Below are 144,179 nucleotides of genomic sequence, written 5' to 3' on the forward strand. Positions count from 1 at the left end.
CTGCCCTGCACTCCACACCCTCTGTGGGACCCCAGGGAGTGAAGCTGGATTGTGACCAGCAGATCATCCCTAAGACATGACATCATTTGGCAAAACCCGAGTCAGCATGTATAGGGGATGTGGTACTGTCATTTGACTGAGATGCTAAGGACTTTGGGTAAAAAACATAATGGTCTCTTATCACCAGGAAGGCAATGCTCATCTCTGTGGGCAGCCAAAAACAATGGCCACAACAAAAACATCAAGATCAATGAGAAAAGGAACAGCCTATAATTGCTGAGTGCTAACTAGATGTCAGGCATTTTTCTAAGCATTGTATATGCTTTGTTTTATTCTATTATCCCAGCAACCCTCTGAGCGATGTACAGTAAGCGTCCCCATTTTTTAGAACAGGAAACTAAGATTTAGAGATGTGGAATAACTGGCTTCAGATCATATAGGTGGCAAGAGGTTGAGGGAATTTGGAGCCCGGGACAATTTGACTCCAGAATTCCTGTCCCCAATGATGACATCATGTTGCCAAGGAGTCCCATTGAGGGAATGGAGCTAAAGTGTTGTCTTGGGGCTTCCAGGTTCGGAGACCATGGTCAGACAAGAATCTCCATCAAAGAACTCTCCTTGAACTGTGCTTCCCAAGATCTTCTCTGACCACTAGCCCCCCCTCACCTATTGCCTTGGCTTTGGGTTACTTAGCACGTCTATCCTTGAACACACTCAACATTTTTGTGTGTCTGGCTTCAGTATCAACTTCCCCTTCCTCTAAACCTGATGATGCAGTTATATTTCAGCTTTTGTCTGTGCCTTGAATACTGCCAACTTGCATATCTGATGTACGATCTACCCTATATAGCTGACCAAAGGCATCAACTCTCCTTCTTAAGAGTTATCCACTCCAGTTCTCAACAGACATATTAACAATGCCTTATGATTGAAGAACTAGGGCACTGTGTGTATAAAGAAAGAGGTTTAAAATATTTTATTAGAGAATATACATAGATATTGAACAACACAATTTAAACATTATGGCATCCATATTTAGAAGGATAGTATAAATGCTTATAATTTGAACACTTTATTAAACAAATAAAATAAATTCCTTTTGAAGAGTGGGTTACATGATTCATAAAGTCAATTTTTTCAATAATTTATTCATCTGCTTTATATACACTTTTGTTTTCTTAAAAAAAAAGTAGCAACATGATTGTTCACCACATCACATCAGAAACAAATGGATCTGTAAAAATTTCATGTAGAAAATGCAGAAACACTTAAACAGCACATTCTATGGATACTGAATCCATTTAAAAGGAATTAAATGCTTTAGAAGCCGTTGTCGTCAGCCTGGGAGTCATACACATGCATCCACACACAATGGCGCAACGAATTCAAGTATAACAATTCACACACGTGAGCATGTTTATCTGACATCAGAGAGAATCGTCCCTCCTGTAGCACAGAGCACAGACCGAACTCCCAGCATGATTCAGACAAACTTTGTTACATGGCGGGAAAGGTCGGTGAGATCAACTCAACCGACCACATAGCAAACCTGGAGAAGATGGACGTGTACGCGAGCAGCGCGTAGTGGAACTCACACCCCGTGGGGATCTTATTTGTCACGGCAATAGTAGGGGTTATAGGAAAACCATAGCAGCTCCACTCAGCCCGTCCGCTCACACTTGCTTCCCTGGCGATGTGGAAATGCCGAGTTTGTGTTTTGAACAGATCTAATGAGGCGACAAGCCATAAAGCTGCAGTAAGCCGGGAATGTCCTGGGGTTCATGCTTAAATGGCATCAGCTTTATTTACTAAAACTCAGATTTATTTTCATAGACAGAAGGAACCTCCAGATTTGTTTTCCTTAGTCCCAGAAAGTCAAGTCCCTCCTCATGGCTGCTTGATTGTAAAAGTGCAGCTCCAAGCCCTTCATTTCCGTTTCAGTTTCTCCCAACACCTCTGCTGCACTGGGTGTGGAATAAAACCCTAGGCACCCTTCAATAATAACGTGCCCTGATACAGCCAGCATAAGATACCCACCCTTCACTGATGGACAGTGGGAAAGGCAGCCTCCGGGGGTACTGTAGTGATCCAATTATTTTCTGCATTTTTTTGGTAGGAAAAACTCTTTCTTTGAAAACGTATTGCATGGCCATTTTCTTGCTAAAAACAATTCCTCCCTTTTTAAAAACATTAATTGCATCATCTAAGGTTTGCTCGTTAAGACTAACAAAGTGTTTGGTTATTCTAACGGATTAGCTACTTCATGTTCAAGCAAATGTTTATTTGCACGACGAGAACTAGACTTGTTTTCTTCTGTTTAGCCATCCCCCTGTAATGCTGCGCTAAGCCTTGAGACCTAAGATAATCAGAAGACTGAGAAAATAAGGTCCTTCAGCCACGCCAAACGCAGGAGCTCTGGTATGAAAGGCCCCAGACTCATGATTTATTGGCTTGTCCTTGGTTCTTCCTTGGCTTAAAAGAAGAGTGAGAAGAACAGCCAGCGTGGTTTGCCTGCAGAGGACGTGAGGGCTGGGGATTTGGCCGCCACGATAAGCAAGGCTGACTTCCACTCGCCCTGGCCCACTGGAGGAAGAGGCAGCCCAGCACGTGCCTGGGGATCACAGCCCCTCGGCTTTTGCACGGGTGCATCCCTTCCTTGCTTGGAACAACTCTCGCTGTTCCCAATCCCACTTTGTCCTCCAGGATCCCACCAAGAGGTCACTGTTTTTGAGAAGGCTTCTACCAAACTCCCAGGGTACCCCGTGAATGCTCGTGCTCTAGCGCTTACCACTGTCTGCTCTCACTGATTTGCCTGGACTCTCCACAGACCACAGGTGCCTCACCGGATATTACAGAACAGATACATGAGGGAAGGAGCTGCATGTGCAAAGGCAGCTTCCTTTGCAGGAAGGTGATTTTGTTTTGCAGTATGACTTCTACTTATCGATGTGCTAGAATTTGAGGGACACAAAAGGAACTTCAGTGTTTACCTTTTCAGAACAGAACAGGGGGAGTTGTACTAAGCTGACTCTCAAAACGCTGAGCTCTTGTTCCTCAAATCTGTGTTCTTCATTCTCTTTACATTCAAAGTCATTTCCTAAATCACTGTTGTCCCAGCACTGACAAGAGTAATCTGCAAGGTTTGTGCCTTAGTCAGATAAATGTTGGATAAAGAAGGAGATCCACGTGGCAGGGAAGACGTACAAGCTCCTAGGTGGATTCAGAAGACAGCGGCTAGCAGGAAAGGTGGTTGGGATGGAGACCCACCCTCGCCTTCAATGGGTGGTAAGGACCACACTCATGAACGTGACGCTGGCTTCATGTAATGGATGTATGACCCCTCAAAAAACAAGGCAGATTAACCTTTAATGAATTATATTAATACTCAATATACTAAAGTTATGCATCAAACTGATGAAAATTTTATCCTCCTGCAGAGTAAGAATTCTTACTCCAAACCCATGTCTTCATTTGTACAAGTTCAGACTTTGGTTCTTTGTAAATCGAAGCCCACGCTTATTTCCCTGTTCGCAGCCCCGTTGCATTCTGCTTCCTATGAGGTGATGCTCTGTTTTCCATCTCCCAGCGCTGAAAGGATAGAAAACTCTTAATTTGGGCCAACACCAATCCACTCACCCCTGCCACAAATCCACAGCTGCTTCAAAAACCCAGAACACCGATATAGACATAGACTGTGTTTCTACGAAGCAGAGTTGGGCCAAGAACCTCATCCCTGAAAGTGACTTTTCCCCTCTGTTTAAAACAAGTTTGAGATTCTGAGTCACGAGAGGCCATTTGGCAGGGAGACGGTGGCAGCTCCTCGGCCAAACACCGCCTTTTGAGTCCAGCTGACTGCCCTGGGCAGACTGAGTCGTGGTGAGCTGAGCTTGCAGCATGGACTCTCCTATCAAGCCACTTACCCAGAAGGGTCCTGGAGATCATTTAAAGGGGTCCACGGAAATGCCGAGCCTGTCACGAGCAGAACTTGAAATTAGAGCTAAGACTATGAGTTGGTGCTCCCATGATGTGGGTTTTAATTCCGGCTGAAATCTAAACTGCCCGCGGGTCATGACTGGAATTTGCTATTTTGTCTTGTAAACACTTACTTCTGACAGTTCCCCAGCCCAGGTGGTGTCCGGCCCTATTTCCTGAGACGATTTTAGACCCAAGCTTTGCTTCAATTGCTCTGCTGTCTTCCACGGGTCAAAATTACTTCTCTTTCTTGTAACATTGGTTATGTAGACACATACACATCTTTTATGTAATGACTGCATCCTATAGACTGTCTTTCACAGAACAATGATGATAGCAAAATACTTCCTATTTGCCAAGTAAGTCGTCAGTGTGAGAAGGATTATAAACACCAGCACTGGGTGCTCTTGTTCTGGGTCGTCTGTAATTTGAAAGCTGGGTGGAAAGCCTCAAAGTAGCACAGTGAGTCTGACTTTTAAAATTTAAAACAAAATGTTCTGGTGGGGATATTTCCAACCAGAAGAAAATAGGATCGTGAAAGGTGTCAGGGATGGGGGTGTGGAGAATTCTGTAACTGAAACTTGGATTTTGGTGGCCAGCACACTAACTGTGGGAATGACGGCACCCAGGGCAATGGTAAAACACCTATTCTGTGACTTCCTTTCTAGTGAAAGAGTCACTAGTGTCTTGAACTGGTGATGACCAACACCTAGAAAGGACCAACCTGAACTAGGATGAAGAACAAAGGAAATGGAAAGACTTATTCCATCTTTTCCTGCATGTGGAGTTTTCAGTGCTTTAAGATACCGTAAAGGTGATCTAATTTATAATAATGTTTTATTTATATAGCACTTGTGAGGGCAAATGACAGGGAAAGAGACCTAGCATTTATCGGGGGCCTACTGTGATTTCATACGTTTTATCAGCACAGGAGGTGTTTTCACCTCCACCATTTCATTTGCTTACCCATTTCACAGATGAGGAAGACCGAGGGGCCAAGAGAGGTCACATGACTTGTCCAGGGTCACTCAGTTAGGTGCAGAGTTGGGGCTTGAAATTAAGCCCAGGCCTTGTGGCTCCCAGGCCCCTGCTTACGGAATCCACCAGTTCCCCTCCTATGATGAGCTATGGGGTAAAATCAGGCCAAGGGTTCAACAAACTGGGTGCCCGCCCGCACAGGTGAACCCCAGAAAAAGGTGCACAGAGAGCTCAACTTTTTCCAGTCTCTCTCTTTTTCCTGAACTCCCTTATGATTTTACTGTTTTTATTCTTCTCACACCCATATCACTGTGGTGGTTCCCTGTGAAAATATTTATTTGGTAACGCGACTGTAAAAATTTGTATCTTACCATATCAAACACGTGCAGAGGGCTTGACACATAGCAGATGCTGGAAAAATGTAATTTTTACTCTTCAGAATTTATCTCTACATAATCCATCACAGTGCCTTGTATGGAGCAGACTCGTTTCATTGTCTGCAATATTGGGTTAAGTAGGTGTGGTAATACTGGAGAATGGATTGCTTATGGCTTGTAATACCCCAGAGACAAAAGTAGCTATTTTCTTCCCTCCACATCTGATGAAGAAAGCATGTGTTTTGACTCAGGCTTTACAAGCTGAAGCAAAATTTCTGTTGCAGGATGGCAGCTCTCGTGTGCTGAAGTTTAGGGATCAAGGTTGTACGCGACGTTTGGAATAAAGAGGCAGAGGGTCAGGGGAGCTCTTAGGAATGGAGACAAGAAGGGGACCCCACTGTTTTCTTCAGTGACTCCCTACTAAATGTTTAACTCCGTTATGAAAGTATGTAGAAAACTCGCAATAACTTGTTATGTAAATATTTGTAATCCTTGCTTGTTTTGCTCTTAAAAATACTTCATCAGCCTACTTTTTAACAGCCTTCCTACTTATCAGATTGAATTTGAGCATCCTTATTTTTTATTAAATCTGCTCATTCATCTACCCAGTCAGCAGTGCTCCCTCTTTCCCAGCTCTTTACAACCACTGTCACCTCTGCTATGACACGGGGCCTGGGTGGGGAGGACGCTGGAGCTAAGATGCATTTATACCGATGCTCAGCTTTTGATTAATACCCCCAGGGCCTTCCCACCCTTGAGACTTCAATTAGCCAAGCTGCAGAGCTAAAATCTTCTCACTATTAAGGTAAGGCTGGGTTTAGCAAAAGGCATGGGCACCAGAGTGGGGAGGAAAAGACAGTTTTTACTGGATACATCAATAAGCCACCGCGACACACATTCAAACCTATTTTTGGATGGTTTGGCTTAAATACACTTAATGCTTTTGTAGGACCCGCCTTTTCATGTGATTTTTCCTCCTGTAATTTCTAGATTGGATTGAAGCTGGTACACCACATTACTCTAGACAAAACCGTGTTCCCTTGTGATAGATACTGTGGAACCAGGCACACTTCCAATATGAGAGTCTCTGGGGAGGAGATGGGGGACGGGAACCGAAGTGGCATTGTCCTTCATCCAGAAAGCATGACAACAGATGCTTCGCTGATTCTTCCAAATGAGGTTAAATGCTCGTGCTTCTCAGCAAAATCCAGGCAGAAGAGAAGGCATCTCTCTAGGGCTGTCAGGGAAGCACCACGTAGGTAATAAATTTGTCTACAGTGAGGGGCTTGGGGGGGGGTTGATGAAACAGAAATGGGACCAGGCCAAGGTACTGTAATGCCACACTGAATGGGCAGCGGGACCCAAGACGCAGGACTACAGCAGCTGAGATTGTACCACTACAGTCACTAAGGGTGTGGGCAGTGAGAGTGGGAGGTGGTCTTCAGAAGGTCTGAATGAAAAGGCCTCTGAGCAGGCAATGGCTGTCTACATCCTCATATCCAGTCAGGTCAGTGTACTTTCCTTTCCTCGACTCTTAGGCTGTGAGACAAAGCAGAGTAAAAACTAACTGGAGGCTGGTTGGCACCCATTTTCCAAGCTAACCCTGATGCAGGGCAGGCGTCATTGAAATAGCACTCACCCACTGCTGGGATGGGGGCCCCGTGGTGATCACAGCCTCCCACGTGCTCCTCAGTGACCCAACTCCCAGGACTGGGTTCTGCCTTCGGTTCTTTTTTTTTTTTTGGCCACAAGGCATGTGGGGTCTGAATTCCCTGACCAGGGATCGAACCTGTGCCCTTGGCAGTGAAAGCACAGAGTCCTAACCACTGGATCACCAGCAAATTCCCTGGCTTTGGTTCTTGATCCCATCTTGCTCTGTCTCACCTTCTCTCGGGGTCTAGAGTCTGTCCCGTTCATTGATGGCTCTGGGGAGGGATTCCGTGCCTGTGGGTCTGGAGACAGTCACTAGCCTGGGATTGCCCACTGCTGGGTTCTGAACCCTGATTAGAACCAGAAGCCTCTTGTCATCAGCTATTACCCGAACCTTCCTGGTGGAGCATCTGGTGTTCCCAAGATACCTGTAACTAGTGCTTGAATTAGTGGTCCCTTGCTTTCTCCTTGCCTCCTTATGAGGGGATCCCAGTTCTCAGAGATGACCACCCAGATGCTGAGGACTGCTGTGGGAATATGAAGCCATATGACACTTCCTGTCCTCCAAGAGTCTTCATCTAGTTGAGAAGACGAAACCTATATAGGTAGAGTGTAAAGTACGTTTTAAAGTGAAAAAAGTTACAGATTTTAAAAAGCAACAGAAAGGTCACAATAAAGTGCACAAGTAGTTAAATATATTTTATAGACAATTGCTGTAGGAACTTGGAGAGGGTGATCAGGAAGGGCTGCATTTGAACTTCTGATTTGGGAAAAGAACTGGGGAAGAATTTTTATGGACAGAAAGAAGACAGAGGGAAGGGGAGTGTTACGGGCTGAATTGCGGCCCCCCTAAATTTTGTATGTTGAAATCCTACTCCTAGTACTGCAGAATGTGACTGTATTTGGAGACAGGGTCTTTAAAGAGGTAACTGCAGTCAAATGAGGTCATTGGCGTGGGCTCTGATCCAACAGGACTGGTGTCCTTCTAAAGAGAGGAGATTAGGGCACAGACACACAGAGGGAAGGCCGTGTGCAGACACAGGGAGAAGGTGGCTGTCTGTAAGTCAAGGAGAGGGGCCTCAGAAGAACGAACCCTGCCGACACTTTGATCTTTGACTTCCAGCCTGTAGACTGTGAGAGAATAGACTAATGCTGTTTAAGCCACTCAGTGTGTGGTACTTTGTTATGATGGTCTGAGCAGACGGAGGGATTACAAATGCTAGGACCTGCCTCAGCAAAAGCAGGAGCACGTTTGGTAGGAGAGGACCCTTTGCTTGCAGTAGAAAAGTCTCCCGGTGCAAGGATATGATGAAAGAATAGGAGGAGTCCAGGAACAAGGTCCAGGAGCAAATGGGCTGGTGGGATAGAGACGGGGCACAGCAGCACCAGAAGAGAAGGACCACCTTGCACCCAGTTGAGTTTTGCCTACAGTATTTCTTCTGGGGGAATAATCGTTGCTTCAAGCTAACATGAAACCAAGTTTACAAGATTAATCAAGGCCTCAGAAGCCCTGAGGCACACCTGAGAGGGAAGTGAAAGGAAAAACAGCAGCAACAACAAAGGCAAGAGACGAAGTTGAAGAAGAGAAAGAGAAGGGGACTTTGCAGGGTCCCTAAAGACTTCCGAAGTGTCTGAGAGTGAGAGGTGGCAGTTGGTAAAAGGAGACACGCACATCTTGGGGGAGGTAATAGATACCACTCCTGACTCTCTTCTGTGATGTGACTGCACGTGGTGTTTGTAGCCTTCATTTGGAACTAACAGTATAAGAAGACAAAGACAGCAATCCGGGTAGAGGGTAAGGGTCCTTGTGGAGGCCTCACCTGCACTCTGAACCGGCGGTGGGCGGGGGAGGGGGGCAGTGGAGGAGTGTCTCTTGCCCTGGACTCACTTGAGGGCACGGACCTGCCGTGGGAGGGGACAGAGCAGCTGAGGGAAGCCCCAAGCTGTCAGCACTGAACCCCGTGGGAACTGGCCCCCTGTGGAGCAAGGGCACCTACCCCAGCATCACCACTGCTTGTAAGCTTGGCAAGAGAGGGAGGGCGGAAGGATGGAGAGAGAGGAAGGGATGAGAAAGGAGACGGGAAGGAAGGGAAGGAGATGGTGAAGACAGACAGGGCCGGGAGGAGGGAAGGGAAGCTGCCACACAGCGCCTGCCCCAGAGCCTTCCCTTCTGTGCCCACGACGGGCAGTGGTGTTATTACTGACTGGTCTCGACACTCCCAGGTCCTTCCCGATCAGGTCTGCCCCTCCCCCCATCCCATGCCCCACCCCAGCGGAGTCTCATCTCTCAGCCCCGTGCACACCCGGTCCTGGGCCAAGGGAACGGCAAACGTTGTTCCCAGCTGGGACAGCCTTCCTCGCTTGACTGCCCATCAGAACTGGGAGGGGCCGGGAAGGAAGCCCCGCCCACAAAGCGGCCAGCTCAGAGAAATATGGCTCCGTCATCCCAGGGGAGGTCTAAATATGTTCCCCATAGTAACGCCATTTCGAGGCTAGTTAGGTCGTTTCAGACTTAAACAAAAAGGAAGAGAAGAACAAGAGAAGGCGGCAGAGGAGAGTGCCTGCTAGTAACTAGCACCGGTCTTTTGGCTGCTGTCCTCCCGTCCGGCACCTCCTCTGGACCCCAGGTCCTCATGAGCTCCAGGGCAGACCCTCAGATGCCCGGGTGCCTGTGCTGCGGTGAGAAGGCCTTCCCAAGGAGCCAAGTGTGGCCCCTAAAGCCTCTGGGGACCTCCCTTCAGCAGGCTCCATGGGGCTGGGAGGGATTTCACGTCGACCTTGGTCAGATGGCTCTGATTGGCTGTTGCTTCTGTCAAAGTTGGCCAGATTGTGCTGGGGCATTTTGCCAATGAGGGGAAGGGCTGCAAGACCCCCGTGGATGCCCCCTGGGCTTCTGCTGACTTGCTTGTTCTGCAGAATACAGCAGTGGGAGGGGGGATCGAAAATCACGACGTACTAAAGTTATCTTTTCGGTGGGCAGGTCATATGCGGCAGGAGCCAGCCCTGAACGTGAACTTGTCACTTGACCTAACAACTCATACAGTTCGGGAATGTTAATGTAGTCAAGTGCAGATGTGGCAATGGAATATTAAAAAAAAAAAAAGCTTGTATGTTGAACACCTAAATCCACTGCTTAGCATTATTTGTACTACACTGTTAACTAGTAATAGCAGAGATCAAGGATGGTAAATTGTGGCCCATGGCCTATTTTTTGGTATAGCCTGTGAACTAAGAATGGTTTCTACATTTCTAGAGGGTTGTCCAAAAAAAAAAAAAAATTCAAAGAAAGAAGAGTGTGTAATAGACCGTATGGCCAACACTGCCTAAAATATCTACTATCTAGCCATTTGCAGAAAAAGTTGACCAATCCCTGGTGGACGTTAAATAGATTTTTATTTTTTCGTTCATCTGGGAACATGCTTCCCTGTCCCCGTTTAGAACAATGCCTCTTGGAAAAATGCAACAGATGAGCTTGGAACACACCCAGATCATAAGCTGGGGACTGTCTGTGCCTTTCTGTATTTTTTTGTGCCAAGTGCAGCGCCTGGTGCAAGAGAAGAAGTGAACAGCTTGTTGATGGTGATGATCGGGGTGTATACAGTTCTCAGGCTCACTGTAAAACAAACATTCCCGAAACTCTCTGGGACCTTTCCTGAAGTCCTTAAGGTGTCAATCACTGCTGGCTTTGCCTTACATGTCACCCCGATGAGCAACCCAAGAGCCCCCCACCTTGCTTATTTCCTTAGCTCTTGCTGCCTATCTAGGGAGAAACAGATTACATCTGCTTGTCTTTTAGTCAGTGAGAGAACCCTAGACAGATATGCACTCAGCCCCTAGAACAATCTTGATCAGCCCAGCCGCTGGCCGAGATACAGCAGGAGAGAAGGTACAAATAGAGCTGAAAATACGGTTCAAGAGGTGAGTGAGTGAAATGTGAATGTCAGAGTCTCGAGAAACGCAGTGGACCTTGGGGATATTGAGAGCATCATGGAAAAAGAAGTCAGAGGCTGGATTTGAAGATATTCAAAGAAATCCTTAAACCTCACGTCATCTTTCCCCTTGTTTTTTCACATGCTAGGTAAAGATAATAATTCCTTCCTTCTTTTTCTGCCTCACAGGGATAACTCGAGATAGGCAAAACTACTTTGGACCCATATGAAATATTAAATAAATAGAAGAAAATATTAAACTCATGTTGGGATTTTCTGTAGCTTCTTTTCTATCACATCGGAATGAAACTACTATATTCAGGGTTTTTTTGCTTGTTTGTGTTTTGTTTTTTATTTTTGCGGTACGCGGGCCTCTCACCGTTGTGGCCTCTCCCGTTGCAGAGCACAGGCTCCGGACGCGCAGGCCCAGCAGCCATGGCTCACGGGCCCAGCTGCTCCGCGGCATGTGGGATCCTCCCGGACCGGGGCACGAACCCGTGTCCCCTGCATCGGCAGGCGGGCTCTCAACCACTGTGCCACCAGGGAAGCCCCTCAGGTTTTTTAATAGGTCAGTGCCTTCATTACTTTTTTCCCTGCCAAATATAGTATTAATTTGCTCTTAGATTTTTTTTTTTACCTAATTAAGTATGTATTTCTTACAGTTTCGCAATAATCATTTCCAGCTCATAACGTGCAACGTTGACTGTGAAATGGAGGGCAAGTATTGTAGTAACTCCTGAGCCACAAGTATTAGAAAGACAACTGTTTTGTCTTTGGAAATGAATAAGCATCAGCTTTAGGGAAGTTCCTCGTTTATCAGTTGCTGCAACGCATTATCGAACAGCTCCAAGCAATGTCCACAGTGAATCTTCTTCCTCCTCAACAGCCCCCTTCCAACGTCATGACCTTCCTTTTAGGCGGGAGACTCAGTAGTCCGTGTTGCAGTAGCAAAGAAGTGACATTTTCCTATACAGAACAGACAAGGTCCATCCTCAGCCCCCATGACATTTGGGTGTGGGGAAGTATGAAAGAGGTAATGCTGATGGGATCACTGGCAAGGGCTGGTGTCCTCTGCTCAAATCCCAGCTGGCTTTCGCCAGCCCAAACCCACAACACTCATCTTGCAGGAACTTCGGAGGACCAGAGGCCGTTGCTGCCATTGCGTTTTGAAGACGGCGGACCCCACAGCAGCCAGGGCTCAGCCCTGCTCCACAGCAGTTTGTAGACAAGGAGCATGGGGCCAACAGTGTTCCAACCGGGCTCGACCGGAGCTGTGTGCAGGTAGTTTCATGGTTAAAAGTCCTAGTAGTGTAAAAAGAAATCAGAGTAACAAGTGAGCATACCTCGGATGCCTCCATATTTACCACCGCTGTCTTCTTTTTAGTCTCCCTGGTTTTGCTTGAAGAATTTACTTTCCGTGTGCTTGGGCTCCCTTCTCCCTTCGCTGACAAGCAGAGCTCTTAATTAAGTCAACAAGTACTCAGACACAGAGGCAGCGTCTCTTTTGGCAAGAGGATCTGAGCAGAAGCAGCCCCAGAAGCAAGTGAGAATGTTTGTCAAGCTGTGATTAAGCAGCTGTGATTAAAGAGAGAATAATTCCCCGCCCAAGGAGATAGTTCCTAACAAGTTATCACTCCCAGGACATAACCGTGAAACCTATTGGGCCAGAAGGTCTGTGTGATGGTTCACTTTGAGGGATGGGAGTAGCTGAGACATTCAGGACTTAAAGCTTTCCTTTGTGAAATCCAGGAACAAGAGGATGTCATCTAAGAAGCAGACATAGCTGCCAACTGATTCTTCATTTTCAAAGATTGCCAAGGTCTCTGGCTACTTGAAGGCCAGCATTCTGAACCATTTCCTCATGGTGACAGATACGAAATTCACATATTTAACACACTCTCTGGGCTTTGTGTAATTCCTGGTGAAATAGCTATAATTCCTTCTCTCTCTCCAACTCAGAAATACCCTTTGTTTTGGAGTACAGGTGAATGTAAGTGATACTGCATTTGCTTTTTATTTATTTTAAATAGGGATATGCTTCCTGAAAGTGTGCTGATGAATGGTGGCTGCGCGTCAATAACTTCAACACACTGCACAATGCGTTTTGCATCCACAACTGTGTTGGCTGTTCTAAGTCAAGCCAGCCTCTTCTGCATTCTCTTACATGTCCATCTTCACCCAGTTTGATATCATTTGTCCTTCATGCAAAGCCTGAAGAACATTCCAGGCCATTCTCCCCTCATGCGGGCTCTAGGGTTTGGAAGACCTCGGGTCGAATCATGGTTCCTCCTTGGCCTTGGGTGAGTCCTTAGTCACATTTAACTATCACATTTTTTATCTGTCAAAGAAGAAGAATGGAATTGCTATGACATTTAGAGGCAGTGGGTGCCAAGCGCTCTGCCAATGCCTGGCATACAGTAGCATCTAACCAGAAAGCCTTAAGAAAATAGTTATTTACCCAAACATCACTGTCTACTACGGATGGACCAATCCAAGTAGGTGGCTCAGAGCGTTAGGAACCTTAATATCTTGGGGCGTGTTAGCAGATCCCAAGTGATAACAGGCAGAAGCGGTCTTTAAATGAGACAAAAGGGAGGTAAAAGGAAGAAAACTTGACGCGTAAAGTGCTTTTCTGAAATCCCTGCAAAGGTCTGGGGAAATTCTTGAGTAAAGAGACTCAAGGTCTCTCTTAAGGCGTGCAATTTGAATTGCAGGAGAAACTCAAATTTCACCTATCCCACAATGTCAAGTTGATTTTTGGTGATGTTTAGACAATCCCAAAGCAACTGCTTTTTATAACACATTAGAGAAGATATTTTGACCACTGTTACTCTGGGTATGTTCTTCAAACTCCAAATAGAAGCAGTAAACATGTGAGTATAAATATGACGATCATTTATTTAACTGTGACAATTTTAGAGAGCTTTTGGCATGCTCAAAGGTACAGAGATTTTTGTGGATGAGTAAAAATATAACTCGTACATTGTTTATCCCGCTTTGGACTAAGTCTTGGGTGACATTATCAATTTCTTGTAAAATTGGCATGTTTATACCTAATATCATGTCATGGGAAAGGAAAAAAATGTTAAAGTTTGCCTCCCTGGAGGGAGTGGGTATAGAGAAGGGTGTAGCAGACAATTATTTATGGATAGTTTTACATGAATACAATTGTCATGGCTTTTATCTGATGACCGAAAGATTTTCGAGTTGTTTATTTTTTTTGTTTTGTTTTGTTTTGTTTTGCCGTACGCAGGCCTCTCACTGTTGTGGCCTCTCCCGTTGCGGAGCACAGGCTCCGGACGCGCAGGCCCAGCGGCCATGGCTCACGGGCCCCGCCGCTCCGCGACATGTGGGATCTTCCCTCACCGGGGCACGAACCCGCGTCCCCTGCATCGGCAGGCGGACTCTCAACCACTGCGCCACCAGGGAAGCCCTCGAGTTGTTTATTTTGATTAGAAGCGGCATTAAAGCTAGCTTTCCGGCGATCCTAAGCTTTCTAGTATCTAAAATTTAAATTCGTCTGTAGAGGTGTTTAAAGAACATCTCAAATGTGGAGCCACGTTCTGCTGAAGAAAAGCTATTACCCTTCTTTTCATGGGGACACACTTCCTGTAAGGGGGAGCCTGGTAAGATTTAAAAATTCAGATCCTAAAAGAAGTTCTTCTCAACAATGAAACTGAAGTGAGGCTTGCATAGTCAAGTCCTTCCCTGATGCCTACAGGCATAATAGGACACCTACATCTGGAAGAGCTGTCAGGAGACATACAGACAGACCAGAAGAGTCTAAAAGTCCAGCCAACATCTACTGCCAGAATCCAAGTTACGAGTACAAGGCACAGTGTCTATCTGGTCAACCATGAGACACTTTCCAGAAAGGGCTGAGAAAGCAGTAACATTCTAGGTCAAAAGACGACCAACAACCAAACCCAAATCCACACGCGAGCATACTTTCCAGGGCACTATGCAGAGAAATTAGCCTTTTAGAGAGATTTCAGGAAATTATCATTTTGCTGCAAGAAAAGAAGGAAAGGATGATGGGGACACTACCTTTGCTGTGAAGGTTAAATAATGGATACAATCTGCCTTGAAATTCTTAGAGGGAATTACCCCCAATAGGCGAAGAAGGCCACAGAAATGGTCAGGAGTTTAAGACCAGTGATTCTAGTCAAGAATTATTTCAAAAACATAAATCTTCTTTTAAATTCTTATTGTGGAATGTGAAAATATTTTAATTTTTACATATAGTCACCATCTGTATCTTTGTAATATACGGAATTATTAAGGTTGACCGAAATTTGGTATACATAAAGCAAAAAACAGTGTGTTCCCCAAGTTCTTGTAAAAAGTAGGGATAGATTAAATAAACGGACGATTGGATCTTTTATCAGCATAAACAGGCTTCTGTCCAAAACCGTTTGCAAACTTCTGTTTCTGATGGGGTTTTGGTGACCAGAAAGCATCCTCCCAAGCTAAGCGTGTGTATCTTTCAAAGTTCTGGATCATCAGACTCATTCCAACATGTCCCATGTGCCCCGGGGACTGTGGACCTCACTCATTATGCAGTAGTGAAGCAGCTGAGAAAAAATGGGAGTCGTGATGTGCCTTTCAAAGTATTAGAAGCTCTGGTTTTTCATAATGGAGTTCTGGAAAAGGCAAGTGATTTGCCAAGAAAAGCCTTCCTAGGCCAGGTTGAAAAGGCTGTGGAGTAATTTTGCAGGCTCTATCTTAGCATGAAATTAGCATACCCCAACCCAACCTCTTGATCTTTAAATATGTTACACAAGAAGCCTTCTTCCACCCGATCTTTGAGCCACTTAATGGAATTCTGTCCCTAGAAGTTAAGTTGAAACATTGACCCTCATCTTTACTGTGTTCCATTAGGAAAAGCCATCTTTCCCTGACTCTTTCTAGACCCAAGTGTAGATGATATACCTCCATTATATCAGAGACATAATGAGTGCCCCTCACTCTCATCCTTAGGGAATCAGAAGCAGTCACATTGTAGCCAAAGGTAACTCTCACTGTCAAGTTTCACCCAAGCCGAGAAACTGGATGTGTCAGGAATGGTGGAGTTTAAAACTTGCTCTAAAAATAACGTGTCTGGATACCGGCCACCATCTTAAGTCTCTTCCTCTCCAGGCCCTCTCCCCGTAAAAACCCAAAGTGGTTCTCAGTAAGTTTAGCCTGGAAATAAAATCCCCTCACTCCATCAAGAAATAGCTCCAAACTTAGAGTGCATGCTCAAAATATTCATGATGAAATCATAATCCTATATTTATAGTCTTTTGGATTGTGTATGAAATTCTGTTTCCCATGGTGTTTTTCGTTGAAAGGGCCAGACATGCAAAGCGGGCTCAGAGGATGACCCAGAGAGCATCAGCCTCAAGGAGATGCTGTTTATCATCACTGTGAACGAGATGGTTGTGTGACACCCTCCCTCTTCCCTAAGCCCTGCCCACTGCCCAAGAGTCGGGTCTCCTCCCCAGCCCATTCCCAGATGGTCCCTGGTTTAATGGTCCTGTCTCATCACCCACAAAATGTGAACTGGCCTTCCCAGTAGGAAGTGGAGTGGGTGCCTAAGATCATGCCCCTGTCCTGATCCTTCCTGTCCTCTAGACTTCCTCCCCATTTTCACTGAGGGAGATGGTATGGATCTTAATGGTTGGAATTTGATGATTCTCTCCATGGCTGGGTGTCGAGAGCCCCATGCAGGAGCAGACCTGCAAAAAGCTTTTACTTCTCACCCGGGCAGTGGTGCAGGCTGATTGGTCTTTGGGCACTGTAATCCTGGCAGATCCACGGGGCAGGGAAGAGAAAAATTTCCATTCACAGACCCCATCCGTCTTGGAGATCTTATAGAAGGTCTCTCCGGATCCCACTGGAATGCGCACCAGGTCCTTGTGCTGCCCCTCCAGGGCGTGGCTGGGTGCGTGCAGAGTATAGCCCAGGGCATGTTTGGAAGACTGCCTTCGGTGCAGACACTGGATTCTCAAGACATTCTGAAAGGCCTTTTTAAACTCTTGACTGGAGCATGGGTATATAATGGGGTTGATGCAGCTGTTTAGGTATCCGAGCCAAAATGCTATTTTAAAAACTGTTTCTGAGGGCCTGAAATCAGGAAAGAAAGACCCTGGAAGAAAACACACAGATTCATACATGTTATTTGCAAGCCAACGGGCCAACTGGTTAGGAAAGTAAAGCAAACCAACAAACAAACACCTTATTATATCTTTAAAAAGTTTCAAATGATTCCCAATGCATTTGAGTTTTCACGTTTGACTGACTGTCCCCTAGGAACCCCTTGGTAATATCCTCAAAGGCCATTCTCACTTGGTCCACATGTGCAATATTATTTAAGGGAAAAGACCCAAAGGGTTAGGGCTGTGCCGGTTCTTAGTGATAAAACATTACTTGGTGTCCGCTATAAAGCTTTAAAAAATGAAAATGTGAAATTTACACTGAGTCTACATATGCAAATTGTTTTTCCTGAATTTAAAAATAAGTTGAAATCCATTCAAAAATTCATAATAAAATAGGGTTACCTGAATGTTCCCTTTGTTCTTTGATGCAGTATTATATAGGCACAGCCTAAATAATTATGAATTCTTTCTCTCCTGCATATTGGAGTTGTATAGTTTAATGAGAATCCCAAATTTATAAAATATTGACTTGGCCAACTTCGGCCAGTGATTTTTGATTATTTTCCTTTGATGATGCCTTTTGACAATTTTCCTTTGATGATGCCTTTTGACATTACAGTATACTTGTCTGCTCAAAATACTCCAGTAGCAACAAGATGCTTGTCAATAGCTTGACATGCAGGGTCCTCCACAGTGCTAAACCTACTCTAGATTTCTAACATTAATACTTCCACTCTAAGAAGACTCACCACAGACTTTTCCCCAGATCATTGCTCATTTTTTTTGTTCTCTTAAGTTGGGTCCAGATGTCTAAAACGCTCTTTCCTGTCCTCTTCACCTATTTTAGGTGATTTAGGTGAAATCTGCTAATTTACGCGGCAGGGATCAAGTTTCAGGCGGCTTTACATCTTATGTGGTCACTATCTCATAGCTCTTGGAAGCAGAATGGCAAAAGCATGGAACCCTAAAGCAGGAACTGTCTTAGAGGCTATTTTATTCAATTTCCAAGTTAAAAAAATGATGATTAAAGGGGCTGTCACAAACTTAATAGCTACAGTACTAACATAGTGATGGATAAAGAGATATAGAACTCCAAACCCAGTGTTCTGTATTCTCTGCACAACTTTTTTCTTTTGCCTCAGCTGAATAAAGGTCTTGATTTTATGTCTTCCTTTTTGTCTCTGCTCTAGAGACCCATCAGAGTCATGAAAAGCTGATGGGTAGGCTTAAAAATCTACTCTGACAAGCAATGCCCTGAAATTTTGCAGAGACTCTCATAAATATAAACAAAGAGTAAAGTTAAATATTGCAGAGCCAGAGAAGGCAAAATGGTACAGTGATTAATGAGAGCATTTTTTCTCTCTCTGAAACACACTCCCTGATAAATTCAGTGTGTCTCAAAGAAATTAAAACACACACACACACACACACACACACACACACACACACAACCACACACGGAGATGATGATGATGTTAAGTGAGAAAGTATTATTCTTTAGCTCCAAAGCTTTTAACATTTTCCTATAATTATAAGTTACTCATATGGAATGTCTGGTTTGGAACAGGCTAAATACTTTACATACAATTTAATCATCATTAGTAACATCAAGAGTTACATGATTCCTACTGTATGGCACAGGGAACTCTACTCAATACTCTGTAATGACCTATATGGGAAAAGAATCTAAAAAAAGAGTGGATATATGTGTATGTATAACGGATGCACTTTGCTGTACAGCAGAAACGAACAACATTGTAAATCAACGAGACTCCAATAAAAATTTTTTAAAAGTTATATGATTCGTATCAACATCCCCATTTTACAGATGAAGAAACTGGTTTAATGAGATTGAATAATTCAACTAAAGTCACTCAGCAGATGGTTACTGGGAGAGCTGGGATTTGTAATTGGGAAGTCTGACTTTGGGGCCTTTGTTCCTTTATCGAGTCTCAAAATATATTAGAATAATACATCTCTAGGGAATGAGGATGGTGTGTAGAGAATGAGGAGGTGTACAGGTGGGGGTGTTAAATTGGAAAGATGGTTTTTCAAACTCAAGCAGAGAGGTGAAGAAAGCAGCCAATACCAACATGAATGGTGGTTTTGTGTGAATGTCGTCAGTTCCAGAAAAAGTTCATCTTAATTCTGATGCCTACATGTTGTCCAATATTTCTTCCTGATAGTAACAGTGACAGGATTAAGGGAACCTGCTTCACAAGGCAGACCTTGGCTCAGGCTTAACGAGAATATATGAGCAGGGCATGCCCCAAGTTACCTTGTCTTGGAATTTCACTATTCTGTAAATCAGCTAGAGAGGGAAGTGTATTTCCCTTATTTGAAGAGCTTAAATTAAAAGAAAAAGAAAAAAAAAGCACATGAATTCTGAATGTGAATGCTAGTGAGGTGACTTGGGATCCTTGGAATTTCCCATAATTCCTTCAGGGACACTGTGCTCACAGAGCCCCGTTCTGCATTCAGACATCTCAACATTTCCTTTCAGTCCCTTTCCTCCCATTTCTCTTCTCTCCTTCGAGGCCCCCTTAATGCCAGGTGTGGCCGACGCAGCGCCAGGTCACTCTGGCCTTCCTGTTGTTGTCCACAGCTTCAGAGATAAATACTGGTCCTTTCCCTCATGTGCCCTGCTCAAGACACCCATTTCCTCACTGCAGCTGAGGAAGAGGGTGAGAAAGGAGATGGTTAAAATGAATTTACACTAAGATTTGAAAGTCAGATAGTCCAGCTTTAACCCTGCAGGAAGACTGTGTTGCTAATGCAGGCAAATGTCTAGATTTTTGCCTTTTCAGATAGTGAATGGGAGAGTCTTCTGGCCAGAGGCTTTCCCATAAATGAAGCCACTTGGTTTATCCCACCAGGTGTGTGACAGCACCTAGATGTGTTTAAACCTAGCATGATCTGCCCACTCCCAATCTGATGAGCCCACAGGGGCGGCTCAGGGGACCTATTTCTCCTGCCCACTGTGTCCTTCCTCCCTTGGGGGTGATTCTCTCTTGGCAGCTCCCAGCTGGGGTTAAGAGAGAGACTCATAACTGTGCTTCTTCCAGAGGCTTTCCAAAAGTTAAGAAAAGACAGCACAAGGCTGTTTCCATCCTTATTTATATTATTCACATCTTTAAATATCTTCCTTCCCTTCATTTTTCCTCTCCTAGGAAGAGAAGATTGAGCTGGGATCAGGCTTGGAAAAGAGTTGTTGCTTCCTGGTCTCGATCAGGGTGTGCTCATCTCGGTATCCACTTCCCTGCTCAAATCTTTCCACTCAGGCACCATCTTCTCTGAACTCCTCACAATTTCTATTCCCAACCTCACTTTCTTCTCAGATCCCTCTCTTCTTGATGACGATGGTGTTTTTTAGACTAGGAAAGCAGCCGGACCATGCTTCTCTCTGTCGTCCACCCATCATGGCGTGGAGCGCCAGGGTTGAACCTGCCTGGCTTAGGGATGGGCACCTCAGACCCAGTCACTAGGTTGTAAACTCCCTCTGAGCTGGTACCATGTCAGTTTTGCTTGCTCATGGAGCTCCAAGACCCAGCACACTGCTGGCATCTCAAAGGCATCCTTCTAATTTTTGCTGAATGAATAGCCGATTCCTTGAATGACCTACCAAATGAATGAATGGTCCTCCCCATGACTCTGCTTCACAGTGTGGCCTGGTTTCTGCTCTGCCTGGGTCAGCTCTTATTTCTCTTCCTGTCCCCGCCTTCCTTCTGTTGTCTCTTTCTTTTTTCTTCGGCCCAGTTTCTGCTCAAACCTCTGCTTTTCTCTGGGCTGTTATTACACTATTTTATTTTTCCTGCTGCATCACCTGGTGTCTAACACTCTAGTTTCTCTCCCCATGCTTCACAGGAAGAGCCAGACTTTTGACTTACCCACAGAAGCATAAGGTCTCCTATTGTTCTTGTCACCGTAGGTATGTTGTGCTCTTCAACAACTTCTGTCCAGACTCTGCTTCAAGAGGAGCAAATAGCTTCCGGCTTAATTCCCGGGAACCCCTCGCCCTGCAGGCCCGGTCATCCTTTGCATATGAAATTTGCCTCATTTAATTCTTGAGCTTTGGAAAATCCCCAAGGCCCTGGGGACTCTTCCCTTCACTGAGTTTTCCTCCACGATTTGATCCTGCTGCAGAATTTCTGACTCTTCTTTTCAGGACCCTCCAAACTCCCTGATCGACTAAAACTTGGCCAGACTGAGATGGGCAGAGCATGACTGTATCCATGAACAACATCTTCACCCTTGGAGAGTCAAAATCTTGGCTTCCGTTGTCAGGGTCCCTAGATTCCAATGAGAAATTGAAACTGATGTGTTTGAGGGATGCCACTTAAGTCTCATCACTTGATGTCCCCTCCATTGGAAGCATTTGACTTTTTGTTTCTGATCTGGGGCTTATCTGTAGGCTTATGATGGTGGACACTGGGGACCATCTTAGTGAAGGCTGTGCCACTAGAGTCACATTTTAGCTACAAAGTTACAGCAAAATTTGCTCTCAACGCCCCCAATACAAAGAAAACCATTTTCCGGCCAATGTTGGTCTCCTAAGTGAGTTTTCTCCACCAGTGTTCCAGTTCACTCTAAGACACAGTGAGGATAAAAATGGAGTTCTCAAATTCCAACCCAGCACTGGTAATAGAAGGTTCCTCTTCAGTTCAGCTCTTGCAGAATCAGGGGACTCGGTATAGAAGCAGAGTCAGTCTTCTGGGTTCTAACCTCCCAGCTTCTAAGCTTCGTTTCACCTACCTGAAAACTTGACATCTTAATGACAACCTTGAGAGACATTGGGTTATGACAAACCCTAATTAGCTGGAGTCACAGAATGCTAGGGTGTGAAAAGTGGCAGAAACCTAGCAGGCACTGTCAACCTGTCCTATGCAGATGAAGGTAGTACAGATGGGAAGGGAAAGTGGTTCCCACAAAATCATCTGCTCATCTGTGGTCCAGTCAGAATGAGACCCAGACTCTGCTCTGCTTCCCCCATTTCTGCTCCTGACCTTGTGCGCCATGTGGCAACCCCAGAATGGCTGGGAAGTGTTAATGGCAATACGTCTAGCTGTTGTCACAGGATGACAACAGGTTCTGCAGAGATGATGAGAAAGAAGGGGGAGGAGAGTAGTATCATCAATAACTACATCATTTTAAAAAGTTGTACTGTTCAAACACTGGGGAAAAAAAGCAGTGGGTGATGATCTTGGAAGGGCTTATCTGAAGGGTATCACATTCTGAAGACTGGAGTTTAAATGACTGCAATTAAAAAAAAATATGAACTCCAAAGCAGAAGCTAATGCTATGTGACCATAGGAGACAATAACCCTTAATCGTTTCTCTTTGTCCAACCAGTAGTCTCTGCACATGTCTGGTACCAGTCCAATGTGGCCGGTATACCTCTAATGAACAGGGGAGACACACAAGCTGTTACACAAAGAGGTGGCCAGTTCCCCAGGCCAAGGAGCTCCAGTGCCAAGCAATATTCAGGCCAGATCAGTTGGCATCTTCTGGCCAGGAAAAAAGTTCTGTCCCATTGATGTAATTCCAGAGAAAAGCTGTTGGAATCAGAGTATGAGCACAGACAGACCCAAGTTTATTGTCATCTTGGAGTCTACCAGACGCCTCCATGTTTCGCTGCTGGTTTTCCTGTGTCACAGTGACTTGCCTGAGCCCTCCTGAGGTTTATCCAGGGGCCACCCTTGGGCAGTTTTCAGCCAGACAAGAATATTTAGGTTAGCTACCTGGAATGGTGGTCAGAAATCTCTAAGAATGCTGACCGGATTAACCGCAGACTAGAACCCTAGGCTCTCAACCCAAGATTCATGGATAGACTTCCCATGAAATGAAATACAGTCTGTGTATGAACAGAGATTTTCCTGAGAACAGGAATTCAGCTTTTGTCAGCTGCACACAGTGGTCTTGGAGACGCAAAAGATGACGGAGCCTGCCTCCCAGCTACTGAGCAAAAGCTGAACCTCTGGCTGGGGCACGTCATTTAGCCCATATGTCCTGATAAGAGCATCCAGCTTACGAACGTGGTAAGAGGATGCCAGTTTACACCTCTTTAGAAGGACCTGCTCTTTTCTTCTCCTAGTTAACTGGGACTTGAAATAGCACAGCTCTCATCTTGTGCCTCTGAGGGCAGTCATCTGATTGCTCCCTGGAGAGAGTTAATATGTTGGGTCTTTTCTGAACTTTCTGGAGGGAAACTTGAATAGCAATCAAGGTGAGGAAGGATGGTGTGGGAGGGTGTAGTGAGCAGGGGAAGAGAGGCACATTGTTTGCTGGGTATATAGCATTGAACAGAACAACTCTGGAGCACTGTGGGGACCCAGTGGAGGATGGGAGCGCTGCCCCTTTTCTCTTTTTCTGGGGACTGAGGTATATCAGCCTATGGTTACTGTTGTCAAAAACCACTGCTTCTTCCAACCATGGTGGGGAAAAAGGTTGGTTGGGGAGACATTTTCTCATACCTCATACTTCTGCAAGTGGGAGACATTCTTCATGGGATCTTTCTGGCTGGTCAAGTGTCATTCTGCAGAATCAGGGATTTTATCCTGGAGGAGTCCAAGCTGCTCGAAGTAAAGCTCTTCAAAGAGTTCCTCTCTCCAGTTACCGAAGCCCCAAACAGTATTTCTCCTTTTAGCAAAGAGGACTGTGTCTCCCAGAACGTGCATGTGAGGCCCCCAAACCCACGATGACTCGGGAGAGAATGACTCTGACCCAGGTGCACTCGACCCACCATGTACATTTCCCTAGAAGAGCTCTTTGTGTTGCCTGTTTCCTTTTGAAATGAATACATAATTCAAACGATTTCAACAGATTGCAAGATTTTTTTCTCCTTTACTTAACAAAATATATTTTGATTCAGGAAAACGATAGTAATTAAGTCACATGTTCTTCTGTAGGTTGTTTCCTCAAAAGCAATCTCCTTTCATAAACCAACTTATTTTCCAAACTTTGCCTTTTTTCATTAAGGTCACCATTGTTTCATGAGTCTCACATTAGAAGCATCTTCTTATCATCTCTACAAAAGCTTTCTCCTACCACCCAGTGTAAAGAAGAGGTATCCTCAAGCCTACACCTGTGAGTGTACGATTTCTTTCAAAAAATTTTTCTTTTTCCTTTTTTTGTGATGAGGATGTTTAAGATCTACCCTCTTAGCAAATTGCAAATATGCTACTGTATTATTAACTATAGTTACCATGCTGCACGTTCTATTCCCAGGACTTATTTGTTTTATAACTGGAAGTTTGTTATCTTTTGATCCATTCACCCATTTCATACCCTGTAAGTCGTCTTGTTTACTTGTTTTCTTTGACAGTCTCATTCTCCAGAGTGTCTAATAAGCACTCCAATGGTTTTCTTTTGGAAAACCAAAACTGTCAAAAACGATACCCAAGTCTGTGCCAGGAGGGATGATTAAAGAAACCTGTGGGGAGATGGCCAGAAGGGAAGAGGGCAGATTGAAAGGGGGGAACTCGAGGTCCTAGGTTAGGTTTTAGGGAAAACATCCTGATATCCATCCTGGAGATCTGTGTCTTCTGGAGGGAAAGAAGGGCTGGGAGGAGAAATCCCAGGGCTGTTGTCATGAGACACACCTGTGTAGAGGCATGTGTGACACTCTGAGGCCCAATGACAGTGAGTCACACCGAGTGAGAATGGCATTTGCTCTTCTGTGGTCCAGGCTGCTGGTGGCTCCAGGGTACCCATGCTCCTTGGCAACATGGGGGCTTCACACACGCACATCTAGGGCCTAAGGTGCTATGAGACGTCATCTGGTCACATCCAAGGGGATGGGACAGAAAGCAGTGGAAGCCATGAGGGAAAATTCCCAGAAACAACCAAAGGAAGGGGAGGTTTTTCAAGGGGATAAGGGAACCTCGTAATAGTGAGATCGGCCAAGATATGTGTTGTACATGATCTTTTTGTTGCTGATAAGATCAAGTTCAAGCTCATCACCTTGTCATTCAAGGCCCTTCATCATTTGGTTTCACCAGCCTTAACACGACATTCTCTCCCGTTATTCATTCACTTAACAAGTAATTTGCTTAGTGCCTTCTACGAGACAGGCACTGTTGTAGACATTGGAGATAGAATGATCAGGAAAATGCACAAGGTTCCTGCCCTTGGAGTTTACATTTTATAAGTATTTCCAATAAATACCTGTTGAACTGAATTGTGAATTTCCAACAGCAAGGCTATCTTCTTGCCATGGTTGACTTTTCACTGTAACTGTTAATCCACCAAGGTGACTATGGCCTCTGCTCACACGGTTGTCACCTTCATCCTCCTGCTCCTCTCTCGGTGACCTTCCCTCTCCCCTAGTCAAACTTGGATTCCTTCAAAATCTCTCTGTCTTCAGAATTGTGCTTAAAATCCAGCTCATCCGTGAACCTTTCCTTCTTGATAGTGTAACTTGTTTTCTCACCTCCCCTAAGCATTCGACCTCAATTCCTTTTCTCTGTATAGCACTCATCACCATCTTCTATGCTCATGTCTTCTTTGTCCCTTTCCTTGAACACGAACTCCTTGAAGGCTGAGGTTTTTGTCTTTTCATTTCACTGCTATGTCCGCAATGCCAACAACAGTTTATAACATAGAGGAGGCTCACAACAAATACTGTTGAACAAATACCACAATCCTTACTTTTAATGTCTCTCTAAAGACACATACGACTCCTTATCCTTCCTTTAAATTTCCTTCAGTGACGAACAAAATTCTCAATAAATGTGTATCAGATCAATGGATGACATTTGTTGATGGAAGAAAAGGACATTTTGTATAAAACTCCTGCTTCAACCACTTAAAGGTGGAAATACACTCTTAAATGGAGGAGAGCCTGTCTTAACTCCCATTCCAACACTTTATCTTCCCGATCTTCAAGACACTCATATTTACACAAAAATAAAACCATTCTACAAATAATTTTATACAGCTAAGTTGTAGACACTTCATAAAATGATTACTTCCAGTACTTATAAAGACATTTTATAGGGCCCTGTAGGAAAGGTCAGAGCCTGTCATTAAGATGCGATAGTCATCAACAGTCTCGCATATTTGTGGGATGTGAATCCAAGGCCAAACACCACAAATCCGAAACAGTGACAGAAACAACCAAAATCGGTCGCCCAGGGAGGAAGCGTGGGAGTTCCTCACGATGGTGTGCCTTCATGTTCAGCTTAAAGGCTACTGCAGGCTCTGTTCCAGGGTCTGGCCACCAGGGACATGGGGATGTTGGCCATGTAAGAGGTGAGAGGTGAGAGGTCAGAAGTGACCAGGGGAGCCAGCAGGGACTGTTGACTCCGGACTGATGGTAACGATATGGAATCTGAGTTCTCTGGACAAGTCCCTACTTGGAAATGACATCCCAGGTCCTCTCACTGGCCACTGGGTCACCCAGAGGCATGTCCCCTGATGCTGTAGGCATCCTCCAGGAATATCATCTAGTTCAGTTCAAGGTAGAATACGAAAAACACTTTGCTCTCCACCGGGAGCTCCTGTACATCCCCTTCCCCTGCCTGGGTTACACCAGGGATGGAGATTGCCTTTGGCCCCTGCTACTTCTCCCCAGCCCTAGACTCAAGCTGGACCAGACCAGCAGAATGCCTGACCTCCATCAAAAGCAGATGGTATTCAAACTGACATAACACACACGCATAGGCATTTTACTAGCTTATTTTTCAAAATAAAAGGTGCTTTTGGGGAAGCTGTAATCTGACTTCTAAATATAGCTGGGCAAACTAATTTTAAAATGCAGAAAAGGGTTGGGAAAATTTACTTTTTAATTTTAAAAGGCAATAGAGTATGTCCCTGTTTTGATTATAGACACCTTTGAAAAAAAGAAATGACTATGCCCCCATCTTTCATAATAAATGCAATGCTGAGACATCTCAGTTTTGCTTGCAGGAGACATTCTCATTCTTTTCCAACTTAACCAAGCCTTTTGCAGTCTCAACTGAGAACTGTCTGACACTCTAAGGGGGGAGATGGAGGTCAGGAAAGCGCATCCATTTCCATGGTTTCAATTTCTTTTTTTGCCTTGATGAATTCTCCAATCTCTATCCTGAGGCCCTAAGCTGGCTCCTAAGTTCCGGTTCTGTATACACAACTATTACCAGACATTTTTCCTGATGTTCCCGAACCATCTCATCCTTTAACATAACCAAACTGAGTTCACTGTGTCTCACAAAACCTACTCTTCCTTCTCTGGTCCATCCTCAGTAGATGGTACCCCTTCCCTAAGTTGTCCCAGCCAGAAACCCACTGTCATCCTCAACCCTTCACTCTCCCAACTCTTCCACTCCATCCAGCCACCCGGTGCAGACCACAGAACCTTCATTCTTCTTGTCACCATCCATCCTAGTTCCGGCCGCCATCATTTCTAGCTAGGATCCCGCATCAGCTTACCAACTAAGCTTCCTGAGTCTCATCTCGCTGCCTTCCAACCTACTTTCACATTGTAGCCGGAGAGAGTCTGAGAAAACAAGGCTGATTTTATCTTCCTTGATTAACTCATTTCAGTGACTCCTCACTGAATTCAAGACCTAGCACAAATCCTGTACTAGGACTTATTAGGTTCATGGGTCTGGGAGAGTGAAAATCCACTTTGCTAGATAACTAGTTAGTAGACTACGGTGATCCCAGTGCCATTCAAAGACTCCAGTTAGTATTATAGAAAAGTAGAAAATTATAACCAACAGGAATAACGGTGTGTGACTGTTACCTCAAGTGAGTGAGAGAGCATTTTTGTTCGCTAGGATAGGGTTTAGGTTACAGAGGTATCATTAAGGAGTCCTTAATCCTAAGGAACGAATATTTGGCTTCCAGGCAGAATCATGCCCACTAAAAAGTCTTCTCAAGGTCAAGGAATAGAAAGCACTTATGAATTTCCAGCCGTTCCAGTGATAGTGATGACAATGGTTCAGAGAGTTTTGCAACATCTGGAAGGTCTGAGTTGGGAATAAAGATGCCTGGAGGATAAACATGGAAAATGGTGAAGAAAAAGCAAAGGCACAGACAAATGCCTTCGAGGCTTCCTGAAAAGAACTAATCCCTGTTGCATGGTGTGATTTTCTGTTACCAAAAACAGTCATGTTTCTAAGGAAAGGTTGTTCCCCACTGTGGTGGTTCCCCTCTGAAATGCCCACCCAATATCTGCTCGTCAGGTGATTAATTCAGAACTCACTAGATAATCACAAACAATAGTTTTTGGATGCACTGTTAGAAAAAGTAGTTTCCCTCAGCAACTCCAGCCCAGCTGGGTTCAGTCCCCAGGCAAGTGTGGAAGCAGCAGAACTTTCGCCTGGACTAGTTGTCAATTTGTCTCTCTCATTCACAGAAAAATTTCCATGGGAAGAGAAGAAAGCTACAATTTGTAGCATGAAAATAATGACACTTATTGTTGTCTCTTATTCCAGTTTGATTCTGGTGAGTTAGAAGTTAGCTCCACTTTACGTCTCGAGATGCTATCAGTGTTAGCAAGTGCCTGGCTTAGGAACATGCTAGAACCTGGGGCTCTGGCAGGTTTCCATTTTCCTAGTAGTTTGGTTTTTTTCAGAAAGCTTACATATCTAAGAATAACTAAAGAGGGATGCTATTAGCAGCAGGGAGACCAACTAGGAGACTAGTACATTAATCTGTCTTAGATTTCTGACCAATGGCTAAAAGCTGTAGGAAATCAGATTTGGGCTGCCCTGAAAATAAGTCTTAGCATCAGTGAAAGTATCCTAAGATAGGATGTATAACCACTCACTGAAGCATCATACTGGGGACCCAAGCATCATAAAGCATCCTATTAAAACACTCTTAAGGGACCCTTCTAACCCGGAAGTTTTAGAACTCCCTAGGAAAGCAAACAGTAGTACTGGGGGACAAAACATTGGTTGTTGTGAATGTCTTGCTTCCTTTTTAATACTGCAATAAAGAAATTGTGCATTGGAAGGATTTTAAGAGGCACATACACATAAGAATATGGACATGTTATTGGATCTGACAATTTACTCAGCTGATTTAACTTTTTCTGGGAATGGCATGTATTTCAATAATCTGTAAATTTTCTTCATAGTCTATTTGGGATCCAGCATACATATTTTGATCTAACTTGTTGTTGAAATTATTTATAACCACTTCCCATAAACTCTTGAGGCACCTAGAGCCAAGCGGACATCTGGGCTACAAATAGAGAAGGATGTGAATATGCAGAAAGAGTAACGCACGTGCTCAGGGTTACACAGCTGGTGAGCAGAAGGGCTATAGATTAAAAATTCTTGTCTTCAGACTGCCGGTTCATAAACCTTTCTATTCATTAATACACTGAATTTTTCAATTGCAAGAGTAGAAATATCTCTGATTATTTGGGAGTGCTCAGAGAATCTGCTCTAAGAAATATGGATGCCATCAAGATTATTATCTGTAGCTAGCATTTAGATATTAAGTATATAGTTTGAGCCCTTGCTTATTTTTTGAGCTCATGACCCATACATGCATCTCCACTTAGATGTCTCACAGGAACCTCAATATTAATCTGTCCAAAATGACACCCTAATCTGTTTGCCTTCCAGTATTCCCCATCTCTATAAATGATATTTAACATTCACTCATTTGTTTGTGACAAAAACATGGCAGTCAATCCTGATACCTTCTTGATATCTCCAATAGACTATACCTCCTAACAATGCCCAAGTCTTTGCACATCCCTCTGTCTCACTGTCATGGCCCAATCCAAGCCACCACCATCTATCATCTGCAAGAGAGTCTTCTCATTGGTCTCCTGCATGCATGTGTCATCCTCCTTTTTCTCTAGGATGATCTTTATGAAATGCAACTAACTCCAATTCCGTGACATCTCTGCCTATATGTCTCAAGTGCTTTCCAGTGCTCTCAGATGAAATCCACAATCACTAACACGGCTCATCAGGCCATACGATCTGGTCTTGCCTCTCTCTCCTAATCTGCCTTGCATACCTTCCATGACGCCTCCAATCATCCTCACCTTCTCTCAATTCTCTGCCCCAGGACCTTCACACCTGCTGTTCCCTTTACATGTAATGTTCTCTCCATCTCCATCCCCTTTGTGGTGCTTACTCTTCCTCATCCTTTAGGTCTAAGATTAAATTCCAGCTCTTCAGGAAAACTATCTCTGATCTCTCTCTACCCACCTACACATTCCGGATTGCACCTAGGAATTCTCTTGTTAAATGCAACCAAAACATCCTATACTCTTCATTCCTAACACTTGTCACAATTGTTCTTATATGATGACGTGTATGATGATTTGCTTAATGTCTTTCCCTATATAAATTTCATCAAGATAGGAATTGTGCCTGGCACAGCAGAGGCATTTAGTAAATATTCATGAAAAATACTCACATTCACTGAGCACTCATATGCCAGACATCGTGCAATACATTTTGCAAACATTATCCCATTTAACTCCTCCCTACAGCCCTATGTGGACATATTCTCACCCCCATTTTACAGATGAAGAAACTGAGGCTTAAGGAGTTTAATTCACAACTAAAGAAACAGCTGAGCTCAGCTTCAAACCCAGTCCTGTTTGACACCAAAGCTTATGCTTTTAACCTCCAGATTACGCTAAGAGTAGGTCTCTGCTTTGGGGGCTTTCTAATGAAAATAGTGTTCACTGTTACAATGCTCAAAGTTCAAAACAAAAACAATCATCCGAGTGGCCAAGAAAATTAATCTCACATCTTATGTACTATTTTTCAGAAAGCCGAGAAATGTGTAATTCAAATCATTGAAACAACAATAAATTCCTCCAAGTTAATAATTTTGTTTGTTCGGGTTAGATATGATTGGCCACGTGAAAAACTGTGAACATTATATTCTGTCAAAAAACCTTTGACAAAACTCTTAATAAAGTAGGCTTAGAAAACAATCAGGTTAGACTAGGTCAGAAGGTATGATTCGTCATTTATTAAAAAAAATTAGAGTTCAGGCCTAAAAGGAGAACTGAAATCTTCAGTTCTTGAACATGGAGAGTAGGAAAAAGTGAAGGAGAGCAAAATGAAAATAGTCACCATCTATTGTGGTGCATAAAAATACCAATTCCTGGGCTTCCCTGGTGGCGCAGTGGTTGAGAGTCCGCCTGCCGATGCAGGGGACACGGGTTCGTGCCCCGGTCCGGGACGATCCCACATGCCGCAGAGTGGGCTATGGCCGCTGAGCCTGCGCGTCCGGAGCCTGTGCTCCGCAACGGGAGGGGCCACAACAGTGAGAGGCCCGCGTACCGCAAGGAAAAAAAAAACAAAAAACAATTCCTGCTACAGACTCTTTAGAGCTGCTCCTTGTTCCTGGGAAGGAAATCCTGAATGCTCACTTACTGGTCTACTGTTAAGGGCAGGTTTCCTACCTTCTCTGTGCCTCAGTTTCCTCCTACAGGTAAGCACAGTGCCTGGCTGTAAGCACACATTACATCTGAGCGATTTCTTCTTGCATATATGTCAGTTCTGCGTCTAGTTTCAGGGTATCTCCCTCATTCATTAGTGCTGATCTTGTCTATTTTTAACCTTCAGGGATACTTTCCAAGGTCAGAAACCAGACCTTCTGGTTATCCATGAGTATATCTTCCTATCGAGATGCATCTGGGATTCTTGTTCTGACAGTAGGGCTCTGGTCTCCTGTGTGCCCTCCCTGACAACATTTCTACTTGATTATCTCCTTAAACAGTGATCAGCCAGGTACCTCACCTGTCATTTTCTCAAAGCAGCTGCTCTGAGAATTCCCAGGTACTTGGAGAGAACTTTGACCCTTATTCACTGTATTGGGGGGAAAAGTTCATTCACACTGACGTGGGTTCCCATTTCTTGGATAGCCTGCTGCCTGATAAAACCTAACTTTGGCAACAAAAAGGAAAGGTATAATTTTGTCCGTTTGAGAATTTTCTTGGACTGGGTTGAGTCTAGTTACGTAAATAGTAGGTGCTTTTCCAAGTTGTGCTGTGTCCAGACTAGGGCTAGAGCCACACGCTCATTCCATTGCATTTCTCTCTTGCATCCCCTCCTCACGAAGGGGCACCTGGCCTTTCTACCACCTGGCACTTTGTTTCTTATTTTTGTCTGTTTTAGATGAAAAGGCTCTTAGGAATGAGGCATAGTTTTCTTGGTTTTGTCTTCAAAGTTTTTAAAGTTTCACGGTCCCATAAAACCTGCAAGAATTCTTCAGAGACCATGGGAGTGACAATGGCGGTTCTCATAATAATAACAATAAAAATAGATGTTAATTATTGAGCACTTTCAAGAGTCCAGTATTGTGTTAAGTGCTTTTCATGAATCACCTCATTAACTCATCACAACCCTATAAGGTTATACTGTTTATCCCCATTTTGCAGATGAGGAAAATGGGACTTGGGGAGTTTAATAACTTGCCACAGAACAATCAGCTAGTAAGAGTGAAGCTGTGTTCAGATCCACCTCTGTTTGACTCCAGATCCTGCACTGCACCCCGTAATACTGAACTTGTCAAACAAACCAGTCAAAAAAGGAGAAAACCTAAATAGACATTTCTCCAAAGAAGACATACAGATGGCCAACAGGCATATGAAAAGATGCTCAACATCGCTAATTATTAGAGAAATGCAAATCAAAACTACAATGAGGTATCACCTTACGCCGGTCAGAATGGCCAACGTCAAAAAGTCTACAAATAATAAATGCTGGAGGGGATGTGGAGAAAAGGGAACCCTCTTGCACTGTTGGTGGGAATGTAAACTAGTAGGGCCACTATGGAGAACAGTATGGAGATTCCTTAAGAAGCTAAAAATAGAGTTATAATATGATCCAGTAATCTCATTCTTGGGCATGGGTCCCCAAAAGATGAAAACTGTAATTTGAAAAGATACATGCACTCCAATATTCATAACAGCACTATTTACAAGGGCCAAGACATGGAAACAACCCACGTGCCCATCAACAGGTGATTTATTTAAGAAGATGTGGTATAATATATTAAACACACACAATGCAATATTACTCAGCCATTAAAAAACTAATGAAATATTGCCATTTGCAGCAACATGGATGGACCTAGAGAGTATCATACTAAGTGAAGTAAGTCACATAGAGGAAGACATATAACCTATGGAATTAACAGATGCAAACTACTTTACATAAAGTAGATAAGCAGTAAGGATTTACTGCACAGCACAGGGAACTATATTCAATATCTTGAATCACTATATTCAATATCTTCTTTTATATATATATGTATATAACTGAATCACTTTGCTGTACACTTGAAACTAACACAGTGTTGTAAATCAACTATATTTCAATAATAAAACAAAAACAATGACTACACACCTATTAGAATGGCCAAAATCTAAAACACTGACAACACCAAATGCTAGTGAGGAGGTGGAGCAACAGGAATTCTCATTTATTACTGGTGGGAATGTGAAAATAGTACACCACTTTGGAAAATAGTTTGGTGGTTTGTTTTTTTTACAAAACTAAACATACTCTTACCATGCAATCCAGTAGCTTATGCTTCTTGATATTTACCCAAAGGAGTTGAAAACTTATCTCCACAGAAAAACCTGCACATGGATGTTTAGAGCAGCTTGATTCATAATTGCCAAAACTTGGAAGCAACCAAGGTGTCTTTCAGTAGGTGAATGGATAAATAAACTGTGATACATCCAGACAATGGAATGTTATTCAGTGATAAAAAAGAAATGAGCTATCAAGTTGTGAAATGACACGGAGGAACCTGAAATGCATATTACTAAGTGAAAGAAGCCAATGTGAAAAGGTAAATACTGTATGATTCCAACTATATATGATATTCTGGAAAAGACAAAACTATGCACATAGTAAAAAGATCCATGGTTGCCAGAGGTTAGAGGGGAGGGAGGGAGGGATGAATAGGTGTGGCATGGAGAATTTTTAGGGCAGTGAAACATTTGTATGTTACTGTAATGGTGGATACATGTCATTGTACGTTTGTTCAAACCCATGGAATGTACAACGCTAAGAGTGAACCCTAATGAAAACTGTGGACTTTGGGTGATTATGACATGTCAATGTAGGTTCATCAATTGTAATGAATGTAGGATGCTGGTCGGGGATGTTGATAATGAGGGAGGCTGTGTGTGTGTGGGGAGTATACGGGGAATCTCTGTACTTTCCACTCAATTTTGCTGTAAATCAAAAACTGTTTAAAACTTTTATATGAAAATGAAAAAACCTTTCAGAGTTAAAAAAAATTAAATATGTACTGTTTGTGAAAGAACCAAAATAAAAAACAAAATATCATTATATGGCTAAAAGAAAAATGTAGTTTGGAATTACACACACACACACACACACACACACACAAACCAACATGGGGTAGCACTATTAGTATCAAACAAAACAGAATTCAAAGTGCAAGGCATTTCATGGGATAAAGATGCTTATTTTATGTTGATAAAAGGCATACTTCCCAATAGAGCTATATTTGTTAAATTTTATGTATCAAATGATATCAAATATATATGTATGTGTGTATATGTATAGATATTAAAATGCTCTTAGAAAAAGATTGATAAAGCCGTACTCATAGTAGAATGACTAAAATATAAACTCAGCAAAATATCTATTGATAATTTTTCAGTTGAAGAGTAAATCAAAACTGCAATGACAGACAACTTAGAAAATACTGAAATCTGAAGTTCATATAATTTTTATGTGTTATAAAATATATTCTTCTTTTGATTTTTTCAATCATTTAAAAAAATGTAAAAATCATTCTTAATTCACAGGCCTTCAAAAAAAGGAAGCAGCTTGTATTTGGCCCATGGGCCACAGCTTGCTAATACCTAAAGAAGGATTTATCCCTCACTTTAAGGGGAATTTGTTTGAGATTAGAAATATTTTTTTCTGTTCTTTCCTTGATTATTAAAAATGTTTTTTAGGAACAAAGGTGTCTAAAATTATAATTAATGAACAATGTTCTAGAAGGCACAGTCAATGCAATGGCAGAAGAAAAGAAACGGGATATAATGGAAAAGACAACTTATTATTATTTGTATACTGCATACTAATGATTTGTTGCCTGGAAAACAAATGGTGTATTTTATCCTAAAAAATCATATTTCTTAGCTTTGACTACTAAAAAGACCTAGAAACAATGAACAATGCAGTGTAATAAGTCTCCTACTAGACTGTGACCTCAAATACTGTTTCCCACTAAAAAGAACCAAGGATTCTTGGAGAAATCGGGTCTGGGCAGGAAACAGACAAAAACAGACACGAATATGGTAGTCATGAGAAACCATGGGATCATGTCAAAAGGACTCAGGAACTAACCTGAAGAAGTTGCCACCGGCCAAAGTTGGCACAGTTTGAGGCTTGATAAGGATTTTAAAAAAGTATTAATCATCACAGTAAGGATTAATAATGTGCTTCAATCTACAAGTTTGAATCAAGCATTTATCCTGCCTCTCTTGTAAAATCTATACCTCAACTACTCAAATAGTTGATGAGTGGAAGTTGCTCCTTTTAGATGTTTTCCAGCTAATAATAAATGAAGGTAGAATGACAGAGAATAGATAGAATGTAACCATTTTGTGATCCTAATAAGTAAAGCAAATTGATGAATCGAGGCAGAGGTCATCATTATCGATAGAGAGAACCAATAAACATTATGTACCTCCTGATGGAAGTACACCATCAGGGCATTAATTTTAAAATGAAATCAAACATCTGATAAAGGCTTTTGGTTCTAATGACCAATTTCCAGGAAATACAAGGAGAAAAGGAACATGACAACACACGGATGAAGTCAGCGGAATCTAGACTATGGAAAACTGTGCATTCAAATAAAATAAAAATAAAATTTTTAAGGAAAAGGAAAAAAAAGAGATGAAGGGGGAACTTGTAGGGTGAAAAAGACTTGAGACACATAAAACCAACCATAATATATGAACCTTATTTGGATCTCAATTTAAACAAAAAGATTATAATAGTATTATTAAAAAATTGGAGAAATGTAAACACTGACTGGATATTTCATAATAAGTAATAATTGTTGACTTTCCTCTTAGAAATGATAATGATATTATGGTTATGCTTTTCAAAAATGAGTATTGTATAGAGGTACATAGTGAAAAATTTGCAGATGAATCAATGTGCTGTCTAGAATTTGCTTCGAAAGCATCTGCATGGAGTAGGGAATTTGAATAAAACGAACGGTCTACATCTCTATTTATAATTGTTAAAACTGGGTGATAGGGCAGCCTCATTACCCTGTTCTCTCTACTTTTGTATTTGATAATTTGATAATAAAAATTTAAAAAATTAAAAAAGAATGAAAGCATATAACTATCAAAACAGTTCACTTCTTACCTGATTAACTTCTAATATGGTAACATCAACAGATGTAATCCACATAAACAAAAGCTCTTTGAGGGTCTCAATAATTTTTAAAATTGTAAAGGAGACCTGAGACCAAAAAGTCTGAGAACTGCTGTACTCAAGTGTTTATTAAGGATACAGAGAAAAAAAAGGAAAAATGTCAAGGGAAAAGTGGTCAAGATGTAGTAATTACTTCAGTAAATAATCATTAAACACTATGTCCAAAGTACTGAAATGAAACTGGAGGGATAAAAGTTATCCTCAGGCTGTCAAGCTGGCTGTCTGATTCCAAGTCAGACACCAATCGTTATCTGCATTGACAAGGAAGTTAGCTTTCAATAATTCCTAGTGATGATCCAAATTATCTGCTCTTTTAGCTGAGTGGATGGGCAAAGCTTTGAACATCTCTCACTAAGAAAAGCGTAGCTTTACTAACCCATGGAGAAAACGTGGTCTAAAAAGGACTCCTAATATATTCAGCAGATCCAAATACACTTATCCCTTTGCTTATACAAGTCATCAACACTAACAGTTCTCACCTACCTCCTGCTTATTCTCATTTACTTTTGTTCCAAGGACATTTTTCAGAGATACTAGTTCATTTTTCTTGACATATCATTTAATGCATGGGTAGGGAAAGCCAACTTCTTTGATTATCTGGAGTCTAATGAAAAATAAGGCTAGAAAGGTATATGCCTGCAAAAAAGACACAAAACTGTAAAATATTCTAAACTTTACAAGAAGAGTATATTTTAGGAATTATGTAGGTTACCATTCTTCAAAACCCAAATGGAGGGTTACTTCTTTAAGAAACTTTTCCAAAACACTTCTCACCCACCACCAACCCCATGTCAAAATTAAATACTCCCTTGTGCTCCTCTGAGCACTTTGATTTTCATCTTATGTCCTTTATTAATTTCTTGTATATGACAATTTATTACATTACTTTCTCCTTTGCTTCCCTGCCTAGGGAGGTCTTTTTGAGCAGGTACTTTGCCTTATTCATATTTGATTCTCAACAATGTGGTACATGGTGCCAATTTTCAGTAATGGACGTTAAATTTAATTAGCTAAAAAATCCTAAGAGTTACTTACCTATGTTGCATTTGTTTATTTAATGTGTGTAGTTCTGAACGTTACCAACTGCCTTGATCTATTGTCATTTACGTAAAACATTACTTTCAAGGAGCGTGGGGTACATATTCTTTTTCAGTTCACATAGTACACTCACCAAGATAGACCATAAGCTGCTTCATGAAACAAGTCTCATTTCATTTAAAAGTACTGAAATCATACAAAGTCTGACCACATAAGAAATTAATAATGATAACATATGTAAGAAAACCCACACTATCTTATAATTATGCAATATATTTCTAAATAATTCATGAATTAAAGATGAAATCAGGAGGGATATTAGAAAATATTTTGAACCAATAGGTAATGAAAATAAAACACACTAAAATGAATGGGATGCAGCTAAGGCACGCAAAGACACAGCTAAAGCTTAGAGGGAAACTTAGAGCTTTAAATGACTACATTAGAAAAGAAGAAAGATCTAAAATTGGTGACCTAAGCTTACACCGTTAGTAACTAAGGAAAAATAAAACCAGAATAGTAAATTAAAAATAAGTAGAAGGAAAAAATAATAAAAAGGAGAAATCAGTGGAATAGAAAACTGACATATGGTAGAGAAAATTAACAAGTCAAAAGCAGGTTCTTTGAAAAGATCAATAAAGTGGACAAATCTCTAGCTAGACTGATTCTCCTCCTCCCCTGCCAAAAAAAAAAAAAAGAGAGAGAGAGAGAAAATAGGAGTCACCAATGCCATGAATAAGAATGATGCTACCACTACATATTATATAGACATTAAATGGATAATAAGAGAATATTAAGAGCCACTCTGTGTCAACCAATTTGACAACTTAGATGAATTGGACAAATTTCCAACAATATATGAAAAGGATATGACCTTTCATGTTATGGCCTATTATGACCAATTATAGATTATTCCAGTAATACAAGCCTGGTTTAACCTTCAAAAAATCAAATGATAGGGCTTCCCTGGTGGTGCAGTGGTTGGGAGTCCGCCTGCCAATGCAGGGGACACGGGTTCGTGCCCCGGTCCGGGAAGATCCCACATGCTGTGGAGCAGCTAGGCCCGTGAGCCACGGCCGCTGAGCCTGCGCGTCCGGAGCCTGTGCTCTGCAACGGTAGAGGCCACAACGGTGAGAGGCCTGTGTACCGCAAAAAAAAAAAAATTTTTTAAAAATTAAAAAAATCAAATGATAAAATTCACCATATTAACAGAATTAAAGAGAAAAACTAAATGATCCTTTCAATAGATACAGAAAAATCATCTGATGAAAGTAAATAATCATGATAAAAACTCTCAGTAAACTCAGAATGGTAACTGATAAATGACACCTATGAAAAACCTACAGCTAATGGTGAAATATTGAATTGTTTTCCCCTGATATCTGCTCAGGACATTAGGAACTAAAAGGCATAGAAGTGGAAAAGGTGAAGGAAAACTATCCTTATTTGCAGATGATAAGATTATGTATATAGAAAATCGCAAAGGCTGAGTCTACAAAATAACTACAGAAACTAGGAAATGCATTTAGCAAACTCATAGAATACATGGTTAATATGTAAAAATCAACTGTATTCTTATATGCTAGCAGGAAACGTTTGTAACATATAAAGGTAATCCCATTTATACTAGCACCTAAAACATAAAATACTTAGGAATACATCTAAAACTTTGTCAAAGACTTCTATACAGTTTTGTGTGTGATAACTGTACTTGAAATCACTCTCTTAGCAAATTTCCAGTGTTTAACACAGTATTATTAAGTATAGTAATCATGTCTATACATTCGATCTCTAGACTTATTCATCCTACATAATTGCAGCTTGGTATCCGTTAACCAGCATCTCCTCACCCTCTCCCGCCCCATCCTTGCCCAGCCCCTGGACCACTCTTTTACCCTCTGCTTCTATGAATTGTTTTTTTTGTTTGTTTTTTTTTTTTTTTTGTAGATTTCACATATAAGTGAGATCACACTGTATTTATCTCTCTCTGTCTGGCTTGTTTTACTTAGCATAATGTTCTCCATGTTCATCCATGCAGTCACAACAGGCAGAATTTCCTTCTTTCTCATGAAAGAATAATATTCCATGGTGTATATATACCACATCTTTATCCACTCATCTGTTAATGGACTTGGGTTTGCTTCTGTAACTTGGCTACTGTGAATCATGCTGCTATGAACATGGGCGTGTAGTTATCTCTTCATGATCTTGCTCTTATTTCCTTTGGTTAGATACCAAGTGAGATTACTGGGTCATACAGTAGTTCTATTTTTAATTTTTTGAGGAATTTCCATACTGTTTTCCATAGTAGCTGTATCAATTTACATTCCAACCCATAGTGCACAAGGGTTCCCTTTTCTCTACATCTTTGCCAACACTTATCTTTTTTCTTTTTGATAATAGCCCATTCTAACAGGTGATATCTTATTATGGTTTTGATTGGTATTCCCTCATGATTAATGATATTGAGCACCCTTCCATATATCTGTTAGCCATTTGTATGTCTTCTTTTGAAAAATGACTATTCACATCCTTTACCCATTTTAAAATCAGGTTATTTGTTTTCTTGCTATTGAGTTGAGTTTCTTACATATTTTGGATATTACCTGCTTATCATAAATGGTTTGCAAATATTTTCTCCCATTCTGTAGGTTATCACTTCACTCTTGATTGTTTCCTTTGCCATGCATAAACTTCTTAGCTTGATACTATCCCATTTGTCTATTTTTGCTTTTGTTGCCTGTGCTTTTGGGGTCATATCCAAAAAATCGTCGCCTAGATCAATGTCAAGACACTTTTCCTGTTTTCTTCTAATAGTTTTACGGTTTCAGGTCTTACATTTAAGTCCTTAATCTATTTTAGTTGATTTTTCTATATGGAGTGAGATAAGGGACAAGATTCATTCTTCTGCATGAGGAAAACCAGTTTTACCAACACCACTTATTGAGGAGACTATCCTTTCCTCTCTGTGTATTCTTGGTACTTTTGTCAAAGATCAATTGACTATAAATACTTGGATTTATGTCTGGGGTCTCTATTCCATTCCATTAGTTTATATGTATATTTTTATGCCAGTACCATGTTGTTTTAATTACCATAGTTTTGTAATATATTTTGAAATCAGGTAGTGTGTTTCCTCCAACTTATTTTTTTTCTATTTCTGTGAAAAATATCATTGAAATTTTGATATGTGTTGCACTGAATCTGTAGATTGTAGTATGAACATTTAAAAATATTAATTCTTCCAATCCAGAAACACAGGATATCTTTCCATTTACTTGTGTCCACTTCAATTTCTTTAATCAATGTTTTACAGTTTTCCATGTACAGGTATTTCATGTCATTAGTTAAATTTATTCTCAAGTATTTTATTGTTTTTGATGCTACTGTAAAGGGGATTGTTTTCTTAAGTCCTTTTTTGGATAATTTGCTGTTAGTGTATAGAAATACCATTGATTTTTGTATGCTGATTTTGTGTCCTGTTACTCTAGTGAACTCATTTATTAGTTCTAGCAGGTTTTTGTTAAGTCTTTAGGGTTTTCTACATATAAAATCATGTCATCAGCAAACAGAAAATTTTACTGCTTCCTTTCCAATTTGGGTGCCTTTCTTTCTTTCTTGTTTCTTTCTTTTCTTTTCTTTTCTTTCTTTCTTTCTTCCTCTCTTCTTCCTTCCTTTCTTTCTTCCTTCCTTCCTTCCTTCTTTTCTTTTCTGTCCTTCTTTTTTTTTCTTCCTAATTGTTCTGGCTTGGACTTTCAGTACTATATTGAATAGAAGTGGTGAGAATGGGCATCCTTGTTTTGCTCCTGTTCTTAGAAAAAAAGCTTTTCACCATTGACTGTGATGTTAGCTGTGTGCTTGTTATAAATAGCCTTTATTATGTTGAGGTACATTCCTTCCATATCTAATTTGTAAAGAGATTTTATCATGAAAGGGTGCTGAATTTTGTCAAATGCTTTTCTACATCTATTGAGATGATCATACAATTTTTATCCTTCATTCTGTTAACGTGGAGCATCACAATTATTGATTTACATATGTTGAACAATTATTGTATCCAAGGATAACTCTCACTTGATCATGGTGTAGGATCCTTTTAACATGCTTTTGAATTCAGTTTTCTAGTATTCTGTTGAGGATTTTTGCATCTATGTTCACCAAGGATATTGGTCCCTAATTTTTTTTCTTGTAGTATACTTGTCTGACTATGAGAATAATTTGTTATGAGAATAATTTTGACCTTGAGATGAATGGATAAGTTCCTAGAAACATGCAACCTACCAAGAGTGAATCATGAAGAAATAGAAAATCTGAACAAACAATGAGTAAGGAGATTGAATCAGGAATCAAAAATCTCCCAAAAAATAAAAGCCAGGAACTGATGGCTTCACTGGTGAATTCTACCAAACATTTAAAGAAGCATAAATACCAATCTTTCTTATTTTTTTCAAAATATTGAAGAAGAATAAACATTTCCAAACTCATGCTAAAAGGCTTTTTTGTTTGTTGAAATTAACAAGTGAACCTGTAAAATTTATATGGAAATACAAAACATCTAGAATAAACAGAGCAATTTTTAAAAGAACAAAGTTTGAAAACTCATATTACCTGATTTCAACACTGTAGAAAGCTAGAGAACTACGACAGTTTGGTATTTGCAAGACATTAGGTATGTAGATCAACTACACATTATAGTCCAAACAAGAGCCTACATAAATATTGTCATTTGATTTTTGACAAGGATGCCAAGGTAACATGTAGTAGGCAGAATAACAACCCTCTACAGATTTCCATGTCCTACTCCCAGGAATCTGTGGAATATATTACTTTACATGGCAAAAGAAACTTTCCAGACATGATTAAGTTAAGGATGTTGAGATGGGAAGATTATCCTGAATTATCTAGGTGGACGCAATGTAATCATGAAGATCCTTGTAAGTAAAAGTGGAGGCAGGAGGGCTGGGGTTAGAGTGGAAGTAGAGGTCAGAGTGATGTGAGTGCTGACTTTGTAGATGGAGAGGGCCATGAGGCAAGGCACACAGTCTATCGAATTCTGCAAAAGGTAAGGAACAATTTCACCTTTAGAACCTTAAGGAACAGAGTCTTGCTGACTTCGATTTGATTTTTGTGCTGTAAGATCTATTTCTGACCTCAAGAACTGTAAGACCACAAATTTGTATTGTTTCAAGCCACTAAGTTTGCAGTAATTTGTTATAGCAGCAATAGTAAACTAATACATATCTAATGGTTAAAGAAAGTGTTTTTCAACAATGTTTCTGAATCATCTAGTTATCCATATGGGAAAAAAAAAGAACATTAACCCTTATTTCATACCATACATAAAAATTAATTCAAAATGGATCATAAGCCTAAGTGTAAAACCTACACCTATGAAATTTCTAGAAGAAAACATAGGAGAACAGCTTTGTGACCTTGGAGTAGGCAAAGGTTATTCAGATAGAATACCAGAAGTATGAAGTATAATGAAAAATATTGATAAATTGGACTTTATCAAATTTTTGTTTTTGGAAGACACTATTAAAAAAACAAAAAGACAGGAAGAAACTAATCTGCAACATATATATCAGATAAAGGATATGTGTCCAGAATATACAAAGAACTCTTACAACTCAATAATAAGACAGTATATGTCACATAATAACAAAAAATGTGTAAAAGATTTGAAGATATCCTTCACCAAAAAAGAAACAAATGGCCAGTAATCACATGAAAAGATAATACACGTTGTTAGTCATCAGTAAAATACAAAGTAAAGTCACCATGAGATACCACTGTATACCCATTACAATAGACAAAAAAACCTGACAATAGCACATGCTGGTGAAAAGCAATTGGAAACCTCATACACTGTTGGTGGGAATGTAAAATAGTCGAATCGTTTTGCAAAAGATTTTGGGAGTTAAAAAGTTAAAACACACACTGAGCACATGACCCAGTCATTTCTATTTACTCAGGAGAAATGAAAACATATATCCACACAAAGGCTTAGATAGAAATGTTCAAAGCAGCTTTGTTTGTAATAGCCCCAAACTTCAAAGAGTCCAAATGTTCAGCAATAGTTGAAAGTATACTCAGCAACAAAAAGGAACTAACTTGATACAACATAGACACATCTCAAAATCATGGTGAATTAAAGAGGCAAAAAAAGAGTACATACTATATGATTCCATTCACACAGAGTCTAGAAATTCCAAGCTAATATATAGTGACAGAAAACAGATTAGTGTTTGCCTGGGGGCACAAGTCCATGACTCCAGAGTTGTGTTCTGAATTACTCAAACATATGTCACTGTTTGTTTAATGAACAAATGCTCATATAAAGTGGAGAATCTCTAAACTAAAAGTTTGGGGGCTAATTCCAGAATGACCACTGACAAGTCAGGTAACCTCTGTGCAACCCATCGGAAGAATATCTAACACCTTAGAGGTTGGTTGTATTAGAGATCAGATGAGATGACTTATGAAAAATAATAGCAATGATAAGGTCTGATAGAAATTTAATTTATTCTTATTGCTTTGTTATTAACAGCTAGAGAGAAGTCATGAAATTGGGATTTCATAGCTCATCAGTGAGCGTCAACTATGGGTGTATATTAAAATCAACTTTGGAGTCATAGACACACACACTTGGATTCCACAGATGTTGATTCTGGGGATCTGGGGCATAGCTCTGAATTTTTTTCTAATGCCACCGGTGATTTGGATGTTCATTTTAGGCTAGGATTCAAATCCTAAAAGATCAGTTAGATGGAGCTTCATTGTGACCACTGAAATTGGGGTCACATATGTCTACCTATCTCTTTTACTTAAAGTCACCTTCCGAGTTTGCCCAGGGCAGAAGCAGTTCATGCCAGTTGTCTTGGCATAATTATTCCTAGCCTCTCTTTCATTCTCTAAAGTGTCACGGGCTGGACAGCAGATTAACATGAATTGGTATTTGCTGGTTAGGATCAACAAGGTGGGTATATCATTTCCACCTTAAAGATGAGGCAAATGATTTGCTGTAATGAAGGGAGCCCAAGACCAGGTCAACCAAGACCCAACATTTATTTCATGTTCACTATGTGCCCAGAACTTTATAAATGTGTTCCATATATTATCTCACTTAATTTTCCAAAAATGCTATGAAGTGAAGTATTATTACAGATGAGGAAACAGGCATGAGAGGCTAAGGAACCTGCCTGACACCACTCGAGAAGGAAATAGAGGAAGAGGACTTGAACTCACGCAACCCAGTGATCTGGAACCTATGCTCTCAGCCTGTACCCCTTGGCCTTACCACATGCAACCACATTCTTTTTGTTTGAAGAATGAGCTGGCATGTTGATCGAACAGTTTTCTTCCTCGGAAGGAAGAAGGAAAACCTCTATCTATCAGGCCGCCACTTCTGCCCCACCTCTGCTCTCCCCCCAACCCCAGCATGACCCACTGTGGGGAATTATTACTGTTCTATTTTTAACTGGCTGCAATTCATTCAGCCTCCTAACTGTGTTTGTATCAAAATAATTTCCACCACAGCTTTCCTTTGGATACGGTGAAACCAGCCCCAGAAGTTGAGTGTTTACGCATAAGAGTTTATTTTTTAAATTGAAACCAGGCTTCTGTTTTGCTCATCCTTTGAAGGATAATAGCGAAGAGGGTGAAAAAGCTCTTTATCAGTTAATACAGTGGCCCTAGGTGGAAAAAAGAAGCACTATTCAAGTTTTCTGTGGCTTCTGACTCAGTTTTAACGGAATGTAAGTACAATGCCAGAGCCTGATAAAAATAGAAATTCTCTGGTGTCCAGGCTCTTCTCCAGATGGTGCATGGGAATCCAGATAGTAACTCATCACTGAGAGGGTCACTATTAATTAGTGGGAAGATGTCAAGCTTTACACAGGGCAGTAAGTGAAAATAGCTTAGAGTTTAGAGTAGAGCTGTTGCTATTGCCAGAGAATCGGGGTTGCTCCCTAAGCGTCTTTGGGAGCAAGTCTCTGGATTAATTGAGAGCTCAGTCACTATATAAAGCAGCCACATGCCTTGAAGGATGAAACAGGAAGAGACAGTGTGGTTGGCCCTGGTTAGATATGGCCTGAGGGAAAGTCCTAGAAAAGGAGAAAGAACCCGCCAGGTACGCAGAAAGGAAAGTGACGATCTAGACCCCACTTAAAATAAGTGAAAGGAGAACAGGGCAGAGCCTTCCGCTTCAGGTCACCAGAGTGGATGGGAGTAGGGGAAGCAGACCTTGTGAGCACTGAGAGAGGATGGGTCAGTGGGAGGAGAGCCGGGGCTCGGATACGTATGGACCATCTCCTTCTCTACTGAGGGCCTGCAGAGCTTGACTTTGGCCTTGTTCATAATGTGAAACTTATGTAGGGGAAACACTACAAAAGAAAATGTGTTCAATGAATGAGCTTAAAATTCCCAAAACCCGTGGCTCAACAACGTCCTATAACCAGGTGCAATCGATATAAGAAGAGAGAGCCTTATAATAGTTTTCACAACAATAATTATTTTCCTTCATAAAGATTACAAGCTTACCTGCCTCCCATTAAGCACAGCCTCCTAAGAGGAATTAGCTTCCAGCCTTGGGCAAGCCACTTACCTCTCCAAGTCTTCCTTCTTTATCTGTCTAATGAGGATGATCATAGCTATTTTCACAGGATTTCTTTTAGCAATGAAATAACAGTGTGCGTGCAACAATCAGGGAGGGTGATTAAAATATTAATTTAAGTAATGAAAGAAATACAAATGATTGGTACCATTAAGTTAGAATCAGAGCGAAACGACTCTTTCTTTCTGATTTGACTGCAGGGTATCTCTCCCCTAGTCAATTCTTACTAATTTTCACTATCAAGAGTCAGTGTCATTTACAAGCAGCTCATGCAGCTCAATATCAAAAAAACAAACAACCCAATCCAAAAATGGGCGGAAGACCTAAATAGACATTTCTCCAAAGAAGACATACAGATGGCCAACAAACACATGAAAGGATGCTCAACATCACTAATCATTAGAGAAATGCAAATCAAAACTACAATGAGGTGTCACCTCACACCGGTCAGAATGGCCATCATCAAAAAATCTACAAACAATAAATGCTGGAGAGGGTGTGGAGAAAAGGGAACCCTCTTGCACTGCTGGTGGGAATGTAAATTGATACAGCCACTGTGGAGAACAGTATGGAGGTTCCTTAAAAAAACTACAAATAGAACTACCATATGACCCAGCAATCCCACTACTGGGCATATACCCTGAGCAAACCATAATTCAAAAAGAGTCATGTACCACAATGTTCATTGTAGCACTATTTACAGTAGCCAGGACATGGAAGCAACCTAAGTGACCATCAACAGATGAATTGATAAAGAAGATGTGGTACATATATACAATGGAATATTACTCAGCCATAAAAAGAAATGAAATTGAGCTATTTGTAATGAGGTGGATAGACCTAGAGTCTGTCATACAGAGTGAAATAAGTCAGAAAGAGAAAAACAAATACCGCATGCTAACACATATATATGGAATCTAAAAAAAAAAAAAGTGGTTCTGAAGAACTTAGGGGCAGGACAGGAATAAAGACGCAGACGTAGAGAATGGACTTGAGGACACGGGGAGTGGGAAGGGTAAACTGGGAGGAAGTGAGAGAGTGGCATGGACTTATAATACTACCAAATGTAAAATCGATAGCTAGTGGGAAGCAGCCGCATAGCACAGGGAGATCAGCTCGGTGCTTTGTGACCACCTAGAGGGGTGGGATAAGGAGGGTGGGAGGGAGATGCAAGAGGGAGGGGATATGGGGATATATGTACATGTATAGCTGATTCACTTTGTTATACAGCAGAAACTAACACAACATTGTAAGGCAATTATACTACAATTAAGATGTTAGGGAAAAAAAAGAGTCAGTGTCCCCTATCTGAGAAGCTGCTCTGGAATGCTATGCTACAGCACTAATCTCAGTGTCTGTTCTTCTTAATAGGCAGTGAATCCCTTCAAGACTGTGCCTCATTCAGGTGTGTGGTCTGCCAGCATGTCTAGTGAATGGAGGTGCTTGGATATTCACTGAATAAAGGAATGAATGAAAATTTGTGTTGGTGGGAAACATTGGGAAGAGTACTCACTTTGGTGGGAATGTGGCATGAACAAAAGAAGGAGCATACTTAGAATATTCAGGAAGAGGCAGGGGACGGTGGCCTGGCTGGAGGACAGGGGTTGGGGATACTGAGAAATAGATCCGCCAGAGATGCCAGGACCCACCTGCTTTTGCTCCTGGAAATTCTGTTCCCTTTTTCCTTTTCACTGCCTCACAAGATGGCTAATTCTCTCCATCATCACACCTCCTTCTCCTCTCTGGACACAGACCCAGTTCCCAAGCCCCTTATGCTACGTCCTCTGCAATTCCTTATTTTTTTAAGTTCACAGTTGAATGGCTAATACATTTACTTGGTTCAAAAATTAGAACAATATAACGAGGTATGCACAGAGATGTCATACCCCTAGGCAATTCTGATCAGCCCGGTTTGGAAACATTGCTGGAGAACTTGGTAAAGATGCAGAGATCCAGTCCTCTCGTATGGAAATGATCCTGGCTTTTGGAGACTCCAGTAGCTCTCCAGCTCATTCTGACACACAACAGACTTTGAAAACCACTGTTCTAAGAGAGATGTGAGGCCAAATATCAGAGCCTTCCGTGGTTGTTTGTTTTTAATGCCAACTGTTACTTTTTTTTTTTTTTTTTTTTTTTTTTGCGGTACGCGGGCCTCTCACTGCTGTGGCCTCTCCCGTTGCGGAGCACAGGCTCCGGACGCGCAGGCTCAGCGGCCATGGCTCACGGGCCCAGCAGCTCCGCGGCATGTGGGATCTTCCTGGGCAAGGACACGAACCCGTGTCCCCTGCATCGGCAGGCGGACTCTCAACCACTGCGCCACCAGGGAAGCCCCAATTGTTAAAATTTTGCACAATCTTTTTAGACCTTAAAGTTCTCTTCTGTATTAGCCTTTTCAGGTAGAGTTCTTATTACAATGATTCTGAAAATAATAGTAGAGTAACAAGTTCTCTGTAAAAATTAGTTTTTATTCACTGGTTTGAACCCCTGTAAAATCGCAAATCCCACAAAAATGGAAAATAAGTTATCAAAAAAAAGAAAAGACTCCATCTATGCTATTCCCCCTCAGCCCTACAGGAAACGTTTTTATTACTTTCTTGTTTACTATTCCAAAGCTTTATTTTCTGCAAACGTAAGAAAGTGTGTCTATATAGTCTTATTTGCTTACATTTCCTCCACAAAATGTAGCATACTATATATACTTTTACTCCTTTCTTTTTCTCACTTAATGCATCTTGGTACTCATTTCTTTATCAACGTGTAAAGATCTTTTCATCCTTTGTCCTAGCTGGATAGCATTCCACTGTGTGTATTTAGCATAGCTTATTAAACCAGTCCCCTATTGCTGAATTCTTGGCTTGACCCCTCCCTATTTTTCTTACTATACACACTGTGGAAATGGATGACCTAGTAATTTTGAAGAGTTTTTGAATTTGGTCTTTTACTTGCCTTTGTCCCTTGGTGATCTCAGCCATTCTTAGAACTCCACAGGTGACTTCCACACTGGTGACAAAGCCCTTTTGCGCATGTATGCCCTCTCCCCGGTTCGAGCTGCTTGCAGAATATTACAATGTTGTTATCTCAGAAATATCTCAACTGCAACTCTAAAACTGCCCTCATTTCTCCTCCGCCCTCCTCTGCTTAGCAGGTTTTCCTACTAAAAAGGTATATACACTGAGATGTCATGCTCGCTCTGCTACTCACTAAGATTTAAAACTTCTGTTGCCTGGTACTTCTTCCCTCCCTTTACCTCTACATCCAGTGGGGCAAAGAAACCTCATTTTTTTTCCCCTTTGTACAACATGTTGGACATACGTCCTTTCTTTTGGTTCTGATCGCTGCTATCTCGTTCGGGTTCTTGTGAACTCATACCTGGAGACATTTTAAAAACCAATATATAATTAGTTTTTCCACCATAACCATGCAGAAGGCTTTGTGGGGGGCAGATCACCACAACTTTGATGGGATTACTTCCTGTCATCACGCATATCCCCCTGCTGGTGAAGAAAGTTTATATCGCTGCTTGTAATCACACTTAGATGTGAGCTCTGTAAGAGTGGGAACCTGTCTGCCTGTTTACCATCCTACCCCTCTCATGTCTCATGAGGCAGGGCATATGGAATGTGCTAAGTATACAACTGTTGAATTTGTCTTTACAAAATAATTTCAGTGGGAGTTTCCAATCTTACCTCCCACTAATCCTCTGACTGAACTTTAAACCAAAGCCACCTTGAACACTGTGAAAGATGCCTTTTGGGCTTCCATGTCTTGGGTTACGCCATTCTCTCTGCCCGGAACAGTCTTCGCTCTTCCTCATACGCCCCTCTGGCCACATACTGAAAACCCATTATCCCCCAAGGTCCAGCCTCTCTGAGAAGTACTTTCTGATTATCCTAAAAATATTGAGGCCCCAAAGGAAGCATGCTACTTAGTAGAGAAAACCGAACCATAATTCTGGTATCTCAGCTTCCATGAGCCAAGAAACAGTAAGAGACTCTGCTGTTGGAAGCGACTCATTTCTATTTCAGTGTCATCTGGTCCTAGACCGATACTTGCCTTACAATTTTTATTGAAAAATAGGGAGAATCCCATGAAATAATAGATAGTAACCATTTGTAAAAACACAAAATCTGGGCTTCCCTGGTGGCGCAGTGGTTGAGAGTCCACCTGCCAATGCAGGGGACTCGGGTTCGTGCCCCGGTCCGGGAAGATCCCACGTGCCGCGGAGCGGCTGGGCCCGTGAGCCATGGCCACTGAGCCTGTGCATCTGGAGCCTGTGCTCCGCAACGGGAGAGGCCACAGCAGTGAGAGGCCCGCGTACCGCAAAAAAAAAAAAAAAAAAAAACCCACAAAATCTTATCTACTTTAGTGATGCACAAAGGACACTTAAACTCAAATAAGTAAACAAACATGTATTCAGTTTTTACCTCTACTATATGCTGGGCACTGTGCTATACATGGAATGCAGGGATGACCTGTTCCCTCAGAGAGCTGAGGGACAGTCATGGCCACTGAGTTAGCCTCATAAAATGCAAAGTGATGTCACCTACTCAAAGGAAGATGAAAGAGTGACAATCCTGAACATGGCTTATCTCTGTAAAAGATTTGCTGTATAATTTTGGCAAAGTCTCTCCAGCAATTTGGTCCTCAGATTTCCTAGATGGTTAATAAAATTTCTTCCTTAGATTATTAAACTCTTTCCTGTGTCTCAGCTTGCAAATTTTATCACAGCAGTTGAACTCTCCAAGAAGGAGACCTTCCCTTGGAAACTGGCCGCCCTTCTCTTAACTATGCTCCGTTGGCTTGTACATGTCTTTTTTTTTGTTAACCATTAACGCTTTAAACTGAGAGGTCAAGTCAATAAAAGCCAACATCTTGTAATGTGTCTGTCTCAAGTACAGACACATTACAAGTAACTTACAAGTAACTTTTACAAGTTTTACAAAATTACAAGTAACTTTTTTTTTTTTTTTAAACAAAAGAGCAGTCATGTAGTTCTAGTAATTCAGGTAATTTGCACTGTGGGTTAATTTCACATTGAATTTCTGAATTCCCCCTGCAGTTTCTACTGAATGTAATTGTGATTGCAGATTTTTCTACTTGCTCCATCCTAGGAGTTGGTGACAGGCAACAAGCTTAAAACAGCTGCTCCATTTCAACAGGGAGAGAGGCTGCACATGTACTCTGAATGAAACCATATGTTAGAATCTTCTAACAGTGTGTTAAGGAAGGAAATGGTGGAGAATATTTCAAGAAGCTCAGTTAAAGGTAACTGAATATTTATGGGATGATCTGAAGCAACTTAAATAAGAAGGCAAGCCCTTATTAACATCTCACTCCTAAGTCACCCTGGCAAGGCAGACCTGGCATATTCCAGCCTAAAGGATGCACAGTGATTTTTCCTTGCAGAAAACCAACTAGTTCATTAGACAGCACGGAGACTTTAGCAGAGACCAGAACTTATATTTCATTTCTACCTTCCAAATCCCACATACCCACTCCTGTGAATCATATATGGACAACACATCTTTGTTCCTTGGATGGCAGGTTTTGCAATTGTTTTTAATACGTGTGCTTCCTACTTGACTGACCCCAAAGAGTTTGAAAGTGAAAAAAAAACAACAAAAAAAAGAGAGTTGCGTTAATTTAAACTATGATTAACCAATTATTTGACAAGTTACCTGAAAATTAAAAAAATCAAGATTCACCTGGCATGGCATTTTATTCTTTCACGATTTCCTCCAAATGTGTTTCTGTGCTCAGTTAGGTTTTGGAGTTAACGTGAGTTAACGTGAGCTAACTCCAGCGCACGAGAGTATGTAAGTGGGGCTCTAACTTCAAATTTCTTGCATTAGAAAAACATTGAGATTTAACTTAAAATTTGTAAAGTGCCCAGATCTTCAGTATCCAGCTCAATGGTCTTATATGGATGTGAACACACAGGAAATTGCTAACCAGACCCAAATACAGAACATCTCCATCACCTCAGAAGGCCCCCTCACGCCTGCTTCCAGTCAACGCTCCCCATAAAGGTAGTGGCTCTTCAAACCTCTAACACTATAGCTTATGTTACCTGTTTCTGAACTTCATATAAACAGAGTCATGCAGTTTGTTCTCTTTCATGTCTGACTTTGTTCACTCAACGTTCTCTGTGTGATTCACTCATACTGTTATATATATATCAGTAGTTTGGGTTTTTTATTGTTGTATAGTATTCCACTATATGAATACAACACAATGCATTTTCCTATTTAATAGGTGATGGGTACTTGTGTTGTTTCTTGTTGTTGGGCTACTCCAAATAAAACAGCTATGAACATACTTATAAATGTCTTTGGGAGACAAAAGCCCTTTTTAAAAAAGTCTGATTTGATAAATTAGATATATTTAATGTACTTTCTCTTGGAAGAAAAAGGCAACGTGACCTGCTGCAATAGGAAGCTGAGAAAACAGGACTCTGATCAGATGAATCCAGAAGTAACCTCTGCAAAATTGTGTCTTTTCTGCCTTAGATATGCCTACTCCTGCCTCTTCCTCCCCTTCTGCATCCACTCCTAAGGATGGCAACTCTTACTCACCCATTCTTATTCTGGGGCATTCTCCATACCTTCTCCACATGCCTTCAACTTACATCTACTCAGAAAAAAATATAATCAAGTGACTAATACTTAGGCTTAAATAATAATGACACCACTGTCCTGATGCTACATGCATATTAACAGGAAACATAGTGTAACTACAATTTTTAAGCATTAATTACAACCATATACTTCTAGAAATTGTGAGCCGAAGGACAGGTAATGAAAGATTATACTCGCTTTAATAGTTAAACATAGTAGAGGAAGGTTTTTCAGTGAAAGCTGTTCAGTTGCTCTGAAAAAGCAGAAACTGATAAATATTGGCTTCCTCCTATTATATCCACGGCAGGCAACCTACTCCAAGCCACCAAAAGGTCAGGTAAAATGATTTTCAGTAACATATCTAGTGCGAAGCTTTTAAAGGCAAGATTAGAAAGAAGGCATAATAAATATTTGGCACTCTTTTGTCTTGCCCTTCTCAGCCCTACCCCTCTCAAACGTTCTGCCCCACGGATTAACGAAGACTTAGTGAATGAATGAAGACTCTCCCTGTAAGGGAACGTGTGGCTGAAAGGGATCTTAACTACCCTTGAATCCATCCATCTATCTGTGCATGCATGCAGGCATCCACCCATCTATCCATCTGATGCTTAGATCCCAGACCAGTGCTCCACAATGTGGACATCCTGTCTGTGTTTCATTCTTTCCAGTGATATAGGACGCACACAAACCAAGCAGCCAGCTTATTCCTGACAAAGTAACAAGGTCAACAAGTAGCTTTGGTAAGTTAGCATTCTTGTGTTCTGTTTATTTTATTCTCCATGGCTATAACCATCGTTTCGGCCACTGTGCCATAGGACATTAAAAACAAAAGGCAATTTCGTATGTAAAGGTCTTTGAAGACTGGGATCTAAAACCTAGACAAAATGAAGGGCAAGTCTTAGAGCTCAAGTTTTTCTATAAGCTTTGGAGCAGGAGAATGATTTCTCTACAAGTGACAAGGTCCTGATTCTCAGCTTTGCCGTGTGGGGCTCACACATTTGCTTTGTTTTGGCCAGCACCATATTTCTAAAATAATGAATACATTGTTAAATTTTAACATTAGACTATTTCACATAAAAAACTTGAGTCTGGCTTATCCTAACAGAAAGAGGACGCTTCATGATTTTCATGATCCTTTTTCATAACTTGAAAAGAATATCTTTAGTGATTACTATCTGATATAGTGAAGACACACTCCCTGGAATGAAATGGTTCCTTTAATTTGGCTTTAATGTATTTTCTTCCTGCCAAATAAATTTAATTTAATACCTTAAAATTTAAAAAGCATATATGTCACCATTTTATGTTTCTTTCCATCCATCCATCCAACCATCCTTCCATCCAACAATTTTTCCATTTTCAGACTGTGTTGGCCAAGTGATAATGGCTGTTATTTATGGATGGTAGAATTTTAGGTGGCCTTTAACTTTCTTTTTGTATTTTTCTGAGGTGCTGTCATTTTTAGTATTCAACACATATTTTTATATAATAATAGTCTTGTCACTTAACACATATCTTTAAAATTCAAATATATTTCTTTTATCTCTTGAACTGAACTTTTAATGGATATGATTAGTGAAATCTAAATTAATAATAAACATCATTTTTCAGATTATAAGAAAAACTTAAAATCCAGAGCTTCTCTATTGGGTAGCTTTTACCTCTAATACCAACCCTTATTATTTAACTCATTTTAATAATTTAGAAAAACATGTATTTTATTCCTTTTATTGGTCAATATCATTTAGACATATGGGCCAAAATGTCAAAAATTTTCACTACCAAATTCTCATCAAGACATACTGGATTAACTTCTATGATACAAGATGGTAAAATAAGACTCTTAAAGAGACTTAAAGATAACATGTAGATTTCCATTTCTGGAAATAGGATAGATGAGATATATTGAAAACTTCCTGTAACAGAATACCTAGACATAATGGGTAAAATTTAATAAGACCCCCTGTACGTACATAGCTAAGTTATAAGATAACAAAAAGTTCTCCAAGGCCCAAAAACAAGAGGTTGTTGAAAACAGAGTATCAACATAACACTGACCTAATGTTGCCTTATGGGCACTTACTGTTCTTGATTATCAAGAGATGTGAGTTTCGGGAACCACATGGGGACAGAACATGAAGCTCTGGGTCTGCACAAGAGTGGGGGGAATATAAACTAAGATCCTTGCATGAAACCTGGAATCCTCAAAGGGCTAGGCCTTCAATGAAAAGGTAGATGACTAGGAACCTTACCAGTCTCAGCCTGGATCCTGACTGTGGGAGAGAAAAGTCTTTGTTGAGAACTGAACCATAACAAAAATTAAATATATCCAAACTTGGAGAAATAGTCAAACTTCTTCAGTGTCTGTATCATTTTACATTGCCACTGGCAATTTATGAGTGATCCAACTCATCTGCATCATTGCCAGCATTTGATGTTGTCACTATTTTTTATTTTAGCCATCCCGATAGTTGTGTAATGATATCTAACTATTGTTTTCATTTGCATTTCCCTAATGGCTAGTGATGCTTTTCATTATCATTCAAAAGTACATCTTTTCGTGTACTTATTGAGATGTCTGTTCATGTCTTTTGCCCATGTTCTACTTGGATTGGCTTTATTACTGTTGTTTTGAGAGTTCCTCAGATATTCTAGACAGCAGTCTTAGGATTGCTGAACACAGGATTTGAAAATATTTCCTCCCAGTATGTAACTCATCTTTTCATCTGCTCAACAGGGTCTTTTGCAGAGCGAAATTTTAAAATTTTTATAAAGTCCAGTGTATTAATTTTTCCTTTTATGAATAATGCTTTTAGTGCCAAGTCTTGTCTAAACCTAGATGTCAACGATTTTCTCCTTTGTTTTTCTAAAAGTTTTATAGCTTTGTGTTTTCTACACTTACATCCATGATACATTTTGAGTTAATTTTTGTTTAGTGTGTAAGGTTTAGGTTGAGGTTCAATTTTTGCCTCTGGGTGTCCGGTTGCTCTAGCGTTATCTGTTGAACAAGCTATCTTTCCTCCATTGAATTGTTTTTGCATCTTTGTCAGAAATCAATTGGGCATATTTGTGTGGGTCTATGTTTGGGTTTTCCATTTTGTTCCATTGATCTGCGTGTCTGTCCCTCTGCTTGGTTACTGTCACTACATAATCAATTTTGAAATCTGATAGAGTGATTCCTCTCACTTTAAATTTGTTTCCAAGTGGTTTTAGCTATTCTAGTTCCTTTGCCTTTCACATAAATTTTAGAAGAGTCTTATGTATAACTATTGATACAAAAAAAATCTTGCTGGAGTTTTGATAGTGATTGTGTTAAACCTCTGTATTAATTTGGGGAGAATTGATATATTTGCTATATTGAGTCCATGAACACAATATGTCTCTCCATTTATTTACATCTTCTTTGATTTCTTTCATCAGCACTTTATTGTTTTCAGCATGCAGATACTGTATAATGCACTATTAGATTTAAACCTAAGTCTTTGTATAGTATTGATATATTTAATTTTGATGTCCATGTGCTCATTACCGGTACATAAATATATATATTTTTTGTTTTGTTTAACTTGTATTCTGAGACCTTGCTGAACTCTCTTGCTAGTTCTAGAAGGTTTTTTAAAAAATAAATTCCTTTGAATTTTCAATGTATATATCATATCTACAAATAACAACAGTTTCATGTCTTTTCTTTCCTTTTCTTGCATGGACTAGAACTTTCAGCAATATGCTGAATAAGAGTAATGAGAGTGAAGGGCTTCCCTGGTGGTGCAGTGGTTGAGAGTCCGCCTGCCCATGCAGGGGACACAGGTTCGTGCCCCAGTCCAGGAAGATCCCACATGCCGCAGAGCGACTGGGCCCGTGAGCCATGGCCGCTGAGCCTGCGCATCCGGAGCCTGTGCTCCGCAACGGGAGAGGCCACAACAGTGAGAGGCCCGCGTACCGCAAAAAAAAAAAAAAAAAGAGTAGTGAGAGTGAAGATCACTGCCTTGTTCCTAATTTAAGGGGGAAAGCATTTACTCTTTTACGATTATGTTGAATGTAATCTGTAGGTTTATTGTAGATAATCTTTATCAAGGTGAGAAAGTTTCACCATCTACTCCTAGTTTTCTGAGGGTTTTCATAATATCTGCATATTAGCTTTTGTCAAATGCTTTTTCTACATCAATTGATATGATTATGTGACTTTAGTGTGTTAATATGATAAATTACACTGATTGATTTTCAAATATTAAATTAGCCTTGCATCCTTGGAATAAATTCCACTTGGCGATGATATACAATTATTTTTATATATTGCTAAATTCTATTTGTTATTATTTTGTTAAGAATTTCTGCATACATTCATGAAAGATACTAGACTGTAGTTTTCTTTTTCTCCTTTTCCCCTTCCTTCCTCTCTCCCTCTCTTTCTCTCTCTCCCTTCTTTCTTCCTTTCTCCCTTTCTTTCTTTCTTTTTCTTTTTTTCCCTTCCTTCCTTCCTTCTATCTTCCTTTCTTTCCCTCCCTCCCTCCCTCTTTTCCTTCCTTTCTTCCTTCCTTTCTGGTACTAGCTCCAAAATGAGTTGGTAAGTATTCCATCCCCTTCTATTTTCTTTGGATATTATTCTTCATGGAAACCATCTGGGTCTGGAGATTTCTTTTCTGACAGTTTTAAGGTAACAAATTCAATTTCCTTAATAGTTATAGGGTTATTTAAATTATCTATTTATATTGTGTGAGGTGTGATAGTTTGCACTTTTCATGAAATTAGTCCATTTCATCTGAGCTGTCATATTGATGTGTGTAGAGTTGTTTGTAGTACTACCTCATCCTTCTGATGTCTGCAGGATCTGCAGTGATATCCTGCTTCACTCCTGATATTGGCAATTTACGTCTTCTCTCTTTTTTTCCTGGTCAGTCTTACTAAATGTCTGTCAATTTAATTGATTTTTTTCAAAGAACTAGCTCTTTGTGTTATTGATTTTCCCTATTGTTTTTCTGTTTTCAATTTCATTGATTTTTTACTCTTATCTTTTTATTTCCTTTTTTCTTCTTGCTTTGGGTTTATTCTGATTTCCTTTTTCTAGTTTCTTGAAATAGAAGTTTAGATTATTTGAGACTTTTCATTAGGATGTCAGTATTTCCATCTAGCACTACATTAGCTGTGTCCCACACATTTTGATATGTTTGCTTTTCATTTTCACTCAGCTCAATGTATTTCTGTTGAGACTTCCTCTTTGGCCCATGGATTATTTAGAAGTATGTTTTTTAGTTTCCACGTGTCTGGGTTTTTCCCTGTTGTCTTTCTGTTATTGACTCCGTGTTTGATTCCACTGTGGTCAGAGATCACCTGTACACGTATGCTTTTAATTTTACATTTGTTGATGTGAGTTTTCTGGTTTAGAAAATGATATATAGTCTAGGAGTCCTTGAAAAGTGTGTTTTCTGCTGTTGTTGGGTGACATCTTCTATAAATGTCAATTAGACACTCTTGATTGATAGTGTGTTGAGTTCTAAATGCTTGCTGATTTTCTGTCTGGTTGTTTCATCAATTGTTGAGAGAGGGGTGTTGAAATCTCCACGTATACTGTGGATTTCTCTGTTTCTCCTTTCAGTTCTCTCAGCTGCTCCACATCTTTTGCAGCTATGTTGTTTGGTGCACACACATTTAGGACTGCTAAATGTCCTCTTGGTGGGCTGACCTATTTATCAGTAATTTGCATGCTCTGAAGACTACGTTATCTGATATTAATATAGACATTCTTGCTTTCTTTTGGTTGATGTTTGCATAGTCTGTTTTTTCCATTGTTTCACTTTCAAACTCATATATATCACTATATTTGAAGTGAGTTACTTGTAGACAGCATATAGATGGGTCATGTTTTTAAAATCTACTCTGCCAAGTCTGTGATTTATGAGGCAAAAAACGACAACACAGGAAACTTATCACTGTGTTGTTCCTCAGGTCTGAAGGTCTCTAGCTGGTCTACCTTTTCTCCATCTTTCAGAATCTTCTTATGTTTACTTTATACATAATGTCCAGGATTTTTAGTTGAAATTAGTGGAAGGGATAGGCCAAAGTACATATACTCCATCTTTCTGGAAGAAGTCACTAGTCACATTTTGTAAGAATTTTTTGTTGCTGTTTATCCATCAGAAATAAAATACACTGTGGTGGGTTAGAGAGGAGATTTTGGAGTCAGACTAGCCAATATGCACCATGCTTCCACCATATATGACCTTGGCAAGTGAACAAATATCTCCAAGACCTACATTCTTCATCTGTAAATTGTACTTACCTCATAAATTGTTTTAAGGGGAGATTACACATACAAGTTATTAGCATGTGGCTACTGAGAACTTGAAATATGGCTAGTATGATTGAGGAAGTGAAGCTTTTCATTTTAAGTCATTTAAATAGCCACATGTGGCTAGTAGCTACAATATTAGACAACACAGACTTGACTGTTATAAATGAGGAGAACAATAATCCTCACAGCATTAAGTAGAGTAAATAGAAATACAGAAAATAAAACTGCTTTGAAGACATTCTAGTATGTAACCTAAAATGATATTTGTAGTCAATATAATAAGTCAAGGACTTTTTGGGTACAGAAGGAGAAAGGTTTTTTCTGCCTTCCAACTGAGAACTGACTTGTTGTATTATAGGCATGAATAGAAAAATAAATACTTGGACCTAGAGATTATCATACTAAGCGAAGTAAGTCAGAAAGAGAAGGACAAATACCATATGATATCACTTATATGTGGAATCTAAAATACGACACAAATGAACATATATACGAAACAGAAACAGACTCACAGACATAGAGAACAGACTTGCGGTTGCCAAGGGGTGGAGAGAGATAGATTGGGATTTGGGATTAGCAGATGCAAACTAGTATATATAGGATGGATAAACAACAAGATCCTACTGTATAGCACAGGGAACTGTATTCAATATCCTATGATAAACCTTAATGGAAAAGAATATGAAAAAGAATAGATGTATGTATAACTATCATTTTGCTGTACAGCAGAAATTAACACAACACTGTAAATCAACTATACTTCAATAAAATTTAAAAAAAGAAAAAGAAATACCAGCAAGAAATGGACAAAGTGAAGGAGGATGGCGACAGGAAGCAAAATGTGTGGCTAGTCTTCTCCAAAGTGTGTCCCTCTCTGTGACACACTCAGACACCCGCACAGCATGGCAGCTTCCTTCCACAATGTCACCTGATGAGCTCCACCCTACATGGTGGCTCTCTGCTGGGGGCTGGGCACGGGTAGCAATTTTCTTCTGCTTCCTCACAAAGCATCATCTCACGGAATTCATTATGGAGATAGGTCCCCCACAGGGATGTGCTCTGGCATGAAAAACTTGTCCCTGATTAGCCCCAGCTCTGATTCCCCCCTCTCAAAAATGTGTACAAGGAAAGTAGATGAGGTTCACTGACAGATAGTTCATTATTTCCCTGTGACAGGTATAAATTCCTGAAGAAAAAGAACTTTTCTTCCATCTTGGAAATGAGGACAAGTGGGCTGGCTCCAGAAGCACTGGGAATGCTGTGAGGCTGCCCGGGTTCTCGACATATTTGTGCCACCAACTATGTATGTGGCACCAGGAAATTCAGCTCCTTTTCTTCCTGTGTAAAATGAAGGATCAGAACTCAATAGCTCAAGATCCCCACCAGGACCACAATTCCATTATTTACACCTGATGTGTACATTTTTGTGACTACAAGGAAAAGGAAACATCACTCCCTGATATATATCACAATTACAGCTGTATAGATGAGGAACCAGAGGTACAGTAGGACCACGATTTGGTCAAAGCCTCACAAGAAGGTGGCAAAACTGGAAATGAAAACCTCAAACTCCAAGCCCTCGGGTCTTTGGCATATACTATGGTGCTCTGAGCTCATTTACTAGTTTTTTTTGTTTTGTTTTTGTTTTTTTTGGCCTCACTGTGCTGCACGTGTGATCTTAGGTCCCCGACCAGGGATCGAACCTGTGCCCCCTGCAGTGGAAGCACAGAGCCTTAACCACTGGACCACCAGGGAAGTCCTCTGAGCTCAGTTAGAAGACAGTACTGTTCAGGGCTGGAAAACGGAATGCCTAGTGAATATACCTGCTTCTCTCTCCTTCCCCTGCCTTCGTAGCTCAACCCCTACTTCTGTTAACACCAGCCCTGGTTCAGATATGTAGAAAGGAGGATAAAAGCAGAACAAAAGAAATAGGGAGCCAAACAAAGTACAGAAGGTGCTGAATAGTTTCCATTGGTTCAGAAAGAAAGGCACTTAGAGTTTCCATGAGAGCCAGCATCTTCATAGAATCATGAACAGTTAAAGAAAGGGAAGACAGGAAGGTGGAGTGACTTGTTTCAGGCGACAGAGGTTTCTTTAGTAAGTGGACACTAATAATGGACAGCAGAGCCTGGGAATTAAGACCAATTCTAGTTCCAGTCTCAGCTCTGCCAGCTGGGAAACCTTGGTCAGGGCAGCTTCTCTGAAATTTTATTTTTCTCATCTCTGTAAAGGGGGTTGTGAAACCGCTTCATAAGTTTATTGTGACGATTAAACAAGATAATGTATGTAACACAGCTGTCCAAGATAAGAACATAATAGAAGAGAAGATTTATTAGTTTGGACTAGAGCCCAGATATTGTTTCAATCAAGTGATCTTCCTATTATAATATGCTGCCCCCCTTCTTCCCTCCCTCCTACCCCAATGCCAGCTCATTCCCTTAAGCCATCTAATTAGCTAAATAAAGAGTGCAGACAGGGTCTATGTAAAAATGCTCTAGGAGCCAAGTGAAATCCCCAGGGATGCAAAGAAACCTACATGGCCAATTACCGCAGCATCATTTCATTTCCTGGGAGTGACTAATACCCAGAGATGGTCACTTAAACACTAATTGCAGAACAACAGGTAGAAATCCTGTTAAATGAGCCCAACACTATTTCTGGGGAAAAAGACAGCAAGCCTCTCTGATCCACGAGTATACTTGCTTCTTAATCTACAGAAAGACGGCGGCTTCCGTTTCCAACTGGACATAAGATTTCGATTGCATTGGTAATTGTTCTTAAGCTAGTGGGCAGATTTACAGCGTGGAACTGAATTATCATCACAAAAATGTGCCCGCTCCATTCTGTGAGCATTTGATTTTTCTGAATTCAAGCAGTGCATGAAACAACGATGCTTCAGAGAAGCCATCCACACCCACACCTCTTACCCTGAGGCCCTTCCAGGGCCTCGTTGCCCACTTCTGTGCTGAGAGCGGGGGAGGAGAGAGCCTCTTCTTTAATGAGAGGGTTTTAGGGCGACTGTGAATCATCCCTCCCCAACCCCTAGCTGGCTTTCCACCTCCCAACAGTACCTTTGTTTCCTTTCTTCTCTCTTCCTGCTTTTAACCCTATATCCATCCAACACCAAAGACAGACAGTTGGGCTGCATTACAAAAGGCGTAAGGCAAGCGAGGAGGAGGATGGATTTCCTTCACTTCCTAAGTCTGCCCCACTTCCTTACCTGCAAGGAGATCGAAAGCCCTTCTCACTGGTCAGCCTTGGGTCTCTCATCCCCCAAAGGCTGTGTTTACCCCACCTGCAAGCTGTCCACCATTCTTGTCAAAATGTCCTAATCCCTCCTACTTCAGTCTTATTTATTCTCTAAGTCCAGGTCAAGTACCACCTCCTTAAAATTTCTTCCTTAGCTGCTTCAGCCCTCATACAACTCCTGTTGCTTCTTTAGAAAAACACAAAGCGTACTTCATAATTATATACAAATTGTATTGTTGTGTAACGTAGACTCCTTGTCCTGAGTTAATGATCCTGAAGGAAGGAGACCAAATCTCGCATCACTCTTGTATCCCACATGGGTGTCCTGGCTCAATGCTAGGCACAGACCTGGTTGCCTATTTGATACCTGCTTAAAACAGAAAACCCACTTCCAACTTCCACACGCTGGTGTTTGCATGAGGGCACGAACTTGGTAAGCCACAGAGACAGCTTTCCACGGTGCTAGGGTTCAATTCAACACAGAACATATATTTTTGAATTCCCCCGGTGTTCCAGGTACTGAGCTGGCCACTGGTCGTATCAGAAACACACTCTGTGCAATGCAGTCTTCACCACTTCTTTCTCAGGAGATGGCCAACCCTACAAACTGACCTTATTCTCATCACGAAGATAATGGAAAAAGGATGCCTTACAGCTGAGCCAATACTTCATGTCTGTCAAGGCTCAGCTCAAGCTGGACTTCCTTCTGTGACTTTCCTCAGACTGCGTAACCGTAAGTACCTTCACTTTCCCCAAGGAAATGAAATGAGGAATGTTAGAATAATTGACTAAGATGATTGTCTCACGAGATGATCTTTTTTTTTTTTTTTTTTTTTTTTTTTTTAATGCGGTACGCAGGCCTCTCACTGTTGTGGCCTCTCCCATCGCGGAGCACAGGCTCCGGACGTGCAGGCTCAGCGGCCATGGCTCACGGGCCCGGCCGCTCCGCGGCATGTAGGATCTTCCCGGACTGGGGCACGAACCCGTGTCCCCTGCATCAGCAGGCGGACTCTCAACCACTGCGCCACCAGGGAAGCCCCACGAGATGATCTTTTGAATCTATTTCCAGTTGGTGGCTGGGTGTTCTGACTGGCAGGCAGCTCTTCAGTAGACTCCTTCCACCTGTGCTCTGCCACCCCCAAAGGCCATGGTGTCACCTACGATCCGGAGGCGGCAGTAGGGCCACATTACAACTTTCATGGCTCTTCTTCCATACAAAATATTAAAAATTATATTTTATGACTTGGTATAAAGATGAATATATTATGTATGAATACCTTTTCTTTGACCTAAAAGTTTATGTTTCGATTCTGATCTTAAAGAAATTAAAACCTTCCGTGAGGCTTAAGAGCATCCTGGTTCCTAGGTACGGTTCTTATCCAGTCTGTGGTCATCTCTCCCTGGTCTGAAGCTCCATGGTGCTGGTCTGCCCATGCCCTTGGCAACCACCTCGTGGGGACTTGCTCTGCCCACGTGATATGGACACATCAGACAGACAGTAGGGTCTTAGGCCTCTTGCTAGCTCTCCAGCATATTGCACAGTGCTTGGTCCAGAGCTAGGGCTCTATGTGTTATTGATGACACAGCTGTGCACGACTGGACAATTTCCTTGACTCAGTAAACTTCTGTTTCCTCATCTGTAAAATGGAGCTCAAGATCTGAATCTTTCTCATGGTATTGCTGTGAGGATGAAATGAGACGGTTCGTGCTTAACACAGAATCTGGCACATGGTAAGCACTGCATAAATGTTAACTTCGTTATCATTATGATTTAATACGACGATAACTCGTAGTTATAGAATGCTAGGGTTTTCAAAGAACTACCACAGGATGATACTGTGTGGCCACGGTTTTCACGTCTCACTGCAGCCAAAGCTGGTTTATGGAAAATGTTGAGATTTAACCAAAAGGTTTTAGAATAAGACAGATGTAGATTTGAATTCCACTCTGCCACTCACCAGCTGGGTGACACGTGACATATTGAATCTCTCCGAGACTTCATTTTCTCATCTATAAAATCAAATCATAATACCAGTTGCTTTGCAAGTACTAAAAAAAAACCGTCCCAGAGTTTGGGATTGACGTGTACACACTGCTATATTTAAAATGGACAACCAACAAGGACCTACTGTGTAGCACAGGGAACTCTGCTCAATATTATGTAACAACCTAAACGGGGAAAAAATTTGAAAAAGAATAGATACATGTATATGTATAACTGAATCACTTTGCTGTACACCTGAAACGAACACAACATTGTTAATCAACTATACTCCAGTATAAAATAAAAATTAAAAAAATAAACCCACTTAGTTCATTTTGCTGTTCAGTTTAAAAAACAAAAACAAAACAAAACCATCCGGGGTCTCCCTGCCACCAGGTTGCCTTACTTTTTTGTTGAGGAAGAAGATTAGTCTAACAAAACCCCTCCTACTTGCCTGTGGTTACGAAAGACTCTAAGTCCTCATGGGAGACCAGGAGATTGGGTACAAATGTCAAGAATACTAGGTCCTCTTCCCTGTCCCATCCCTGTTAAAATAAAAACACTGTACTCCTGGAAGGGGTGAACGCCCAAGTTCTTCATCACTTGTTAACACCTTAACATAAACCTGCTTCTCGTCTCCAGAGAGCAGCTCCAGCAGCTGGTGGAGGAGGGAAGATTTCAGAACGCAGGGCTGGGGGCTAAAGCCTGAGATGCTGAGGACTGACTGTGTTCCTTTCTTTAGGCATCTGTTGTTTCTGGGATACTGGCACGACCACAATATGATGAAATCCTCTTGGTTTTAGAGTGACTATTCTCCCTGTAGACCTCTTCTCTAATAAATGAAGTCGTGGGGTGTACACTTCAATTCTTTCAAGTCTTTGTGGTCAGTGGCCAAGAGTCAGTTGACCTAAACATTGGAAACGCCTGTAGCCTAGTGAGCATTAATATTTGCTAGGGACACATCATAACCACACACAGGGTATCCTTGGTTAGAACCCAGGGCCTGATGCCAGTCCTGCCTTTGCCACATACAAGCCACATCACTGAATCATGGGATTCCTCCATTTCTGTTTCTTCCTTTAAATTTGAATCACAGCAGTACCTGCAGGGCTGTACACATGAGGTAGTTCAGGTCAAGCTTACAGTGTCTGGAACATAATTTTGCCAGAAGCATTGTATCTCAGTACAGCAGAGCCACGGTACACAAACAATTGCTGGAAGCTGGGAAACACACCAGGAACCATGGTGCCTTCCAGCTTCCACCTGAGCCGGGGATCAAACCATCACTCACCCCTACCTGGAGAGCCACAGGTAACCTGCCTGCCTCACTTGCTGGCAAAGCCAGGGTCTGGATGAACCCTGCTAGATTCAAGACCAGGTGACAAGAGGGGAAATATAGAGCTGACAAGAAAATGACCACAAAACAAGGCAGATTCTAATGGCTACCAGTAGTATCCATTAAAAGGAAGCAACAGAAAAGAAAAAAAAAGGAACAGGAAGACAAGACAGTTCCAGAACATTCCAAAAAAATGAGAAAATGAGCTATGCATGTCTCTTAAAGCAAAGAGCAATATTGCAAAGATTCCAATTCACCCCTTATTTTTAATAAATTTACTTTTAATGGAATTTTCATCGGCACTTAAAATTATGTTATAAATTTCACCCATAAGAAAATATGGCAAGGAAAAGATGACAATTCAATAAATGGAGAAAGAAAACAACAACAGAAGAACACTAGGCAAAAGGATAAAAGGCTCAATCACATAGCAAAGAAATGCAGCTACGTAATCTTTGATCCCACTTCTGAACGTACAGAGCCTGCATTTGGAGTTTATTGTGAACGTGGGCAAACAGCTAGTGTCAGGGCTCAGAAGACTACCTTACAGAACATGGAAACCTAGAAAACGATAAGTAATTCCATAACACGTACTCCTGGTAAGGGTCTTCAGAGGAGATACTGAAAACCCTCACCTAAGATGCAGGCAAGCTGAATTGAGGCAGATTCATTAGGGAAATAGTGGCTGTACATTCCGAAATGCAGACGAAGGTGGACTGGGTATCGCAGGGAGAAGAAATGTCAAAAGCTTGAGGAGAACGTGGTGTGTGGGAACAAACGTCTAATAGACTCAATTCAACTATTTGTGTCAGAACCGCGAGGACCCGGCCCAGCCCTCACGAGGCACAATATCTGGGAGTGGGGCTGGGAATCCGTACATTTACTGAGCTTTCTAGGTCATGCTTATGCTCACCAAAGCTTGAGAACAACCACTTTAGCACCTGCTACCCAGACACCAACGGCTGCTTTTGGCCAGGGCCCAGTGGTCCCATGGAGTGGGGAGCAGAGGCTGGGTCGAAGCCCAAGACCACTGTTAGCAGAAGATGCTTCATGACCTTTTTTTTTTTTTTTTTTTTTTGCGGTACGCGGGCCTCTCACTGTTGTGGCCCCTCCCGCTGCGGAGCACAGGCTCCGGACGCGCAGGCTCAGCGGCCGTGGCTCACAGGCCCAGCCGCTCCGTGGCATGTGGGATCTTCCCGGACCGGGGCACGAACCCGCGTCCCCTGCATCAGCAGGCGGACTCTCAACCACTGCGAACCAGGGAAGCCCGATACCCTGCATTTAAAGAAAGGGGAGGACCTGCAGGAACATGGCTATGAAATGAGGATGCCCTTTACGATCTAACTATTGTCGACCCGGTCCCAAGCCCTGCTTGCTTTTGCTGTCTCCAGAACCTCCAACTTAGTTATCGGGACCCATGTCTGGACCACAGGGAAATGGCCATGAAAGGATGAAGCTCTGGACGGTATTCTTTCAATCAAAAAGGGGAAGAGTTAACAGAAGGTAAAAACCAAAGATGGTTTGGCTGGAGGGACAGCGGAGTCGGACCTTCCTCAGAGTGGCTACAGCGAGAGTTGGCAGAGACGATGCTTTACTTAAGGAATTAACTGAGAAATAGCTGTTCTGCCCAAGGTCATCTCAGCTGCCAAAACCTCAATTATTTTCCTACCCTGAAATGATCTTAGGAAAAGAATCGCTCAAGCTCTGCCACAGTGTCAGCTACTCCCTCTGGACTCCGTGTTAACCCTTCCAGAAGATTAAAATATGATTCTGCATAATGAGACTAAAAGGACCTTGACTGCATGGGAAAGGCTCACAGATGTCTAAAATACCACGTCTTGTGTGATTCCATTTATATGAAGGCCAAAGGCTGGCAAAACGAATCTATGGGTTAGAAGTTGAGAGAGCAGTTACTTGGGCTGAGAGGAAGAGGGCCACTGGGGCCTCTGGGTTCTGGTGATGTTGGTTCTTAAGCTGGGTGCTGGATACCCAGATGTGCTCACTTTGTAAAGATTTATCAAGCTGGACACTTAGGTGCACTTTTCTATGGGTATATTGTGCTTCTATAAAGTTTTTTAAGTTAAATATATATATATATACACACACACACACACACACATATGTGTGTATATATATATATATATATATTTTTTTTTTTGATTCTGCAGCTGCGTAGCCTCCCAGATGGAGCTGGTTGGGGTCTTCCCCCCGCCCCCTCTCTCTCTCTCTCTCTCTCTCTCTCTCTCTCTCACACACACACACACACACATTTTTTCCTCTTTACTTATTTTCACAGGATTAAATTATTTGAATGAAGCCCAAGATATTGGTCTTCATAAGGTCTTTGTTCTCACTGATGCATCCTTACTTCCCAGACTTCGGGAGACGGAGGTCTTTTATAAAGAAATATGCTGGGAAGATCAATCGTAGGCCAGGAGGCGGGCAGGCGGGGTCGCTGGAGCTGTAACCTAATCATGTATCCTTGGCAGCTAAGGCAAGATCCCCTGCTGACTTGTCAAACTCTCACATGGACGTTAAGAAGATTAAGATAACAGCATGCCTAACATAGCTAATAAAAGAGACTTAAAACAATTGGCAAAAATAGACTGAGTTATGAAATGCTTATTAGGGGTAATGATCCTGTGTCACCATAATTGCATATAGGGTCAGCTCAGTTTCACACACCAGAAAGAGGAGAGGAGGTGCCAAAGAAGACCAGCCAGGGGATATGTTTTGTGCCCACTGCCCGACCAGGCAGAGGTCATGGAGGCGCCAGGTCACATCCAGCATCTTAGACATGGGAGGAGGTGCATCTGTGCCCAGATATCCTAAATGGATTTTTTTCAGTTTAAGAATACTCACCTTGGTCTTCCCCTGTCCAGCCTGGGCACACCAGCGACACGCCAGCTTTTTTCCTGTTTGTTTTTAGGGACAAGAAGAGCATAATTCCACTCACAGGGTACTAGCTAAGGACCCTTTTGGGCCCACTGTGTCTTCCATCCATTTAGAGGAAGGAGTCACCTGGAGGCCTCGGGACTCTCTCAAGCCCGTCAGCCTTGTCTTTCCCTCACCAAACTCTCCTTCTTTCCAACAGGGAAGAGACAAGGTTGGGTCTGCAGTGAGAAATGACAAAGGCCTGAACAAAGCCCTGATGGAAGATGAGCCCTTTGATCTTCAGGGGGGAGCAGAAGCAGCTGGGAAGTCTCCTCCGTTGCTGGTGAAATGATGTCCCCGAGTCTTAAGAAGGTTATCCAGCAACGTCTTTTAAAATTGAAAGCACACATACCCTTTAAACCAGCAATCCTCCCCTTAGGGACCTATCTCCTAGAAGCCAAAGCACCTGTGTACATAAGGGAGGAGTTGGCCAAAAAAAAAAAAAGAGCAAAAGAATGACACTAAAAATTCAAGCAGATTGTGCAGGTCAGGGAAATGGATTGAGGTATAGACTCTGGGCAGTAGACTCCACTCCTCGGGAAGCTGACTCTGAGATGGAGGTTTGCGTACAGGAGGTTTATGGGATGTGCCCTCGGGGTCACACCTGTAGGGCAGTGAGGCCAATCCCAAAGGAGCTGGGAGAGCTCTGGACAGTTGCCCTGAATTAGGACGAAGACTGTCATTGGACGTGGGCTGCTCCCACCAGCAGAGGTGAGACTGAACTGTGAACTGTGGGCCATCAGCACTTCCAGCACCGAGAGGATGACTGCTTCGGTCCCGGAGGCAAGGGACACGATGGCCCAGCACAGCATCCACTGCATGGGATATGATCACATGTATGTGTATTTGAGAAACTACAGATATAGTGTCTATGCAGATATATAAAGGAAAAGCGTAAGCAGAAGAAAAGAGCAGCCTCTTTGACTTTCAGATTTATCTTGTACTTCGAACGTTGACAATTCTGAAGCCTAACCAGACTCCGTATCGAGGGGAAACAGAGGAGATGCCCAGCCTGGGCAGTTCTAGTGATCTCCTCTGACCTTGTCAGAGTGGAAACCAGGCGCCCAGTCTCCCAGCTGAACCAACTTCCACTCCTGAGAACTCTGCCTGCCTTCTATTTTTGAATGGGTTGGAAATAGAACCAAGGGATAAATTTTATCTTCCTTTTGCTTGTCAGGGGTGGGTACCTTGCATAAGGGTTTGAATTGAAGTCAAGTAGGAAATGCAAAGTAAAGACCTCAGAAGGACCCCCACTGTCTCCCTAAAGGGCAGAGCTATATAGGGTGCTGTCAAGTGGAGCAATTGCTCTGACCCAGCCCGCGCCAGGGAGCCCCGCGGTGACTCAGGTAAACATCCTCTTGAGACTAATTAATATGCTCTAAAATGTAGGAACCTCATAATTAAACTAGAATCAGTCCTTCAATCCCACCTTCTCCTTCTTGCCCCGTTATTATTAAGGCAAAGCCAAGAGACACACTCAACTTGCATAGTTCTCGCAAGACTGCCTTTCACAGTCATCTGAATGAGATTCTACTTCTATCAGCCAAGTGTTTGAGAAACAATGGAGAGGAAGAGGAGGCTGACACAGAGCTTTGAAGTTCCATGTTTGTGCTGGTAAGAAAGAAAGCCTATCGTCCCAACAGGATATCTTCATTTATTTAACGTTGTTCTAGAAATAATAGCTAATGCAATTAGCCAAGAAAAGGGTGAATTATATGTATTGGAAAAGAGGACCACAGTTAGTAAGTGCAAATGATTTTTGTATACCTGGATAGCCCCAAAGAATTAGCTAAAAAATTACTAGAACCGTAATGAGAGAGCAGGAAGGTGACTGGTTAAACCTAAAGAATATTAAAATCTATAGCTTTCTTATCTACCAGCGATCATTAGAATTAGAATGCAATGAGGTCAAGATTCCATTCACAGTAACAATAAAAATCTCAAATACCTAGGGATGTATTTAACAGGAAATGTATAGAATAAACAAAGGGAGAGCTACAAAAATTAACTGACTTGAATGAAATGATACATGCTTGGATGGGGAGTCTTTATATTGTGAAAATGTCACTTTCATATATTTTAATATACAAGTGAACAGAATTCCAAATTAGAGTTTATTTAGAACTAGGCAATTCTAAATTTCATCTAGAAGAATAAATACGGATGAAAAGCCAAAATCAGATGAGGACTGTCCCATTCGATATTAAAATATATTTCAAAGTTACAGTGGACTGTCAAACAACATGGAGGTTAGGGGCGTCAGTGCCCACGCAGTGGAAAAATCCGTGAATAACTCTGCAGTTGGCTCTCTGCATGCGGTTGGCATCTGCAGATTTAATCAGCTTCTGATTGTGTAGTACGTAGGAGGTACTTATTTTAAAAAAATCTGCATATAAGTGGACCTGTGCAGCTCAGACCCCTGTTGTTCAAGGGTCAACTGTGCATCAGTTTATAAATATCAATACCAGAATGGAAAGCAGGCTGTCTGCTGATCATTTAGCCACTTCTGATGGTCCGGCTACGGAAATTAGCATCCTCTCCTTCCTCAGCTGACCGTGGCGTCCTGTGGATGGGATTTCTTCTCCTGGCCACCTCCACCCACGTCCCATTGGCCCTGTGGTCCTCGACACCACCTTAGGAAAAGCGCTTGTAGCCCTACACTCTGGGCCTTTATCCCTTTTGACGATACTGGGTCAGACTCCGAGGTTGGGACATTAGAGCATGTCCTCTGGTTGTGTTTACAAGACACCAGACATCTTCGAGAGAAGTGACCCATCCAGCTGGAACAAACTCTTACATTTTCCACTTCCTATCAGCCTCTTAAGGGATAGGTAAAACATGCAACCCTTCTTTTAATTTTTCACTTGTTTTCTGGATTTTTGACGCCCCACATACTACAGTTTCTCAAATCTGTGTGAAGGGCCAGTTTTTTCCAAATACAACATGTATCAGTCCTTTTTTTAAATGTAAGAAAAATAAATTTTAAAAAGGGAGAAAAATACCTTAAAGACTGAGCAAAAAAAAAAAAAAAAAAAGACTGAGCCAATACAAGCTCCTATTTTTATGATATTCAACAGACATAAAATTTCTGTCATCTTGCTATAAATGTCTCAAATACTCTCTTCACAGACCCGTGACAACTGTCCCTGGCCAGGCACCCGGTCCACAGACTGCACGTTCTAAACCTCGTCACCACCAAACTGGCTGCCGCTTTAGACAAGGGTTATTCACGCCCTGCGGTCTATGTAACAAGACAGTCTTACATTTGTATAACACAACTTTTTATAGCACTCAAATCTTCTCCCTCAGATGACTCTCCAGAAATATTATTCTGAGGTAATTGAGGCAGCTTTTAAACAAACCCCATTTGTCAGGCAAGAAATTCAGATCCTGGCAGAGATATTTAGTGACGCGGCCAAAGTGGTTGGTGAGGAAGCTATATTCACTCACCTGAAGTGTTCTGATTCATGATCCCAAGATCTTCCCACGCCCTACAGGAGCCAGACACGTGGCAGTGACCTGGTTACTGGTCTACGCAACGAGTCTAATCTCATGGCCCTGGTCCACAGAGCAGGTTTAGTACTCACACTACAGAAGTCCCTCTCTACCTTTCTTGACCCCATATCCTCGAAGAGAAAGCCCACCAAATTGTCCAGAGCCCTAGGGCTAATGATACTGTTCTTATACTGCAACACTGTGTTAGGAAACAAATTTCAAACATCCATCGTTCTCAAAAACAATAGCAAAATCAAACTGCAGCAATGGCACTAAAAACTAAAAGCTCTCATTAAACTCTTTGAGAAGCACAGCAAATTATTTAGGCTCCGTGGCCATAACTAAGGTGGCTATGCTCACCTCCTAGTTGTTTTTCCTACCTGCAGGGACTTTATGTAACAGCAAGGTAAGTAGCCTCTCGTATGCCAGATTTGCAAATTAAACTACAAAGAAATCTCAGAAATTTCAAACAAAATCTCTGCTCATTATTCAAAAGGGGATGCTTTTCTCTGTCTTCTGCAGGAGGTGCTAGCAATGGTGTTTGGTGTGGGTGATAGCAAAGGTGAATGCTCACGTCACCTCAGCCTTCGTGCGGTTAAACGCAGCCCAAAAGAGCTGCAGGGAAGCACGTGACCAGCTCTGGAAGGCAGTGCAGTGCAGGGGCAAGGCCTTGGTTCCAGAGTCAGAGGGTCCTGGTTTGAATCCCAACCCTGCCACTCCTTATTGGGTAATGGGCCTAATAGAACAACAATTATTACACAAAGGTACATGGAAATGGCTTAGCACATAAGTGCTGGAAAATACTTGTCTTTGTAAATAGAAAGAGAAAAGCAGGTAGAGTTCACTTCCTCTACCAGGCGTCTGCCTGCATCTTTTCCAAAAGACCCTTCTGAAAGATTTTTGACTTATTTTGGTCCCACACAGATTCTATAGTATTAAAATAGCTTCAGGTGGAGTGTGGAATCTACAGGAAACTACACAGTCAAAAGGAGAAGCAGTAAGGGTTGCATCGACGTCTGCACTAGCCACTGGTACTCAAATGGATAGCTGGAGGGCTGATCAAAGTCCACAGTGGGGATGTTTTATTTGCAGTGGCTATTCTGACACCCACCCCAATGATCTAACACACAAGGAGAAGATATATCATCTATGGCTCAGTGTTTCCACCTTTTCTGGCTTTGATTCCTGTCCTAACACTTTATTCTCGAACAAGGCAACTCAGGACAGGGAAACAGAATTGTCTTTCAATTACTGGAAGCGCTACAACAGACAATTAGGAAAATGCCGATTTTTTCTTCTTTTTTTTTTGCTTCAGTTGTTCCAGTCGGCTGTAGACACTGATCACAAGACTCCTGTTTCTCAGGGCCATGTAGCTAAGCCAAGTAACCGAGTACGAACCAGAACAGGCCTCGGATCGTACAGATGTTTCACACTGTTTACTTTTTTTTTTTACTGGTGTTTTACTTTTCTGGCACCAAAAGAAAACTTAGAGACTTTCTTAGTTTACAAGATCACATATAAGTGTTTTGGATAATTGAATTTTTTTTTCTTTTAAATTTAAATATTTAACAACACGAGGCTCGGGCCAGTCTTTGCCTGAAGCTACATCTGAAGATTAAAGTTGGACCAAGTCATCACCAAGTCTCTGTGACAGGGAGAAAACCCAAACTCTTGGTTCTGTTTATATACAATATGCCCCAGGATCTCTGAACTCTACATTAAGACCTGTTTTATCATCTCATGTAGAACTGGCTTTGAGTCTCTTTAATTTAATTCAACAAATATTTATTCAGTACTTACTACTGTGCATTGGACATGAGGAGTCAAAGCTGATTAAGACAGATTTAGGTGAGACCTGTAGAATATAATACAGAGCTTAAGAGACATCACCTAAACCAGGCCCATCATTCTTTTGGTGAAGAATTGAGGTCTACAGACATAGAAAACAAACTTATGGTTACCAGAGGGGAAAGGCGGGTAGGGAGGGATAAATTAGGAGTTTGGGATTAACAGATACACACTACCATATATAAAATAGATAACCAACGAGGACCTACTGTATAGCACAGGGAAATACACTGGGTATTTTGTAATAACCTATAAGGGAAAAGAATCTGAAAAAAAAAGATATATATGTATGTATAACTGAATCACTTTGCGGTACATCTGAAACTAACGCAACATTGTAAATCAACTATACTTCAATAAAAATAAATTAATTAATTTAAAAAAATGATGGACTTCCCTGGTTGTCCAGCACAGGTTAAGACTCTGTGCTCCCAATGCAGGGGGCATGGGTTCGATCCCTGGTCGGGGAGCTAAGATCCTGCAGGCTACACAGTGCGGCTAAAACATAAAAAAAATAAATAACTATATTAAAAAAAAAAAAAGAATTGAGGCCAGGGGAGAAGGAACCTTCCCAGAGCCACATAGTAGCAAGTGTGAACCTTTAAAAGTCATGCTTCTGAACCAAGGTAATTCAAAAGTTCAAAATCATGGTTAAAATGTAGGTGCCATTACTTTTAAAGAAATGGTAGAAAATAAAAAGAAGCGGTAGAAAATAAGAGTCGTGTATGCATGTCCCGTATTCTGTAGATCTTGGGGCTTAGTTGTCAATCCATTTCCCAGCTGGACGCTACACACGCAGCTGTCCAGCCGGCCACCCCTTCACATAAACTGCCCGCAGATTCTCCAATCTGTCCCCTCAGTTCTGAAGGCAGAGTCAAGGCCACAATGACTCTCACTACGTCCTCAGCTCTATTCTAGGTAAGTCAGTTATTTAACCCATAGTCATAAAAACCAGGTTTTCATGCTGAAGATTTTTGTAATCTAAGGAGATATCGAGACAGACTTGCATGAAGATGTGTGTATTTAAAATCTACATTTTAATTATGAAATGTGCATGCTAATTACATTAAAAAGATCGTACTCATCAAGTCACTTGTCTTAGGAAGCCTTTTTGACACGCTGCCCCCAAATTGGAAAAGGAACCTCTTCCAACGGTACCTGTGTAATAATCACAGCCCTTCACTGGGCTCAGTGACTTAGGTCTCCACCTTGAAGTCAGGGTCTGCTTGCATCCGCCACCCAGGAGGCTCTCAATATGTTTCTTGCATAAAGTAAATAAAAGATATTTTGAGACCCTAGTCCACTCTGGGGTGGCTTCCCAGAAGAGGAATGCTGGGATTTATTTTAAGAAATGGAAAAGGTTTGGTGGAAGGAGGCACATTTCTTTGTTGGTTCCTTCGCTCTGCCTAGAAAACAGGAGCAGGGCGTGGGATGAGGGTGGTGAGAAGGGCGTGAGGAAGAGGAAAGGCATTCGCTGTTCCTCTGATTCTCCCACGATTGGAGGGAAGTTCTCAGAGGCAGGCTCTTCTGCCAGGTTCAAGGGTGGGAACAGGAAAGGCATTCTTGACTCTCGGTACAATTTCTTTTGCACTGTCATGCCATATGTTCTCCATACGAGACACCTTTGTACCGAGCTTTGTAGTGACCTTGGGAAATCACTTCCCTCTGGAAGCTGAGGTGAGTCACAGGAGGGCAGGATGCAATTTCTCCAGTTTGCAATTGGCCTGGACTATCGAATCCACGTTCTAACCCTGATGAAACACGATTGCCCAAGAGTACTGACAGATGCAACATTGGTAAATCTAAGCGTGTGGCTCTAACTCCCATCCAATGAACACAGTTAGAGAGAGAAGTCACAATTGGACGCAGCTGACCGTTTGACTTTGAGAGGACGGCTGACCCTGGGGAGCTCTGGGCACCTGGTCAGCACAGCAGCAAGGTACAAGGGTGTGGGGAGGCAGCGGCTGGGTGGAGAAGGTGTGCGTGCAATATTCTTCTCGCTGGTGTTTGTCCCAGGAGACCTGTCTGATATTGACACCTGAACCTTGTGACAGCTGGGTTCTGCTCCACTGACGTCTATACAAAAAACATGATGCAAACCAGCTGGGGTAAAAGCAGTTCCCATGGAAACCCCCGACTTTACTTTGGGAGGTAAAAGTGATATTTAGGATGACCACAGCTATGGTTTGTATCAGCGCACTTCCTGGGAAGTTTCTTTTTATCCTGAACTTAAGCATTCCTTTTTTTCCCCTTGCCCTGCGGAATTTGGCAACAGAAAAATTTTAAATCGTATTGAAAATATTACCTTCCCAGTTAAATAGCTAAAACAGGAGGTCTTATTTATTCAAACCATACTTGTTAAAACAAATTTAACTCTAAATGGAGAAACTGTGTAAAGGTCAAGTTTTGTCTTGGATACTTGGAAAAGAGTTGCTAAGCATTTTGTCCCCCATGGAGGCTGGGTTGACACCAGGAGGTGTTATTTGTGTTATTTCCCCATAGCCATTTTTCCACCTCTCAGTAACAAGAGGAGAATTACGGCTCTAGAGAGCAGACACATCCTTATGTGGGCATGATCACAGCTGTGGTCAACATGGTCATGATAGCAGGAATAGACTGGTCGCTTTAGCACACTAGCCTGAGAACACAGAGGACATTAAGGGCACGAGGGTTGGGCGCCAGAGAGAATCATGTTCCAATAGCTACTCTGCCACGTGCACTTGCTACATGAACCTGGGAAAGTTACTTAACCAGCCTCTGCCACAACTTCCTCATCTCTGAAATGAGAATCAGAGTACCTGTTACTCCAAACGTTTGCAAGGATTCAATGAAATAATGCACACAAAGCATTTACTGTCGGCCCACAATAAACTAAAATCCAAAATTAAATCAGTCTCTAACAACTGTTCACCCTAATGGCAACGAGGATAAATGATCTTTGTCTGGCCAATAGAGTTGCCAACACATATGTGCACACGCATGCACATGTATTCAACTGTATACGTCTATTTTTTTTTTTAATGTTGAGCCTTCTTTTAATTAATTTATTTTTTTATTTTTGGCTGTGTTGGGTCTTCGTTTCTGTGCGAGGACTTTCTCTAGTTGTGGCAAGCGGGGGCCACTCTTCATTGCGGTGCGCGGGCCTCTCACTGTCATGGCCTCTTTCGTTGCAGAGCACAGGCTCCAGACGTGCAGGCTCAGTAGTTGTGGCTCACGGGCCTAGTTGCTCCGCGGCATGTGGGATCGTCCCAGACCAGGGCTCGAACCCGTGTCCCCTGCATCGGCAGGCGGAGTCTCAACCACTGTGCCACCAGGGAAGCCCCTGTATACATCTATTTTTAAAAGCAGCTCTTCAAACACAAGTGTAATTACTGATTTTTATAATTAAATAGTATTGAATTAATTGCCCCTATGTTCATAGTAGTGTGATGAGCCCTGTGCAGCTCAAGTTAAACTGAGCCCGTCCTTGTCATTACAATCTAAAACAGATGACACGGGCTGCCCTGGTGGCGCAGTGGTTTAGAATCCGCCTGCCAGTGCAGGGGACACGGGTTCAAACACTGATCTAGGAAGATCCCACATGCCGCGAAGCGACTAAGCCCGTGCACCACAACTACTGAGCCTGTGCTCTAGAGCCCACGAGCCACAACTACTGAGCCCGTGCCTAGAGCCTGTGCTCCGCAAAAAGAGAAGCCACCGCAATGAGAAGCCCGCGCACCGCAACGAAGAGTAGCCCCTGCTTGCCGCAACTAGAGAAAGCCTGCACGCAGCAACAAAGACCCAACTCAGCCAAAAATAAATAAATAAATAAAGTTTATAAAACAGATGACACTGACGTGGACAAATAATAAGTGTACATGTAGAATTGCAAGCGTTTTAGAGAAATCTAGAAAGCTAGGGAGTAATACTATGCATAAATGTTAAGGTCTAATGCATTAGGAAAAAAAGTCAGAATTAAATCGATATGAAGGAAGAATCCAGTGGAAGGGAAGTGGGGAAGACAGGAGAGCGAGACCAAACTGAGCAATTCCCCGGCTTCATGCAACTCTTCTGATCTCAGAGGACAACGGCCACAAGCCCACCCACGGCTCCCCTGCTCCCCCATCCCCTGGGCCCCCCAAAATCTAAACCCTCTCCTCATGCCCCCTTTCTCATTCCATCCCAACAGTAAAGGTGTCTCGTTTTCACAGGTACCTTCTTCTTCTAATCCTCTCAACCAATCCCTGAAGAGTCTCTCTTTTGTATCCATCTTCCTTTTCTTGGGGAAAGAAAGAATACTTGACTGTGACGCCCTTGGTGGTGACAGTTCCATCTGCTTCCTTCCTTTCCCTTCTCCCGGCTGCTGGCTCTGCTCCCCACATTTATTTTCTTCCTCCACCTCCTCCTGACCAAGCCCTGGTCCCACCACTCTCCTGAAACTGTTCCTAGTTCCCGAAATCCTACCCCGGTCTCAGAGAGAGAGGGTAACCTTCCTATTTGATCACATCTCTCACTCCCTCCGCCATCGAGTTTGATAGGTCACCAACGACCTCAGATTACTAAACACGATTTCTTTTCTGGTTCTCTCTCTCCGTGACGTCTCTGCAGCATTTGACATTGGTACCACTCCCTCCTAACTGACATTTTCTCCTTGTTTTGCTGCCAGGAGGTTATGCTATGCTGAGTCTCCCACTTTCCTAAAACTTAGGGCAATTTTCGTTTGTTCTTCTTATGCCTCATTCTCTCAACTTCATGTATGTCCTAAGATTCATCCCTAGGCCCTCCTCCTTGAGAGATGACCCATTGAATTAGCATCACCATTTACCCTTCCCATCCCAGGAGCTACCCCATCACCAAAATGCCGATGTTTGCTACTGATGTCTAGATCAGTCCAGTGAACTGAACATCCCGAGATGACAGAAATTGTTCTATACCTGCAACTGTCCAATACGGTAGCCATTAGCCATATGTCACTAATGAGCCTTTGAAATGTGTGAGCCTGAATGAGGAACTAAGTTTTTATTTTTATTTTATTTTTATGGAACTGTGTTTGCAGCTGACATGGCATTTATATCTAGTATGGGGTATTTCCAAAGCACTGAGAAATTTAGGGGAGAGGGGATGTATGAGATGGGATTTAGAGTGGAACCACATGGGGAAAATGTTACATGTGTTTTTACAAGAACTAAGTTTTTGACGTTATCTGAAGTCAATGAATTCTAATTTAACTTCAATGTACCACATGTGGCTAGAGTTTACTGTATTGAACAGCACAGCTCTTGATAGTTTCACTTAAACACCATCATTTCAGGCTGAACGTGGTCAAAACTGAAGGCCTTGCAGAAGATATTCATCCTCCCAGTGTCACTGTCCTTGGCACTACAACCCCACTCCACACTCAAAGCACAAATGCTACGTTTTGTTTATCCCACTCCGATTCTTCACATGCAGCCTCTGATTCCCATAGATTCTACCTTGAAATATCCCTATTCTCTGTGCCTCATGGCCTCACCCCTGTTCAGGTTCTCATTCAAACATAGACAGTCAGCCTGGGTCTTGGCCCACCTGTTGATCTCATCTTATTCTAACACTTGTCCACCATGTCACCTCCCTGCTCTCTACCCACAGTGGCTCCCCAGTTTTTCTTAATTCAAGGCCAAAATCCTTGTCTGGTTTTCAATAAGACACACAGGAGAATGGCATCCGCCAAGCCTGGTCAATGTTGTCTTCGATGGCTGTCCCTTGCATGTGCGCACTTACCCCCTCTCCTAGAGTTTCCTTAAAAAAAAAAAAATCCATTTCTGAGATTGTCCTTTAGTTATCTCTTGACAGCAAAATCATTTTACAAAGCAAATGATTGCAGATGGCAGGTAACCTTCAAAAACATTTCTCATCCTATGGGATCAAACTACATGACCAATTTGTAAACAGCAGGTTTCTCACTGGCAACTAAATGCCCCAGCGATAAGCTAAATGTGGAGAGTACACAAAAAATAAAGTGTGCAATGTTCCCTTTTCAAACCCTTTTTGGGCAAAGACTACGGCTCTGCCAGCATTCCAGAACAATGACAGCCAATGTGCCCTTTGTCAACTTTCCCTCCTTCTCCTTTGAAAATGCAAACCGAACTTCTTCTGATACCCTTTACTGAGTGAGTCTGGAATCAGATACTATTACAGAGAGCAACCTGTGCTCCAGACGCCCCCAGCGGCCACTGCCAGCGGGAAGGCGAGGACTCAGTGTCCAGGACTCGGGGTTCCCTGGCCGCTTCCATAGGTGCAGCATCACTTTCATCCATTTCATATCTTGGGATTCTGAGTAGGATATCATTGGAACAAGGAATTGTGAAGCTGAGAAGCTGGAAATCTACTGGTCCCATGCAAGCCCCTTTTTCTACAGATGAGTAGCTGGAACCCAGGGCTTTTCGCAGCCGCTCCGTGGCACGTGGGATCTTCCCGGACCGGGGCACGAACCCGTGTCCCCTGCATTGGCAGGCGGACTCTCAACCACTGCGCCACCAGGGAAGCCCCCCAGGGCTTTTAACTCATGGCCAGAGCACTATCCTCTGTTCCAGGGAGAGCAGCCAGGTAGCTCCATCAAGATGTCATTTCCTCCTTGTTGTGCCTTGGTTTCCACTTCTCTACATGAGCCTGGCGATTTCTATCTTACAGGCTTTTTCTAGGAATTAAATTAGATGCAAAAAGTGGCCTGCAAGCACCACTGCTATGGACTGAATGCTTGTGTCGCCCACCCCAAATTCATCTGTTGGAGCCTTACCCCTCACTGTGATGGCATTTGGGGCAGAGCCTCCAATTTGGGAGGTAATTAGGTTTGGATGAGGTCACAAGGGTGGAGTCCCCATGGTGGGATCCGTGTTCTTATAAGGAGATAAAGGGACCGGAGCTGGTTCGCTCTCTACGGTGTGAGGACAGAGCGAGAAACCAGCCGTCTGTAAACCAGGAAGAGGGTCCTCACGAGAACCTGACCACGCTGCACCCTGACCTCGAAACTTCCCAGCTCCGAAACTGTAAGAAATAAAGATCCATTGTTTAAGACATCCTGTCTGTGGTGTTCTGTTACAGCAGCTTAACCTGACCAGGGCAACCACCCCTCACGTCCCATACGTAAACTCCTTCATTTCTTTATCCTAGAAGAAGACTTGTTAAGCTTTTCACATGATTTCATCTCATCCACTTGTGATCAAGAGAAAGTTCAGCCTGCTTACCTACACAGACCCTGCCCCATCCACAGGTATCTCCCTCGGATTGCTTTGTCTTGAACCAGAAGCTTCCATGAAACCAAAGGAAATGGTCACATGTCAGGCTCTTCTCATTTCTGCTTCACATTTTGATGTCAACCTGAGAAGCCGCCAGGGCTGAGGCAGTGATGTGTAGAGCTGCACTTCCTCATCCCTTTTCTAAATTCTTAATGAATGTAAAAGAATACACATATAGGTGAAATTTTACATCACTACTAAAAACACCAGGGAAGGGCCATATCCATAAGCTAGAACGTCTCAGAGACGTCTGGAAACTATAATTCCATCACCACCAGCCTGAATGAAGGACTAATGAGTCCTCAGTTTACCTCAAGAAAAGGGGTGAAGGGAAGATGGCTCCCAACTGCTGCCAGGTGACACCCCCAGGGGCTTGGAATAGCAGATGCTAGAGATACAGGCAGACTCAGGGGTAGCTTTTCAAAGACAAATCGTAACTGCACTCGAGCGTTTGAGGAGAGTACTGATGCTGAGGTCCACACAGGGTGGGAAATCCCGCGGTTTTCCCATCAAGACCAGCAAACAAGTAAAGGGAGGCTCTTCGGGACATGGATCCCAGGGGGCCGGTCATCCCACCTGGAGGAGAGATCACTGCACCCACTGTGTCAACCAAACAGGACAAGGACTCTTCTGCTGTGCCACAGTGAAATCTTTGTCCTTCTACCTCCTGTCTGCTCACTCTGGGTGAACAGATCGGTATACTCTGGCAAATATAAACTACAACAAAGACAATTCTTTCCTTCTCCCCTTAATATGGGTCTGAAAGATTTGGACCAGGACCCAACCAGCTCCAAACAGAACCCATTGCAAATTTTATCCCTATGTCACTCTCGGTGAGGTTGAACAAAAAGAGAAGAATTACTGTTCCCGTGAAAAGATTCAGCTGTTCAGGAGATGAGATCGATCTGAGGAATCTGAGATCCTCAAATATAAAACTCCACTTTTGGGATTTCCCTGGTGGCACAGTGGATAAGACTCCATGCTCCCAATGCAGGGGGCCCGGGTTCGATCCCTGGTTAGGGAACTGGATCCCACATGCATGCCGCAACTAAGAGTTTGCATGCCACAACTAAAGAGCTGGTGAGCTGCAACTAAGGAGCCCACATGCTGCAACTAAGACCCGGTGCAACTAAATAAATATTTTAAATAAATAAAAAATAAAACTCCATTTTTAAAACAGTGATATGGAAGAAAATCTCTATGTTGTATTGAAATGTGATTTAAGGAGCTATTGGGTTTACAAATTCAGTGTAGGCGATAATGAAGATGGAACAATATGCCAATAAAATGGAGTGGACTGGAGCAAAGGTGGTGGAGGTAGCTACTAAGGCTAATAGGTAAAATAGAACACGCACTGGAGAAACGTGAGAAACTTGGAAGTCAGAGGAAAATAGCGAGAAGATGACTAATGTGAGTAAAAGAGCAAGAGAAAAAGGGGGCAGGTACAGGAGATCCAAAATAGAGCTAATATGAATTCCAAGAGAAAGAGTGAAGCAGATGAAGTGATCACCAAAGGATGCTATCTTTAGCTTCAGGACAAAAAAAAAAAAAAAAAAAAAATGTGCACGGGGTTCCAGGTAATCACAATGAAAAAGTTACCCCACAACCAGAAATGTCCAGGGGACATTTTTTAATTTGATTGGGAAAAAATTCTATAAACATCTTGGTGAGAAAATAAACACATAAATAAAGAGAATACATGAGAAAAGGAAAACAATAATCAAGTTGGCCTCAAGTCATTTATAAAGCACTAAATACCAAGAGACAGAGGAGTACCAACAACAGTATTTTGAAATTAAAAAAATATATAACTCGAGTTCTATACTCAGAGAAGTTGTCTTCCATGTATTTAGACTCAGGCATATACGCGCTTAAAAAACGCGTTTGGCTTATGTTGTTATTGGTCAAAATTTATTTGGCATTATACTCTAATATAATAGCAAACATTTTAAACCTCGTGGGCCATGCAGTCTCTGCAGCAACTACTCAACTCGGCCACTGTAGCGTGGAAGCAGCCATGGATGATTTGTAAGCAAATGTAGATGGCTGTGTTCCAATAAAACTTTATTTACAAAAACAGGCCATAGTGTGCTGGTCCCTATTTCCCATGGTAGATAAAGCAAAATCCAGAGCTCATGAGTGAGTAAATCATAGTATAGAAGGCTATTTGTATTACTAAACTAAATTACAGAAAGATACAAAAGACAGGATAGGAAATATAAACATTTAATAGCGGTAACCGACATTTAAAACACAAAATTTTATTAACCAAAAGATGTAGGTTTCTGGAGGAAGGGAAAATAAGAGTGTGATAAACTTCCTCCCTTATGTGGGCAAAGGTGGGTGATAGGGATGGTTGTTTAAGAGAGAAACGAAGGTTTAAAAAAATGCTTTTGAAAAGCTCAAAGATAATCTCTAGTAGAATTAAAAATAGAAACCACCTTTCCCAAATACTGCAGAATTTAAAAAGCAAAGAATAAAATGGCCCAGTTTGCAAGAGAAAACAAAGAAAAGGAAGGAAACATAAAACCAGGAGACAAAAATCAACCCAAATATATCTGTTATAATCAGTGGAAATTAGTTATATTTTTACTAAGAGACAAATACCCACATAAGACACGTAGACACTGCAAAATCCATTTGATGCAAGTTACACAAGCTGATGTATAAAAAGACGGGCAGGGGCTTCCTGGGTGGCGCAGTGGTTGAGAATCCGCCTGCCAATACAGGGGACACGGGTTCGAGCCTCGGTCTGGGAAGATCCCACATGCCACGGAGCAGCTAAGCTCATGTGCCACAACTACTGAGCCTGCGCTCTAGAGCCTATGAGCCACAACTACTGAGCCCATGTGCTGTAACTACTGAAGCCCGCGTGCCTGGAGCCCGTGCTCCACAACAAGAGAAGCCACCACAATGAGAAGCCCGCACACCACAACGAAGAGTAGCCCCCACTCACCGCAATTAGAGAAGGCCCATGCGCAGCAACGAAGATCCAACACAGCCAAAATAAATAAATTAAATAAATAAAATTTAAAAAAAAAAGACGGGCAAAAGTATGTTGGTAAATGCAAACAAAAATATATTAGAGATTGCAATATTAATTTTCAAAAATGTACGTATCAAGGAAAAATAAATAGGACAAAAAGTGTATTAATTAAATAAATAAATCTAAATAATACTTTAAATGAAGGTATTATTGACTTAATCTCTTAAGTAAAATGCATCCGCATCAACATATATAAAGTAAAACCTGTTAAAAATATAAGAAATAATTGGAAGAATTATTCCCGGTAGGAAGCTTTACCATACCTCTCTCAATATGTAACAAATAAAGTAGATCAGGGATAAAGGTAAAGATAATGAATACTGGATAAAGATGATCTTAAAAACACCCCTGGGCTTCCCTGGTGGCGCGGTGGTTGAGAGTCCGCCTGCCGATGCAGGGGACACGGGTTCGTGCCCTGGTCCGGGAAGATCCCACATGCTGCGGAGCGGCTGGGCCCGTGAGCCATGGCCGCTGAGCCTGCGCGTCCGGAGCCTGTGCTCCGCAACAGGGGAGGCCACAACAGTGAGAGGCCCGCGTACCGCCAAAAAAAAAAAAAAAAAAAAACCCTGTTAACGTTTAATTAATATATATCTTTCAAACATTAAATCTATTAAATGTGCTAATTATTGGTCATATATCAAGTCATTAAAAAAGCCTCAATTCATTTCATAAGCTAGAAATTATTGGATTCACATTCTCTGACCACTATACAGTAAATTCAAAATTAATTTTTAAAAATGGGGGGATAAAAACACCAATTATTTTTTAAATTAACGAACAACAATAATACAATGAATCCTCTTCTGTCCACATAGGACTAAGGAGCTACTTACTAAAAGAGGAAAAACAAAAACTGGATGAGAGTACTGCCTAGCAAAACCTAAGTAAAGAATTCAAGTCTGCTTGGAGGAAAATGTACAACTTTGGTTGTTTTTAATCTTAGACAGGAATAAATTAAAGTATGTGAACCAAACATTTTCCTCAAGTTAATATAAAAGAACAAAATATAACCAGAAAAATAAATTTCTAGAGACTAAATTAGTGCACTGGAAAACAGAGCACAGTGATTAATAACTCTAGGACATGGGTCTTTGAGAAAACTAATGAAATAGACAATCTTTCAAGATATCTCAGTGAAGACAAAAAGCAACAAAACACAAGTGTATGATGTGGGAAATGAGAAAGATAGAAAAGAAATGAAAAATAACAGAGTTTCATGTAGAATTCTGTGCTAAAATGTTAAACCTCAATGAGAAGGAAAATAGAAAATAAGAAAACAAAGATTATCAAATCTGACAATCAGAATAGACCGCTATCCATGGAAGAAATAGAAACCAGTCTCTGAGAGCTGCCTCCATAAAAGGAGCTGTGCCCAAATGTTTTATGGGCAAGTTCTTTCAAACCTTCAAGGAACACATAATTCTTACGCTATTTAAATTGTTACAGATGGTAGAAAAAAAAACGGAGAGTGTCACAACTCGTTTTATAAAGTTAATATAAACTCAAAACCAACATGCAACAAAAACACACTGTAAAATAAAACGATATACTCCTTTCACATAGAAATACAGATGCAAAGCAGAAATAAAATACTTAGTATAATGCAGTAACATACAAAAGAATAATGTCACTGATCAGATAGAATTTATTCCAAGAATATATGGATAGGTTAATATTAGGAAATAAAATTTATCAAATCAGTATCAATGAAAAATATTATACGGATGCATATTTAAAAAGCAGCATTTGATAAAATTAAAAATTCATTTTTGATAAAATTGTTCTGTAAACTATAGAAAGATATGTCCTTGACATGATGAAGGGTACTGATCTAAAAACCAACGTGTTGTATCTAACGTTGAAATACCAAAGCAGCATTTCCTGACTTCACTGTAACAATCATTTTTCTAGGACATGATAGTAAGTGTGATTAAAAGTAAAGTTTAAACAATAGTCCGAAAGTAGTTTGGGAAGTAAATGGAGAAACATGTCATATATTTTTTATTGAAGTAGAGTTGATTTACATATGTCATATTTCTTAACAGAAGATCTCAATGTGATAAAGATGTCTCCTTTCAAATTAATCTATACATACTAAAAATTATGATTAACATGTGACAGGATTTGTGTGTGTGTGTGTGTGTATGTGTGTGTGAGTGCGTGTGTGTGCATGTGTGTGTGTGTGTTGGTGTTGGTGGGGCTAAGAGATGTAACTTGACAAAATGAGTCCAGACTTTTCCTGGGAGAACGTGCAAAGACAGACAAAATCATTTTGAAAAAAATGTTCATCCAGAGCTTCCCCGGTGGCGCAGTGGTTAAGAATCCGCCTGCCAATGCAAGGGACACGGGTTGGAGCCCTGGTCCGGGAGGATCCCACATGCCACGGAGCAACTAAGCCCGTGCACCCCAACTACTGAGCCTGTGCTCTAGAGCCCGTGAGCCACAACTACTGAAGCCCGCACACCTAGAGCCCGTGCTCCGCAACGAGAGAAGCCACCACAATGAGAAGCCCACACACCGCAACGAAGAGTAGCCCCCGCTCACCACAACTAGAGAATGCCCACGCACAGCAACGAAGAACTAACACAGCCAAAAATAAATAAATAAAATAAATAAATTTAGTTTTTAAAAAAGAATATTCATCTAGGGGTCTTAACCTAGAAAATATTAAAATGTATTATGAAACCACAGTAGTTAAAATAATGTAGCACCAATATTAGAGAGATAGATAAATGTAACAGAAGTGGGAGTTCCAAACTAGATTCAGGATTCTCTCGAATACAACAAAGGTAGTTTTCCAGAGAAGATGGGAAAGGATACATTATTCAATAAATCTTTTAAGAATATCTGGTTAACCATTTCTACATAAATACAGTCAGACATCGCCTACCAAAATACAAAAGTAAATTCCAGGTAGATGACAAATGATGCTTTAAAAGAACGAGGAGAAAATAGAGGTTATCTGACTTACGTGGGGGAAGATCTCTCCAAGCATCCCTGAGAAGGCACAGTCCATGAAGAGACAGATTAAAATATGTGACTACATAAACATTTTAAATGTCTATGTATTTGTAAAAGCCGCAAAAAGGATAAAATGCAAAATAACCAATGGGAAAAATAGTTGCTGAATATGTATCAAGATTATAACATTGTTAAATACTCCTGGTCTTTATTCCCTTTTTAGTGAACCTATCTCTCTCTCTCTGCCTGCATCCATTTGCCATTGCTATTCCATAGAAGATAGATGCCCCCCAGGAAGGAAGAAGACATGGTTCTGAGGAGGATCCCATTTAGCCAGAAAAAGGAAGGGAAAGCCTGCCACATCCGTCCTCCACAGGTGGACTGTGGGGAAAAGTGGGGAAGGAGGTAGTGAAAAGAGGCAGCCTGGTGTTTGTTCTGAGCTCCCCTCTCAACAAGGACCACAGAGGCATTTAAGAAGATAAAGGTGGTAGTGAAGGTGCTTTTCCCCACTCTCCATTCTGGGCATCTGGGAGAGGACCCAGGAGGGCTCTAGCACCCATTAAAGTGACAGCCAATGTGGGTGGGCAGAGAGTGAGTCTGGGTTGGCACACCTGTTTGGTGTGGTGCGCTTGGGTGTGGAATGAGATGGTGTGGCATGGAGGGGTGTGGAAGGAACCCACAGGGCTCTCCATACCTTGAGACAGGGATGAAACATTGCTGAGGGTTTAGCTCAGAAGCTTGTGAAAGGTGATCACGGGGGCTTTTATGGATAAAGTGACTCCTTGGCTAATGCCCACAGAGCACTTGTCACCCCAGCCAGGAACCAAATGGAGACACACATAAACGTTTGAGTGTCTGTAGTCGCAGTAAGGATTGAGTGGGGCTGAGTCATCAGGTGGGTCAATGGTCCATGGGGGAGCACCCTCAGACTTATTGGGAGACAGCTGCGTGATGGCTGGGGACTAGCGCCTGGGGACCAGTCACTAGACTAGACCAACATCCCCAGTGCAGGAAACTAAAAATCACCATGAAAGGTCAACTGAGGGCCCGACAATTTCCTCTCTCCCCGACCCCAATAACCACGAGGTTTTGTGTGCCCCTGATTAACAATTTAGCAGGCAAACCTGAAAGTCTGAGTTATCCAAGGGGGGCTGAGTATATAGAGACGCTGCTTAAGTGACTGGATTTAACTGAACTTATTGGATTCAACTAAAAGTGTGTGTGTGTGTGTGTGTGTGTGTGTGTGTGTGTGTGTCTCCGCTGGAGTTCATGAAAAAGATCGTATCAGTTTTTGAAAAATAAAGAAAGTACATTTTCTCAGCATGTCTGAATATAGCATGAGAAAGCTGGCAACCCAGGATATGAAGTGATAAATGTTCAATGTATTCAATAATCTTACAAACAGAAAATCAATGACTTAATAAAATGTGGCCCAAGAGCACCGATGAGCAATTTCACATCACAAAATCGAAATATAAACATGGGGGGGGGGAAATTTTCAAACAGTAAAGAAACATGCAGTTTCAAAATGAGAAGCCACTATGTAAGTGTCCAGTTGGAAAACCAAGTAAAAGGGCTAAAAGACAGTGAAACCACCAAAGAAAATGCCTCAGGTTAAAACATCCCAGCATCTGAACCTGAAACTATGAAGTAACAAAACACAGCAATGCTTAGGTCACCAAGTATCGTCTCCTTCAAAGTCATGACTTGCCAGTGTGCAGCTGGTCTGAAAGAGGTGGCTGTGGCTCAAAGCTTTGTTAGAACTTACAGGAGACGTTTTCTGAGCCTGCAGCACATTCTTTTGAATATGACGGTAAATCTCTGTTGACACACGCGTCTTGCGGAAAAGAGCCACAATTAACTTAAACCCAAGTCTGGTCAGACTATTTGTGATCAGGGAAAGCTTTTCTCGTAAATCTGCTCTGGAGGCAACGACAGAAGAGGCATTCAAGAGCTATGTGGCAGCTCACAGAAATAAATATTTTCAATCACGAGTGAGAAGAATCCTACTTGGCAGGATACCTCTCAACTGTCCTGTGTAAATGTCTCCCAACTGGTCTATACACAGTCCTCTTTTCTCTAAGCCTTTGATAGTTTAAAATAGAGACTTGATCATGTCATCTCTGCTCCCGGCTCTCTTCAGATAAAATCACAAACTCATAATATGACTTTAAAGGCGTATTTGGTCAGATCTCTTTCTATCCAGCTTCATTCGATACTAGTTTTCTATCAGCCTTTCTCATCTCTGGCCACACTGGCCTCCTGGAAAATCCTCATTAAGCATCAGGCCAGTCCTATCAGAGTTTTTACCCATCCCATTCCTTCCCTCCTCCTTTTAGCCAATGAAGAGTTCCTCATTCTTCAGATCTCAGCTCAAAGGTCAAGCTCTCCTTCCTAGCAAGACTCTTCTGCCCTCGTGCCCAGGGTCACCCTTATCCACAGCGTAGGTTTCCAAGGTACAACCCCATCATCTTCATTGCACTTTTTATGTGGATATCTGATAATGTCTATTTCCCTGTGGAGATTAGAAGCCTGCAGGAAGGCAAGCACCCAGACTGGTGTTTACATGGTGCATCATGTAAAGCCCAGCGTATGGGGAGTTCTCCATAAATAACTGGAGGATGAAAGAGAAACGTTATTTGATATGCTTGTGAGGAAGAGGTGCTGCAGGATGGCCACAAAAATCCCCTCATCCCGTTGTGGATCTGCTCCCCCATCAGGAGGTGAGTCTATTTCTCTCCCCCCCTTGAACGTATACTGGCCTCATGACTTGCTTTTCTCACAGAATGAGGCAGCAGTGACACTGGGCCTGGTCTGGGCCGCTCTCTTCAGTAGCCCGGCAGCTCCTGCCCTCTTGGAGAGAGAACTGCCACACTGCAGGAGAGCGAGTCTCAACCCCTGGAGGAAGAGCGGCCACCGATTCTGACATCCAGCCAGACAGCCCAGTGAACTGAACCTGGACTCATCCCTGCCCCACAGAGTCACAAGCCATAACGTGACTGCTGCTTCAAGTTACTATGTTTTGAGATGACTGGTGGTACAGCAAGAGTAACTGAAAAACTGGTCTCATGTTAAAATCACAGTGGCTCTTAGATTCTCTCCACCCCATTATCTCTCAGAAGTCAACCTTTTCCATAGATATCAGGGGCCTGATCTTTTGTACCTGCAGCGAAGCAACAGTCTCACGTTGTCTTGGGCGTGCACAAGAGTCAGAGTCATTATGTCATTATATGTACTCGCCCCTTTTCCCGGCTTTTTTTCACGTCAGCATCTGAGACTTTGCTATGTATTTAATTGTGCAGATTTTCAGCTCCACTAGGGCAGGGATTTTTTTTTTTAATGTTTACAGTAATCATATTGCTGGTTGTGCCGTTATTTTTATTCTAAGAGTGTTGTATATATGCTGTGGGATAAAGCAGATGAGTATTTATTTATTTGGTCACGCCAAGGAGCGGCATGCAGGGTCCTAGTTCCCTGACCAGGGATCGAGCCAGCGTCCCCTGCGTTGGGAGCACAGCGTCTTAACCACTGGCCCTCCAGGGAAGTCCCGGCAGGGATTTGTTTGTCTTTATCTCCAGGGATTCTCTAGCTGCCTGCCACATACTACACACTCAATGAAATTTTGCAGATTCAGTGAAGGAATCATTCTCTGCCTCACTGCTTCCACCTGATAATCTCCTTCCCAATATTGCCTTTCCCCGAACACTCCATCTTAAAACTTATTCTCCTTCCTTACCATGTGCTGTCTGCTGCCTTTTTTATTTTAAACTAATTCTCAAATAGTTGATTTCCACCTGAACCACAGCTCAGCCCAACGCTGTCTCCTTTCATTCAGAGATAATAGCAATGGCTCAGTCTGACGATAATGCCTGTTTTGTATTTAAATCAGATAATGTGCCCAGAGTTCCGACACATAACCATATGTTCAGTAGATGTTGCCCCCCTTCATCCCTTTTCTTTCTGATGCTTTCTTTTTCTCAGACCTCCAAGGGCATCCACTCCTCATGGCAACATCCTGCATCAACATATGTCAATGCGGGCTTCCCTGGTGGCGCAGTGGTTAAGAATCCGCCTGCCAATGCAGGCAACACAGGTTAGAGCCCTGATCCAGGAACATCCCACATGCCACGGAGCAACTAAGCCCGTGAGCCACAACTACTGAGTCTGCGCTCTAAAGCCTGCAAGCCACAACTACTGAGCTCGCGCCTAGAGCCCATGCTCCGCAACAAGAGAAGCCACCGCAATGAGAAGCCCGCGCACTGGAACAAAGAGTAGCCCCCGATCGCCACAACTAGAGAAAGCCTGTGCGCAGCAATGAAGACCCAACACAGCCAAAAATAAATAAACAAATTTATAAAAAAAAAAACATATGTCAGTGATGGTCTGTGAATCATATGAATTCAGGTAAGATTAACATTTATTGCCCTTTGCTCTGTGTTAGGTGCTATGCTAGGCATATTTTATGAAAAAGAAAGCCTGGGTTGAAATCTCAGGTCAACACTTTTTCCACCCAGCACACTGCCTTTGGTACTGTTGGGCTCTAGACAAAAGGATGAAATAAGCAAAGATGATGCACGCACTTCAGGTGCCCAAGCTTCCTTGAGGCACAGGTATACCCTTCCTTCTTTCATCTGTTGAAGGCTAACACCTTCACATTCTCTTTATTTAGCTTCATGATCAAAACTTGTTTTTTAAAAACATTCACTCTAAGGTATAAGTGACTGATAACGACGTGAAGCATGATTCCCGCCCCCTCCGCCGAAGGGGTTCTCAATTTCAAACAAACATTTAGGATGCAGAAAGAAAACACGACTAGCAAGACTTAGACTTGAGAGCAGACAAGTTAGATTCCTACCTGAAATCACACTATTAAATCCAGCAACCAACCCAGCCCTGGTTGGGAGGAGCTGGGGAGAGAGTGAAGTGTAGAGTCCAGGAGGAGACAGAACCTTCTCATAAATCCAGAGGGACCTTCAGCAATGAAATGGAAAGTCCTCACTCACCTGATTATCCTGGTCTGGTTCTTACACAGGTGGGTGCTTCACCTCTCAGCTTTGGACACTGCAGTCGCTCATCCCTGCTCTGGTTTTAGTTTCCAATCCCACTGTTCTCTGGCAGCCTAGCACAAACTGATAAGCTATTCTTCCCAAGAGACTACTTGTTATACTTAAGAGCTCGTGTCCCTTGTGTATAATAACGGCATGTTTATCCTTCTATTCACATTTTGCATGAACTATGTACTTCAGATAGTTACTAAAAACAAATAACATCTCACTGATGGCCCAGCAGACGTCGTGCTGTCTTCAAGTCCCTGCTTAGTCAACTATAATACTTCTAGAAGCTTCTGTAGTGATCTCCAGACACAGTTCATTGTTCTATTCCTCAGCACTTGTAATACCACTTTGGGGACCAATCTCACCGATTTGTGATAATCTTTTTCAATTTGTCTCCTTAACTAGATTGTGAGGCCCTTGAGGGCAGGGAATGTGCTTTAGTCATTTTTTTTTGTTCTGTCTAACGCAGTGCCTGGAATTTATTATACAGCCATAACTCCTGGAAGAAATAGTGTCTTACTAGTTTAGTGTCAGGAAGAAAACGTGGACCATAGATGTGGTAGGTTCGGTGATCTTGTGCCCATCTTCACTTCAACATTACCAGGTCTCCAAGGCAGCAGATCCGAGAGGGAGGCTATGATTAGACCAGAGTCTCCCTTCCCCTGGAGGACCTCAAGACGCATTCTATCATGCTCATCTCCTTGGATAGCTAAGCCACCATCAGCAGTCCCAAACTCCCAATCACCTATCTTTTCCCAATCACCTAAACTTTTTCCACCATCTAACTCTGTATGACCCCTAATCTGATCTAGCCTATGTCCCTTCACACACTCCTCTTTTTTTTTTCTAACATCTTTATTGGAGGATAATTTCTTTACAATGTTGTGTTAGTTTCTGCTGTATAACAAAGTGAATCAGCTATAGCACACTCCCCTTCTTTACCAGGGTCCCTAGATACAGTCAGCCATCAGCAACATTCCCTATCACCCTCAGCCTCTTAGCTGTGAGAAAGCAGTATCCAGCCTTCCTGATTGGCCCTCCTTTAAATTTATGACCCTAAGTCTCAAACACATCCTCAGGACCTCCTAAATGTCCATGATCTATGTACTCCGTCATCTCAAAGATTAATCTTTCACATCTTCTTTTGCTCCTCAAACCTCCCTCATTTCCTATTCCTTCCCCACTCTTAGGTGATGATCTTGATTCTTGCTTTTTTCTTTTCAACTCAGCTCGATTTACTGAAGATAGGGAATATAGATATCACAGGATAGTTTCATAGACATTTAGATACTTGGTTCATTTCTTTTTAAGAATGAGCAGAACGATACAGAAGGGAACCTGAAGAAAGAGGAATTAAGCTGATGTCTAGTTTTATCTGTCTGACTCCAATTTGCTCCTGAGGTGCAAAGCAAAGCACAAGCAATTGCCATTACCCACATCTAAAATTTAACTCTCACAACAATGTTTTTGGCTTGGTAGTGAGGAACACCTGCTTTTTAAAAACTCGCATGTTTTCTATTCTCTTGGTCATTATGAAATTTAAAAATAACTTAGTTTTAAAAATACATAAAATTCATCAAATTTTGACATGATCTTGATTCTTATCTCATTGAGGATATACATATATTTGGAAGAGAGGTTTACCTTTCTCCCTCCATACCTACTGCCTCTGTGCTCATACACCATGGTTTCCCTGTCACTTCTAAACCCTCTGGTCTCCTTCCTTGCCAACACCGTCAGGATCTCTCTATTGCATCATTTCCAACAGAATATAAATATGATATCCTGTCTCTCACCTTTGAAAATTCTCTCTAGATCCCTCTAGGTACACTGCATTTCCCTGCTCCACTGTCTAGCAAAACCCTTCCAAAGAGTTGCCTGTTTTCACTGTCCCCACTTCATCTTTCATTCTCTCAAGAAAGCACACCGTCAGGCTTTTGTCTCCATCACTCCACGGAAACTACTATCCTCAAAGCACCTCCTCATATCACCAAGGACCTCCACATGGCCAAGTCCAATGTTGATTCCCCGTCCTCCTCTGACTTGGCCTAGCAGCTGCATGTGACACAGCTGATGACTCTTGCCTTGGTGAAACATTTCCATTCAGCTTCGGGGACATGAGGCTCTCCTACCTCCCTGGCCACTCCTTCCCAATTTCTTTTGCTGGTTGGTTCTCCTTTTCCCGACCTTCAAATATCAGGACACCCCAAGCCTCGGTCCTTATCTCTCTTTTCTCTCCAGACTTTCTCTCTTGCAGATCCTTCCATTTCTGTGGCTTTAAGTATGGTGATGTGTCCCAACTTTATATCATAAGCCCAGCTTAGCACCAAATTCATGTATCTAACTGCCTACTTGACATCTCTACTTAGACATCTAGTAGACACTTCTCAACATGTCTGTACAAAATAGGCACTTGTACTTCACACTCCCACCAGCCCCTTACGACCTTTAGTTTTCCCAATCTCAGTAAAACACACTACTATTTACCCGGTTGTTAGGTCCCCAAACCTGGGACTTATCTCTAGTCCTCTCCTTTTCTCATATCCCATGTCCAAACTTGTCAGCTCTACCTTTGAAATAAGTGCCGAATGTGATCACTTCACATCACCCCCACCTGTCTCACCTGAGTGCAGGGCATCCTCACCTTTCTCTCCTTGACGTCTCCAACAGCCTCCTAACTGGTCTCCCTGTTTCCACTCTCACCCCAAAATAGCCCTCACTCCTCCCAGAAGCCAGAATGATCCTTTAAAAATATAAGGCCAGCCACTCACCTGCTAAAGCCCCTTTGATTGGATGGCTTCCCATCACAATTAGAAGAATATGCAAATTCTACTTTGGCATAAAGGTAGGTCAGGTTCCTTCCCACCTCTGCACTTGCCGTTCCCTCTACCCAGAAAGCTCTTCCTTCCAGACTTTGCAAGGCTTGCTCCTCAATTCAGTCAGGTCTCTGCTCAAATATCACCTCTTCAGAGAGGCCTTTTCTGACCACTCGCCACATCGATAGATAGAGCACCACTCTATCCTCTTATTCTGTTCATTTTTAAAATACTGCTTATTAGTCATTGACTTCTTAAGATATATTTATTTGTTTTTGTCTATTTCCCCCCAAAGATTGCAAACATCTTACTGCAAGGGTTCTTCTGCCTTGTTCATCCTAAGTGTCTAGAGCAAGTGCTTAATAAATACTCGACAAGTGAACAGATAGATGCATGAATAAACGTGCAAACTTCAGGAGGAGGGGATGGTATGCAGACAGGCAGGTGAGCAGCCAGTGGCTCAAGTAAAGAGTGTTATTTAAATAAATTCAAAACTCTGATATAATTCTAGGAGCAGAGAAAGCAATAATGAGGAAAGGCCAGGGAATGGGCTTGGAAGGGCCTCTCCAGCAGCCATGTTGGGTAGAAATTTCTGCAGTGATGGAAATGTTCTGTATCTGCTGTTCAAAACAGCAGCCACTGGCCACATGTGGCTACTGAACACTTGAAGTGTGGCTGGTGGGACTGAATATTAATTTTCTTTAATTTTAACTTACGTTAAATAGCCACGTGGGGCTGGTGGCTATGGCGTTAGACAGCAAAGCTCTAGAACCCGAAGAATCCCTTCCCCCCTCACTGAGTTATTGACAGGACTAATGATGGAAAATTGTCAATATCCGAAACATAGTTAGCCCTCAAAAAATAATAGCTGCTATTACTACACAGCGTTGCAAATTACTTTCAGTACGTGCCATGTAAATTGGCTCTAAAGTCCAGAAACAGACTTCTCTTCATTTTTTATTGTAATTTTTTGTTTGCCAGAGTTAGTGGATAACCAATGTGTGGGTCTATATTTGAGCTCACAAACTAAAAATAGCAAACAACCATTTTGGGATCTCAGGAAGGCCTTCCAGAGATAGACGACGATTCCAAGTGGATTAGCTTAGTTTATACTGAACTAATTAGTTGGACAACAGCTAATTTAGCATTTGCGAAAATTGGATTTGTAACATTACTGTATTACTTTCAAACAGTGTCATCTGAAGCTTCCTGAATGAATTTGGATAAGAGTAGTGTTTGCTTTAATACTTGGTATTAAAATAAAGTGGAATGTATTTACTTATTGGAAACATTATGTTGAATTCTTTAAAGGTTAAATTGGTTTGGACACATTATTATTATTTTTTTCTTGTCAGTGACTCACCGTGCTTTCTTCCACACTGAATCCAGAAAACAAAATGAACACAGATACAGAACATAAGCAGACCATTATAACTAACCCTTAATAATCTAATCTACTAATAAAATTACACGTTTGTTCAGAATAAGCATGGTGCTTACTTTTAGGACACAAGAATCTGCAGTCCACAGCAGCAGAGGTGATAGTGGCATTCCATGGTCCCTGCCTAAGTGCCTGGTGGAGACTGAAACTTGAAATCCGAGGATGGATGTATTTAAATTAAACACATGCTTTAAGGCATTAAGAAAACTTGACGTTCTTATTAAGGAGACCAATTAATCTGCTTCAGTAGGATGCCACTTTGCAGTAGTTGAAAAAGTGCCCTAGGACGTTATATAAATGAAACCAGAGCAGAAAGGGAATGAAAATGTACTTTTCTACATAGGAGCCTTTCCTTAAAACTGCCCTCCCTAGCTTTGCTGTTTGAAATGCAGATCCTTTTTCTTCCACCCCTGACTGTGAGTCTGGGGTAGCATAATGGAAAGAGGGTGAAGACTCCTAAATGCTAAAATGAGGTGCTGTAAAGACTTACCAATGGGCATCACTAAGAAAAAAGGCAGCCAGCAGAGGACGAAGCAGCCGACCACGATACCCAGTGTTTTGGCCGCTTTCTTCTCCCGGGAAAACTTGAGGAGTCTCACGGAGAAGTGTGTCTTGTTCTTGGCGCTGGACACCCCGCTGCCTCCTACCGGGACATTTTTGCGATGGATGCGGAGCGTCACCTGCTCCGAGTCCGACTTGTCGGTCTTGAGGCCGGACTTGAGGCCCCGGCTCTCCCTCTTGGCCACCACGTAGACCCGGCAGTACATGACCAGGATGATGGTCAGCGGCACGTAGAAGGAGCCGAGCGCGGAGAACAGCACGTAGCCCGGCTCCTCATTGATCTGGCAGATGGTCTCGTCCTCCGGGGCCGGCTGCCTCCAGCCGAACAGAGGCCCGATGGAGATGACCAGGGAGAGCGCCCAGACGCAGAGCAGAGCCATGAGACCCCTCTTCTGCGTGACGATGGTGGGGTAGCGCAGCGGGTAGCTCACGCCGATGTAGCGGTCGATGGAGATGATGCAGAGTCCCATGATGGACGCAGTGCAGCACAGGACGTCCACCGCCGCCCAGATATTGCAGAAGACCCTGCCAAAGGCCCAGTAGCCCAAGATCTCGAAGATTGCGGAGAAGGGCAGCACCGTGGAAGTGAGTAGAAGGTCGGCCACCGCCAGGTTGACGATGTAGTAGTGAGTGACCGAGTGCAGATGCCGGTGGCAGGCCACGGAAAGGATCACAAGGATGTTCCCCAGTACGCCGAAAAGGATGAGGCCCCCCAAGATCACCCCGAGCAGAATGGCCTTGGAAATGTTCACCGGTGGCGGCGGGTGGGTGCAGTTGGAGCTGTCCGAGGCATTTCCAGAGAGAAACACCATGGTCCCAGCCGGGGCCGGGCGAGGTCCGGCTCTTGAGGGCCACTCCGGGCCTGGGCGGAGGTGGGACCGAGGGAGCGGGAAGTCAAAAGGTCTCCGCTCCGAGGAGCCTTGCCTGCTGGGGTTGTCTGGGGGTAAGAGAGAGCGTACGGGTGGGAAGCAACCCGGGCCAGCCCTGGAAACCCTCAGAAGGCCACGCAAAGGGGCAGGGCATTAAAGGCAACATGGCCATGGGCGCGCGGGGCTGCCCGCCGACCCTCTGCACCAGCAACGCTGGCCCGGGGCCCCAACTCCCTCCCTACGCGAGACTCAGCACGGAGCTCGAGGAGACGCGATGCAAAATGCAGTCCCAGAATTACGCGAGTCCCCTTTCCTGTACTGTCGGATCCGTCCGGGTGTGAAGACTGAGCATTCTGCACATAATTTGGAACTCAAAAATCCAGCGCCTGTCTCTCCCACAAACCACAAGCACGTACGGGTCTGCCGTCGACTCTCAAAGGCGGGGACCGTTGGCATCTGGGCACTTCTGTCCACCCGCAGTTACGGTCAGTGTGGCTGGACTCATGGTAGATCCAGCTTCTAGCCGCGCAGGCCGGGGGACGTGGATGTGAAATGTTTGCCGAGACCGAGGCGGCTGCGGAGCGTCGTTTGCCAGCGTCCTCCTGAAAGAGCGCAAAAAGAAATGCGGGGTGTAAGCCAGGCGCCCTGGGGAGCGAGGCTGTGCCCTGCCTCGACTGGCGGTCGGACCCGGCGGGGAGTCCCGCCGACTCTGCGATCCCGAAGCGGTTCGCCCAGCAGCAGGCGAGCGCGCGGGAGGGGACCGCGAGCCGTGCCCCGCCGCTGGGAATCTGCCCTGGCGCGCTCCGCCGCGCGGCCTCTCGCGGGGTTCGAGATCCGAAACACACACACCCCAAGCTGCAGCGCCCGGCGGTCGGACTGCTAGCAGCCGTGCAGTGAAATTAAAATCCCAGAGCCCGAGAAACGCGATTGCGGCTGACGGGCATGCAGCGCCGAGCCAAGCCGGTGGAAACCCGGAGGATCTACCCGGTTGCCACTTGAACAGGTTGCTTCGCAGTCACCTGGAGGAGGCGGCCTGGGAGAGGGAGCCGCTGCGACCCGGAGACCGCAGGGCCAGTGCCACGCGCACGCTCACGCTCGAGGAATTCACACTTGAGTGTGCGGAGAGCGTCGGTCTGTCGACCAGCCAAGCCAGCCTGAGAGCCGCGTCCAGAGCAAAGCCCTCGCGACCCAACGAGGGCTGAATGCGACCTAGATCGGTCCAGGATTCTTTTCCTAGCCAGAGGATCAGCGGTCCCAGAGGACTCGAGCCTCAAGCCACACCCAGGCGGGCTCCGGGGGGTCCAAGAAGAAGAGTGGGAGCGGGGAGCGTCATTCTGTCTAAGGGGCTGTGCAGGCGGTAGTCACTGCGGATTTTGTACAGTAGGTGTAAAAATCAAGTCCGCGCGCCGGCGGACAGGGGACGCCTCGTATTTTCCGAGCTGGGGACCACGGTCTGCGTACGAAAGCTAGGTTTCCACAGCTGCGGGCCGACCGCAGGGACTCAGGCAGGAATGCAGGGAGTGGGGACACACCTTGCCTTGTAAGGACTCTGCGGCTGGGCCTTGAGGCGGGATTCCCGGGCAAAGGCTGCTGTGAACATCACAAGTTCTAGAGCTCACAGGCGGTACAAAAAGCAAGCAACTGCAGAAACCCGTTTCCCCCTACCTCGGAGCGGTAAATACGGGGTTAAAAAACACACTTGTTAACGAGGAGATAACTTCCCAGAATATATAAGGGAAACGAGGTGGGGTAAGGGTGCGGGTGAAAGAAGCGGGAGGAGCTTGGGGGAAAAAGTGGGAGTTGGGTCTCACCCTGAGGCCCAGGGAGGTTTTCCCTAATCCACCCGGCCCTGCTGGACGCCGGCGCCCGGCGCTGCAGCGCACTCACCTGGAGCGCGGATGCAGAGCCACTCGCGCGCGCGTGGCGGGGACTGGACGGGCTTTCGGTCCCAGGAGCAGCCCTGCCGCCTCCTCCCTCGGGGGAGAGGGAACCGTTTCCGACGAACCAATTTCTAGTCCTTTTGCACCCGCTGACTCACCCCTTTCTCTACCACAGACGTCTTTAAGCGCCTGTCTCACAGACGCTTTACCTGGAGATTTTAAAAATAAAGAGAGAAAATAGAAAGAGAAAAAACCAAATACAGCCAGGCAATAACTCCACCTTCACCCTTTTAATATTCAGCTCCCCGACATCAGCAAAGAATGGCAGGGAACTTTGCAGCTCTCGCTGACGTAACACAGTCAGTAGCCCCAGCTAGTACCGTAATCTCCTGCTGTTACCGTATTACTCTGAGGTAACAGGAACATGCGCACAGCAGTATTTTTTTTCACTTGCCTTGGGTGAATTGGGTTCTCGCTTCACTTTAAGAAAGTGTGTGTGTGTGTGTGTGTGTGTGTGTGTGTGTGTGTGTGTGTGTGGCGTGGAGGTGGGGGGAGCGGGGAGAAGGGATTTTTTATCTGTAGTAAATAACTCTTTTAAATGATCTGATTTTAAAAGTAAAGAAAAATAGACACTTGCCAGACACATATTACTGTGTGTATGATGTGTTCAAAGAAATGCCCAGTAAAGTTACTTTTGAACACCTTGATTCAATGAACACTTAGGTTCTGTTAAAATCAAAAAGAAGCATATTGTTATGCCAAATATGCAGGTAAATTATATTATTTGCAGATGTTTTAAGATGAATGTAAAATCAGATAAAATTCAATAAATCTGATTATAATAAAATTATAGTTCTAGGAAAATAAAGTAAGCATATCTAAACCTTCTGAAATACGATCCATCTCTCATTTCTTCAGACAAATGGACTTAGAAAGTAAGATGGTCGCACTGCAGTTTCTTACGTGGCTGTGTTATTAAAGTGCTATTAATTATTTTCCAGTTTACGTAAGAAAATGTACCCTTTAAAAGAGTGTTACTTCTCTTTAATGCATGAATAGTTGGACTATGAAAAGGTGACATCACCTGTCTTATTTACTTTTTTTTTTCTGGTAAATTCCATGTTCTGTCTAGCTTAAAATTGAAGAAAACCACCTGTGTTTTAGAATATTGGGGAAATACCAGAATTTTCTCCACTCTGATTCCTACCTCGAAGTTCCCTCCTTTCATCTTTATTGATTCAGACAAAACACACTGTTCATAAAGTAGTTAGTAGGTTCTCTTAAACCTAGTAATAAAGAGATAGCTTTCAGTACAGGTAAATACGTACTTGAATTCCCTCACCTGAACAAAAGTTTATTAACATTGTTACCTTTTCCAAGGGAGATGTTTGGGAGACTTTTTTATAGCAGTATACCTCCAAATGCCTCAGAGGAATGCCCTCAGAAGGATCAGGGAGCCCTGCTTCATCAAAGACCTAATATTTAGATGACCTCTTTCCTGTAAACGATGCCATCCCACCCGCCACATCTATAGGGGGGTGAATTTTATGTTGTAGGAAAAGCATATGGGGTGAGGAGAGAGGAGAGCTGGGTTCCCTCTATTTACTAAGTCACTTGCTCTCTGAGATGCCGTCCCCTCCGTGGAAGAGGCTTTAATACAGCTCCCTGAGACTCCTACATCTTATCATCAAATATGTGTACAAAGTCTGTTCTTCAGAAATCCCATCCACCAGAGGATGATATTATTGCTTAGTTTCGTATTCATTAACCTTACACCGTGAATGCAAGCTTTCTAGTAAGACCTGTTCCGTGGCAAATAAGGGAAGTAGTGTTGTCAAGAAGAGCGACTGAAAATTGCTCAACTCTGCAGGGTCAAAATGTACAAATGCTTTTGGACCCACCAGGACCCCACCTCCAACAAACAAGCAGACTCACAATCCCACCCCCTCAACCAATTAGCTAGTGCCCAGATGGAGAAAAGCAGCTCTTTATTTCCACCTTGGCCTCTGTATGCTACCAGGTAGGTTTTCAAATCCACTTCCAAGCCGGTGAACATCAATCTTGGCTAAACTAGCTCTCAGAACCAATTTTTCCATGGCTGATCACAGACCTGCGAACAGGACACTATTCATCTTCATAAAGAATGGTTGATGCCGGTGTCCCAGAAGATGTTGACATAGACCCATGGGAAGGTGGAGTGAAGAAAGAGGAGGCTGTGGGGTGGTAAAGATCCACTCCTGCCCTCCTATGAAACCAGGGTGAAACTCAGCTTTTCTGAGCCTTGGTTTCCTAATTTTTAAAGGGAGACAATAACCCCCAACCCCAGGGTTATTTGGACTGAGTGAGATTATATCTCATGAAGCTTATCAACTCTCCTGTTATTAATCTTATTAACCCTTTTCCTTTCTGCTTGTTTTGTGTGCTACTTTAAAGTGAAACATACTTCTAACCCAGAGTGGTCCAAATTCCACATTTAACAAGAGCACAAAGTATTCAGCTAGAGAGGTGTTTGAAATGCCCTGCGAACTATGCCCCGGTCCACTGATGTAACCAGAGTGACCCTACATGGCAGAGTGGGAGAGCCGGCTATGACTCCTGTCTACTCCTCCTTTTCTTCCCATCCCTTCTTTTTTTTTTTTTAACATCTTTATTGGGGTATAATTGCTTTACAATGGTGTGTTAGTTTCTGCTTTATAACAAAGTGAATCAGTTATACATATACATATGTTCCCATATCTCTTCCCTCTTGCATCTCCCTGCCTCCCACCCTCCCTATCCCACCCCTCCCATCCCTTCTTGTCCCACATCTTGAAGGGCCATGCAGATACGTGTGAACGTCTGTACACCCAAACTGCTGCCTCTTGGCCTTGGGCCTCAGGGTGCACACACCTGTGATATGGTCTTCCCTTGAGAGGGTAGACCCAGAAAACAGGCCTAAAGTCCTTGAAAGTGGTTGTGTGGCCATTTGGGGCAGGAGATGCTAGATCCCAGAGCATGATCTAGAAGAGAGAGCACAGGCTCCAGGCTGGGATATTACCTTACTCCTGTGGACTTTTTGCTCCTTGGGAAGGGCCACAGCCAGAGGGAGTCCGAGCTGGGCTTTCTAAAGCACGAAACCCAAGGTACGGGTCCTATTACCTGGACCTAAGGATGTGACTCTGTAGACTTCAAATGTGCTGGAACTTGAGAAATCTCCTGCAGGGGAGGTTCTGGGAAGCCTCACGAGATGATGTTGCTTGATTTAGTGCTTGCTCGGATAAGCAGGATTGGTAGAAAAAGGTAAGGCAAGCAGATGAACAACAGCTGTACAGTAGAGTGGTGTGTGTGTGTGTGTGTGTGTGTGTGTGTGTGTGTGTGTGTGTGTTCACAGACACTGGGGGAACCAACCTAACTGGAGAAGAAGGGCTTGCAATCGACATACACTGATGCCTTAGACTGGCAGGACTCTGTTAGTGACTAGTGAGAAAGTCAGCTAGTGTGGGAAGCTTTGAAGAAAAAAAAGAATCTGTCAATCATTATCTTACAAGACAATACACAATGAAATTAGGAACTGCTTTCTGGAATTTATAATTCCACTGACAGGGTAGAGGGTTTAATGTTAGTATCCACCAAGAAGACCTGGCTTTTCCAGGAATTCTCCTAAGGCTGAAAAAAAAGTGTGAGGGAAATGAAAAACTTTGCTCAGAATGATACTGATGCAGTATCCAAGTCATGATTCTCCAAACAAACATTGTGTTCTAATCCTTTAATGAACCAAGAAGACTCACAGTGCACAGACACTGCTGAAGGAAGCCGAGGATGAGATAATGATTCTGTCTCTGGCATCATTCATCCCGATTGTTCTCGTCGCCCTGAGAAAATTACTTGCTTCAAGTTATGGGAGTCACAGCGTCCCATCCCTACAGTGTGTGTTATGGTGGGAATGTGGAGTCAAGCCAGCCTGTAGCCAATTATACTTTTAAAAGAATAAAACTCTGCTCTTTGCATAGCAAATATTAGTTGAGGCATATCAATCAAATTCTTTCAATACCTTTCTCCAATAACAACAGAAAGGGAATTGAAACACCTAAATCAATATCTGTAACAAATTTAGAAATTCTTTATCTCATTTCTCCATCTGCTGACCTGCTCTTACAGGCACATTAAAATGCTTATTGACCTGAATTTCATTATAAAATATATGCTCAGACTAGCACATTTTAAAAAGTTAGAAATATATAAAAATAAAACTAATCTGTAATTCTGTCATTGGAGAAATAGACACTTAAATATTTGCAATATTTTCCCTTTTTCTAAACCCACGTGTATAAATGACATACATAGATATATATATGAAATATATTACATACATGTATTTACAATATTATGTGTGTAAATATACATTGTATACAATACTACGATCATACTGTATCTACAGTTATATATCTTATTTTTTCATTTAATATTATTAACCCTATATTATTAAATTTCTGCCCAAACATGACTGATAATGGCTGCCTAGCAATTTCATTGTGTGTATATGTCATGATAAATTTAAATATTTGGATAATTAATACTTGGATATTTATGTTTTTAACAGATGTCTGATTTATAACTTGTACTGTGATAAATACCCATATATAACATTGTACTCTAAATTTTTCTTAAGGATAACTTCTATAAGTGAAATTAAAGAATCGAAAATTATGAACACTTAAAAGGTTATAATACATATTGCCTTCTAAGAAGGTTTTACAAATGCAAAAATGGAAAGTGTAAACTCCTAAGAGTAGTGTATGGCAGAACCTCCTTTTTTTTCCTCTTGTTAACCTTGAGTATTTATAATAAAATCGATAAGTACATAAATAAATATAAATGAAATAAACCTTAGCCAATTTAACAAGTAAAAAAAACTCATTAAAATTTTTATTCTGTAGTTATAAGTGTATTTTTATGCACTGATTTGACATTTTCATTTATACTTTTCTGATTTGCTTGTCCATGTTTCTATCAGTCAGGATTTAGTCAGAAACTGCTGTAGGTGTTTCAAACAGGGAGTGATTTAATACAAGGAATTAGAGGCTCATAAGACAGTTAAGAAAGACTGGAAAACAGATCAGGGAGAGCTGCTATTTTCTTTCAGGAAATCTGTAAGCACAGGAATATCAGGAAATCATAATGGTGAGTTCAGGTGCCTGAAGCATCAATAACGTGCAGGACACCCAGAAAGAATCTTCTGGCAAATCCTCACATGTGCTGTGGGCTGAAGCCTTCATTCCTACATGACAGTGTTACATGGTGCACAATGGCTTCTGCTTCTCTTTTACAGGAATTCCTCTTATTAGTACATTGTAACCCCAAATCTGGTTGACAGAGATCCTTCCAGCCGTTGCAATGCAGAGAGGAGCATAGAAGGGGGAAAATAGTTCTAAGTGGCTGATGGGTAATTTGGTATAATGTCCACTGGCCATTTTTATATTGGTGTTTCCCCCTTTTGTCTTGTTGCTTTGTAAGTACTCTTTATATATTATGGCAACCGTGCAAATGTGCCATCAGATCTCACACTTCCTCTAGGCTGCTCCCTACCGATGGCTAAGCATAGCAGAAGTTCTAAAGCAGGCCTGTTACTACAAGACCTGGGATTTCTTTTTAATTAATTAATTTTATTTTATTTATCTTATTCTTTTTTGGCTGCATTGGGTCTTAGTTGCTGGGCGCAGGCTTTTCTCTAGTTGCGGCAAGCAGGGGCTACTCTTCCGTTGCGGTGGGCGGGTTTCTCATTGTGGTGGCTTCTCTTGTTGTGGAGCACGGGTTCTAGGCGCGTGGGCTTCAGTAGTTGTGGCACACGGGCTCAGTAGCTGTGGCACATGGGCCTTGTTGCTCCGCGGCATGTGGGATCTTCCCAGACCAGGGCTTGAACTCATGTCCCCTGCATTGGTAGGTGGATTCTTAACCACTGCGCCACGAGGGAAGCCCAAGACCTGGGATTTCTTGAACAGGGGATTTTGTCTCAAGTGCTCCCCATCAGCTGGCCAAAACTTTCTTCCAACTGTGCAACTGTCTGATGCTTTTCTTTCCCAGTATTCCTTTTGTCCTCTCTGCTTCATAGGATTCTGACTTGGATCATGGTCTGAAGGCTCTCCTTCTCCAGCTCTTCCTTTCGCCTTCACAGGAATTTCCCCCTTACGTATTTTGTATGATTAATTATGTCTTGGTGTCTGCTTACTGGAGGACAAAATTAACATATACATTAAAGATGTTAGCCCTTTGTGATATATGTTGTCATTTCTTCCATTCACAGATATTTAAAGGAAAACATCTCATGAATTTTTAAATAAAACATAAAGAATAGAATTTTTTAGAAAAACTGACAAATTTACATCAATATTCAATACTTTTCAGTATGATAAAAGGGACAAAAGGGCAAGGCTAAATTATAACTTTAATTGGGAGCAAGTATTATAAAATGTATAACACACCAAAATTATTTTCCAGAGTATGTATGTTCTACTGTCTAACCTTCATTGTTTCTGAGAAGTCAGACAAATTTATATCATTCTGTCACTGTAGATAATATACAGTTTTTTCTAGCTGATTCACGTTGATCAGCTGGTGAAGATGTGACCAGAGGCTTGCAAGAACCTAACCTGTATTTCCCATAGGAGCAATGGTACCATATTCACTAATTCAGTGTTTGCAGTGACTGTATGGAATATAACTACCACCAGTGTGAATAAACTGTGTGTGTCTGTCTGGGTATGTCTGTATCACACACACAGACATGTACACAGTGTGCATATGCACACACATACATATAGATAATCCAGGATTTGTAATTGTTATGTGTGGGATAACTATGACAAAAATACTCCACCATTTCCAGAAGGTAGAAATGTCATTTGAATTTTAATGAGTTCATTGGTTTTCAACAAAAATATTATTGGAATTTTAATTGTAATTGCAAGAGTTAGACTGTGGAGAATGAGCAAATTTCTGATAGTCCTATCAGCTACATTGGTCTATTTCTCCTTTTACTCAAAATATATTCTTTAATAATTTTTAAACAATTTTTCGTAAGCATCTGGCCTGATTTTGGTTAGTAATTTTTAGATATCTTATGTTTCTTGTTCCTATTATAAACAGTGTCTTTTCCCTATTAGATTTTGCTGACATATGGGAATGGCATTAATTTTTGTACACTGATCTTATTTGCTGAATTTCTTCTATTTCTTTTCCTTTTCAAAAAATTATTATTGATTTTTAAAATTTCTGGATCATCTTGGATTTCCTACAGAGACAATTATCTATATTTAGTAACAATTTTATGCCTTTCTTTCAAATGTTTATACCTATTCTTAGTCCTTTTATATTTAATTATAGCCCCAGTATAATGTTGAATTTTAGGGATAATTATAGACATTCTTGCCTTAATCCTTACTTTAATGGGAATGCTTTTAGACTGCAATGTTTAGTATGATGTGTATATATCTTTTGCTAATAATTTGTTAAATTGGTTCCCATATATTTCTAATTTGTTAAGAGGCTTTTAAAAATTCTTCTCGCTCTTAAGATGATCATATGATTTTTCACTTATAATTTATTAGTATGGTGAATTATATGGATTGATTTTTTTATATTGAATATTTTTTTCTGCTCTTGATATAAACGCTACTTGGTCTTAATATAGTATTTTCTTTTATATACTTTTTGTTTCATTTTCTGTAATTTATTTATACTTTTTTCTAGGGATATTTACCAGTAAGATTGGACTATGATTTCCTTTTCTTATGTTTTCTTTGTTCTGCTTTGAAATTATAATTGTACTCGCCCAGAAAATGATACCTGGTTCTCCCTCTTTTTCTGTTCTCTGAGACAGTATAAACAAATTAGAACTTCTGTTATTTGAAGGTTGTGCTAATTCAGGTACAAAACACTTGACTTAATATCTTTTTAGAGGGGAAAGTTTTGTCTATTTCTATTTCTTTACTAGTTTATAGTTTACTCTGGTTTTAACTTTTTTAAGTTATATTTTAATTTAACTTTTTATGAAAATATGCATTTTCATGATATTGTCATACAACTTTTAAAATATTTATTCTATTTTATGTCTATTTATGTCTTTTTATTCTTAGTATTGTTTAAATACTCTTTCTGTCCTATTTCATAATCAGTCTTTCAGGAAAGCTTTTTTATTTTTACATCTTTATTAGAGTATAATTGCTTTGCAATGGTGTTAGTTTGTGCTTTATAACAAAGTGAATCAGCTATACATATACATATATCCTCACATCTCCTCCCTCTTGCATCTCCCTCCCACCCCTCTAGGTGGTCACAAAGCACTGAGCTGATCTCCCTGTGCTATGTGGCTGCTTCCCACTAGCTATCGATTTTACATTTGGTAGTGTATATATGTCCATGCCACTTTCTCACTTCATCCCAGCTTACCCTTCCCCCTCCCTGTGTCCTCAAGTCCACTCTCTATGTCTGCATATTTATTACTGTCCTGTCCCTAGGTTCTTCAGAACCATTTGTTTTGTTTTTTTTCAGATTCCATATATATGTGTTAGCGTACGGTATTTATTTTTCTCTTTCTGACTTACTTCACTGTGTATGACAGACTCTAAGTCCATCCACCTCACTACAAATAGCTCAATTTCATTTCTTTTTCATTTCTTTTTCATTTCATTTCTGAGTAATATTCCATTGTATATATGTGCCACAACTTCTTTATCCATTCATCTGTCAATAGACACTTAGGTTGCTTCCACGTCCTGGCTATTGTAAATAGAGCTGCAATGAACATTGTGGTACATGACTTTTTTTGAATTTATGGTTTTCTCAGGGTATTTGCCCAGTAGTGGGATTGCTGGGTTGTATGGTAGTTCTATTTTTAGTGTTTTTTTTGTGTGTGTGTGTGGTATGCGGGCCTCTCACTGTCGTGGCCTCTCCCGTTGCAGAGTACAGGCTCCAGACGCGCAGGCTCAGCGGCCATGGCTCACGGGCCCAGCCGCTCCACGGCATGTGGGATCTTCCCAGACTGGGGCACGAACCCGTGTCCCCTGCATCGGCAGGCGGACTCTCAGCCACTGCGCCACCAGGGAAGCCTATTTTTAGTGTTTTTTAGTTTGGTTTTTTTTTTTCTGAAACACCGGTTTTGATTTTGTTGTTCATCTCTTTTGTTGTTTTGCTTATTTGTAGTCTATTAATTTCTGCCATTATCTTCATTCTTTCCTTCCTTCTTTCTACCACCTTTGGTTTTACACTGCAATTAATACCTTAGTTTTTTGGTGTTGAATAACTAATTTTAATCTTTATATTTTGACATGTATTTAAGAATATAAATTTATTTCTAAATGTCACTTTAGCTATATTCTAGAGGTTTGATGTCCTTACTTTTTTATTAAGTTCTAGATATACTTTAATATCATCAGGAATTTTCTTTAATTAGTTTTTTCAGTTAAACTTTTTACTTTTAGATAGCTGTAGATCCCATGCCATTGTAAGAAATAATACAGAGAGATCTCATGCAGTCTTCACCCAGTTTCCACGTTGATAAAGTCTTACAAAGTCATAGCACAATATTACAATCAGGATGTTGACCCTGACAGAGTCAAGATACAGAATAGCCTCACCCCACAAAGATCCCTCATGTTGCCCTTTTATAGCTGCTCAGATTCCCTTTCCCACCTCACCTGTCCCATTCCCCTGACAATAACTAATCTCTAAAATATGTCATTTCAAAATATTATCATGCAGTTTGTGATCTTTTTGGGTTGATTATTATGTCTCAGCATAATACCCTAAATATTCATCTAAGTGGTTGCATGTAACAATAGTTCATTCCTCTTTATTGCTGAACAGTATTTCAAGGTATAGATGTACCACCATTAGTTTAACTATTCACCTTTTGAAGGACATATGCATTGTTTTCAATTCTGGGCTATTACAAATAAAGGTGCTATCTACATCTGTGTACAGGTTTTTATGTGAACACGAGTTTGCACGTTTCCGAGATAAATGTCAAAGAGTGCAATTGCTGGATTGTATGGTAAGGATATGTTTAGTTTTATAAAAAACCACCAAGCTATTTTTCCAGGGTGGCAGTACCATTTTACATTACCGACAGCAATGTATGAGTGATCCAGTTTTTCTGCCTCCTTACTAGTATTGTCACTTTCTTTTATTTTAGCCATCCTGGTAGGTGTGTTAGTGATATATCACTGTGATTTTAATTGACATTTCCCTGGTGATTAGTGATGTTGAGCATCTTTTCATGCACCTATTGTCCATTTGGATGTTTTCTTTGGGAAAAAAATGTCTGTATAGTTCTTCTGCCGATTTTACGATCAGATTTTTTTTGTTGTTATTAAGTTGTATGAATTCTTTATAAATTTTGATTATTAACCCTTTATTCTATATATGATTTGCAATTTTTTTCTCCTATTTCATAGGATGCCTTTTAATTTTGTTGACTGTTTCTTTTGCAGTACAGAAGCATTTAAATTTGGTACAATCCACCCCCCCCAAAAAAGAAATTTGGTATAATCCCACTTTTTGATTTTTGTGGTTTGTGCTTTTGGTGTCATATCCAAAATATCATTGCCAAGACCAATGTCCAGGAACTTCTTCCTTATGTTTTCTTCTAGGAGTTTTATGGTTTCAGGTCTTAAATCTTTGATCCGTTCTGAATTTCCTCAGTCTTTAGCTTTACTTTTTAACAAAAGCAAAAGTTCTTCTTAATGATAAAATCCGCTATGTCAATTTTCCCTTTCATAGCTTGTGATTTTGTCATCAAGTCTGAGAACGCTGCCTAGCCCAGAGATGCTTTCCTATGGTTTTTTTTTTTCTAAAAGTTTCATAGTTTTAACTCAGTTTTTAAACATCACGCTTTTAGTTTCCATTAGTATTGGTTTTGTCTCTTTAAAGAAACTTATCTTTATATTGTTGATTTCAAATTTAATTGCTTTGGAATCATAACACATGTTACTGTGCTTACTGTTCCAATAATTTCTGCTCTTTCCTTTCCTTTTTCTTTTTCTACTTCATTTGGTTTTATTCTGATGTTATTTTTTCTGTCACATTGGACATACACAAATTGGACATTTTGTTAGTTTCTTTTCAAACCAAACACCATTACAGTAAGAAATTTACCTCTCAATTCCACTTAACACTCCCACAAGGTTTGACTTGTTTTATAGTGATTTCATAGTCATCTAGTTTGAAACTTTTCACACTTTCCAGTACATTTTTTTTTCTTATCCCATGAATTAATTAGGAGTGTGATTTTTCTTTGTATCAAAATTTTAAGCTACTGTTTTAATGTTGATACATAATTTGATTACATGATACCTAGGAAAATAAATATATATGATACTGAGTCTTTGAAATTCCTCAGACTAACTTTGTAACTTAGCATATGATCAGTTTTGAAAGGTTTCATATGTGCTTGAAAAGCATGTATCTTCTCTATTTCTTGGGCACAGGAATCCCAAACACATTAATTTTGTTATGAAAATTCTATTGACCCTTACTAATTTTAGGTCTACTTGGTCTAAAAGTTTCTGATGTAAGTGACTTAATGTCTTCCACTATGATTATGGATATAACATTGTCTCATAATTCTGACAGCTGTTACACTGTGTATGTTGATATTGTAGCCAGGTTCATCCAATTCATGATTATTCATTCCATAATATTCATAGTATTGAGGGGTAGAGCAAGAAAAATTCCCTGCCACATCATAATGTAATGCCCTTTTATTTCTCCTATTAAGGATCTTTACCTGAAATTTTATTTGGTCTGATATTAATATTATAACACAGCGTTTGTTTTAAGCAGCTTATTTCTGGTTTATGCTTTTCAAGACCTTTATTTTCAGCTTTTTGAGTCATTTTGTTATTGGACTAGCCTTAGATAGATAGACTAGTCTTGGGTACTATTTTGTCTTTTCAAAGTGAAGATTCATGTAATCATTTCTGGACAATTCTTATCTATTATTCTTTGTTTAAACTTTTAAAATTGAAATAAAACACATATGCAGAAAAATGCACCAATTGTAAAATGTGCAACTCGATGGCTTATCACAGTGACCCGGGTTGTAAACAAAAACAGTGCCAATTCCCTAGACGCCTCTTTCATAGGCAATTATCTTCTTCCCTAAAGGTAACCACTATCTTGATGTCTAACTTTACACTTATGTTTATTTTTGAATTTTATGTAGATCATACAGTACATATTCAATCATATCTAGCTTCTTTAGTTCCAAATTACGTTTGTGGGATTCAATCATGCTTTTCGTATAAATCACGTAGATCATTTATTGACGCTGTTTTATAGTATGTCAGTATATAAATAAGCCAATTATTTATTTATCCTTTCTTTGTCCACTGTTTAGCTATTATGGATAATGTTGTTATGAACTTTGTGTAAAGATTCTTGGTGCACATGGGCCAGAATTTCCATTGGGTGTATTTTCTAGAAATAGAATCAGTGGCTCATAGGGCAAAGTGTAATTCCTAGATGTTCTACTGTAGTAGATATTGACACATACTTTTCCATCGTAGTTGTACCAGTTACACTCCTAACATAGGAACAAGAGTCTCTGTTGTCAGTCTTCTTAATTTTAACCATCTTGGTGTGTATGTAGAAATAGCTTATTGTGGCTTTAGTTTGCGTCTTCCTGATTACTAATGAATTTGAGAAACTTTTCATATGTTTATTGGTCGACTCTCTTTTTTGTGCAGTGTTTGTTCAGGTCTCTTTCTGAAATTTCTATTGAGTTATCTAATTTTCTTTTCTTATGAGATTTTATTTTTTAAATAAAATTTTTATTGAGGGATAACATGTGAAAAAAACCCAGTAGAATCGTTAGTGTACAGCTAGCTAGATATTCACAAGGTAAACATTCTGATTAAGAAATACTTTCTTACTAGAATCCCAGTAGGATCTTTCCTGCTCACTCCCAATTATTATTATCTCTGTCCTTCCCAAAGTTAACAACTATACTAACTTCTAAGACCAGAGGTTACTTTCCCTATTTTTTTTTAATATTTATATGATTGGAGTCCCAAGCATATATATATATAATATATGGATATATTATATATATTTTGCTTTCCAATAAGCCTCTGTAATGATAGAAATTTTTTTATATTCTGTGCTGTCCAATTCGGAAGCCACTAGCCACATATAGCTACTGAACACTTGAAATGTGGTTAGTGTGACTGAGTAGTTGAATTTTAAAATTTTATTTAATTTTAAATAATTAAATTTAAATAGCCACACGTGGCTAGTGGCTACCATATCTAGCACATCTCTAAAATAATCCCTTGTATGAATATGCTACAAATTATTTATCAGTTCTACTGTTTATGGATGTAAGGATTACTTTAACGAAAAAGTTGCCGGCAACATTTTTGCATAAGTCTCTTGGCACACCTATGTACATATTTTGTTGAGTATATACCTAGGAGTGAAATTGCTGAATCTTAGCATACATGTATATTAAGATTTAGTGGATAAATGTCAAATGGTTTTCAAAAGTAGCTCATACTAATTTATTCTCATAGGTCAGAATATGAGAATTCTAGTTCCTTCACCTCCTCAAATATCTTTATCATTTTAGTCACTCTAGTGGATGTGTATTGTCTCTCACAGCAACTTTAATTTGCATTTAATTAGTGCATAATGAGGTTGAACATCTTTAAAAATGCTTTTTAATTATTTGGAATATCCTAATTTTGGAAATCTCTTATCCATTTTTCTAATGGGTTGTATTTTTCTTATTGATTTGTGGGAGTTCTTTATATATTCTGAATATCTGTGTTTCAGCAGTTATATGTATTGCAGATCGCTTCTCCTGAGGTATGGCTTGTCTTTTTACTTTCTTAATGGTGTCATTTGATGGACAGAGGTTCCTTTTTTAATGTTAACATATGTATCTGTCTTTTCCTTTATGTTTCATATATTTTATACCCCAAAGCTATGGAAATATTATCTCATCTTATCTTTTGAAGCTATATTACCTGCCTTTCAAATTTGGGTCTTTAATCCACCTGAAATAGGTTTTGTGTTTGGTGTGAGGTATGGATCAAGGTGACTTATTTTTCATGTGAGCCAAATTATTTTTTTATTTTTCAGTGTCCCAGAAGCATTTATTGAAAAGATCATCCTTTCTCTACTACTCTGTAGTGTCATTTTGGTCTTAAATAAATTGAGTGTGTAAGGCTAGCATCTGGTCTTGTTCTGTTTTACTGGTCTATTTGTTTATCATTGCACCATACCAAACTGGTTAATTCCTGCATCTTTCCAGTAACTTTGATAGTGAAAGTTCTATGATCTTGTCTTTCATTATTGTGTTAACTACATTTGGCCCCTTCACACTTCCATATAGACTTTGGAATCCTTTGCTAATTTCTGGGGAAAAAACATAAAAAACAAACACACACACACAAACAACAAAACAAAACAAAAACACTCAAGTGGTAAACTTGGCTCTGGTGCATTTTGTTCCTTATTCTTTAGAGTAATAAAAGCTTTGCCTTTCTCTGTCTCTAAAATCTGGGTTCAACAAACCTGTTTAAAGCTTACTTACTACTTTGACCATATCTGTTTTTTAGATCCATAAAGGTATTTCTCTTAGAGTATGGCTTTTTATTTTTAGCCTTTTAAAATGTTTAATGTTTTGTATATTGTTGCTGTTTATACCAGTGGGGAAGAGGAAGGGCAAATAAAAGCTGAAACTCACAGTGCCAGTCTGACTAGAAATCTACAATATGTATTCCCTGCCCTAATTCTCACTCTTGCCCTTTTCTCATCAGCTGTGTTGAATTACTTGCCAATCACAAAGTTTTGTTCTCAGTGTTCATTCAGCCTTATTTGCTGCCATATCTACATGGGCAAATCAGCTCTGTATTTCAAAACTCAAATGTTACATCTTCTATGACCCTTCCCCTGATAAACCCAGCCAAAATTAATCTTGCTCTTAAACTTCCAGAATTTTGGTAGTTATCACTTTGTACTTAATTTCAGAGTTACTTGTGTTTACCTCCTGTAATAAGGCTTATAGTCTGTGAGGCGGGAACTATTTGTATTGTATACACCTTTGTATTATGTATTATGATTTCTAGTATAGTTCTTCGTCCATAGCTAAGGTGATTTGTCCATAGCTAAGGTACATGCTTCATTTTCTCAGGACGGCCCATGTTTTTGCTGTCGTCCTGATGGTCCAACTAGTTAGCACTCCTTTCTACTCTCAACATTGTCCTAGTGTATATGTGGCACTATTTGGTCTCTCTACCCATATTAGAAGCTCCCCCCCTTCAAAAGACAGAATTGACAATAACTTAGAAATTAAATTGCTGTTTGATAAAAGGAAATGCCTCTAAGTGACTGAGAAAATAGCTGGTGACATATATGAAGGAAGTCAGGAGGAGAAGATTTAGGAGGTGGCTGATAAGTGTGATAAGTGTGGCTTGAATATGATGAGTTTGAGGTTGCTAGTGAGCTATGGGGCAGAATACAGTCCTACAGAGAATGCTGGGTAACAGTGGTGATTAAAACACTGGGTGTTGTTACTGTGAGCCACCTTCCATGTTTCTTACATAGGGATTTAGCAGGAAGGAAAACAAAGTTCCTGTTCTCATGGAGCTTAAAATCTAACGGGGGGCTTCCCTGGTGGCGCAGTGGTTGAGAGTCCACCTGCCGATGCAGGGGACACGGGTTCGTGCCCCGGTCCGGGAAGATCCCACATGCCGCGGAGCGGCTGGGCCCGTGAGCCATGGCCGCTGAGCCTGCGCTTCCGGAGCCCGTGCTCTGCAACGGGAGAGGCCACAACAGTGAGAGGCCCACGTACCGCAAAAAAAAAAAAAAAAAAAAAAAAAAAAAAAAAATCTAACGGGAATAGGTGCATTAGACAACTATTTATAAGTATGAGTGATTTTGTTTTCTGGAGGACGCAGCTGAGGAGACAATTGGGTCAATCAAAAAATGTTGGCAAATACTCAAGTTTTCAGGGTGCGGTAAGGAAGAGGAGCCAGGGAAAAATAAAAAGCTGGGAGAATAAAATATCAAAAATTTCAGGCTTTTAAAAAAAAGCGTGATCTGATGTCAAATGCTAAGGCTCAAAAGGAAAGACTGAGGCATTAGAGATAATTTATTATACACATTTTGGAAATGGACACACTATTTGCTATCACCATTTACCACAATTTGTTAACTTTTGAGGAGGCAGAAATACCTTAAGAGGCTCATGGGTGGAATATAATTTCACTGTTTTGTTTGTTTGTTGCCAAGTTTGGAGACATTTAAAAGCTCTTCAATTCCTGAATGTATTAGACAAGGTAGCATTGTGGTCACAATCGGCCAGCAGCATTTACTTGAATGTGCTTTTTCTCCTTACCAAACGTATTATATTAATTTGCAGCAAAATTTTGAATTTCTCTTTTTCTAAAGAAATGAGTCTTCACTCATTTTAACTTCAGGAGGATAGAAGCTTTGGCATTTGAAAACAAATCTCTACAAATAGTTTTCGGAAAAATATATTTTTTTCTTTTGTGGTTTTTCTACTTTGAGTGTGAAAGGTTAAAAAACCACAATTTCTTTTCCATGCAAGTAATTTCCCACATAAACCAAATAATAGCTTCTAAGAAAAGTTTGAAGCTTTTGAATAATTTATGATTCAAACCAAATATTTCTTTGGGACTTTTCCCACACTCTATCATTGGAACTATATATATACAAACTAAACCATAATGTCATCAGAGTGATTCTACTTCCTAAGAGTTCAATAACATTAAGAGTAATAATAGCTAAAATTTAAATAAAGTTTATAGTTTACAAAGAACTTTGACGTATGGTTTGTCACTGGGTTTGTCACGTATGGTTTGAACGGCCCTATATGATACTCATTACTCATATTTTTAAGATGAGGTTACTGAAGCTTAAGAAGTCATATGAGCTGGTCCAATAACACAGTGTCTTAGAGATAGAAACCTAGGTTTTCAGAACCTAAATCCTTAACACATTTAAATAAGAAAAGGTCCAAAAGAAAATGAACTTATTGTTGGTTTGGAGGTATCAACAAAGTGAAAGAATAGTGCTAACATCAAGCATATCCATTTGGCGTTTTGCAGGGTTGGTGAACCCATGAGCCACGTCTGGCTCCTTAAAATTTTTTGTAGATGTCCTCCAGTTAAGAATGTTTTTATATTTTTAAGGTTTGTGAAAACAAGCATACAGAGAAGAATATGCAACTGATATGTATGTGACCTGCAAAGCCTAAAATACTTAAAATTTGATCCTTTGCAGAGAAATTTTGCTGATCCCTGCTTTATGGCATGGTTGGTATTAGGACTGCAAATGCTCCTCTAGCCTGAAGACTTTGGGAGGAGGATAATCTTAGGGGTTTTCAGGGCACCTGTGGCCTGTACTTCGCAGAAGGTCTCTAGGAACTGACCTGTGTGACTTCTGAAGATAAGGAACTGGTCCCCAGTGGAAAAGGGCCTGGCTTTTCCCTAGGCTTTTGCCTCAAGGGCAGGCTGGCTGTCCACCTTTGGTGAGGATAGGAGCAATTTTCGAGTCATTCTATATTTCAAACTATCCAATGATATTCTGAAACGTCTGGCTTAGAACCCTACATGAAGGTGGTAGCCTAAGGAGTATTTTCCAATAATGAGCACAAAAACAGGGTAGTTTTCCCATTCTCATACTAGGGGGGCGATAAAGAGGTTGAAAAGGTTTCCTTCTATTTGAATTTTTTTTTATTTTAAAATTTTTATTGGAGTCTAGTTGATTTACAATGTTGTTTTAGTGTCTGCTGTACAGCAAAGTGAATCAGTTATACATATACATATATCCAGTCTTTTTTAGATACTTTTCCCATATAGGTCATTACAGAGTATTGAGTAGAGTTCCCTGTGCTATACAGTACATCCTTATTTGTTATCTATCTTATATGTATAGTAGTGTGTATATGTCAATCCCAGTCTCCCAATTTATCCCTCCTCCTTTTTTAATTTTAATTTTTAAAAAAATGTATTTATTTACCTATTTATGGCTGTGTTGGGTCTTCATTTCTGTGCGAGGGCTTTCTCCAGCTGTGGCGAGCGGGGGCCACTCTTCATCGCGGTGCGCGGGCCCCTCACTATCGCGGCCTCTCTTGTTGCGGAGCACAGCTCCAGACGCGCAGGCTCAGTAATTGTGGCTCACAGGTCCAGCCGCTCCGCGGCATGTGGGATCCTCCCAGACCAGGGCTCGAACCCGTGTCCCCTGCACCAGCAGGCAGACCCTCAACCACTGCGCCACCAGGGAAGCCCCCTCCCCCTTTTATATATCATTTAAAATATTTAACATGGGACTCATAATTGAGAAATGTAGTGTCTAAAGATGGCTTTTCCACAGACTTTTATTGAATACCTAGTATGGAAGGGCACTGTGCCCAAAGCTAGGACTATGAAGATGAATAACAGCTATACCTGCCCTCGGGACTTCATGGACAGGAGAAGGAGTTAGACATGTAAATAACTGCATTAACACATTATAATAAGTATTAAAGAGAAATTCAATGAAACAGATAAATGCATTTTTAATATCCAATATGCCTGGATCTTAACAATACCCATAGCTTTTTACTGCTAAAATGAATTTTAGAGATAGCCTTATATCAATGACTGGGAAGTGGAGGTCCAGGACATTTTGCAAACATTTACTAGGAACATACTGTATACCAGGAAGGCTTTTTGTCCTTCCACCTAAGAAAGTTCTACAAATAAAATGGCAAGTAGCACCAACACCAAAAACCACTTAAGCCTCCAGGTAAGTACGGAACCAGGAATCCCACCACTGCCGAATGGCAACTCAGATAGGCGCTGGCAGCAACAAAATCTGTTTGCTGTGTCAACCTGAGAAAGTTATAAGGAAACCAGTGGTAATTCACATCTAGCAATCAAAGCGAGTTTGGGAAAGTGAGAGGGTTTGGCAGAGGGAATGGCTGAGGCATTGACCCATGTATACGTATGCTACATGACAGCTACTGGGGCAGGCTCTGTTCTCAGTGTTTTGAATCCCATGCACATATAAGCTTTATCTGCTGCCATTGCAGACTGGCTCTGCTTTTTCACTTCCCAGTTTTGCTTACTCCCTTTCAGATGTCACGGCTTCTACTTTACACTGGAGCAAAAGAATCACCAAAACGAAACCTACCCATGGCAATTTTTTTCCCCTCTGTACTCAGAGATTCCAAAAGGAGCATTGCTTCAATCTAAACTGGCCTCAAGTCCCTAGATGTTGTTGACTGGTGCTCACAGAATTACTCTCTCACGCTCTGGAGTTTCTTTGGCTATCAAGGCATTTTGAGTTGTCCCAGGCTTCCAGATGAACTATGAGAAATTGGCAGAGGGAGCAGTGGTATCAAAACCAGAGAAGCCGAAAGTATTGATGCCAGGCCAAGTTCAAATGGAAATAGTCATTCTCCTTTTAGGCCAATGAAAACTTAGGTTTATGTGAAGCATTTAGAGGAAGGTTTCCTTCACTGTATCACCCAACAAATATTTACTGGGTGCAAACCCTGGGTGCAGCATGTACCCACTGAGAATGTCCTCCACTGCAAGGAAGACCACATGGAACTAAGTGAGCTGGAGAAGTAAGTGGACTCTATTTCAAAGGTAAAACAAAACTAATCAAAGACATTTCGGAATTTTCATATTTGTAGGAAGAAAGGCAAATAGGTTCCAATCCCAGTTTGTGAGAAAGCTTATCCCCATGCTGTGCTGCAAACAGCTTGTACTTGTGGGGAGACACAGTGATGGCTGTTGAGAGATGAACCATGATTTCAGGTGTAGGGTTATTGAAGAGGAAAAAATTCAGAGGTACAAGTGAAAAATCCCCTTTGCTTTTTTATTATGTCCAACTCAAGTCAATTTAACCCAACTCATTTTTTGTTTGTTTGTTTGTTTTGTTTTTTTTTGCGGTACGCGGGCCTCTCACTGTTGGGGCCTCTCCCGTTGCGGAGCACAGGCTCCAGACGTGCAGGCTCAGCGGCCATGGCTCACGGGCCCAGCCGCTCCGCAGCATGTGGGATCTTCCCAGACCGGGGCGCGAACCCGTGTCCCCTGCATCGGCAGGCGGACTCTCAACCACTGCGCCACCAGGGAAGCCCTATCCCAACTCATTTTTATGGCAGGCTGTCAATGTAAGGCGAGGCTTGTCTATTACATACTTTCAGGATGAATATGGGAAAGGGATGAATCAAAATCCATTGAGGAAAGTGGGCTGTCTTCTGAGGACTTTCTTTGAGCTAATCTTTGTGGAGTTCAGTCAGAACCATAGACGCCTTTCCTGGGATTTTCAACCTCTCTGCTCCCTGAAACATACCACAGTTACCCAATAGCAGAGGGATTTGCAGCTCAGTCCAAAGAAGGTAAACACCCCAGAGTCAGCTTGCAGACTAGAGCAAGTCACTTCATAACTCTTTGCCTTTACAGGAACAGATGTAGTCATATTTCTTTATTTTTCTGGTTCACACTTGCTCAAAGCCCCACCTGCCATACTGGAAAGAAATCAGATAAATCTGTCTACATTCCCCACTACAAATTTTCCAAAACCCGAAGGACTTACACAGTCTTAAGGGAGGACACTTGTGTCCACTCAGTGTGCTCATACCGACGTCCACTCAGTGGAATGAATGGATGAAAGGATGGGCTCTGTGACCAGACTTCCTGGGTTTGAATGTCAACTCTGCCATTTACTAGCTTTATGATCTTGGACAAGTTGTTTAGCCTCTCTGTACCTCTTTTTCCTCCGTGGTGCAATGTATAGTAATAACACATTTTCACTGAGTCACTGTGAGGATTAAATGAGTTAATCGATGCATCTTAGTGCGCTTGGGCTTCTATAACAAAATACCCTGGACCGTGTGGCTTAAACAGACATGTATTTCTCACAGTTCTGGAGGCTGGGAAGTCCAAGATCGAGGTGCCAGCAGATTCAGTGTCTGGGGAGACCCCTCTTCTTGGTTTGCACACAGCCTCCTAGTTCCTATGTCATCATGTGGTGGAGAGATGGAGAACCCTGGTTCCTCTTCCTCTTCTTAAAAGGACACCAATCCCATCAAGGGGGCTCTGCCCTCATGACCTCATCTAAATCTAATTACCTCTCAAACGCCCTACTTCCTAATTCCATCAGAGATACCAAGAGATAATAAATGTTCATTGTTTTCAGACACTAATTTGGGGAGTCATTTGTTAACCAGCAATAAGTAATTAATACGTAGGTTGTTAAAGTCCTCTGAGGGCAGATGAGTGCCAGGTTCATACCAGGAGGTTCCTATTTGGGCTTTTGTCTAGTTGATGCTCAGCTATTTTTCCAAGGTGAGAAGCACTATGACAGTGTGTTTGGTTTGGAGGAGCTCGCAGGGTCAGCCCCACTGAAGAAACCAATCCTTTCATATGGAACCTTCAGTTCTTATCCTGAATCCTCCTTTTGAGCTCGCACTCCACTTTTCTCAATGAACTTGTATTTCAGGGACCCCACTGTCCTTCCCTGTAACTGGGACTTGGTTGAGGTCACGTTGGTTTAACACATTAGAACTCCTTAAGTTCAAGTGTTGAGAAACCTGGGTGGATTTTGTTCTTTCTCTTCCATAATCGCAGGTGATGACAACCAAAAATGAGTCATAAAAACTTATACTGAGGGCTTCCTTGGTGGCGCAGTGGTTGAGAGTCCGCCTGCCGATGCAGGGGACGCGGGTTCGTGCCCCGGTCCGGGAAGATCCCACATGCCGCGGAGCGGCTGGGCCCGTGAGCCATGGCCGCTGAGCCTGCGCGTCCGGAGCCTGTGCTCCGCAACGGGAGAGGCCACAACAGTGAGAGGCCCGTGTACCGCAAAAACAAACAAACAAACAAACAAGAAAAACAACTTATACTGATATCCCAGAGTTTAAACGACACACTCAGGTTGGTAATCCTTCAAAAGAGCTTAGTGTGTACTTTCCATTTGCCCTACTGGTTGTATGTTTCTTTTTCTTGATTTTTGGCTTCTTTTGGATTTACTATATTATTCCATTTATTTCTTCTCTTAGTTTGGAATTTATGCACTTTTTAACTCTTATTTTAGTACTTACCCTAGAAATTCAAGTATGTACACTTGAACTATCAAAGTCTAATTTTAATCGATCATTTTACCCTTCTCTGAAACAATAAAGGACGTAAGAACACTTGGCTTCCTTTTAATCCTCTCTTGACTTTTATGTGATTGTTCCCATTTAATTCAATCATAGATATAATATCCAAACAAGACGTTATCACTGTTGTGATAACATCAGTGCTCATTTTGGTTTACCTTTATATTTATCAGTTTTGTTCTTCTTCCTTGTTTTTCTGCATCTTGAGCCTTCCATGTGGGATTACTTTTTTTCTGCCTTAAGACCTTTAGGATATCATTTACTATAATCTTTTGGGGGCAAATTACCTCATTTTTGTTTACCTGAAAGTATCTTTAGTTCAACTTGGTTCTTGGAGATATTGAAGTTGAATTCTAGATTGGCAGTTATTTTCTTTCAGTATTTTGAAGGTTTTTTTGTTCTACTGTGTTCTGATTCCTGTGAGGTAGACTATATCCTGTCATTCTTTTGAAGGTAGTCTGTTGTTTTAACTCTGACTGCTTTTAAGATTTTCTCTTTATCTTTAGTTTTCTGCAATTTTACTATGATGCATCTAAGTTTCAGTTTCTTTTTTATTTATTCCACTTGGAACTTATTGGGTTTCCTTTTTTTAAAAGTTATTTATTTTCTTTCTTTATTTTTGGCTGCATTGGGTCTTTGTTGCTGTGCGCAGGCTTTCTCTAGTTACGGCGAGCAGGGGCTACTCTTTGTTGTGGTGCACAAGCTTCTCATTGCAGTGGCTTCTCTTGTTGCAGAGCACGGGCTCTAGGCAGGCGAGCTCCAGTAGTTGTGGCAGGGGGGCTCAGTAGTTGTGGCTCATGGGCTCTAGAGCACAGACTCAGTAGTTGTGGTGCACGGGTTTAGTTGCTCCGCGGCATGTGGGATCTTCCTGTACCAGGGCTCGAACCTGTGTCCCTTGCATTGGCAGGTGGATTCTTAACCACTGCACCACCAGGGAAGCCCCTTATTGGGCTTCTTAAATCTGTAGATTGATCTCTATCATTGGTTTGGAAAAATTCTTAGTCACTATTCTTTCAATTTTTCTTTTTCTCTTTCTGGGACTTTAATCAACTATATATTAGAATTTGTCACTGAATTTCCCGCCTCACTTATCTGCTCTTTTTTAAATTTCATCATTTTATCACTCTGTGCTTTTCTCTTGATATAATTTTTGACCTATATGTTATTTACTAATTCTCTTTTTTCAATTGTGTGTAACTTGTTGTAAAAGATATTTAGTTAACTTAGTAAATTTCTAGAGTAACTACTAAAATAATAGCAAAACAGTGCCTAAATTCCAAAATAATTAAATTCTTACTTTTGATCATTATACTTTTCAGTTCTAGAAATTTGGGGGTTTGTTTTCAATCACGAGATATTACTGTTATGTTCTAGTGCAAGAAGCAATAGGACAGAGTTGTTCAGGAGGGTTTAGGACCAGGAAAACTTCAGGAGAGATGGGAGGAAGTTTGGACACTTGTGCAAGTTCTGACATTGGAGGAGGGAAGTCCTAAGAGGCCAGTTAAAGCAGGAAAGCGCAGGAAGATGAGGTTCAGAACCACCGTCTCAGAGAGCCATCTACAGCAGGAGTACTGAGCATTGTCAATGGATGCTGAGCCTAGGAGTGACTTACTCTTTCCTATATTGCTGCCTGTTGGGTGTCACAGGCCTGTGGACAGGCACTAAATGAACTAGAAAGTAGGAAAAATCCCATTGCTGAAACTAATCCCTAATTGAAATAAGGAAACTAAACTTCCTTACCAAAAGACTACATAGGCTGATGAAAGTTTTGTGGTAAAGAAAAGTCATAATGAAAGTAATGTTTTAGTATTTCTCTTTCTCTCTGAGTGCAGTATTTTGCATTTTTCAACAATTTCACCTTCGGTAAGTTTCATTATAAAAATGAATGCATTAAAAAAGGAAGGAAGGGGGGGCTTCCCTGGTGGCGCAGTGGTTGGGAGTCTGCCTGCCGATGCAGGAGACACGGGTTCGTGCCCCGGTCTGGGAGGATCCCACATGCCGCGGAGCGGCTGGGCCCGTGCGCCGTGGCCGCTGAGCCTGTGTGTCCAGAGTGCTCCGCAGCGGGAGGGGCCACAACAGTGAAAGGCCCACATACGGCAAAAAAAAAAAAAAAAAAGGAAGGAAGGAAGGAGAGATGGATGTTCATACTGTGAATCTAGAATGAGAAATGAGAATTGAATTTACAACTTTCAACTCTATAAATATGAACTGTGCAACCAATTTTGTTTTATAAGTTTAGGCATTTTGTAATTTTATAACCTGCCTAAATGCTTGCAGGGCCTTCCTGCTAAAATAAAGAACACACATCTAATTCATGTCATTTCTTTTATTCATTGTTAACATACCTCAGACATTTATAAATTAAAAGAAAAAGCAGAATTACTACGTTAGAGAAATGCCAGTATAGCTCAATTAATGTATCTCTTGGGAGTAAAGCATTTTTGGAGGAAATCCGCTTTGTTAAAAATGACAATGAAACTTCACTTCACTCTGGTAGAATCTAAGCAATGAGAAGTAGAAGAAATTTGAGTGCCGTTAGGAAGAAGGGGCTGTGCTAATGTCTCATTGTTGCATTGTTGGTGGGGGCAGCATCTCAGCTGGGATGGGGCACAGGGATGGTGTGATTTACGGAAACTCCTGTGATTCTATAGCAGCAGCAGGGACAACTGTGAGGATTGCGCTTGAGGTCACAGCAGATTCCCCAGAAGAAGTGGAGTTGGTGGCTCTGGAGTGGCAGCCATGTTGGCTTAGTTACATGTCATGTGTGGGCAGGACAGAACCTAGGAATCAGGATGTACTTGTAAAATGGTGCTTGGGAGTAAGAAACCAAAAGTTTCTTCTTTGGCTTCTGTCACCAACCAGTTATGGAGCCTTGGGTAACTTGCCAACCATTTGAGGCAGGAATTTCCATATCTCTAAGTGAGGGTGTTGGAATAAATGTTCCCTAATATCTTTCACGGTTCTAAAATTCTCTGATATTATCGATGTATTCTCAAGCCTTATATTGTTGCTACTGCTGCAAAGCTTAAACTTCTTGTAGTAAAAAAAAACTTAAACATAATGAGAAGTAGAAAAAAATGCTATAATAATCCTCTAAAAATTCCTCACTTATATTCAATAATTATTAACATTTTTGCTTTATCTATTTTTGCTTAATTTTTTAAAATTTGGATACCTTGACATTCAGCCCTAAACAATAAAGACATTTGCTTACATAGTCACAATACCATCATCACAACTAATAAAATTAATAACAATTCTTTGACATTGCTTAATATTCAGCCTTTAGTCGGATTTCCCCAGATGTGCCCAAAATACTTTCTACCTTTGGTTTGTTTGAACCAGTTAGGGTCCACACATTTCATTGGGTTGTTATGCTTTAAAATTCTCTTTTAATACCAAGCAACCTCCTCCACCTTTTTTGTGTGACATTAACTTGTTGAAGAAAACAAAATGTTTAAAGGCAAATAAGCTATTAGCCTGCATCCTCTCCAAGAGTAGAGGTGCAATATTATGCTGCCTTGGGTTGTATTGTAAGCACCATTTAACTCAAAGTTCCCTCTCCGATAACCCGGTTCTCAGTAAGAAACAAAACAGAACAAAACTGACATCTTTGGCTCAGACAGCTGTGACTCAAAGTAACCAGCTCCTGTCCCCAGGCCCTGGGGTCACAATTCTTCAGGGAGTCAGACTGGGGTGCAAGGTCAGTGGCTGATAACTGCAAAAGGAGACAGAAAGAAAATGTTTTCCTTGCTGAATGGGGAGAAATTTAATGGAGGACATTAAATCTGCAATATCATTTAAATTAGTTTCTACTTTATTAGATACAAGCTTAGAGTTTCTTTAATCCTAGGGGAATTTTAAAAACAGCCAGCTACTTTTTTCCATTATAAAAGCCATAATTTTTAATATGTTTCTTAAGGATATTTTAACCAAGGGCTATAATGTTTTTGATTTTATTGAACATGATGAAGACGAGATTTTGGGAAGACTTTAAACTTTGATGAAACAATTTGGACTGAGGTTAGGTTGTTCATTAGACAAGAGTCTCATTAGTAGCATCTTATAACAATGCTACTTGCAATACAGACTGTGACTTCCATATTTTGATATTTGCTACCAATTGAACATTTAAATCTTTTCTTTTTTGCTTATATATCCATTTATTGGAGAAATTTTCACTTAGGTTAATACATCTGTATTTGAAAGAAATGGAACACCAGAAATTGTCTTCCCATTTCTCAAAGTTCCTGATAAGACCCAGTGGACCCATCGCTAATCCTGCCTGCCACTCAGTTCTCTGGAGATATTAATTTTGTCATATGTAGAATAAATAGAAGAGTTTTTCTTTCTTCTTCTTTATTTTTTTTGTCAATTCAAAATGAACATTTAAATCTTTAATGCTAGCTATACATGTCTGCTTACCTTTTCCTTTGTTTTTCTGCCTACAATTTGTATATCCTTTCTTTTTCCCACTAGTTGTACCCTGGTTATGATTTCATCATCCAAACAGCTGACCTCCCAGAGTTGTGGTTAACAGAAACAGAGGGAAGAACAATTTTAAAATTCAATTATGCCTTAAAAAACTTGATGAAAATAGCTAAGTATAAACAGTAATTAATGTTAGTCATGGTCATTTATCTTCATTTAAAAAGTAACATAGACACATTATATAAAATTAATAACAAGTATAGAAGCGAAAAAGGACCATCAATAATCTGATCATCTAAAATCTTTGCTGTTAAAATGGTAATATATTTTGTTCCATTTTGAGTTTATTTTGGTATATGATGTGAGAAAGTAATCCAGTTTTATTCTTTTACATGTAGCTGTCCAATTTTCCCAACGCTATTTATTATTGATGAAGTTGTCTTTTCCTGATATATTTTTGCCCCTTTTGCCAAGAATAATAAGTGTGGGTTCATTTCTGTGTTCTCTGTTGTGTTCCATTGATCTGTGCATCTGGTTTTGTGCCAGTAACATACTGTTTTGATGACTGCAGATTTGTATTATAGTTTGAAATCGGGAGCATGATACCTCCAGCTTTGTTCTTCTTTCTCAAGATTATTTTGGCTATTTGGGGTCATTTGTGGTTCCATGCAAATTTTAGAATTACTTGTAGTTTTGTGAAAAATGCCATTGGTGTTTTGATAGGAATTGCATTGACTCTGTAGATTGCCTTAGGGATTATGGTTATTTTAACAATATTAATTCTTCCAACCTATGAGCATGGTATATATTTCCATTTATTTGTGTCATCTTCAATTTCTTTTATCAATGTCTTACAGTTTTTAGAGTACAGTCTTTCATCTCTTTGGTTAAATTTATTCCTACATATTTTATTCTTTTTGATTCAGTTGTAAATGAGATTGCTTTCTTCATTTCTGTTCTGATAGTTTGTTACTAGTGTATAGAAATGCAACAGATTTCTCCTTTTTTTTTTTTTCAAATTCACCACAGGCTAAGACTTTAGAACTTTAAAAACTTCACCTGTATCTTCATCTTTAGCTCCTTGACCAGTGAAATAAAAACTTGGATCGCTATTACTCAGTTGGTAAGCATCTGTGACCCTATCAGATGAGGAATAATGTTCCATGTTTTTTAAGAAACTATGGTTACACAAGGTTTACATTCACAGTAAAACTAGACATGTGTTTTCAAACATATTTAAGCGAATTATACAAGCATCTAACTAGATCTCATGGCTGATTAACTAATTCAGCTTCTGTATAATGAAGAAATTTAAGTAGAAGGGAGCTGCTTTGGAGAGGAGCCCTCTGTGCTCTGAAGGAAGGCTCTATCTGCCCTTCTGTGCAGATCAGGATCTTCAACTTCCACCTCTTCTATTCTTTATTAACTACTCAACATTCCTGAAACCTGCCCCCTGTGTCTGAGCTCATTTTGGGTGCTAATCTGTTAGAGTCTTATTTCATTTTCTCCCATTATTCCTATGGTGTCTTTCTTGTACTCATCCATTTTTTAAAAAATAAGAGATTTAATGTTTTTAGAGCAGCTTTATGTTTACAGAAAAATGGAGAGAGTCCCCATACACCCCCCTCCTCATCCACTACCCTGTCTCCCCTATTATTAACATTCTGCATTAGTCTATTTGTCACAACTAAGGACCAACTTGGGTGTAGTTTACATTAGGGTTCACTCCTGGTGTTGTGCATCCTATGGGCTTTGAGAAGTGTATAACGACATGTATCTATTCTGTTACAGTATAATACAGAATAGTTTCACTGCCCTAAGAATTCCCTGTGTTTCATGTATTCATACTTCCCTCCCCCCACAACCCCTGGCAACTACTGATCTTTTTCCTGTCTCCATAGTTTTGCCTTTTCCGTGTAGGGAGAATCCTACAGCATGCAGGCTTACACATCCATCATTTGTTACTAGTCTCACCCTTACTGCCTACCCACCCCCAGCCAACTCCACCCATTCTCTCTTCTTACTGGGCTAGCCCCTTGCCAGTTCTGGTCTTTTATGTTCTTCAGATGTATTGCATGCCCATCAGAAATGTGGTCCATCTTGACATAGCCCTCAACTGACTCTGCACAGGGAATGGATGTACAATTATTAATGTTTATCGGCCACTGATTGCAGATTGCCTAGGGAGTATTGGCTTAAAGATGACCTTGAAGGTGATCTAATTGTTTGGTGATTCCAGTGATTTTAAGTATCTGACTTGGTTTGTTATTTCAGTGATCTATTCTGTCACTGGGTTTTAGACATTATGCCAGCTGAAAGGGGCGGAGTTGATCTTCAACTAACTCAGATTCGTTTGAAGTCTCATATGCTTCATTGTTCATCTCCAACAATAATATTTAATTTCTTTTCATAATGAAAATAGTCAGCTGTTAAGGTGGGAATCAATTCTATTTGCAATCATTGTTGAAAAGGAGGCTTATGGCATATACTCCTTTGAAATCGGATAAGCACACCCGATAGGTAGGTGCATATTCGTGATGATCTATTTTGAGGAAATGTTTCGGTTAAAGGTTTCTATTGTTTTGACGTGAACAAAAAGAGTTACTACTACTACTATGAGCTGAGCCACTATGGAATGGCTCCTGGGAAATCAGTGAAAGATGAACACATGGATTACTGAGAGAGGGCAAACATGCAAGAGGAATCACCTCTGATGGTGGTGGAGGGCATTAAGTGCTAAAGTTGGACACACAGGACAAACGTGAAATATAAGAAACTGAGAACAAAGATTACACAGTTTCTCTTAAATGCCCCTGTTTCTGATAATAACTGTGGATTTCAGAAGATGACATTTGTTCCTTTTGTTATGAAATATTTGATGGCTTACATAGCTTTCTGTTTATTGTCCATTTAGGAGGAAGGTCCATGTTTGCTCAAGATTAGCTTGTATAGTTAGGATTTCATGATTTTGTGTGTGTGCTTTGTCTAAGATTGGATGACTCTACCCCTTCCTCAATCTTTCAGTCTAATGGAAGGGAGACAGGAGTGCTCAGCTTTTCTCTGGTTTACTTCATAGAAGTTCCCTTCTGGCATACCTCCATCCCCTCTTCAACATCAGTCACTGTACAGCCTGACCCAGGCTGGGAAGGCATCTCAGCAGGGACCTTCCCTGTGTTGAATCCCTAGAGGATCAGTCCCACTGATGCTTGCCGTGATGTGTACCTTCTACATGGCTACAGCTCACGAGAATGTCCAAATATGCTGGAAGAATGGAAAGGTTTCATCCAGCTCTTCAATATTACAATGGATATTGGAAGTAATACATCATCATCTCCCTCCACATTACCCCACAGCCTGTCAGTACTAATCCTCACTGCTTTACATCGTAGGATTTTAATGCAGTTTTGCTAGATTCTCTTCCCTTACTTTCTGGGCAGACAGCATGGTAGAAGATGATTCTTTCTTTTAATCCAATCCTATCTCACTATATCTAAATGATTTCTTCAATGTTTATGGCATCTATCTATCTATCATCTACATGTATATATGTATATACAATCTTTTCTTGAACTGCAGCACTGGAGGTCCTTCCATAATCTTTTTTTTTTTTTTTTTTTTTTTTTTTTTTTGCAGTACGCGGGCCTCTCACTGTTGTGGCCTCTCCCGTTGCGGAGCACAGGCTCCAGACGCACAGGCTCAGTGGCCATGGCTCACGGGCCCAGCTGCTCCGCAGCATGTGGATCTTCCCGGACCGGGGCACGAACCCGCAGCCCCTCCATCGGCAGGCGGACTCTCAACCACTGCACCACCAGGGAAGCCCCCTTCCATAATCTTTGTCATCATTTCAGTAGGAATTGGGGAAAAGCGATTTGATGTTTGTACACATGTCATCATCTTGCCTGGTCTCCACATTGCTTCTGAATGCTTTCTGTTGAGTCCTGAATGTATCTCTAACTAGACGGCAGAGCAAGCCGTAGGTTTTCTTGCATTTTCAACACCATAACCAGAGCTTTTCATATCATTTACATTTTATAAACTGTGGGTGAATTGGATTGAATTGTAACACAGTCTCCCCCACTTTCTTACCTCCAACTCAGGATTTAAATATCAATAATTTTGCTGGCAGGGATTCTTCTAAAATAAGCCCTGAGTCTCCAGTTTTCTTTTTCGGTTTTAGGAATAAGAAGGTAATTCAAACACCAGATAAGAGAAATTTTCCGTAAGTAATTTAATAAAATAATTGAGTTAATATGCCTGAGTCTATATCATTATAAGTGAAATCCATGCTTCATTGCTTTCACACTGGGTGAATTACCCAGGGAAGCTGAGAGACTGAATTGGAAAACAGCAGCTTGTCTTCCCTGACTGTTCCTGCCTCCACCTTCATATTCAGCTTGTGCTCAGAGAACAAGACAACAGGAGAAGATGGTTGGAATCTCTTCTGAAATGTTCACATAGATATGGTTCTGATGGCTGTTATAAACGTCAAGTTGAAGCCACTGAATTGGTCGAGTGAATCACCTGTGAAGGCTATGCCTGAGAATGTGAGCCGACTAAAGATATTAATTATAACCCACTTCCCAGTTTATTCCTTATTCCTCTCTAAGTGACTGACACAACCACCTGGTGATGTAGATTAGCAGCTTGACTCCTGTTGTACAAGAGGCAGTAACTGAGGAGGGAGGGAAGTGTCTTAGTCAGCTCACTGCTATAACAAAATACTCTAGACTGGGCAGCTTGAATGAAGAAATCTATTTTCTCACAGTCCTGGAGGCTGGAGGCCGAGAAGTTTATGATCAAGGTGCTGGCAGGGTTTGGTTCCTGGTGTGGGCTCTCCTCCTGGCTTACAGATGGCCACCTTCTCACTGTGTCCACACAAGGCCTTTCCCCAGTGTGTACGGGGAAGAGAGCAAGAGTAAGCTCTCTGCTGTTTCTTCTTATAAGGGCACTAATTCTGTCAGAGCAGCCTATGACCTCATTTAACCTGAATTACTTCTTTATGGGTCCTATCTCCAATTAAAGTCACATTGGGGGTTAGGGCTTCAACATATGAATTTGGGGAGACACAATTTAGTCCATAGCAGGTAGGCTGGGGGATATGGGTATATGTGGAGAGATTTGGACCAGGAATCAGAGAGCACATTGTCTTAGTTTCAGTTGTACAACAAAGTGATTCAGTTATACATATACATGTATCTATTCTTTTTCAGATTCTTTTCCCAATTAGGGTCGTTACTCCAATATAAAATAAAAAGTTAAAAAAAAAGGATTAAATAAAGATTTAAAAGAAAAAAATAAAGCTATTTTTATTTATTAAAAAATAGCTTTATTTAAAAATTTAAAAAAATTTTTTAAAAAAAGCCCATTATCTCCCCTGTTGCTATGTGAATTCAGCAAGTCATTTCACATTTCAACTCTTAATTATCTCATCTGAGGGAATTGCATTAGAAAAATCACAAGGCTTCTGTGGACTTGACCTTCCAAGGTTTTATGGGTCACACTAACGTCAGACATGTCCAGCCTGTCCAGTCGGGTCAGTGCACCAGCCCTTGTTCCTTTGTCCACGGACATCACTATGTGCAGAAGGACTTTGTGTTATCAGACTGTCAAATGAGATCCCTCCAGTCCTTCAGAATATCTCAGATTCATCCATCCATTCAATTACTCTATACTGCTTTTTGTTTTGTTTTGTTTTGTTTACTGCTTTGTTCCAGGCACCATTTTAGGTCCTGGAGTTGTCCCTCCTCTGATGAAGCTTACATTCTACTGGGTTTGCTCGGATAAAAGGGACAATAAACAAACAAGCAAATATATGGTGTGTCAGATGGTGACAGGTGTTATGAGGCAGAATAAGGCAGGGCAAGGGGGTAGGCTGTCCCAGCAGGGTGGAGGACCAGAAGGTTGTTATTTTCTATTAGAGGGTCAGGAGAGGGCTTTGTGCAGATGTGCAGAGAATGTGAGCCAGCTAAGCATGTGTGAGGGAAGAGGGCTCCAGGTGGGCAGCACAGTAAGTGCCTGGAAAAGAAGGAGCAAGGGGGAGAGAGGAAAAGAAAAAATATCAGAAAAGTGGTCGGGACCAGGTTACACAGGGCCCTGAATCTCTCCCTTTTGTTGAGTTTCCACAAACCTCAAGTAGTTGCTTTTTCTTGTTTCACAGAGTTTACACTATTATATGTGGGAGATAGGTTTGTCAGGAGTTCATTCCTCTCCACCGAAAACAGAACTCTCCGGATTTATATTTCTTAAATGTAAATCGAACCATGTTAGTCAGTTGGCTAAAACACTTAAAAATTTTTTTTCCCATTTTATTATTTAAAAAATCGAAACTTCTCACCATATCCCTTTCTTACCATCCTAACCTCATTTTGGCTACTTCCCTCCCCCATGCCTTCCTAAGCTCCAGTCACACTGGCCTCCTTTCAATTCCATGAATCCTTCAAGTTATCTTCCTTCGGGGTTATTGATGCAAAATATTTCCTCGGCAGGTCCTCACTTTTTACCCTGCAAGTCTCAGCTCAAATGTCCCCTTCTCAGGTAGACTGAAAGTGACACTTTCATAGTACTCATAACAATTTGTAATTATTTAATAGATTGCTTCTTCCCTTCGTTCTTTTTTGTGTTTTTTTTTTTTTTTTTTTTTTTTTTTTTTTTTTTTTGCGGTACGCGGGCCTCTCACTGTTACGGCCCCTCCCGTTGCGGAGCAACAGGCTCCGGACGCGCAGGCTCAGCGGCCATGGCTCACGGGCCCAGCCGCTCCGCGGCATGTGGGATCCTCCCGGACCGGGGCACGAACCCGTGTCCCCTGCATCGGCAGGCGGACTCTCAACCACTGCGCCACCAGGGAAGCCCCCTTTAGTTTTTTTTTTTTTTTTCTTTTATACTCTAAACTTCATGAGAGCAGAGACCACTTGCTAGCATTGTATCTAAGGGTCTGGAACATGATAGGTACTCAAAATATTTGCTGAATGAGTAACTGAGGACTATATGAGTTCAGTATTTGATAGCATTGCCTAAAGAAAACTCTGATTTTCTGTGGGTTTGGGGAAAAACTGGATGAGTGAAGGCGTTCTCAGTCATGTTTCTTTACTTATCAGCAGCATGTGAATCAATTGATCTTGCCTCTTCTAGATTTAAAAAAATCCAATTAAAATATAATTTTAATTTTAATAATAGTCCTATTATAGACAAAATCTGCCTTTTCTCATTATCAATGATCTGTACTATTTGACTTTATATTAACTATGTAAAAAGCATAATTTGTTGCAAGTATAATTTGTTGACAAATTAGGAGTGACTAACTTGTTTTGGTGTGGTAATGAAATGTGTATTAATATGCATATTAAATGTAAATATTAATTACTTCATTAAAAGTGGGCAAAAAGCTGTCTTCTTGCTCATGAATTAAAGAAACAACTTTTTCATTTCTATGTTTCTACATGATGAGACAAGAGAAGATTTTAGGCTGCTGTGTCCAATCTATTTCTTTCCTTCCCTCCTCCCTCCCTCCCTCCCTCCCTTCTTTCTTAAATTAAAATATAGTTGACTCAGAGTATTAAAATATAGTTTTAATTCTCTTCCCTTTTTAAATTAAAATATAGTTGACTCAGAGTATTATGTTACTTTCGGGTGTACTGCATAGTGATTTGACATTTGCATAGATTAGGAAATGATCATGAGGATAAATCTAGTAACCATCTGTTCCCATACAAATTTATTACAATATATCAACCACATTCTTTATGTTGTATGCTACATCCCTGTGACTTATTTATTATTTATTATATAACCAGGGATTCGAAGGGATGAAATCAAGAGATTTTTAGGAGGTAATTAACTTGGAGGAGAGCAGGAGGAGAGGTCAGAAGCCTAAGGTGATGAAACGCACAGTGGAAGGTGTCTTAGACAAGAAATGCAGATGGGGAGCAGGTTGGAAGGAGGGAAAATGAGTTTTCCCGGGAAACATGGAATTTCAGGTGCCCGTGGGATTTACACATGGACTGATTCACAGCACAGGCAGTTAGAAATTCGGGTGAGGGCTTTAGGGCACAGATTGTCCCGGCTGAAAACATATATTTGGGGATTTGGGAATCAGTGTTTTAAAAGCATAATTTGAAACTAAATGGGGGCATTTGGGGTTTTCAAAATGACTACATTTAAATTCAAGGGAGGAAGAAGGATGCTGAACTATCCTATAAAGAAAAAGATGAGGAACTGACCTTCTAAATATCAGTTAGCACCCTCTTAACAAACAGTGGATGCAGTGGTGGAAATCATAAGCCTGTGTAGAGGGTATAGGATTTTAGCTGTTATCTACCTGTCTATCTATCTATCTATCATCTATCTATCTATTATCTATCATCTATCAATCAATCATCTATCTATCGATCATCTATGTATCCTCTTCTTATCACCTATCTATTGATGTTTTAAGCAAGGAAAACTGCCATTCAAAATTATGCAACTGCACCTGAATCTAGAAGTAACAATAGCAGGTCATCTGGGGCATATTCTTTAGTGTAGCAAATGTCAATAGATTTGTCTTTGTAGGTTTATAAATACAAAGGAAGGGTGTTTTACTCTCTGAGGAAAGGTGTTAGAAGACCCTCTACTTTTACCTTGCTCTTTCTGACTTGGTAAATTTTGTTCCCTCCAAAACTACTTGAGATCTGCGCAGAAGTCTGGGTGATGGTGAGGGTATCATCAAAGATTTTGCACGAGGAACTCAAAGGGAGAAAAGGGAATGAGACTCTCAATCTCTTCTTCTCAAGTTCAAAGTTAGATCAGTCTGCTTAGGAAAACCTGGGTGACCCCGCTCAAAGCTCTGGGGCAGCAAAGGGCAATAAAACTTCCAAAGAAAATTACTTTGGATCTGGAAATAGTTGTTACCAGTAAATTGGTCCTTGCTCTAAAGGCAAAAGAGGACAGTTCTAGGACTCTAAGGTGGTAGATATCTTAATGCAGTACTTCTATGCCTGGCACACTAAAAAAAATATGAGTGGAGGTAGCCAGCAGATTAAGTAAACCTGCATCTCTATAAGTACATCCAGGCATTAACATTATTAAAAACTTTCCAACCCACAAAACGGGAGAAACTATTTGCAAATCATATATCTGATAAGGGACTCATATCTAGAATATACAAAGATTTTTTAAATGATTTATGAAATTTTATAATTTTTATAATTCAGTAATAAAAAGACAAATAACTCAATTGGAAATGGGCAAAGAACCCGAATAGACATTTATCCAAATAAGATAAACAAATTACCCACAAGCACAGGAGAAGTAGCTCATCATCATTAGACAAAAGGTTGCAAATAAAAGTCAAAATGAGAAACTTCACATCTACAAGCACAGCCAGAATTAAAAAGTCAAATAATAACAAGTGTTGGTGAGAATATGGAGAAAATTAGAAGTCATACTGTTGGTAGGAATATAAAAATGTGCAGTCATTTTGGAAAACAGTCTGGAAGTTTCTCAAATGTTAATATAGAGTTATCATTTGAATACAGCAGTTGTACTCTTAGATATATATGCAAGAAAATTGAAAATTATGTCCACATAAAAACTTGTACATGAATGTTCATAGCAACATTATTCAGGATGGATAAAAGATCATAATGGTTAAAAAGTAGAAACAACCCAAATGTCCATCAACTGATGGATGAATAAACAAAACGTGATATATCTATACAATGGAATATTACTTGGCCATAAAAATTTACTCATTAGTACTATATGAAGTACTAATATATGCTGTAACATGGATGAAGTTTGAAAACGTTATGCTAAGTGAAAGAAGCCAGTCACAGAAGACTACATATCATATGATCTCAATTTTATGAAGTATCCAGGATAGGTGAATCCGTAGAGACAAAGTAGACTAGTGGTTGCTTAGGGCTGAGAGTATGGGGGTGGGAGTTAGAGGAGAGATAGCTAAAAAGTATAGAGCTTCTTTCTGAGATTAAGAACATGTTCTAAACTAACTGTTACTCTACTTTGTGAATATACTAAAGCCATTGAATTCACACATCTTTATACATCTATACGAATCATATCTCAATAAAGCTGCTACCACACCCTCCCCCCCCAAAAAAACCTCCCAAAGTGATTCTAATGTTCAGCTAGAATTGAGAACCTCTGTCCTAACCTATTCTAACCCATCCCTGGAGGACAGAGAGTAAGACGAGGTGCAGTGGAGGTACTTGTGAGTGGTAACTTTGAGAAACCAGGTCAGTTTGGGCATGGGATATTCTTGATTGAATTTCACAGGAAGTAGAAGCTGTAGTCCTCCCTCCCTGAAAAAATCATGGTAGCCTTGGCGGGTTGCTATACCAGCAGGTGCAACAGGCTCAGTCTGCTCAGTGGCACCTCAGACTTGGGGAGAAAACAGGGCAAAGCAGTATTGGTTCCTCACACACTGGTGAATCACATAAGGGGTATGGATTGAGGTAGGAATAGTCTGGATTACTTGCTAATAGTCTATAGTAGGGCATAATTCACACCTCAGCTGAAATGGTGACATGCCATTTATACATGGTCAATGTCACTCAGGGAAGTACAGGATAAGAAGAAAGGGGATTATAACCAACTTGTTTGTTTAATTACATTTAATGATGCCAACATGGTGCTAAATCAATGAGCAAAAGTCCATCTTCCCTGGTGGCGCAGTGGTTGAGGGTCTGCCTGCCGATGCAGGGGATGCGGGTTCATGCCCCGGTCCGGGAAGATCCCACATGCCGTGGAGCGGCGGGGCCCGTGAGCCATGGCCGCTGAGCCTGCGCGTCCGGAGCCTGTGCTCTGCAACGGGAGAGGCCACAACAGTGAGAGGCCTGCATACCGCAAAAAAAAAAAGTCCATCTGTTGACTACAAAGAAAATCAGTTGCAGAATTTTGAAAATGGATTATTCCCCAAGGAGCAGTAAACCTAACATATTTTCTGATGAGTAAGCAGGGGCACCAATAAGTCAACTGATCTTGGCAGCACAACACAAACATTCAAAAAACCTGCTTACGGGAACCCTTCCATCTTGAAACAGTAACTGTAGCATTGTCTGGACAAGAGCTACATTGCCCTTTGGTTCCCATGGACCCTGCCCTTACACAGGAAGTACAAGGTCAGTGGTGTGTACTCTAGGATTTGGCATCTCAACTTTGGACATCAGTTTGCATTCCGCTCGGTACCTGAGAGCAAGGGCCCTGTGCTAGAAATTTCTTAATGCAGGTGGAACAGGAGAATCTGCTGCTGGTGTATCATGGAGGCTTAGAAAGATGGCAAGATCAGTGTGGCCTGAAGCAGCTGGAAGGGGTTTCACAGAAGTGATGTGAATTGAGCGATGCCTTGGAGAAAGACTGTTTTCCTGAATGGAGAGGAGAGAGAAGGCAATCCAGCTGAGAAAGCAGCAGGAACACAGCCACAGGTCTGGGCATTAGCATGAGGAAGTGGGAGGGGTGACAGAAAACAGTCTGACTGGGACAAAGTGCATGCTGGGAAACCGGAAGGAACAAGATGGATAGAGACGGCACCTTAGAAATTAGACGAAAGTATTTAGGTTTCATTTAATAGTAACAGGAATCCATGTTCTTGAGCTGGGCATGCATCTGATGAAAATGGCATTCAAGAAAGTGTTGTCTGCCATTTCAGTATAAGACTCAGAGACAAATAAATGGACAGAGCATGAGTCTTCAACAGCTCCCTTATAATGTCACCTAAGCAATCATAATTAAGTGTATTTCACTTAAAATGCAGTAATGGAAACTAATTCGGTAACAACGACAACAAAAAATGATTTCATTCTGCTCTTTATGCGCTGAGAAAACTAAGTAGGAAACTCTCCGGGCTTTGTGTGAATTTTAAAACTATTTTCCCCATTTTTACATAGAGCAAAACTGAAGCAAAGATTTCAGAATATAATGTAACAATGCAACCTTATATTCCTAAGACTTGATATCATTCCAAGATATAAGGATCATCATTTTTAATTCAATTTTTATACTCTTCTTTCAATAATATTGCTCTCCGTCTTGGAATATACTTGCGCTCTGGGAATATTTATTTTTTATTTGTTCTTCATTCGTAGCCCAACTTTGCAAGAAAAATGCTCTCTTAATAACTGAAGAACTGCAGTGTGCTGCTAGTTTACATTTTACCAACATTGCCTCTCCCCAGTGCATGCTTAGGGGCAGAGCCATTTCATCATCACAGCAGAATAACTCCCATTTTCCAGTTCAGCCTCAGAGCTTAGTGGAGAAATGTAAAAATTAGTTTACAACCAACAGTTCTCAGACCTTGCATATGTTGGGATGTGTTAAGATACTTAAGCTCTTTCTCAAATCATTCTAATGTCATCCCCAGCTATTAAAAAGAAACAGGTAAGCCATATTATCAGAGCCACATTTGTAATTCCTTTAGAAAGAATCAGAAGATGGCGATATTCATAAGATATTTAAATGTACATTTGAATATGAATATCCATATGAGGTGTGAAAACCTATGAGACAGGTCCGAATGTTTTGATACTTCCCCACAAATCACACTGTATACATTTTGACTTCCTTTATCTTCCAATCAATACAGATGCAGAAACATCTATTAGCGTGGGAGAAAATTATATATCTAAAGGGGCTTATAGTGTTTTTTAATTCCTTTTTTTCCCTTATAAATGGCTGATATCTGTGTTGTAAGAAACTTGGTCCCAAGAGGGTCATCTTCTCCTTTAAACTGCAGTAAAAATCCCTTTGGAGGTAAGAGTAGAAGGAGTTGAATTGGAGAGACAACACGCCTCCAAAAAGGACAGGTAATCTACTGGTTCTCAAACTTAGCTGCACACTAAAACTACCTGGAGAGTTTTCAAAAATACTAATACCTTGAGTCATACACACTCTGGGAGCCTCATTCTTCCTGTTTGTGAAAATTAGCTAAATACCAGTATCTTACAGGGTGGTTGTAAGGATGAAATAAAATAATGGATATGAAATTTCCTTGAAAGCTATAAAGGGCTATACAAATGTACACTATTAGAATATATTTAGACCCTCTTGCTGCAAAGAAATAACTTAACAGTCTAATTTGCACAAAAAGTCATGCTTCCATCACCTCTGCAGGAAACAAAAGTCCTGACAACTTTTAAAGATAATTATTCATTATTCTGGTAGATTTTAGAACCCAATGACCATTTTGTTTGATACATAGAATTTATACTACAGAGGGATGTTTTAATTCTATTGCTGAAACAGATATATGCATAATTCAGCAGTGCTCCAAGATTTAAAAAAAATCAGTCCCCCAAGTGGAAAACTGCAGTAGGTAGATTGACCATAGGATTTTATTTCTGCATAAATTGGATATAGCAAAACAAAACAAAAAAATGAAGTCACTGATACAATAAAGAAAATAAAATGTGCAGAAATCTGCAAAGAACAGGGAAGTTGTTCAAATAAATTTAAGGAAGCGGAGGATACAGAGATAATCAATGAAACTGACAACATGAAAGTGTTTGAGACGTGAACATGGAGAGAATCCATAGAGTAATGGGAAATGAAATCCAAGGAAAATGAGTTGTAAAATGAAAAAGAATTGCTGAAAAAGGGAGTGGAGAAAAAGACTGCCAAATAGATGAGGGCTTTCAGGCCAAGGATGAGCTTATTCATAATGTATTGGAGCTGCTAGAACATGCTTGGATACTAGCAGGATTGATAGATGGAAGTAGGAATGATCCATGGAGGGAGAGCTGCTGATAGAAAGAAGAGCTCATTGCAGGAGTGAGGTCCTTCAGAAGGGGTTATGAGAAGCTATCCAAAAGAAGTAGTGTGTGATAGGAAAAAATTACAACAAGAGGAAAGACAAAGATAGACAGAGATTATGGATATACATGCCAGCTGATTACAGATTTGAGAATGGAAATACTGTTTCAATTTTACCAATACATTGAGAAGCACAATTATTGGCTAAGAGTGTTGGGGGATAAACTCTTGATGTTAGAGGAGAAGGTATGAAATAGCTGTTCTGGGAGATGGGAAGTATACTTATTAGGAAAACAAGTTAGGATTGCTGATCAGTGTTTAATGTCCATTTGTTGGTGGTGGTCATGAATTTAATATGAGGCAGGTGAGTACTTTGGTCAATAATTGGGAATAAGAGTGGGAAGGTAGAGGTTGGGTTTAAGCAGGATGGTAATATTGACTGGGGAGGATAATGAAGGGAGTTATATTAGTTATAGTGGTAGACGTAGTTTCACGAAACTAGGTTTATTGAACACTCACCAGTGGCGTTCTGGTGGAGGAACGTACAGAATGCCATTGTAAGACTTCTTTCAAATGTCTGTTTCTTAAATCAGTGCACGACTTCTGCCCTCCCCTCCCTAGCCAAGAGCCAGATGTGAGATAGGGCCAGCTGGGAAGCTTCAAAAGGCAGTGGGGGAATTCTCTGGTGGGCCAGTGGTTAGGACTCTGTGCTTTCACTGCTGAGGGCCCGGGTTCAATCCCTGGTCAGGGAAATAAGATCCCACAAGCCGTGTGACACAGCGAAAAAAAAATTTTAAACTAAAAAAAAAAAAAAAGGCAATGTGTTCTCTAAGGGGCTTGAAATCATTAAAATACATCAGAAATACAGGACCAGCTAACTCAGGTTCCAACATCCTCTTCTTACATAGCTGGCATAGTGGGTTGAATGGTGGCCCATCAAAAGATATGTCCACATGGAACCTGTTAGTGTGACCTTATTTGGAAAAAGGGTTTCTGCAGATGTAATTAAGGATCTCAAGATGAGATCATCCTGGGTAAAGGTGGGCCCTAAATCCAATGACAAAAGACTTGATAGAACAATAGGAAGGAAGAACACACAGAGGAGAAGCCCATGTGGAAACAGAGGCAGAGGTTGGAATTATGGAGACATAAACCAAGGAAGCCTGGAGCTACTAAGAGTTGGAAGAGACAAGAAAGGATTCTTCCCTAGAGACTTCGGAGTGAGCATGGCCCTGTGGACACCTTGATTTTGAACTTCTGGTCTCCAGAACTGTGAGAGAATAAATGTTGGCTGTTTTAAGCCCCCAAGTTTGTGCTCATTTCTTATGGCAGCCCTAGGAAACTAATAGAACTGGCCAGATATAATTTTAGAACTGGTAAAATTAATCATGAGGATTCTGCCCGGTGCCCTGGATCGAGCAAACTCTGATCATATTATGCCATGAGAGCACGAGCCCCGGTTAATCAGGACGTTTTCTCTCTGGCTTCCAATATGTAGAGAAGAAGCACAAGATGGCAAAAGGGGGTGGGATTGGGGGAGGCTTCGAAGCACCAATTTTGCTGTTGCCAGCCCTGGACTGGACATTCTGGCTTGAACCTGAGAGCAAATGGGGATTTGACTCCTGCCTCTGAATTTAACTGGCCCCCGCTGAAGAACTGACTTCAATTATGCACCCAGCCAGAAGCAAAGGATCAAGAGACCTGGCTGGGCAGTCCCAGCAGTGAGAGCTGGGTCTACACACCCCAGGAGTTGGGTGGGCGTGGATGGTTAATCACTGAACATGAATTAACCAGAGAAGGGGAGCCCGGGTGGCTTTTTTTAACCACGACTCACACCTGCTCCCTGCTCCACCTCCAACCCTACTCACTGAACCGGTGATGGAGGAGGGGGGTAGATACATGTGGGAAAAAATTGTTTTATTTTGAAGTTTCCAATAACTGCTGCTTCTCTGATTCAATACATTATAGAAAAACTGCTAACAGGAATTCTGTTTAGAAATTTTACTATAGTGTATACATAATATATATAATACAATATAAAATTATATTTTATAATTTTTATAAAATGACTAAACTACTGTATTTATAATCATTGATGTCAAATGAGCACCTGAATTCTCTGTGGGAACTTGCCGGCTGAGAATATTTCTAATATGAAAGTGAACACATCAGAAAATAAAAACACTTTTTTTTTCCAGCATGAAAGCACAAACAAATAAAACAAAAAACTCCAAAACAAAAACCAATAAAACAGATTTATTTTATCCTTAGTTGAGTGACTGATGTTATATAGTTATGTGACAAACTGTAAAATGATAAGCTATTCCAAATGAGCTACAGTGTTAAACTCTGTGCAAGTAATAAATCCCTTATTTTGAACTCAATGAAAGAGACACATAATTCCATTCATCATTGAAATCGCTTTCTGGACACCACATGTCTTGGCCTGGCCATGACTGTTTTGATGTGAGGTTAGGCCATATCAGGGTCTGCAACCTAAGGAAATATTCAGAAAGGAAAGGAGAGGTGAAAATCGTGGTTTCGTGTTTATTATTCTGTGATACTGTGCAGTTAAAACATGCCACCTCTCTGGTTACTCCTGCGTTTTGGGGACCAAAATGGTAATGAAAAATTCATTAAGATTGGGCATATGAGGTAACACTTCTCCCCCACTCACTCGCTCACTTACACTATGTGACACATTTATCAGTTCTTTTTGAAAAATATTCATATCCAGCGATATTATTAAAATCTGTCCATGTCAAAGGACTTGGTTTTTATAACCTTAGACTTAATAATTTACTGAATTTAATAAACTTACTCCCTTAAACTGGAAAACATGAAAGGTTATTCTGCTTGTGTTAAAAATATACCACAGCTTATATGTGGAATCTAAAAAAATGGTACAAATTAACCTATTTACAAAACAGAAATAGAGTCAAAGATGTAGAAAACAAACTTATAGTTACCAAGGGGGAAAGGGGTGGGAGAGGGATAAATTGGGAGATTAGGTTTGACATATACACACAACTAAATATAAAATAGATAACTAATAAGACATGTACATGTATAACTGATTCACTTTGCTGTACAACCAAAACTAACACAACATTGTAAATCAACTATATTCCAATAAAAATTAATTAAAAAAATAAAAATATACCACAGGCAACAGATTTGCAAGAAGAACATGAAATTAGACCTGAGAGAGAGTTGCTTTTGGTTGTATTGCCGGTAAGCTGATGTTTTGACTTCATTTCTTTACTGTTCCTATTAGCTCATTATGGAGTACACCCTGACAGCGTTCCTTCCTAGTTTCTTCAAGAGAGTATGAAAAAGACATCTTCTCTGTTATCCTCGCTGAAATAATGGCATCCCTTTTGTATAAGGACCATTGCTTATTACTTACTACTACCAAGATCCAGACTCTGGTCTAAGTGCTTTACATTCATTAATTTGTGTAGTCCTCACAATAAACCATATAAAGGTTTCAGTTGTTGTCCTGTTTGACAGATGGTAAAGTAAGGAGCATAGTGATTGACACCCAGACAGTCTGACTCAAACATGCTCTTAACCATTAGTCTGTCCTTCCCTTCCCTTTCCCCTTCAATGGCCATCTTCCTCATGAGGATTTCTGAAATGTCTCTTCCCCTGAGTCCTCCTCTCATAAAGCTTTCTGATTTCTCAAAGAGATCAAATGACTTGCTAAAATTTGCACAGTGAGCGAGGGAGCTGAACTTAAATCCAGGACTTCTGATTCCAAATCTTATTATCTTTAATGACATCACACTACCGCTTATAGCTGAAATTTTCAATTTAGGAAAAATTGGCTCTAAATAAAATAGCTGGCACTATTTCATTGCTTTTGGAAATAAATTCCAGATGGATTTAAGAATTAAACCTTGCAAATGAAATCATAAAAGTACTGGAAGAAAATTTTGGTGAATATTTATGTAATCTTGGGATGGCAAAGGCCATTTGAAAAACGGTCTTAAAGTAAGAAAGATGGACCCATTAGATTTCATAAAAATAAGAAAGTCAGTATGTGAAAACACTATAAATAATGAGGAAAGGCAAACAACTCAGTGTGAGAAAGCAATTTT

General features: G+C 41.2%; 1 protein-coding gene across 5 annotated transcripts; it reads right to left on the reverse strand.

The window, feature by feature from the left end:
• Nucleotides 1-971: 971 nt before the first annotated feature.
• On the reverse strand, nucleotides 972-100,053 carry ADRA1A (adrenoceptor alpha 1A). 5 transcript variants are annotated; one of them, XM_060301271.1, is made up of 4 exons: nucleotides 99,754-100,053; nucleotides 96,927-98,468; nucleotides 16,651-17,036; nucleotides 972-3,588 (listed from the first exon to the last, which is right to left on the reverse strand). In XM_060301271.1, the coding sequence occupies exons 2-4, from the start codon at nucleotides 97,807-97,809 to the stop codon at nucleotides 3,517-3,519; spliced, it is 1,341 nt and encodes a 446-aa protein (XP_060157254.1). In that variant the 5' UTR covers nucleotides 97,810-98,468; nucleotides 99,754-100,053; the 3' UTR covers nucleotides 972-3,516. The 5 variants fall into 5 exon arrangements, with proteins under 5 accessions (XP_060157254.1, XP_060157257.1, XP_060157255.1 ...); XM_060301272.1 differs by lacking the exon at nucleotides 972-3,588 and adding an exon at nucleotides 12,879-13,244; XM_060301274.1 differs by lacking the exon at nucleotides 16,651-17,036.
• Between the last annotated feature and the right edge of the window lie 44,126 nt (nucleotides 100,054-144,179).

The sequence above is a fragment of the Globicephala melas genome, chromosome 6, assembly GCF_963455315.2.
Source record: "Globicephala melas chromosome 6, mGloMel1.2, whole genome shotgun sequence".
NCBI classification, from domain to species: Eukaryota; Metazoa; Chordata; class Mammalia; order Artiodactyla; family Delphinidae; genus Globicephala; species Globicephala melas.

What these genes read in the sequence shown, in the direction of transcription:
- ADRA1A (XM_030879084.2), bottom strand. Translation starts at nt 97,809, where the DNA reads ATGGTGTTTCTCTCTGGAAATGCCTCGGACAGCTCCAACTGCACCCAC. An exon ending in TTTCTTAGTGATGCCCATTG is followed by an intron (nt 17,037 to 96,926) that starts GTAAGTCTTTAC and finishes GTTTTCTTCCAG; the next exon opens with GGTCTTTCTTTCCTGATTTC.